Here is a 112,618-nt window from a genome sequence, read left to right as displayed (position 1 = left end):
ACTACCTACAACTTTCAATGCAACGTTTAGGTATGATTCATAGATGAAGTCTGGTGGACAAAAATACCGCCTTTGACTTTCGTCCGACATTCTTATTTCTTACCTCCGCATGTCGGGACGGGAGTCCTTCGTTTATTAAATAAAGTTATAAGCTAAGTACGTTTATTTAAGTACGTTTTTCCTCGATTTCTTTTACTTTTACTCAAGTCGCGGATATTTTAGCGAATACTTCTACTTTTACTGAAGTACAAAACAAAAGTAGTTTAGTCAGCCATGAACAGGTCCATGCCTGCGGAAAAGCCTGTTTGATCCGGGTCTTAGCCCAACTCAGGCTCAATGCGTGTCGTAATTGTCGTAATATGGCGACTTTTATATCCGCGAAAGTGGTGTTGTATGTGGTGTTTTTTGGCACACACTTTTTGTTTGGACAAACTGATGCCGAATTTTGCAATGACGACGTCGATTGTGATGGATCAAAAGTGTGTTGCAGTTATTCATGCTACGACAGTTGTGTCAATAGGTCTTGTTCTTTTAACTTAAACTGTGGCGGAAACAGCTATTGTTGCAATAGTGTAGACTGTCAAGAAAGCTGTGTGGGATACTCTTGCGATTTTGATTCAGATTGTGGAAACCCTGACGAGAACTGCTGTTACGATACATGTAAGACAGGATCGTGTCTAGCAGTTTGGGCCATCGTCCTGATCGCGATTGCATGTCTCGTTGTCTTAGGAGTAGCTGTGGTTGGTATTGCGTTTTGTGTATGTTTGTCGTACCGCCGAAGATCGCCGGGACTGATAGTCGCTGCTCCGGGAACGGTTGTCGAGGCTAATTCTAATGTCAACTATGGTGCCGTCTACCCTCAACCGACCGCTACTGCTCCGCCATACTACGAACACAGAGACTTCCCACAGAAATAAACATATATACGTATATCGGTTTGGCTTTGGGTCGTATAGCCATATCGATAAATAAATAATGCTGATTTGCATTATTATACTCTAAATATCCGAACATGATAGCTACATAGTCTGATTAAAAACGGTTGTAATTAAGAAATATTCTTTATAATATACGTTGTATTATTTGTATAAAATTTGTCATTTAGTAATCTGCAGTGCAGATCAACAGCATCAGTGTGTCACAACAAGATTACGTATGTATTACTTGTGGTATCATTTTCAGCTTTAAGGCACGGGTGGGATGCGGATACGGAAAAACGGATATCTGGCAGCCAAAATGTTAAGACATTTGTAACTATCGCTCGCGATCGTGATTTGTAATGCGAGTGCACGTGAACGCCCATTTAGATTTTATTTATTTTTATCCACATTTGTCAATTCAACTTTTCTGGAAATGGAGTGGAATTCATATACAAAAGAGCCCACCTCATTTAGAAGACATAGCTAATTCATAAAATTTCTGTAAAAAACAATATTTATGTATACATTTGTCCGTATATAATACATAAACATTTCTTCCTTCAACATCCATAGATAATAATGGAAGTAAAAAAGGAATAAAATCGCAAAACCTCCTGTGGTTCTTACCACTAAAATAAGCGATATAATAATTATTATATAGCTCAGTGGTTCTTACCCAAAAGAAATCACAGAGCATTCTTAGAATATTTGGACGGACAAAACTGATAACTGAACAAAAGCAACGTCAAATATTAGAAGACTATAAATATTAGAAGACTAAAAAACTGAACAAAATGTGCAGTTTGCAACCCGGCTCGCGTGGGAATCGCACACGTTTTATAGCGCCATGATTTACAGGACTTTACACGCGTGTCGTGAGCTAAATTCTCGCAAAATATTTCTCCACGAAGCACTATCCTCTCCAAGTACAGTTATAACTTATAAAATTAAAATATCAAATATGTTTTGGGGGCAAAAGTAAGGGTACCACGACAGTTGTGACACTCTTAGTTTGGCCACAGGTTGATCATATTTGCTTGGGTTGAAGTTGAAGTTGAAGTGGTCCTTAACTCCTTTTTGTATCGAAATATACATATCTCATGGTATAAAATGGCGACAGAGGCGATATCGACCAGCTCGCTTTCAAAAGGGTGCTTCGTTTTCCGCCCAAAGAAAGCATCGAGTTCTAGAAAACGTAAATCAGAGAGTAAACATGAGGTGTACAAGTCAAGTGATGGTTTTCCCAACGGCCCAGGCGAGTCAGATGAGCATTGCCGCATGAGATTTGAGCTCTACAATGACACGTGGAACAAAGTGGAAGAACAAGTGGCATCATTGCATACAAACCTTAATGATAAGGTGTTTGGTAACCTGATCGAATTCATAAATAGGAGCATCTCCACAAATAAGGTATTGTAGCACCATGATATAGTTGTTACTTTAGATAAAGGCAAGCAATGAATTACTATTTACCTTGCACCTAAGGCACCTAAGAGTGATTTAGCCCCTGTGAGGTGTATACTGGAATATACTGGAATATACTGGGCATATCCCAGGGGTCAGTATGCAACCAATACTCTGCAGACAATAGGCATGCAATCCCATTCCACATCTGCATATATTAGGCATGCAGCCCCATACTCAAGTCTGAGTAGAAAATTGCCAAGAGATATCTAATATACACTGACATACTTGTAATGATTCTCTCCCTGTGTATCGCAATTAAATCTCCCTTACATTTGTCAGAGGCTGACAAGGCTGAAGAAAGTTCTTGTCAAGAATGCAAGTCCTGCAACCTTAAGTCATTGCATGGTATTAAGATCCAAATGTCAATAGACAATTTGGTGTATCTCCAGATCAACACATTTGCTATAGCATGACATTCACACATTGTGTGTATAATTCTGGTTACTGGTTAGATTGCAAGTTGAGAGTATTTAATGTTAAAAAACATCAATAGGGTACTTGAGGTGCTAATAAATATTGCTAATCTGACAGCACTCTGTTATTACATAAACACAGAACTGAATCCATTTTTCCACTAGTTTTCAATTGTAATCTGTGAAGGGAATCCGCTACAGTTGAATTCTCACAATTGAAAAGAATATGAGGTGAAAAATTTCGTTTGATTGAAAAATTCCGCCTAGTGGAAAACTGGCTTAACTCACCTAAACCCTTATAAATTTTCACAACATTAGCTGTAACCTGCCACTGATATAATATCTAAGAATTAAAAAAGGAATTTTTCAAAAATTCAGAAAAGTTACTTTCGACTTTAATGTTAAATCAACTAAACTTCACTACTGCATCAATGGAAATAGGCACTGGTTGACATTTGAGGGACTTTGGGAGGCTTCAGGGGCTGTTAAAAATGTCTTTAAAAATATAAAACCTGGCACAAAAGTTTATCTCAGACATAGGTATCAAGACTCGTTACTTTGAAGTGGGGGGCATGTGCCGAAGGGCCCAAAGTCCCAGCTTTGCCTGCCCAATCCCTGGGTATAGTGACATGTATGTGATGTCAGATATACACATCTACATTGCCAGTTTTCAACAGCAGTACCCAATAATAACAACATTGGCAACAAGCAAGCCAATTTGGAATGCCACATGTGGTGACATGCCTGATGGGGGTTAGATGGCCAGAGAAACTCTCTAGCAGAGTTGGTAGTTGTGAATCCAAGCAAGATAAAAAGATACAAAGCCTAGATAAAAATTGCTATTAATCAACAATTTGCTGCTTATCCAGTGTATTTTAATGAGAACATATTCAAAATTCTCAGCACTTCTCAATTTGACTGGCATGCTTATATAAAATAATTCCTGTGTATATAGTCAAAACGTTCTGTACACAATCATGGGAAGTGGGAAGTGATCATGAAGTGAAAATTGTGGTGCCATGGAAAAAAATAAAAAACATGTGTTTCTGCAATTTATAAACGAGGCAGTAACAATTAAAATAATAATTGTGCATTTATGGGTTCATTTGTATATACCATACAACATATACTGTAAAACCTAAATGCGCCAAACCATTAAGCTTTGGAACAGCACCTTAATCTCTGGCCATTCTAATTACCTACTTCTTTAGCTTTAATTTCCGTATTTATAAACTAGTTGTTAAATTAAGATGCAAGATGTGATATTTCATGAGTGTAAAACTCGCCATAAGAATGAATGTTATTTTTCAGTAACACCGTCAGATTAATCTAATCATTATGAATTCTTACATTAGTCACACGGAATGCCTGATCGTTATATGTGAACTGAACAATTTTTATTAAAACTTGTTGTAGGTCCCCGCGCAGCGCCGCCAGTTCCGCGTGCAGCAGTTACGTGAGCACTTTATGTAAATATAGTTTAGTTGTTTGTAAATACGTCACAAGGACACATTGTTGATTCGGCACAAAGACACGTTGTAATGTAATATAGCACTATTAATTAACGCTTGCATTGAATTTTGATACCATTATTGAGTCAGATCGTAGAGGAAGCATGAACTCACGCTGTAAATAGAATCTTAAAATAAACGATAGAATACAGTCCCCTGAGTGGTTTTTTACGTGGACCAGTGTGCGCGGGATCGATTGGGGATTCTGCAAAAAAACTCAAAACGAGTGAAAATTGCATAATATCTTCTCACACATCTCACACATATCTTCTCAATACTTGGAAAAACTGAATTTACGCCAACGGTCCGGCTGGCCTGATCGCTGTACAGAACTGAACCACTTTAATACAATCATACATTTGAATTTAGCTTGTATTCAATTCTATTCAGCTTTCATTAATTGGAGGAGGTAGCTATACCAAAATAGATCATACTAAGTTCGACTGGCACTTTCCTCACTCCCCAGATAAACTGTAAGCTATATTTAAGGTATTTTTTTTCTTAGTCAGCCGTTGTGAAAAACGAAATTCCAACCGGCGTGTTCATAACGGGAGTTAACATGCCCGACCACGATTCCATTTTCTCTCAGCTGCACAATGAAATATTGAAAATCACGCCGTACATTTCACGTATGTGCTCTAAAAGCTGTTCAAACATAAGGTTGATCGTAAAAGAAGCAACGAGCCAAATAATCGAAGCAGGATATGGTGATGATGAAGAAATTGATCCCAAGTTCAACCCTCGGAAACGAAACATTACTTTTGCGATTTTTAAACAGTGGTACGATTTACGGGAAGCTTCAAGGGGCGATTCAAAACGACCAATTGTGTTTATCCTCGAAGATTTTGAAAGCTTCCAGCTGAAGGCTCTTCAGGACTTCATCACGATATGTAGTCTTTATGTGGATAAGTGCCCAATTGTGCTGCTCTTTGGTATCGCCACGATCCCCGTCGTCGTTCACCAGCTTTTACCTCGTTCAATCTCGTCGTTTCTCTGCATAGAAAAGTTCCACGCACAGCCGGCCATAATCTACCTTCTCGAGGTTATCGATCGTGTCTTCATATCCTCCGAGTTCGCTTTCAAACTTGGTCCTAGCGTATTTCAATACCTGTACGAGAATTTCCTTTTCCACGATTTCTCCCTGCAGAATTTCATCCTCGGCTTTAAATTTTGCATCATGGATCACTTCTACGGAAATCCGCTCAGCCTCCTGTGCTCGAAGTCGAATGGCGACGTCGTTAGCAGCTTTTCTCACGACCAGTTGGAAGTCGTGCGAAAGTCGGCATCATTTCGGAAATATGCGGAAGAACAAGATCGAAAAGAGCTCCGTTTGATCTTGCTAGACGACGAGCATACCAAACAGGTTGTTTCCGAATTACTAGAGGAGATAAATTCCTACCATTGCCGTTTCTTTCCCGTGCTTCGCTGCCTCTCGGCGTTGGTCGTGAAACTTCCTGGCTACCCTATGGGAAAGAAGTGTCGTGATGTCTACGAACACTGTCTCAAAACAAGCGTCAGGGATTTAGACGTCTACAAACAAGCCATTAAGATGGCTGCATTCCTTGCGAGAGATGAGCTCGTTCCAGTTCTCGAGGAATGCATCGAGTTGCTTGACTCTGCCCTTAAAAAAAATAAAACGATTTGTGGCGATTTTCAGGGATACATCGCAAAGTTGATTACTGCATTGCTGGATTTTGAACAACTCTCTCAGCAAAGCAATGCATCCTTGTCCTCGGCGACGAATTCTAACTCTCAGTCGCCAAATGTTTCTTCAGTCACAAACAGATATGAATTACAGGAAAAGCTGAAAAACGCCGTTTACAACCGTAGCAAAGAGTCACCTTTTGAGAAAACAAGGCAAAGTGCAGTCTCGACGCTGGACGGGTTGTTCCAAAGATATCTTTTGTGCCCTGCAGAGCAGCCGTTACACGAAGCATTCTACTACTGCCAAACAGAAACTGCAAAGCAGCGCCTGAGCGGATGTCCACGCGTTGCTATTCAGACCGCGTTGAACGACCCGCGTTACTATTTGAATTGCTCATGCTGCGATATCGAGCCGGGCTCCATTCAAGACACCCTGCCTGATATCTCCGTGGCGTTTAAGTTACATCTTGAATGCGGTCGATTGATCAATCTTTACGACTGGCTGCAGGCGTACCTAACTGTGGCCGAACCTCCCGCCAAGGCGAAGAGGAAGGCTAAGGATGACGAAAAGGAGGCGCTTCAAGCCCGATTCATCCAGGCTGTCTCGGAACTCCAGTTCTTAGGATTTATCAAGGCAACCAAAAGGAAGACCGATCATGTAGCTCGATTGACGTGGGGTAGCTGCTGATGTTGTTAGAATAATATAATGAACTTGTTTTTGTACTCTTCTAATATAGTGTAATATAGTGTTCTAATATAGTTCTGACATAAAGTGTATATTTATAGCTTAACTTAGTATGTTTTGGTCAAATTATTAATCAATAATATTGATATGGTAAAGGTTTAAAACTCATCCTCGTACCCAGGGTCTTTTTACCTCGCCTAAAACTTTGGTACATATGTTGGTCCCTTGCATGCAATGACGTAATTCAAGGATACCAGTTGACGGTCGAATGTTGCAAAAACGGGTATTGTTGCATGTGTTTTGGCTGAGCATAGAAACAGTGTACAGCTTATATAAATCGACGCAGCAAGAATTTAATTAAAATTTGGGTGCAGAGAGATCGAATAATTTTCGGAGAACCTTCATGCAATTAGCTTGCAGCCAATAAAACTTAACCATTTCTGACCATGTGACTTGAAATGGGTTAATTTGCTTACAAGCTGAAAAGGTCTTTTGACTAGCATAAACGCACTTTGCCTGACCTAGAGCAGGAGACCTGGAATCAGCGCCACGATAATGCAAAAACTTTGCTATTGATCGTGCATTGCCCGATCTCTTTGGCGATTGGACATAAATTTTTTTTGGCTGGAAGGGAGTGAATGAATAAATAAACAACTGAAAGTCTCAAACCAAACCCACGTCGTTCTTTCTCTTAATAAGCCATAAACAAATGAAACATTAGAGGTACGCTACCGCCTACCAATCTTTGGCGGAAAGTAAAAGGCGCATATATTAAAGGCGACGAAAAATACAAACGTTCGCGTTTGTTTGTGCCGTGAGACTTTTGTTTGTGCTTAGATAACAATATTTAAATTTACAGCTTAAGCACCATGACCTTCAACATGTCCTCAATTCTCCAGCAAATGTAGGCCTATTTAGCATTTTATAAGTTGCGTTAATCCCCACGAGCAAAAATTCGCGAACAAGTCATTCAAATTTCAGGTGATTTCTGAATAGTTTGGGTTTTTAAGGACACCCTGTATAGCTTTTTTACCCAGTCTGGTCATGCATGCAGTGTTTTTCAACATGCCATAAAGTTTATGCACCTGAGTTGAGTTTAGGATCTCAAGCATTTAATCTTAACAGAAGAATTTTGATTACGTCAGTTGTAATGAAGACAATAAGATAATGAAATGCCTCATTAGGTTTTATTTTGAATTGTTTTGATCACATACCAGTCGACCGAAATTCAAGGTATAAAAAAGGCTTGAATTCATGTACGCGTTTCAGTGTTTATGCATATTCAAAGACAAAGTACTCCTCGAAGTAGCGAGCTCAAAGCTTTTTCACGATTGCGAACGGATTTCTTTGAGGAACTTGTTTAAAACAAGCTTAATTACGTATTGAAAGCCGAAGCATTTGCTATTTCAAATGGCTGGTGGAAACAAAAACACCAAGCGAACTCTACACGGTGTGAGATCTAGGTCTTCTCGTGCTGGATTACAGTTTCCTGTCGGCAGAATACATCGCTTTTTAAGGAAAGGTGAGAAATGCTAGAAGCGAAGGTTAGATATATGCATGCTCGTATTTGCCCCATCATTCTCGGCATATTCTGAGTCTGCATGAGAAGGGAGTATACACTTAAAGTTCAAAAACTTTGGCTTGGTTTGCGGCAAGTCGCCCTAATGATCAACCACGTGTATCTATTGTTCGCCCGATTATATGCACCCATGCACTGTCTCTGAATCCATAAACACGTAGGAAATAACGGGTCCTTCGTTAACTGTAGCCGAATTGGCAATACGTTTGATTAAAGAACCGAAATTTTTAAACCTTGCACGGCCTCGGGTATTCAAATCCCCCAGAATATTTGAAAATGTTGTGGCATGGGACTATAGTTGATTGACTTGTAGTGTATGTACCTCGAAAGTTCCATTCACCTGGAAGGGGGATTTCAAAGCAACGATATAGAAGATTTAACATCAAAAGGCGCTTTTACACTATGCAATTTTCCTTGCAATTAACTTGCAATATGCAATTTTAATTTTGAAATGTCAAGGAAAACGGCAGAAGATCGTAAGAAATGTTCGTATATTTGTCAACCTCAGACGTCCCAGGAGTAGAATTGCGTTGCAAGTTGCAAAGGGAAGTTGCAAAGTGTATACGACCACCATTTTATTGACTGTTTGTTCTCGAGGATGGTTTTTGGTATATTAATAAGGGACGATTGCTTCAATCACGTAGTAACTGATTATGACTCGAGGTAGAGGTTTCGTTGAATCGCAAACCCCGTCCATAGTTATTATTATAGAATGTAAACACGATCTGCGTAGGGACAACATGCATGGTGGTGATTTTCAGACAATTTTCAACGACAATGAATATATGCTTGTATTTGAGACCGAACAATACATAAACAGCTGCATTCACACCTAGGAAACTACGCGGAACGAATTGGCGGCGGTGCTCCAGTCTACCTGGCCGCCGTCCTCGAGTACCTGACTGCTGAAATTCTGGAACTCGCGGGGAACGCCGCGCGGGACAACAGGAAAACACGCATAATCCCGCGTCACATTCAGCTGGCCATCCGCAATGACGAAGAACTCAACTCGCTTCTTGCCAACGTAACTTTGGCCCAAGGCGGAGTGTTGCCTAATATCCAAGCCGCACTTCTCCCAAAAAAAACTCAACCGCAAAAAAGCCATTCCTCGTCTCAAGAATATTGAAACTTTTACTTGAAGACATTATTAGATGAATATTACAGATTCAGAGATATTTTAGTAAAATAAACCTTGATGTGTGTATCGTACGATACGGTATGTATATGATATGAAATATCGTGTTATAGCTTTGCGTAATGTGTGACAATAAATCGATTATATCAGATCAGGTGCTTATGTATACACTATACAGATACTTGTTGTTGTATCTGGAACATATTTCTATAAGTATATGAATGAATGATTAACGCGCATGGGTATTTGCAAACACCGTTGCAATCAAACTATGCAATTTGTCTATAGCATGAACAATCTTCAGGCCAACAATATCAATAAATGTCAAATAAGTACCGAAGTCAAGCGTTAACCCCACATACGAGTGTGCTCACTGTGCTGCCGAGTGACCGCTAAATACGGATGTAATCAAAGATCTAAAGGTTACATACAATGTAACCTTTTCTCGAGAGGTTCTGATGACTTTTATTAGCCCTCCACTTTTACGCCCCCAGTATTTCTTGAAAATTTGAAGGGAAATGAAATGTGATGGGTTGGTGCAAAGGAATGTTGTGTATTGCCTATATACTGAACAAGTCTGATAGCATGTATATGTTCTTTGAAATTTTTTAGTTTTTATCCAAACCAATTAAGTTTTGAACCACGTTTGCCTATCTCGTAATCATCTTCAATTATTGAATCATCAAACTGCTTTTTTATTTTTCACGTCACATTTTTCATTTTATCACAACAAAAATCACTTTGATCCAAATTGGTTATTACCGCATTCACACAAGAACGCGAGGCCGTAGCCTGGTAGCCTTGTTTCAGTTTCACGGCTTTTTTACACCTTTATTGGTCATAAGGAATGATGTTTTGCATCTTTGAACGTGGCTCGTTGAAATCCAACTCATTGAGGCGGTTCCAAACTGATGGGTGATTTAAAACTGTTTGTTGTGTCGTATTGCTCTTACTTTTATCGCTGAAAAAGGTCTATATTGTCTTGTGTGTTAAGATTTTCTTCAATTGTGCACTCTTAACTTTAAGAGGTATAAATTTGTATATGCATGCATTTGTGATAAATTGCTGCCAGTTTCCTTAATTAATGAGTTTTAATTAAACGTCTGTATCCACTCGGATGCATTTACAGTAGTCCCCCGCTAACACGAACTCGTTTAACTCGAACTAAATCCAATTTCCCTTAGATTTGGTAATGTTTTTTATAGTCAATTTACTCCGCTTATCTCGAACTCCTCGCTAATTCGATGATATATTTTGTTTTCCTTGGCCGAATACATCCGGTTAAAGGCAGTGTCACACTATGCAACTTTCCTTGCAACTTGCAATACAATTCTACTTCTGAGGCATCTAAAGTTGACAAATACGAACATTTCTTACGATCTGCTAACGTTTTCTTAGCATTTCGAACACTCTTTACTAATTAACATCCCTCGAAATTATAATTGCATTGCAAGTAGCCAGGAAAATTGCATATAGTGTAACACCGCCTTAACTCGAACTTTGCATGGTTTCGAATCATATATACGGATCGGCAAACTTTAAAATGTGAGAGGAATGGATAGCATTTTGACAACTGCATGGGAACTATCGAAATAACAGCAGATTAATGCATGGTGTATATAATTATTCAGTTATTGATCTAGCTTTTTTAGTTCTTTTTGTAACATATCTACTTACTGTCCAGTTAACTTTTATGGTGTCACTGCTTTAATCGGTATTTCACTTATTATATAAAGCAGGATTTTTTAGCAAATATAAACGCATGCATGAACTGCGACAATCCGTGAATGTACGTGATTATAAAAAAGTGTTATTTGACACCAACTCCGGTTAACTCGAGCCCCCGGGGTGACTCTAACATTTTCTCTTTTCCCTTGGGAGTTCGAGTTAGCGGATGAATATACTGTAGTCTGTATATCGAAACACGAAAATCGCAGCAAAGATCGCACCTGTGCGAACTGAGGGCCCTTTAGCTTTATATTGGCCACGACCGAGTTAGAAGCAATGGGTTTCTTATTAGGCGCCCTGGTTGGCTGGTTACAAGCGAATATACTGAAGGTGCGCTCTCTTGACACGTATATATTTCTAAGCAACCAAAAACCGGTAGCTCTTCTGTATTTTTAACAAACGAACGACAGTGTTCATATATAGAAAAGTGAAACGGACATGTATAGTATAAATTGAAATGAACCGCGATATTGCCTATTGGTCTTTCAACACGGAAAACAGTTGTTTTTTCAAAACCTGCGGAATGTCAGGGTCAGAGAACAATATGCTGTTAACGTGCCGTGTAGATAAGTTCCAATATAACCAAGGAGCAGCGTGGCAGCGTCTTCAAACAACTTAGCATCAAATGTGGTATAACAACTGCCTAAATAGACAAAACACTTCTGTGTTGCAACACAAAATTTTTTTTGGAGCAAATTTTGTTCAACCATATTGAAATCCTACAGAGTATTGTAGGCGTAGGTTCCTGATAACCAAAAATAATTGGCGCGGTATATATACCTACGTATTTTTAACTATACTTATTTCCTGCATTGTAAGAATGTGCATGACAACGATGAGATGAATTGTGTGGCACTTGGACATTTGATATGTTAAGAATGATGAATACATAAAATCGATTTCTCACATTTAAGCTGATTAACGCTTTGGATGGATGTATATATATATATATATATATATATATATATATATATATATATATATATATAAATTTTTGCAATAAGGTCCATACTTATTGTCTTCGAAAATCGAAATTCAGTGGAGACTAACAGAATTGTTGCATCATGCAATATTCAGCAAAAATCAAATTAAAAACGGGCTTCACATTGATCACTCAGAAATGAATTAAACTAGAAACAAAAGTATCGGTACTGTAGTCTTGAAAAAATCTACTTTAAATCACTGTATATAGGAGTATAAGACTAAACTCTCTGAAAGTTCTCAAAATAGCCAGTGCATGGCGAGGGAAAAAGTTCCGTGTACATGCGTGCGCGCACGATTATGCATCGCGCTTGAGCTCGGTTAGCCACCGAACTATAGGGCCAACCTCGCAAGCCAGGCTCTTTTACCTACGCTCCACGGCCCACGCTGCGGCAAAGACCCTGGTCAAGGCTGGTCATGTGACCTCCCAAAATATGGGAGGTTTTTAATTAGCGCTTAGTTCATATTCATGGGAGGAGTGGCAAAGTCGATATACCATTTCTGCTATTTTTAGCACTTGTCACAATCCAGATGACTTTGTACTAACGCAACTAAAAATAGCGGTTCACGCAATAAACGAAATAAATACAGCTAGTGTGGCGCAGCAAAAAACTAAAAAGAGCAATAAACCGAATTTAGATTCAAGTGCTATGTGTAGACTGTATCATCGTCGATAGAATCGGTTTTAGTATCGTCACAAGTTCAGTTGATATTCAATACAGACACTCGAAGGCCTGTCCTATCTTCTAAATTTGGGCGTTGATGAGCGAATTCAGAGGTCAAATAACAATAACGACACAGGTTATTTCGCTTTGCGGAAGAACAGCGCTCAATATTCAGTCCTTAGAAACACGCTGTTTTAACTGATGTGATCTATGCGCTACTTGTGTCCCACCCATCCCCACACGGGAGAAGCGTAACAAAAGAATCACGTGACCAGCCTTGACCAGGGTCTTTGCCGCAGCGTGGGCCGTGGAGCGTAGGTAAAAGAGCCTGGCTTGCGAGGTTGCTATAGGGCTCGGTCAGGATCGCCCCAATAATTGTGATATCTCCTCTCTGCTCATGCTCTCTCCTCCATAAAACCCTTCACAAACCCGACTAAAACCTTTGCGGAGGAGAGAGATCATCTTCAGTGAATATATATTATATACACCGTCTGGACACTTGGAATTCAAAAAGTGTAAAACAATGGCAACATATATATCAACACGCTTGCATGCAGTCTTACAGCGCGTATGACGGGTTATCATGGCAACGTGGCAACGTAACTTGCATGGCGAAGATAAAAACAATAAACTTGGTTTACTTGGTATAAAATCATTTTGTCTACAAATATGAAGAAAATTATAAGTAAACCAAGACCAAGTTTATTGTTGTTATCTTCGTCTCTCTGTCTCTGTATATATAAAGATATTGCCCTCTTAACCTGTATGAAGAAGTATTGATAGAATATCACCCAGATGCGGCAAAATATTCGTAATCATGCTGTGCACATGCCATAGAAAATATATATTTGTGGTTTTATCACTAGCATTAGCTACAATCAGCGAGGCACGTTTATAAAAATAAACACTTCTATTCAATCCGACAAATTTAGATTTGAATAACACGTCTGGAACGCATGATGATGCATGGCATTCACGTGTACTTCACATGCAAAACACGCAGCGGACGTCCTACTGTCCACGTGTGTCGATCAACCAATCAGAATTCAGGTTGTTACCTAGCGTGTTAATAGATCAGCGCGTTGCAGACTATGTTTTAATCTCACTAGCGTGTTGTAACAGCGGTGTTGGGATTTGTGAGAAAAAAATTCTGCAGGAATTCATGGCTACTGTCGACTGCGTAGTAAAAAAGGTATGCCTGGTTCAGAAAATGTGATATTGATCTTGTTTAGAGGCACAGACACTGTCGATCTCTCGTGCTATAAGGTTAATTGTTTTTGTTCTTACCAAGGATCATGAATTGGCGGTAGTTTGCGGGGAGAGTGATGATTCTGTGAACGAGAAGGCAGACCCATGGGAGCTGCCGGAATTTACTAGTACAACGATTTCATGGGGAGGTATTGGAAATATCATTATTGTAGATTAATATTTTTTCCGCAATATATGTGCATTCATTCTTTTGTAAGAGCTCAAGGCTTTTTCTGAAAGAAATTTCCTGTCAAATGTAATCGTAGAATATTTAATAATATGGCGCGCTTTTCAATAATTTCTTTAGCGTTATCCACTCGGGGAAAGGTGAAGCGTGCCACGATCGGATTTGTGAAATTCGTTCTTCTAACTGGTATGATATATTTGTTCATTTGCTCGCTGACATTCCTCAGCTCAGCGTTCCGTTTGCTCGGTGGCAAAACTGCGGGCGAGGTATTCTCGTCAGATAGCTTGCTCGTTAATCCATTGGCCGCCTTGGTTATTGGCATCCTTGTGACTGTTGTATTCCAGAGCTCGTCAACAACTACCTCGATTGTTGTGGCTATGGTCTCCTCTGGAAGTAAGTACAGTATATGTTGATATGAATATATATTCGATTTGTCGTTTACCGGCGTATTGTACAACATATAAACACGTGTGTTTTTAATTCTTGCGACCGGCATTTTTATTTTTTTGTCTTACAGCAATCAGTGCTCAATGTGACCCGATATGATTTGAACTGATGGCCTTTTTCCCAGAGCACTGTGCACTGTACACAGTTGTACAAATATGTCCTCAAAGATAAAAAAAACTTAAAAAATTTTCTCTCCATTCATGCAGTTAATATTTAACAAGGTAGTTTGGTTATTTGGCAAAACAAACATCACATCAAACAAATGCATCACAAATATGATGAAGTCTCTGATTTGCCTTGAGTGGTTGCCAAATGTAGGAAAATATTACCTAGCAACCATCTTTTAAACTTGAAGGGTTCATTGTTGGTTGATTAAAAATCGAGTGGAATTTATATTCTTCTAATTACACCTAACCAGTTAAGAAAAATTCAACAAGTACCAACCCTTTGACAAAAAACAAACCGAATCGCTCAATGAATGAAATGCCCAAAATTATATCTATAATTTACCCTTATTTACATTTGACATTACAGCACTATTATATACATGAATCTTGTGTTTGCCCTTGGTAGCTTTCTCCTTAGCCTCTGTGACCAGGACACAGGCTCTACAATTATTCCCAGAGGTGCAATGGTTGCCAATTTTTTTCAAATTCTTGACTGGTTGCCAAATTGAGGAAAATATTACCTAGCCTTTAAACTTAAAGGGTTCATGGTTAGTTTATTGAAAATCAAATGGAATTTATATTGTTTTAATTACACATAACCTGGAGCAGTTTAGAAATTTTCAATTACTATCAACCCTCTGACTTTACCCTTGTCTACATTTGATATTACATCACCATTATCTTGTGTTTGCCCTTGGTAGCTTTCTCCTTAGCCTTTGTGGCCAGATTCACATAAGGACATAGGTGCAATGGTTGCTAAATTTTTGCGAATTCTTTAAATTCCCTAAAATAATTTTGAGAGAAAGAAGCGAAGTAAAGTGAAATCCTACTATAATACCACACCTTGACTACCATACCATGCATGATTGAGATATAAATCAAACCCTTTTTTATTAGTTAAGTGTTAACTGAAATTCTATTGCCAAGGTTCCCCAAATAACAACTACAGTTCTGTGAAGACACAATGATGAAAATCAAAAATTTTGTGTGCGATGGTTGTCTGGACAACACTTGTTAACACACCCTAATTTTAGCAGCTTGACAAATTTCTTGGAATAATACTATGGTTTGCTGCTGTAAAAAGTTTAGTTCATTTCACATTTGTTTCTTTGACCAGGTGTATTTATTTCTTAACTCTACCATAAAAGCATCCCTTCAAGCTTGTTTGAGGTCTAGATGAAACATGTACTTATATGTCAGTGAGATGTGCATAAAAAGTTCTTATAAAAGCTCAAGACTGGCTAATTGACAATTAACAAGTTCCAACACATTGCTAAAATTCCACAAATGATACCTCTGTTTCAATTAAAAACACCCATTTATGAAAACAGGATTTTGTGCATGTTGAATTGTTGTCTGGATAAGAATAGTTAACACTCTGGGGGCAGGCTCAGCCAGCTGAAAGGGATATGTTATTGTGTGTTATTGTTTGTTAGAAGTATATTAAAAAATGGGAAAGATTATTAAGCAATCAGAAAACTCTAAGGTTGAACCAAACCTCTACCCTTGCTTCTTTAGTTTTGTTCAATATACAGTCATTGGTGTAATTTGCTTCATAACCAGAAATTCTGATCATGTTTTTAGGGTGCAAGATTTGAACAATGCACCCCCCATCAAATTGCATAATTAATGAAAGAGCAGGCCCACTGAGATGGAATTGCCTTTTAATCAACAAGAAAATAGACCAACTAGATAATGGCTTACAGGTTGAATCTAGTGCATATTGTTCATAGCACATTCCTGTTTAGTTGCAATATCGCAGTGTTCATTAACGATTTTTAACTTCGTTGCTAAACCTAATCGCTGTACGAAACACAGAGATGACTTTGTTTATCAACTATACCGTCACGATTCACGCGCTTGAATAGTAGAAAGGGAATGACCTATTACTGATAAATGATTAAAAAAAACAAGTAAGTCTGCATACCCGGCATGCACAGTATATGTTCGAGAAAAAAAATCAATAAGTTTCACCTTGGTTTCCCGCTAATATTTTTCAATACGTGCAGACTAAACTTCGGTAACTAAATTAATAAAAAAAAGAATCAAGTTTTTATAAATATCTATTTATATAATAGTCTTTATGGAAAACACCTTCAGGTGGGGGAAAACACCTTCAATTTCTACCAGTAGCTATTCCAGAAGCGATGACCATGCTGGGCTAGGGTTATAGAGATTGCATTAAACTTGTACTCGAAGCCTATGTATATATCTTGGAATAACTCATAAAAACTCGCAAAAGGACGTCTAAACTTTGAATTTCTGAAGAAGGTAGCGTTGACAGTATTGATTTTCAAAGATCGCAATTAAAACATTACAATAACCGGGTATCATACAGCCTCATTCTCATATGCCACCGACGGTCGGCGATGGCTATTGTCGGTGATCACTGATGAGGTGCTTTGTTATTTTGAATAATTTTCTTCCTCACCATGCAGCCACATACAATACGTCGCCGACTGTCAGCGACATATCAGAACCAGGCTTAAACAGACTTGGCTTATATTGCAGTTAGCTTAGGAATTGTCTCATTTAAGAATATACTTAGTCTGAAAAACTCGTATAAAACAGGCTTTCACACGGATGGACGATGGAACAGTGCCTTCATGCAAGAGGACGTATTCTTTACTATTCTCGACGTATCATATACACCATGCAGCAATAGAAAACCTGGCAAAGCATCTATCGCCGTCGACTAGTCGCGCGATAATATTAAATTAATTTATTTTATCTCTATTTATTTTACCATGGCTTAATCTCTCACCATGGCTTATTTTCCCGCTGTTAATTCTCAATTCATGCACACCAAACTAACAAACCAATCAAATGAAACTTTGTGTCTAGGAAAGAGAGCTAACGTGTTTTGCTAAAGAGGGTTGACGATGTCGATTATCGAAGGTCGCTATTCATTGAACATTCCTAATAACCGCGTAAACAGAACATATTTTTAGCCTTCAATTAATAATATTTCGTCAACAAGACGACGACCCATAATGTGATAATTTGTACGAAATATTTCCAGCGCAACGAAGTACCGGATAACTCCGATATACCTTATAATTTCAAGACATCTATTGTTCTGTGTTGTGTTGTATCAATTATTGATACTTGGTTAATACCATGCATGCATTCTTTGCAAAGGCGTTCCACTGAAGATATCAAGTTTAACTAAAAATAGTATAGGACGAACCAATAATAAAGAAAAAACATCAAGTAAAGGGATAGTTGATATTGATAGAATTTCCCATCCTTCGATTCTCTTTCCAGTTATGATTGCCTGCATGCGCGGTCGTCATTGGTATTATCCATTCATTGCTATATGTTAATTCAAATGTGCAAATATAGCATGGTCTACCTAATTACGCATTTCAATGTTAATCGAGTTAACTTAGTGGGAGTGGTATCACTTAAAAACGTATTTCGCCTGAAAGGTGATAAAATCAAGCCTTCGCATGAATGGACAATGAAATGATGCCCCCCAAAGAGAGTCTATTTTATTACGCAGGAGAAATTAAATATCTGCTAAAGCATCACCGTCATAGCGGCGCGATAAAATTGAGTTTATTTTCTGGGTCTTTACCTCTTAGTTTTCCGCTGATAATTCTTTCATGCAGACCAAACTTTGCAAACTAATCAAAGGAGAAGGGTTCTATAATTTTATATATATACTTATCTTAGCAAGAGATTAAAGTATTTGACTTTTATAAGATACCTCTTTATAGATATATGGTTTCGATATATGTAATTACCCGCGCAGACGATTATAAACATTTCACTCTGTTTCATATATCCAACTATTGGCATTTTGTACTTCTTGAGACTGTTCGGTTAATAACGTCGATTGTCTCTGAACAGTAATTGAAAGATCCAGCGTTATTAAACATCCCTTTATCACACAAACAGCCTGAACAGACTTTGGTATTTTATGAACTTAGCATAATAGCTAACTCACGAGTGTCGTATAATTACCGAGGTTGCGTAATTTTTCGAGTTATTTAAAGTTATTTTTGCCTGCGTGGTTGTTGTTCTATCAGCAGATATGGGAGAAAATGTTGGGGATGATGGGATTATTTTGCAGATATAAGAAATGATTCCGTGACGAAGCATTCATTTATCATCACATGCATAAAACCTCCGTGCGTCACCAGCATAATCTTAAATATATACATGATATTAAATTTCGTTTATATCCGAAGAAGTTTACCTGTAGAGATAAATTTACAAGAGAGGGGCTCTTAAACAAGCGTTAACAAGCGCGAGTCGTAAAAAAATTCTCGAGACTTTGCATGAGTATAGTGACTAATATGACTAATAGATTTTAACGCCCTGGGTGAATCGTGCTTTGCTTTTGAGGTCCGTCAATACCCGTTGACCAGATTTTCAAAGGCAGCTTCGCCTGCGCGGGCAAAGCAAATGAAATGGGAAACATCATTAATTATTGATCACAACCGTTGTAGAGATGTATATGTATGATAAAAATTTGTAAGTATAGAAAAATATTTGGTGTAGGATTGAGAACGGGCTACGCTTTTAACTGTACGCGTGTTGCATATACCATTTCTCTTTAATAATCTTGTAAGTTTGCATAATGACATCAATAAGTAAATTAGTTTGTAACTAATTTACTTATTCATTTTTCTTTAGTTATGCAAGTGGACCATGCGATACCAATTATCATGGGCGCAAACATTGGCACTTCAGTGACAAATATTCTTGTGTCGCTTGGCCATGCTGGTGAGAGGAACCAGTTCCGGCGTGCTTTTGCCGGTGCCACGGTACATGATGTATTCAACTGGCTTTGTGTCCTGATACTGCTACCGTGCGAAATTGCATTTGGCTATTTGTATCGTTTGACCAAAGCAATAATCGATGCGTCGGGGGCGAAAGGGGGCGATCAGGAAACAAAGGTTGAATTCCTGAAGAAGATCACAAAACCATTCACCAACTTGGTAATTCAGATTGACCAAAAGGTTCTTGAAGAACTAGCAAAAGGAGAATTGGATTCAGATAAAAGTCTCATAAAGAGTTGCAAGGATAAGGTGTATTTTAATGCAACAACAAACGAAACTGTGACAGTTCACGTGAAATCATGTTCATTTATTTTTCACGACACTGGGTTGTCCGATACTATCGTAGGCGTCATCTTACTGTGCGGGTCCTTATTTATACTGTGCGTCTGTTTGTTGGGCATTGTGAAAATTTTACATTCAATGTTGAGAGGACACTTGGCGGTCGTTGTCAAGAAGACAATCAACGCCGACTTCCCAGGGCACTTCAAGCACCTCACTGGTTATTTTGCAATCCTTGTTGGCGCCGGGATGACAGTTTTAGTACAATCTAGCTCTGTATTTACATCAACTTTGACGCCATTAGTTGGCGTAGGCATTGTTACAATTGAAAGGATATACCCGCTAACGCTGGGTGCGAATATTGGAACGACGGGGACAGCCATCCTTGCCGCTTTAGCTGCAACTTCGAACTTCGATGCGGCTATTCAGATAGCCCTGTGTCACTTATTCTTCAATGTGACAGGAATTTTGATCTTCTACCCAATTCCGTTTATGCGAAACATTCCGATAAAGTTCGCCAAGAAACTTGGTGAAATCACGTCCGAGTACCGTTGGTTTGCAGTCCTGTATTTGTTGTTTTGCTTTTTCCTATTTCCAGCAGCGATATTCGGATTATCGGTTGCTGGATGGGAAATCATGCTCGGGGTTCTGTTACCTATCGTGATGTTGGCTATATTTATAATTGTTGTTAACATCCTGCAGAGAAAATCGCCGAATATCCTGCCAAAGATGCTACGGTCATGGACGTGGGCCCCAACCTGTTTTCGTTCACTAAAACCGTACGATAGTAAGGTCGCAAAGTTCGTGGAATTTTGGAAGAGGTGCTGCCCAGGTTCACATTCGAGGAGGAACAGCAATGCTGATGACGTTTGTGAAGAGACATATATTACGCAAGTTTAAACTTGTTTCTAGATTTAATGTTTATTTCAATAAGTTATTACTTAAGAATACTTCATAATGTTGAAAGCTTGCTTTGCATCTTTCCGATAGAATAATGCCCATCTCACCTAAAAACCAACAGCAATTGCCGATGGCCATGCGTATCGCGGTCGCCATAGTTTGATTGGCATGTGTCTGGAACACATGTTCAATAAATTTCAATTTGAAATAAAACGCAAATATTTAGAAATGTCTCATACACTAGCTCGCAGAATAAAACATATTTGGCATCAACCGTAGCCGTAGGTATTAAAAGATTGTTTTTTTTAAAAGATTCTAAAAATTAGGTATTTTTTTTTACAATATTGGCTATTGTCACGTTGTAAATTTTACAATATGAGCGGCCGTATTGCGAACGATTTGCCATTTCGATTCACACTGTGAAGAAATTTCAAAAATAAACAAGTCCAATCATAGGTAGCCCAGAAATCTGTTTGTGCTCAGCCTTCGACTACATTGTTTACGCGCGCGGTCAGCTTTTACTGTCTGTACTAATTACTGTGTTATATATTGATAATATAATATCAATATATAATACAGTAATTAGTACAGACAGTAAAAGCTGAACGCGCGCGTAAACAATGTAGTCGAAGGCTGAAGGCCCTGTTACACGGTGCAATTTTTCTTGCAACTTGCAATGCAATTCTACTTTAAAGAGATGTAAATTTGGCAACTACCGAACTTTTGCCTCTTTATTATAATCCATAACTTTTCTTACACTTACATTTTGAAGCCTCTTCTATAAATTACATCTCTTAAAAGTATAATTGCATTGCAAGTTGCAAGGAAAATTGCACCGTGTAACAAGGCCTTGAGTACAAACAGATTTCTGGGCTACTTATGGTCCAATCTGTTAAATTTGTGTAGCTTATGCCAAACCTGCATATGAATGGATTAAAAATTTATTTTGATTTTTGATATTTCATGATATATAATCCAATGAACTTTTAGAAAGAGTTGTTAAATTGGATTGATTTGAATGATATACCTTGCACGTAAAGTCACAGTATTTTTCCGGCTTGCGTGTATAAACAATAGCCAAATAGGCATAGTTATTTATTCAGAATTATTTAAATAGGATTGTTTATAAAATATGAAAGTGTTGAATTTCATAAGTTTGCACACTGCTGGTTTCACCACACCAGACCAATTATTTCGTTCCTTTTATTGTATGCGTACATGCTTGTGGTATGTCTGCCACTTCATAGAATAGCGATATAATATACTGTGAATAGTTAAAAAGTATATACAGAATATATTTATAGTACTCCAGAAAGTTAACCAATTTCCGTTAACCGTTTTATGCCATTAAGATTAATCATGCTCACGCACAAAGACTTGGTGATTTTAAATCATATAAAATTGCACGTATATAAATTCGTCATGTTTGTTATTGAACATTAGTATTTTGTATCACAACGTTGTGTTTGCGCATGCATTATGTAACTTATATTTTGTCTTTTTTGTCATAACTTTACGTTTTGAGTTATTCGCGTTATAATTTTATAAATAATCGTCATGCATGTATAAACACTCTTGTACAGTAGTTGTACTACAGAAGGTGAATATATTCTTCACACCAAATTTTTAATTGTGAAGTGGTTTTGTGAGTCAGGGGAAGGGGGAAAGTTGTTATCATAAATCTTTGTTGTTATCAGAAATATTTGTCCGTATAAAGATAAATCGGACAAAAATCTGAAAAGTTGTTTATGCACTTTAACGTAGTAGCTACTGCTCACGAAGATTTCCTGAAACCTTCCCCAATGTCTTCTTCGAAAAATAAAATTATGTCATTTTCACAGCGAAAGATTTATTTTTGAAGCGGGACTCGTATTGTACAATCATTTTGAAGCAGTTTGCGTGAAACTCTTTGTTTTCAAGTTTATTGTTATATTAACATTTCTATATACGTACAATGGAATTAATCATAAAAACAGCAAGTGAATCAGCGCTAGTTACTCTATGGTTGTGAAGAAATATCTTAAAACTGATTTGGACGAATTTTCATCTCCGTCTTTTTGAAAGAATAAAGGTTCCATCGGTTCCATCTTATTCCGGTGTCGTTTCTGTATTGATTTGCATCGAGATAAACGCCATTTAGGCTGGATTCATAACAGTCCTCGTGCCACCAAGCTCCTTTGTAGTATTCAGCACAATTATAATCGCCATTACTAGCATCATTATCACGATCTTTGGTAGAGAACTGCATTTGATTGTGATGAGCCAGGGAATCACCAGCGCTACCTTTTAACAACATAGTAAATAAACTCCTCACTTTATATAGCACATTCAAAACAAAATTAACATGTTTATATTCTCTTAGTGGATCTTGTTTAAATTCTAATAAGGCCATTGTGAGAAATGTGTTTGGTTTTCAGCTAGCGAGTATTATACACATTCATGCAGGATCTCTGCGCTATTGTGCCGAAAGTTAGCGGTATCAAGAGCTGTTAGAGAGAAAGTTAGCGGTATCAAGTTAGCGGTATCGGTAGCAAGTTGTAATTTTTGTAATGGCAGAATTAATATTACCGAAAAAAAAACACTTATGAAAGCGTTGGAAAACATCAGAGGAAGTCAATACGAAGCATGCATGCATACAAGTAAGAGATAACTAAATGATCAACTCTGATGTCAACTGCCTTAGCGTTCTGTCTGATTTCCATGCATGCATGCATGCAGGCATGTCCATGTAGCTAAACATCTCCCAAGCCATGAATACCTTAAAACCCGCGCTACTCTAATCTCATTTTTTATCTAATTCTACGCCTAATGCAACAATCTCCTCCGAACACTTTCATTGAAATGCCTTTCTTGAAACATCCCATTTGCTTTTTATACTTTTCACTTCATCTTCCATAATTCCTTGAGGCCAGTTTAACGAATTAAGGCTAATTTTGATATTGATTTCAGCTGATTGATTTTTCAAACTTTGTAAAATTGGTTGAAAAGCAGTTAAACTACAGAGTGGAGTTAGCAATAATTGATTAGAGAGTGTCAAGGTTTTATCAGGATTAGACCAAGAAATGGGGAATTGAAAATTAAAATTGAAAATGGGGAATTATACAGCTTTCGGACAATCTGACCTTTCCATCTAGCTGTAGGTTTAAACAGCCTTTTACTTTTGCTCAGGGCGTGGTTTACATCCGTGGATCCAGGGTGAGTCAGAATAAAATACCACAGCTCTAACTTGCAATCATATTGGTAGATTTTTATGTATTCTTTAGAAATAAGTACCCAATAGCGTTGTTATTAATTAAGCTATTTTGAATTGGAAATTAGGCTGTGCAATTTATTCTGACTTACCCTGAATCCGCCACTGGTTTACCTGAATAACTGCCAATAGTCAATCTGTATTTGTCTGATTCGTCAGCCACACGAAACGTTCCGTATTTAGCGTATCGTTCAACGTGATCGAAATCCATCAAATTTACTCTTAAAACGTTTTGACCAGATTTGGACAAACGATGTATTTTATCAGAGCCTAGCCAGAATTCGCCGTAAAGATCACCAAAGCCTGCTTTATAGTCTGACCATCCACGGTAAAAATTTTGACTTCCATCATGTCTTTTCTGGAACACGGTCCAGCCACCACCGTTTCTGCTCATATCACATCTAACTCGAAATGGTCCCTGTCCATCAGGATCGATGGTATAAACACCATCTTGTGTCACACCTGACTTGTAATAATGGGCGCAATCTACTGCGTACGTTCTAATACCAGTTTCTAAAAAATCAGTAGCAGCTTTGTGGAATGTCTGATTATGTACATACATAAAATTAGTCACAAACATACTAAATTAGTTATCAAAACCTTTAGTTTCCGGCGCTTGAGTCAAGTTATCCAAACGAGCTGCAAGCTTCAAAAGAGCGGCGTTTACTCTAAGCTTAAGCTAAAAAAGAAGTCATAAAATCAGTAGCACCAGCAATTGGATGCGGAAGAGCGGGGGGAGCGCCACTTCGAAAATGTCACATTGTTGGGCGGGGTTTCATAATAATACCATTATTATTGTGCTATTTGTTGGCAAGCATTCCATGTGGAGTTTTTTTGCGTTTGCATGTGCATATGTGAGATATCTCGTGTGCGATATTTTACAAGCAAAACGTCATCGTTGAAGAGAAAAAGAAGGCGAACTTAACCTCTCTTAGGCACAACGTTTTGACCTACTAACCGGTATCAGGTCGTCTTCGATGGATCCTGAACTTTTGCATGGACATCTGTTCCAAACTTTTTTTGGAGAAGATGACCTCACCCAGTACCACGAGTAAACATGCTTTATCAAAGTTGCTCCAGGTTTTGCCTTACAATCGGTGCCACAGAGATCTTCTGTGCTATCTGGTGGGCTAGAGCAGCTGCAGCACTAAAAATCAAGGTTGCATGGTTAAGTTACTGAATAAGTAATATTGTTATTGTCTGCCCTTTGATTCTTTTGTTGAAATGGTTAAGTTAATATCATACGGCTTATTTATCTATAAGTATACCAATCCTGCTAAAAATCAAGATTGATGCCATGGTTAATTTGACTTCAATCCAAGCAAGAATCGTAGAATCAAACCTAAATTCTTAATTGCATTTCCAGAGTTTTTAAACCTGATGTCTAGGCAAATATCCATTTTACCTCGTGCGACATTTTTTGTTAGACCTGTTTAAAGATGCAACTGTATCCGCAAACATATATAGTATTACTTGCATGACTGGTCTGAATAACAGTTCTATTGACTTAGACCTGTTTAAAGATGCAACTGTATCCGCAAACATATATAGTATTACTTGCATGACTGGTCTGAATAACAGTTCTATTGACTTACCACTGTATTGTTACAGCCGATGAATGCGGTTGAATTATGACGTATTCCTGATGTACTGCTTACCACGCTGTAGCTGAAATAATAACAAATCGTTGAAATGCATGCACGTTTGGTAGGAAACGCAACACAAACTACTTTTAATTAGTGCTTTATCTTTTGATGAAACGAAGATCCTCATATATTTCATCTTAAATTATACGATTAAATACGTTTTTAACTGCACACTCAGACGCATAGCCTTCATTAGTATGTATATACCTAAAAGATCCTGACGTGGTCATTCGATTACGAAATCTTTGGTTGAAAGTAAAACCATAAGGACATTGTTTTTTGAAGCATTCATTTATCATTGCCTAAGAATGAATGTAAAATGCAGTTGATAGCATATTGAGGTGGCACAACCCGTTACAGACATTTTTCCCTAAACTCTTTCGAAACTTTCGCAAGAATTCGATGAAACGAATGATGCATCGAACAGCTATGAAGCTGTAAACAAAACAACAACAGCTGTAAAAACAAACCCATCCTATCGTTAGAGAAATACGATAATGCACATTCAGTCCAAATTGTGAGCAACGGAATTTCGTCGTAACAATTTTCTCGGTCCGGAGGTCTTTGACGTAATCGATGTCACCAATGCCTGGTGATGATGCGCCACAACCCCCCTGATTAATGATCATTATGTTCTTAAGAGGACGTGTATTTCGCAGTCTGTAGGACCTGAAAAGATAAGGATTAATTCTATCAGGAAAATGGCCATTATTCATTGGTGTAAAGGTGTTGAATTACGACACTATTCATTCAAACGGTATAGGGGCACCTGAATGAACCTAGGTTGGCAGATTTTGAGGGAAATGTATTTTTACATATTTCGCTGTTTCGCAATATATTTCACAATGCTCAAGATATCGCTCTTTTTACCAGTGAGCATTTGATTTAATCAAATTTTCTTCTGCCGACACTTGTATTCTGAAGTCAAGAACTTGAACGTCACCGAGATCACTTGACCACTGAGCTTCACCAAACGGATCAACTGTTGTGTTTCTGGATGGAGCATTCCATGTGACAGAACTATCGAGTTTACCAATTAGCGCAAATCCCCCTCCGTCTGTAGTCATGTCACAATAGACCTAGAGTAAGAGCAGACAACTAACTTGAATTATTCCGCATTAATATTAGCTGGGCACTTTGGGCAGGGGGGTCACCGTTAAAGCTCTTCAGTCCGGCGCTTATTTCCTTGCACGTATTCTTAGCGCTGACGCATTCATTGATTATAATGCGCTAACAGGTAGTAGCTATACGGAAGTATATGAATTTACAAACCCTCCTGGGAACACTCTGATTCAAATGTATCCAATAAAATCCATCTCTAGCTTCAAAATTCTTATTCAGAATATCCGTACAGTCGTATCCGGGGTTGAAATATTCGCCAAAGGGATTAGAACCTAAATTAGGAATGTAAGTTCACGTTGGACATCGAAAAAATACATAAAAGGGTTTAAAAATGAAACTTTATCAACTGATATCATGTACATGCAGGCTTATTTAGAATATTACCGTCCGTTGTTTTCCAACCAAAAACTCCATTTTGCTCGGTGCAAATTAACAGTTTGTCAAAGTTCAAGCGATTTTTAATCAATTTTAATGAACCACTTTCCGATTTGCTACAAGAGCCAGGGTCATAGCCGCCTGTTTGAATATCCACACTCTATTAAAATACATCAGGCCGTTCGTTTTGATTTCGCGTGAAGACTGGTTTTAGTATTTACTTTCAAATTTTTTGGAACAATGGTAAGATAATAAAGAATTAGGATTTAAATCGTCTTACCTTTACTTCATTTGAGGCAAATAAAATCAGGACATTCATTACAAGCAGTTCAAGGTAAAACATGTTCATCCTAAAAGAGGATCACTTTCATGGTAAATTACAAAAAACACGTTTTAGAAATTCACCTTATGCTAATCTCTAGAAATCAATATACAATGGAGTATATCTTAAAAACATGCATAGAAACGTTTTACTATAGCTAGTCAAACGTTTTAGTCTGTTTGTCCTCGATCTATATATATCTATCTTTATTGATGACATTACATATCCCTGCTATAAAAACGGCATGGGGTGATTACATTATTGATTGTAATTTGATTACTTTACAGAAGTAAAACACCCTAATACAAGCTGGACTTTTTTAAGTATTTGCGGCTTTTTAGGGGGTTGGGGTATGACCTTGTAACATAATTGAAAGGGAGCAATGCACAACGACGCTGACAGGAATTCAGAATCAGTGATGAAGATCATAATTAAAGCAATTATTTTTTTTCGTATTGCTCAATCATCTGTGACCGAGCTGAATCAGCTGATACAAATACTAAACACCACAAACATGTTATTGACATGCATATATTTTACGTGTTAATATATCGACGATTGGTCGAACGTTTTCGAATTTTTGAAACGAGCATTCTGATTTATAAATTCAGTATGACTGCGAGCTGCGGCGAATGTCGTCAGGATTTACTTTAATTGTTGATCTATAATTATATATATATATATATATATTATATATATATTATATATATATATATATATATATATTATATATTATATATCCCATTTGCAAAAACGTTGGCCGCAGATAGATAGATAGATAGATACTCGAGGTCTAATTAGAATTGCATATGATTACATTTGCATGCATGGGATTTCAATCATATTACAGCACATATGCAATTCTAATTAGATTTCGGGTATCTATCTATATATCTATCTGCGGCCAACGTTTTTGCAAACGGGTGTATATATATATATAATATATATTATTATATTATATATATATATATAAATATATATATATATATATATATATATATATATATATATAAAGTCCCGTACAAGCCAGTTTTCCTTGACAAATTTTCTTGACCAATTCTTATTGCCAAGTTTTACGATAATATGAGTATATTTTACGATAATATCAGTATATTTTACGATAATATGAGTATATTTTACGATAATATGAGCCATGATAAAATATGTATACGACTGAATCTCAAAACAAACAGAAATGATAAAACTTTCAAAACCCACTCGATTGGCTCGAAGATTGTTGCTCTGTTCCCTACTGCGCAATTCCTTGACGGCCGTACACACGAGCATTTTTCCTTGGGAAAAGCTGGCATGACTAGCTTTTGAACAAGGCTCCTTGGCAAGGAAAACCTGTCATTTTTTTCGCGTACACACGAGCAAATAAAACTGCATGATACCCCATGCCTTGCGACTGAAAAAAGTACAGGAGGAATACTCAATTACTACTACAACAACGTAAATAACCGCCTGTCTTCTTTCTAAGGAAGTGAGTTGGTTTTTTTTTGAATATTTTACGCCTTCTCAACTAATTTTACATTCATAGTGAAAATGTGGCTACATCCGCCGTTTTTTTTTGTAATCGTAAAATCGTATTGTTTTACCCTGATAAACTGAATGCTTCTTTTGTTTTTGAAAAATCTCACAACCAATATGAGCTAGAGCATGCCAAAACCCAGTTTGTGGATTTGCACCACTTGCTGTATGCAGCATGAATTAGCATAACAACAACACAAATTTTCTATTAAAGGCTACTTTTTTATATCCACACACTAAATAAGTCTGGTTAAACTTGCTGACAATCCACCCGTAAGTAAGCATATTCACGGTTTGAATTTAGAATTTTCATTTACATGAAACACATGTCTTCGTGCAGTGTTCCAAAGGTTTTGGCATAAATAACAATGCAGTTTATACTGTACTGGAGTAACGACTTCACGATAACATCAATCTAATACAGCCGAATATGTTGACGAGGCATGCAAAAATAACTCGAAGATCGCTCTATAGAACATTGATTGAAATTAGTCTAAAAAATGGCCCATTTAAATGCATGCATGCACAGTTATCGCCATGCAAATCCCCAGCATAGCAGCTTTTTTAAAGTCCATTTCCTGCTGTGCTCAGCCTCTGGAGGAATAAGTTAGTGTATATAATTTTACCTGATGTCCAGAGATAAAGTTTGTGATAAACGTCGTTAGCCAGACTGTGATGTGCTCTGCATGATTTGTGTGATAAATTTAAAGATCTGCTGAAGGATACATTGATCTTAAACGATCGGAAAACGTATACACTCCCCAATCCCTGACTCGCGATATAATATTTCGTTTCATTTCTGATAATTAATTCGCTATATAAGACATTGTTGAAGAACGAAAGGGGTGATGAAAATAATTGAATATATATAAATAGTATATATATCAACAGTATAGAAAAAACCATCCGCATATATATGAATTGTAATTGATGCAGGGGAACAATGCATGCCCTTCATCACCGCGACGTCTGTTTGTTTGGTTAAGTAAGTTATGAAGAAAAAATGGTAACAGGATCGTACTGAAAAACACATTCTGTATAACGTAGGTGTCCTGATTAAAAAATGGCTTGGTTGAACATCAAAAAGGAATGTATGTGCCAATGCAAACTAGGGTTTAGTGCTACAGCTTCGGTTTCTAGCTACGTTGATGAGTCAAAACTTTTGAGCAAAAAAGTGTCATACAGGTCATGCGATGCATATTATCTGTTGCAAAGCAGAAAAAAATTCAAATAAAAAAATTTCATAAAAAATGGCGGTTACGACTTTAATCAAAGCGAGTCTGTGTCGCACTAAAAGGGTATATACCTTGACTGCATGATGAGTTGACGTGTTTCGACATCATTCACATAGATATGGCCAGACAATAATAATGGCTATATAATAGCTGCTTAATGCATTAAAAGGCATTCAAATAACATCAAACAATCAAATTTCCCTAAATAGTTTCTCAACTTGAACAATGTTTAGAACTTCATGCAATGGGCAACCTTGTGCAAACGTATAGCCATGTTGCCGTCAACATATTTGGGTCTGCACTGTCTTATAGTTTAATTTTTGGTTTCATTAGTAAAAATGTCGTCCTTTCAATTGATTGGAAAAACTTATAATCAAGGTACATAAACCAAAATATGAAGATATCAAATAAGTCTTATTTTTTATTTTCATTCATTTCGCATGTAATGCATGCATGCATTTATATATAGTACGGTAATTTCACCATTTCCATTCCATGGAGCGGATAATAATTTAAGATACGCGTTATAATTTAAAACCGTGTAACATTGCACTCTCATAATATAATTTACGGACAAATGCAATGCTATAACGAACAAATGCAATTTTTTTCTTGTATTTATCTTGTTTACAAGAAACAAGATAAATACAAGAAAAAATTTGAATTTGTTCGTGCAATTAATATAGATTAAACTGCAGTCGAGTAGAGTTGGTTTTGTGATGAGAAATATGACTGTATTTCACTGAACTGCCCGAGTTCTGCCAGCTCTGATGGAAGATAGCCATCCTATAAACAAAACAAGTCGATTCTCTATCGTACATATATGACGACCGAGGAATTAACATTTCCCTTTCATTTTCTCATAAGAATCACTAAACCATTTACAGATTTCTTTTATACAGGCAATAATAATCGGGAGTATAGAACAAGAATGACGATTGTGTTGATCGCTATATATACGTCTTCATTCAGATCTTCCACTCGTGCAACTGAGTATGAGGGTGGGCAAGCTTTTAGAATACATGCATGCAGGCGTAAGCGAACTAAGCGATCCGTCACTATTGCATGTTTGTGACTTTCAAAACCTATGCATGCTGCCAGTTTTATTTATATACGGATAGCTTTTTGGAGTAAAACGGCCAAGCCAAGGGAGATTTAAGTGAATGTTGCACAACAATTAAGAAAAAAAGTTCACCTACTTGATTTCGAATATTAACTTGAGCACCTGCTTGAACTAACAATTTCACGATGTTCAAATGACCAAAGAGACATGCCCCGTGCAACGCACTTTGTCCATTCTAATAAAATGTGACAAAAAACCCAGTGAGTATATATACATTATTTATTTTATGGCATGTTTTCGATCGCGCCTTTGACTTTCCTCCATATGCTATATGCATGCTTGTGCATGGGAAGACTGTGAAACAGACACTATATAGCTTTATAACGCGTATAGTCGCGTACGCCCATTGAATGACGATGTTGAACTTTCATTTTTAAATGTCAGTTCAGACAGTCTGAAGGAGTCTCATCGACATATTTGTTGGAACATATATATTATAATATATAGATATTTTCAAATAAAGTTTCTAACTGCATTCTCTATCAAATTTATGGATTGAATAAAACACTTTTATACGAAGCCCAAATGAACTAATACCTAAATAAATTTTTAAACGTGTTTTTCTTAGTGCTCAGTTCCATTCAATAGTAATTGTTTTTGACCCTTCCTGCATGATGTGTGAGATGAAATTGTTGGATTTTATTGCCGCACAGCATGGGAAAATACGGCTGTGGGAATTTACCTTCAACAAACCAAGGTCAGGTTTAATATGGTGATTAAGCAAATGTTCAACGACACGAACATGACCTTTATGACAGGCCTTGAACAACGGAGTTGAACCATCCTTAAAACACAAGGAAAATAGTTAAATCAAAGAGTAAAAAATTAGGGATGTAAGAATAGTGCAAAGTTTTGGCAACCTCTGGATACCTGGGGCATATACCGGAAGTACTTCCGTGAGTCTGCTGTTTTTTAAAGGCTATAGTTAACTCTTAACTACATGCATGTATAGTTACTAGTTAGTGACAGAATTGGCCAATCAGAGTCGTGTATTTCTAAATTAACTAGTACTTAACTATGCAAAATGTAGTTAAGAATTTTATACAACCGCCGCATGGTAATTATAGGGTTAATCAATATATTCTATTGGGCCGCAGAGCAACAACTAAAGGTTATTCGGCTGCCATCTTTGAAACCAATTTGAAGGACCGGTCTTTTATTGCGTCAAAGATGGCGACTGAGTTATCGTTCAGGGCATACAGACTCCAGTGTTCACTGGGCTCACTACCCAAATCAAAACGGCAGTTTATGGCCAAAAACTTTAATTCGTTCGTGTATCTTGGAATTAAGGGCCCAAGTGATTGAGTAAAGATAGATTTTCTACGACCAGTTATCGAAGCATTGCCTGGCATTCTTTATTTCGTTTTGGTCTTTTAAATTATATTTACTTTAAAAAGCAATATTATAGCTATGTACGTACGATAGCGCACCTCTCTGCTCAGATCGATGGACGCTCCTGCATAAAGAAGTAACTTTACAACGTCACTATGCCCCATCTGGCAAGCTATCCATAGTGGACTCGTTTTATCCTGTATCAAAATATACGCACAGATGAAACGCAGTGGTAACATGCATGCATGTATAGCATATGGTTAAATACCGAGATAATGGTACTAGACTGAGATTATGGTGGCATGCATAGCATATGGTTAATTACAGAGATAATGGAGACTGAGATTATGGTGGCATGCACACCATATGGTTAAGTGACTGAGATAATGCATGGTAGCATGCATAGGATAGGGTTAAATACGGAGATAATGGTATAGCATGATTATATTGCATATGGTTAAATACGGAGATAATGGGAGCATGCATGTATATATAGCATATGGTTGAACACTGTGATAATGGTAGCATACATATACATATGGTTAAATACGGAGATATTGGTAGCACGTGCATTGCACATGGTTAAACAATGGGATAATGCATGGTGGCATGCATGCATATTCCGTATATAGTTAAATACTGAGATAATAATAACATGAATTGCATAAACACTGAGAACGTTAGCATGAATAGCATATGGCAAAAATGAACGAATGGGTGGTTGTTACGAAACATCTGATTATGTTTATGCTACTTTAGCAAATCAATTCAACAAATTATACACAGTATTAGTAAAACATGGTATCGTGCATCCATGCATTACCATATATGGGGCTATGAATATATAAATAAAGATTGGGAATGCATTTGTGATTTTAGTAATTAATAGTAATTGACTCAAAATGCTACCCGTAAGTAGGGGCACTCAATTAACACGCGTGGGGTACTTCATTTAAAAATATAATTTTTTATGCGTGGACTGAAATCAGTCGGGACATGCATTACGGATATTTTGGCGTTGACCTCACGAATGTCAATACTGAAGAGTTAAAAATTTACAGTGATATTTTTAAGGCCTAGGTTATAGCTACGTCGCTATGTTGGTCGCGTTGAATACAATTTAAACAACAGATAATGAGATGATAATGAAGCTTAATCAGGTTTATCATCTTATTATGCATTGTTTGAATTGCATTCGACCAAAATGCGACGTATAACCTAGGCCTAATACTTTAGGGTTATCAGCGATCTAAATTTCAATAATGTAAAAAAGATTACCTTGCGACATCTATTCACAGATGCCCCACTGTTGAGCAGACGCAAAATAACTCCGGTGTGTCCATTTTGAGAAGCAACAAATAACGGAGTTGCACCATCCTAAATCGTGGAATGAATTAAACTGGTAGATATTAGCAACTCCCACTATATGAAATAATTGCAACATCGTAATTCAATTCCATTGCAATGTAAGGCCTGGTTCACAGTAGCTCTTAAAAATCGAGGATCTATTGTATTATTCTCCAATAGACAAAGCATTTTGCGCTCATACAAAGGGAATAAAGCGTGGTTCACACTTGTCCTAAGAATCTGGGATTCCCTTTGTATGAGGTCACTGTTGCTTTGTCTATCAGAAAAAATACATAGGATCCCCGATTCTTAAGAGCTAGTGTGAATCAGGCCTAAGGCCTGGTTCACACTATCTTCCGACAGACAAAGCATTTTGCGCACCAGCGACCTCAGACAAAGGGAATCCCAGATACTTAAGCCTGGTTCACAGTTGTCCTAAGAATCCGGGTTCGCTTTGTCTAAGGTCACTAGTGCACAAAATGCTTTGTCTACCCGAAAGTAATACAATGGATCCCCGATACTTAGGAGCTAGTGTGAACCAGGCCTAATTTATATAAAAAAATCGATATACTAAGAAACGGTGACAAGCATAGACAAATATCTTAAATTCTTTGTCTAATATTACCAACAACCTTCTACTTAAATACTTCAACATAAACTGAGGCACTGAATCAATTATAATCAACATAGTGATATTAAGCCTGGTTCACACTTGTCCTAAGAATCTGGGATTCCTTTGTCTGAGGTCGCTGGTGCGCAAAATCCTTTGTCTATCGGAAAGTAATACAATGGATCCCCGATACTTAAAAGCTAGTGTGAACCATGCAGCCAGTGTGAACCAGGCCTTCATTAACCTGTATTGATGCATTTAGTGCAGGCCTAAACGAAGCCATTTCGGTAACAATGTCAACACAACCACATTGTGAGGCAATAAACAACGACGTTGCCGCTTCCTTAAATAAAAAAATATGATGAAACCATTAGGAAATATGATGTAACTATCGAAATGCTAAGTCCTACACACTAATGTAACTCAACGAAGATTGTTTTACAAATATTGCAGGGTCGTATGAATCAAAGATATTATTAACCGTTCAGCACGCCTCTTACGAGCAAGTCGCTCAGTGGCAGAAGCAACCCAAAAGTTCAGTTATTCGCAATACCTTTATGTTAGCACCATAATCAATGCTTGCTCCATTTCTTAGAAGTTCCTGAACAACAGCCAGATGTCCAGCTTGTGCCGCGAAAAACAAAGCTGTCTTACCAGTCTAAATAATCAAAACACTTTTCTTGTTCCCTTCGTATTTTAAAAGATATCTCAGGTACATGAGGAAAAATCCCGTAAGTAAAATGCTTGTATGCATGCATGTGGTATAATTCTATATAAATACAGTGCTAACGAGATTGACATGTTTTACGGCCGTAAACGAGAAACAATTTTTCTGAAAATAACTTCTCGTAAAGTCAAAGATTTCGATTCCCATGCTTATACTTGTTTAGATCTTTGAACTTTTATACTACGGCTATAATTATGCATGAATTTTATAATATGATCACCTTTCTTCGCTGTTCAACGCTAGCTCCTTGTTTAATTAAGTACTTCAATACATCAATATGACCATAAGCTGCACACAAAATTAAAGGTGTAGTACCATTCTGAAAATGTTAAATACATGTTGTCCTGATAAATACATTTACATTACCTATATACTTTAATGAAATTATATCTAATACTATTGTCGCGTATAGACACCAAAAATGAAGACATTTTTATGTATTTGTTTTATATAAACGTCGATTTATATTATAGTTGACGTAACGTATATTTGTATTTAAAAGCGTTAATCATATGCATTGTCGAATTGATCTGTATATAGCATCAAATGTGGTATAACAACTGCTTATAGAATGGACAAAACACTTCTCGACGTTTCGACGTGAGGGCCTTCGTCAGGAGAGTTAGTGTGATAGTGATACTAATTTGCTAAGTTGTCTGAAGACGCTGCGACGCTGCTCCCTGGTTATATTGATCTGTACATATATACATAAGATAAATAAATTTCATCATGGTCGGTATTTCATAGTACGATAAACATGTTTTCATACTTATATGTAAACGGGATGATCGTGTAAGACGAGCATTGTGCAAACGTTCAGTGACCAGGTCGACCTTTTTAATATTCGTGACCGCATGAATAACCCGAGTGAATATATAAAATCTACCATCTACAATCTACAAAATTTACTTATCGGACAAGCAAATCTACTGTGTATATATAAACACTGGGTTTCCACAATCAAAAATTTTTTTGACACAAGACCACGTACCCCTTAAGAGGGAGGGGTAAATCTTATAGCAGCATGAATTAAAGGGTGCATTTAAAAATTCTTTGCCAACTCTTTTCCTTTTTCCTATTAGGACTGCCATATGCAAATAATTCCGAAATTCAAAACGAAAACCCTGTATATATAAAGAAAGCCTTACTTTGTTACTTTTGCTCGATAACACCATGCACCATTTTTACCAACTCTGCGTCTTGTTTGAAGTTATACCGAATTTGGCCGGGTATAAAGAAGGGCAGTCGAGAAAGCAGTTGTATTAATAAAATTGACAAAATAAAATTTAAATCATAAGACGTAATCAATTACTTTGTCAATACAATGCAGCAGTGATGGCGTTGTATCTATGATTTTTTCAACAACATCTAGCTGACCAGAGGTAATTCCCACACGAAATTGTTCCTGCATAGTTAATTTGGCTACCTGTAAATGTGAAAAAATAATCCTTAATAATATCATTATATTGCAAAAGAAATTACACCTATGCACGTCGGATAACATTTTTATAATTATAAATCTTATTTCACATTTCTTTTGCTAAATTTACTCTTGTAAAGTCTCATTGGTAAGACGCATGCAAGTGCCAACTGCATGTCAGTGGCCTTTGGGTTTTATGTGGCCTTTACTTGTACGAACAGATTTAATGGAATATACATGGTTTGAAGACCACATAAAACTACAGTACAACTACTAACTAACTATGTTGAGGTAGATTTATGCAAAAATTGTTCCTTCTCATCACATGTCTATTGTATTTTGCACAGATATAGGGGTCTTTTAAAATATTTTTCAAGTCAAGGTTGAGGAGCTAAGATACAAAAGACACCTGAGCAGAAAGGAACCATTTTTGGCATAAACCTGGACAATAACATGGTTAACGAGTTGTATTGTATTTTTATTTAGTCTCCAAACCATGTATATATATTCTATTAACTGTGGTGCGAAGAGAGCTCAGTCAAGGCTCGTCTTTTCACTCGTTTAGCATCTCATTATATATAACATTAATTGTCATCAATCGCGTGCCCTCGGTTCCGGAGAAGTTACAATGACAGAAACGCTGCCTGAAACGGAATAATGCATGCTGTGTGCAAAGTGTGCTGCCTGGTTCCTCAGCTCGTTGAATGGAACATTACTGCCTATACTCTAAAAGCTCACTCACACTCAAACTCCGGCAATGAGTGGAATATGTCCAGGAATGAGTCTGAATCTCGTCGTATAACGAGTGTGTATTAGAGTGTAAAGGCGGATTTCCACTTACAGCGAAATCGTTCGCTAGCGAAATATTTGCATATTTTCTTTTCAATTGAGAACAGTCAAGTCGAACTAATTTATTTATACTGTTAAAATTCAAAAGAAAATATGCAAATATTTCGCTAGCGAACGATTTCGCTGTAAGTGGAAATCCGCCTTAACGGATATCGGATAATGGATTAACTGTAAATATAAACTAATAGAATAAGGAAAAGTAAGTTGCCGCGGATGCCCCACTGCAAGTGATCCCGAGATTAATATATAAATATAGCAGTTGATAATAAATATAGCATTCTAGATAATTAAAGGAGGCGTGCAGGCCCTTTAGAACGAAAGTATAAATCAGTACCCAATGTAAAATATTGAATAACAGAGTTGGATCTAGACCACGTTGTGTGTGAAGTGAACTCGGCTCGTTACAAGAGCTTGATTTTTAATGTCTTCCTTGAATCTTTCCATTGATTAAGAAAGGCTATTTAGATTATTAATTAATGTCAGAGTTTCTCGGCTGTATTCTAAAAGCTCACTCACACTCAAACTCATTGAGTGGGAGATCTTAATCTTCTCATAACGTTTCAATGGCGGTTTTTCCAGCCGAATAGGGGCTTGATTTTCAGTGATTAATCTTATATCTTTCCATCTATTCAGAAAAAAACTTTCCATTGATCAGCATTAACAAAATTCATATGTCCTACTCAATGAGTGTGAGTGTGAGTGAGCTTTTTGAACACATAACATTTATTGGCGCTACCTTAATTTCTAGTGAAAAGTTACAGGTGTGGCGGTGGGTACTTTTTGTCCACCACCTCCTCAAGTGGGAATGTTTCATTTGCCTTTCTTATGGCCATATAGAAAAACCAGGCTTCACACACTGAACACATAATATTCGTTGGGGGCCACTTTTTTTGTCCACCCTTCAAGTCAGAATGTTTGATTTGCTTTTCTTATGGCCATGTACTACAGAAAAACCAGGCACACTGAAGTCTGGTTTTCACTTGCGACATAAGCATAGCCGTATATCAACGCATGACATGTCACTACTTATCTCAATTTCGTCCTCGCAAACTAGGAATATGTGTAGCTGACAAATGTCAAAATTTCAAAATGGCATATTTCCTGCTTTGTGCATGTTAGTTACCATATTTAAGTTGGAATGTTTAATCTAGTGAAAATTGCAAAAAATGCTATTCAAATGAATGAAATGATGCAGGGGTTTTACAATTTTTACAGGACCGGCCTCCTTGAAAACCACATATGTGATGGAGCTTCCTGTGTAAATATTACTCTAATAATAATAATAATTTTCACATTGATTCGCATCACACTGAATATTCTTCATTAGACCAACAGCTGGAACATTTCCCAGCTGTTCATTAGACCGGTTTTGCACTAACAATAATTTTCGCGCGAAGCAATATTTTACTTTTGTTTCAGAGCTGCCAACTGCAACCATCTGGAACAAATTGCTCATGATCATTACAAAATAATAAATTCGCTTCGCGCGAAAATTATCACTAGTAGAAAACCGGCTTTACATGCCATATTGCACATTCGAACGTTATAATAGAAGACATAAACTATATATAATTTTTTTATTGGAAATGGACATTAAAGAAGTATGGATGCACGCAAATTTAAACATTAATGTATACACTTATAGTTCCATGTATATAGTTCGATGTCCATGTAGGATTAAAAATTATAGTGTTTATAGACTTTTTAACTGAATCTTTAAAGCTTATTCTTTATTTGCTACTTTATTTAGTAAATTTGCAACCAATGATAAGTACACTTAACAAACCAATGAATAAATCTTTGCATATACATTTTACACCCTGACAACGTTTGAACTGTTTCCGATAATTTTTATGACCGTTGTACCAATTTGCGAATGTTTGCACTGCGCCACCCGTACAAAATAGAGTTAAATGAAAACGAAATGAAGAACAGCGTATTGAACCACGGTCTGATGTACTTGGACCTCTTGCGGAATTGCAAAGGATCATGGTAGTTTAGTTACACGGCAGAATTTTCCATCATGGCCGCTTGCCATGTTCGAACAGAGAAAGAAGCTTTTGATGTGAAAATTTACGGAAAACTCTTATCATTTTGACTTCGGTTAAAGTTTTTTTTCAATTCTGTACGTCTTGCTTCATATTTTTTCCATGTCTCGGGTTTCTACGATGAAAATGTTTTGAAATATTCAGCATGGCGTACAGAGTTGCCGAAGCGTGCTGTGGCTTCGATTCAAGATGGCCAGACACAAATTTTGCTATCTTTTCCAATCGAAAGGTATGTGTTCAGTTAAATTACTTTTAAAATAAGCGGAACAAAGAGGATGATCGTTTCGCCGAGTTATACGGCAATCGACTGCTTTCTCACGGCTTGAGACACGAAAATGTTTTCACACTTGGTCGGTCTAAAATAACACATGTTTGATCAAGTGTTCTTTCCCAAAACCAAAACATTGAGCTTTTTTTGGCGCGAAAAGTTACCGTTTGAAGTATAGAGCTGTCTTGTTTCAAAAATTTTCTGTTGTGTTGAAGTGCTTTTAAGTGCTTTTAAGTGCTGCTTATGCGTTTTGGTGGAGTTTTTCAACGACGTAAAATTCACGCGATTCAAAATATAAATTGCTCGCTTGGCCGCCAACCTATTTGGACCGTTTCTGGATATATTTTTCTTTAAAAATGGAAAGTAACGATAGTGAAGTAACTGAGACCACTAAAGACAAAAAGTACGGAGGTACAACTTGTTGTGTGCCACTTTGTAAAAGTAACAGTGTCAAAAATCCAGGGTTGTCTTTTCACAAATTTCCCAAAGATTCAAGCTTGAGAGAAACATGGCTAAACTTATTACATATAAGTAAACAACCTTTGAAAAGCCACAAAGTTTGTTCATTACATTTTCCTGGTGAAAAGAAATCCTTTGGTTCATTACCAACAATTGTTAAGTCATCAAGTAGACAAACAGTGAACAGTAGGGAAGGTAGAGAACATATTTCAAGCTGCAACTCGGTTCAAAACTGTGAAAATATTAATGAAACTACCATACCTGAAAAACTTACAACTGACGAAGAAAAACAAGAGTCAGACTATGAAAAATTGAAAGTCGAACATGCTGAATTACAAAGAAAATATAATGACTTATCATCAAAATACGTACAGTGTGCACTTCGAATAGAGCATGTTCTTGCCAGTGATGCAAACTTCAAATTTTACACTGGTTTTCAAAATTATCAGACATTTAAAGTTTTTTTTGAATACCTGCAACCAGCATGTGATTTTCTAAGCTATACTGGTTCAAGTAACAATGTAGAATATACATCAGAATCTCAAACAAAATTGGGACGAACTAGGTCAATGTCACCAGAACAAGAGTTGTTCATGGTTATTGTACGTTTACGGTGTGGGCTTATGGGAACAGACATAGCAAATCGATTTGGGATTTCAGAAGCCCACGTCTCTCGTATCTGGACAACCTGGATAGAATTTCTGTATCACAGGTTGCGAGCCATTCCCATTTGGGCCTCACGTGACTATGTACAACAAACTATGCCACAGGCTTTTAAAGACACCTACCCAAATACTCGTGTAATCATTGATTGCACTGAACTGTTTATTGAAATGCCAACTTCCTTCAGAAGTCAGTCAGCCACATTTTCGTTTTATAAAAATCACAACACTGCTAAGGGATTGCTTGGTATTTCCCCTGCTGGATATCCAACATTTGTGTCTGAGTTGTATGCTGGGCGGTCTAGTGATAAGCAAGTAACCAAAGATTGTGGTATCCTCAAATTACTTGAGCAAGGGGATGACATTATGGCAGATAGGGGGTTTGATATAGAAAGTGAGATGCCAGTTGGTGTGGGGCTGAATATACCACCATTTTTGAATGGTGCCCCTCAACTTTCACTAAGCGATGAAACGGAAACACGGAAAATTGCAGCTGTCCGAGTGCATGTGGAAAGAGCAATAAGACGCATTAAAAGTTTTAGAATGATCAAAAACACTTTTCCTTTAACAATGTCATCAGACTTGAACAAAGTATGGGTCATTTGTTCTTATTTAACATTATTTTGTCCACCTTTGATAAATGATTGTCACTGTGAATTAGAACATGAAATTGAATAGTTTTATTGTTTTGCCAATTTAGGGTAAATATATGTGAAATAAAATATAGTAAGTTTTGGTAATATTGTTTTGTACCATAATTCATGATCAAAGTAAATCCTTTCACTAAATATTTCTTTTCTTGTGTACACAATAAAATCTGCCCATTTAACCTTGCAGGTAGCCATAAGCCCTTGCACTTGGTAATAGTAATTGTGGTTTCTTTTTAAAGTTGGTTTTGATTGTTTATCATTAGGCACACTTAAAAAAAATGATGAGTCCTCACAGGCATCATTAATTGTCATTTCCTTCTTGGAGAATGGACATTTAACCTCACCTACCCCAAATGGTGTGGTCTCTGCAGAATCGTATAATAGGCAGTCTGGACTGGCACCAAGCCATGGTGCTTCTGCATTAACAATTAATCCACAATGAACACAAGCTGACATAGATTTGTGACTGCTTATTTCTTCCATGTATTTTGTTATGGCAGTTTGTTCATTAGTTTTACCCCACAAACATGGTTCAGGTGTTTTTGATGTGTTTGATGAAGGTGAAAGGATTTTTGTTAGTAGCGACTTAGGAAAGATTGATTCTTTACGTTTCATAACTGAACCAAAATTTGAGGCAGTCAAGCGAGACTGTCTTTCTTGAAACCACTGCATGCAATCTGACTGGCCCCTTGTGTTGCACTCTATGTCAATCATTTGTTGTTTGGTTTTAAATAAAGTGTCTTTGGTAAATTGTATATATTCCTTGGAAGGTAAATGCTTGCACACTTCTGCAAAATCAGGGATAGATACTTCTTTTAAAATGGACTCTCTAATGTTGTCATTATAAAGTTGACTTGCATGCAAGTTAGCATTGGTAAATGCCCTTTTTGAAGGCAACCTCTCCAAAAATTGTTCATGTTCACATGGGCGATACTTGTTTGACTCTAGAAGGCCTTGAAAATACTGGCAAGTGTCTACAGATTTCAACCCATCACCTAATTTTTTTAAGTCAATTTCACTGACATCTTTCGCAAAAGCTGGCGCTGGGTTGTTGTACACAGTTTGGTGCACTTTGTCTTTTTTGCAGGTTGCCTTGTTAAATTTAACTTGGTCAAACAATAATGCAGATTCAAGTTTTTCACTGGAAGGAGCATGCCACTGCTGTAGTAATTGTGTACATGTCAAGTCGTCTGGTATTTCTGTTAACTCAAGTTGAATAAAGTCTAAAATTTGAAAAAGCAAAGCGGCCACATGCTTGCAGCAACCACCTTTTCCAGCTTTACATGAGCAACTTGCATGAGTTACTTTACCAGTGTCCTGGCGTAGGTGCACATAAACTGAATAGTTCGCTTTTTTCATCGAAGCATGCACATTACTTTTCACCAGGAAAAACTTTTCAGCGCCTTTAACGAGGTTAGCTTTTACTAAAATTTGGGTAACCATTTTATCTTTAAAGAGTTGGTACCCATACTTTTTGTGCTTGTGAGCATTTGGTGGCTTTCCGTGTTTGGCTGAACTGTCAGTTATCAAATGTTTTGTGAGTAATTCATGGGTGAAAGCGGGAATACCACTCAAGTTTCTGGTCCACAAAATAGACTTTGAGCAAAGGAACTCTTCACCGTTTTCCATTTTTAAAGAAAAATATATCCAGAAACGGTCCAAATAGGTTGGCGGCCAAGCGAGCAATTTATATTTTGAATCGCGTGAATTTTACGTCGTTGAAAAACTCCACCAAAACGCATAAGCAGCACTTAAAAGCACTTAAAAGCACTTCAACACAACAGAAAATTTTTGAAACAAGACAGCTCTATACTTCAAACGGTAACTTTTCGCGCCAAAAAAAGCTCAATGTTTTGGTTTTGGGAAAGAACACTTGATCAAACATGTGTTATTTTAGACCGACCAAGTGTGAAAACATTTTCGTGTCTCAAGCCGTGAGAAAGCAGTCGATTGCCGTATAACTCGGCGAAACGATCATCCTCTTTGTTCCGCTTATTTTAAAAGTAATTTAACTGAACACATACCTTTCGATTGGAAAAGATAGCAAAATTTGTGTCTGGCCATCTTGAATCGAAGCCACAGCACGCTTCGGCAACTCTGTACGCCATGCTGAATATTTCAAAACATTTTCATCGTAGAAACCCGAGACATGGAAAAAATATGAAGCAAGACGTACAGAATTGAAAAAAAACTTTAACCGAAGTCAAAATGATAAGAGTTTTCCGTAAATTTTCACATCAAAAGCTTCTTTCTCTGTTCGAACATGGCAAGCGGCCATGATGGAAAATTCTGCCGTGTAACTAAACTACCATGATCCTTTGCAATTCCGCAAGAGGTCCAATGAACAACCAAATATTCTTCTTCCAGATTCAAACTTCGCATGAGAACCAGAGGTAGATAACATAACAAATATGTTGCAACGACCAAGAATGATGTGACTGTCAGATTCTTCTTTCTTTCTCGGGTTAAAGAGGAATGATTCCCATTAACTTGACTGGCCCATACCTTGTTCGAATCTCGCAATTTAAAGTAGATTTTGGCGTAAGCGTATACAGTAAACGGGTACGGAATAAAGGTATATAGGGCTGTAAATATTCTTGAAAGGTTTTGATACCATGTCCAGATATCACTCAGAATGAAATGGATTAGTAGTATGGTCTGACAACATATGAATACTTTGAAGAAAGAGCGCTTGTGTGGTTTGTATTGAAGCGGGTGGAGTACAGCTATGTAACGATCTGTTGTAATGGCTAAAAGAGTTACGATTGCAAATCCTCCCAAGAACTTCGCTCCATAGACAAGAATATTCCCCAGCGCGCAATACTCAAATTTAGACGGATTGTAAATATTTACCAAGACTACAAACTTAGCGGCTATAAATGAGGATTGGACTATCACAGCGCAAACCAAGCCCTCTACAGCCAGGAGCATTGAAAGAGCCTTTGAAACCTTTCCCAAAGTTTTGTTCCTGTATGTTCCGTACAACACCAGTGAATTTGACAATACGCCGAATATGGCAATGACGATATTCACGAATGTTAAAATATAAGCATTCCACTTGAATCCAACTTCGAACGATACCACCTCTTCCGCGCTGCTGTGGCATCGCCATTTCAGCATGATGACGTTGCTAGATGAAGTGAGTATATAGCGTAGGTTCCACAGCTTTTGCTCTCTTCGCGGTAAATGTTGATCGTAAATTCATTAACACTGAACAGCGATTGTGGATATATATATAGACTCAGGTGTATGAATTAATATTAATAGGTATATGAGAATTAATATTCTAATGAATATAAATAATCCAGGTGTTATGAGTAGGAAATTTTAGTCAATCAGAGCAAAATCGATTCTAGTATATTTTTGTCCTCAGCGAAGTTCTATAAAAGACAACAATGTCTTATTCCATCAATCTTTCACCGTAATTAACAAAAAAATGCCAAAACAACGTCTGAAATAATTGACACGTACCAAAACGCCTGTTAGACAATTTGTGATCACATTTTCAGGTGAAATTCGCTGTATGCAGTAATTAAATTATTCCCAGCATGCACTAGTCATTGAACTACGATTACACTCTAAAGGGCTCTTTCGATAGCGTACAAGATGACTGACATGAAAAGTGCGTTTAAATAAGAAATAAAAGCATATTTTGTGAACTTTAAATTGACTCATTTTTAAATGAACATAATCTTTAAAATTGATCTGAATGGTTTCCTTCAAATATCCGAAGGTAAATTTCAAGTTGTTAGGACTTTATAACAACTCATAACGGATCAGCCAGCCGTATACAAAGTGGGGGGCCACCGAGCAGTTCCCCCTATCCATGTTCCCCCATATGGGTACCCGTACAAATTTCATCCGTGCTCGCCCTTTGTATTGGTATGTTATATTGCCTGAGCACCTGAACACTAATAAAATTAGGTACGGATACAACTTTTAGCCGTACTGTACGAAAAAATCACCGTGGTGATGAGACACGATCTTTGGGAGGGCCAATCAATCCTATACGTATAAAAAAGTAGCGAAGGTCGAATACACCGGAATGTGGTATATTCGATTGATAAGGTGAAATGCGGTACTGGAGAATAGTGATTTTTCAATCGCTCCAAATTGCCCGTTGTTTGGTATAACCTGGATTATAATAACTTTTTTCAATAACTTTTGAGAAATTCGCCGTTATCCCGGTGGATAGCGTTTAAGCGCCGTACGGCTTTCGAACAATTATCCGTGAAGGAGTGAATCCACGAGCACGTCTGCGCCCAAATTTGAAATAGGCCCACGAATTCCTCGAAAAGACGAGTAGGCAATAGGCTCGGTATGCCATATCCTGACAGTCGTCGTGGATAAGAAAGTAAGGATATTAATTATAAAAGAGTTGTCACTGTTGTGCGAGTTTCATAAAAGATTGAGGCGTTTGGGGCAGCCGAGGACTGGGTTCAACATAGCTAGAAAGGCAAAGAATACACAGTCCATGATATCCACATTTGTTTCAAATACTCCAGGGTAAATTAACTAAAATTACAATAACCAAAAGTCCAAGCGAGTTAGCTGAAAATTCATTTGTCGATTCAGCATCTGTTTGAGCGGTTTGGGAACTTCCTAGCTGGTATGTAAGCAACATAGATTCCATGATTAATTAATTTAATTAATATGCAGTGAAATAAAAGTGATACACATTAATTATACTACCATTCATATTTTCCTCCCCCTGCAATAGTGTCCTTTACCTTGAAAATCTCTATTAACGGAAATGCTTTCTTTCTATTCTAGGATCAAAATTGTTGGCACCACAATGACCACATCTAACAAAAGTGCTGGTTATATATTGCCCAGAAAGGTATATAAAATTATACATTATTTATTACATTGATTTATTTTATGCATGTGTTATAATAGTATAGTACATGCAATTTAATTTATGTTATAATATAAATGTTATTTTAAGAAATGGTCTCTATACAAAGCAATATATAATAATGCTCTTAGCCCAGAAATGCCTTTGGGGAATAGCACAGCCTTGGTTTAAAGATAACATCAGTTTGCACATTATAACAGAGCATTGTTCTTTTAATAAAAATAATCCTAATACTATTCGTAATCACAAACACAATTTGAACTGATTATTCCTATCATCATTTACGTTATTGATATTTATTTTACTAAGGGTTTTATTTCACAATTAACACACATACACTGCATTAGTTAAAAAGCAACAAAACCAATTTTTGAAAAAATGGTGCAGTGTTTCCCCTATACCACACCTACTAGGCATGCTGTTGGGATTGTGACAAATTGCATGAATCATTTAAATTACATTTCATACTGCTAAATCTATATGATAATATTTGTGTTTCATGCTTTCAACACTTCCTCACTAATGTCAGCGCATGAAATAAATTAGTTCAATTAACTCCTATATATGTCATGTGCTTTTGGACCTGCAATAACTCTAAAAGTTAATTATTAACCCGAGTGTGAGCTAGGAAGACCAAACCTTGAATACAATCCAATATATGTAAAACAAGACAAGGCAGGAAAATTATGTGTAAGGTTATATTAATTGCATCTCTTTGGCCTTGGTTTATACAGGGAGACTTGTGCCAATGCTTAATGTGATGTTTGTGTCGCCCACTTCATTGCGTTTCTTTGTTATGCTATACAGACAATAGCCCCCAGGGATATACAGAAGGTTAAGGTCATTTGTGTATTTTGTCTAAGATTGTGTGATATTCCTTTCATACACATGCTATATCGCAAATTATCATTACCTATTTCATGCTTTCACAATCTTGATTCATTTTATTATACTATGTTTTAATACATATTGGAATTTCATCTCAGACATGAAAATTTAAACATAGTCATAGGCACAATGATCCTATATGAAAACAGAAATTAACGCTTACCTGTTCTGTAGACATTCTTTCTGTCTTAACAGTGATCTTGGGCCAAATGGATTTTACTCAGCCATTGCAATGTAGATATAGTATAGTCACAATTTGCAAAATAAAATCGAATAACTTCATTAAGGTCTGACAAGGTACGGATGTAGCATGCAAATACGTAAATATTTGCTACATCCGTGTAATATCGGTCACGCTAAGGCTGGGCGGCCAAGATCAAAGAAAATTTTGATATTTTGCGTTCCAGCGTCGGGGCTTGGAATAAATTAGAAATTAAACGCCCATTTGTGGCCACACAATTAACGGTCAGGACACTGTCTTAGGATTGTATATATTTATATATATATATATTTATATGTTTACGATCCCACTTTAGATTACATTTTCACTTTCAATATGCGCAAACTAATAGAATAGTTTTAGTTTTACCCGTGGATGCCTATAGTGAATAATGGCAGTATTAGCTGCTGCCAAACATTTATATCCATGTAAATTCCTGGTACGATGTTGTCTACTGTTATATAGGAAAAGCTTCATAATTAAAACCGGGTGCAACGTGGTCTTGCATCATAAGTGGGATGAAATCTAGTTCGCGAATGTTTGATGACAAACCACGCGTACATATCACATATACGCATCGCGTAAACATTATCACCCCGCCACATGATCGTCGCGCGTACAATACCATTCTCTAATTTTGTCAGCATTTTCTTGATTAATTGAACTTAATTGCTTTTTTGGAAAACGTTTTGGTGCGATAACGTACACGTCAGAATTCACACAGACTGATAAGAGAGATTCGTCGCCCCCATTTGTGCTGGGTTATTGCTAAGTAAATTTTTTAAATACTCTGATACAAACTTTGATAATGCAGTGACAGCGAACTAACATATACAAATATTATCTATAGTTTGGGGTTTAATTTTTTTAAAAGACAGGTTTTATTGAATTAGCTGTATACTAAAAACACATGAATTCAGACCTGTAATTAACAGAAATCCCTTTTGATATTACCGGGTCGTAACTGTATGTGCCTTTTGTATTTACAGAAAAGAGAAAGAGGCAAGTCGAGTTAGAACTACAGAGGATGAAGTGATGACGAAACATGACGATCAAGATGGATTGCCTGAAGATGAAATATAAGCGGTAACCGGTAATCCTCAGAGAAATAAGTTCCCCAATAGCACTATGTTAAGAGGATATATGAATTGTTATATAGCAGCCTAGACTGTCCTCTTGGGTCTAGCCAAATGTGGAGTTTTTTCAATTTTTTCACACACACATTTCTCAATGGGGCTGATTTTACTTTGTGAAATATTTTTACAAAATAGTTCGGAAAATGACAGTTGAATAATTTGCTGACGTTCTCAACTGAATACAAACATTCCACCTTAGCCAACCAGGACGTTGCTGATTTACTCTTTACTCGTTACAGTATTTACTCGTTCAAAATTTTGTGCATGCGCACTAACAAAACCACCCAACGTCAACCGTCCATTACATAAGATTTTTGCAACTTTGGTTTCGGATACAAAATGGTGAAATCATAGATACAGAATACGCTTATACCTGTAATGAAGTCTTTTGAGATTTGCACTACTTACAATAATGAGCTGGAAAGTCCAGTGCCATGTAACTATGAAGACCAGTCAAATACACCGGCGTCCTGAATTGCACGAAATACCCCCATAATCTACACGCAGCCCGATATCCCCCTCCTGATCCCATGATGGCAATCGTTGGCACCTACAATTACGTAACACATTATGAGAATTGTACTAAATTAGGCAGCCCGAATAGCCTGCGGCTCATGTTAACTAGTTTGTTTTTCCAGTGGAATTACCAACAATTAACGTAAGAGATTTGAATAAATTACAATTTTTAGAAAACTCGTACCTCGTCAATGCTCTTCGGTGCTGCAACTTCATCTAGAATTTTTGATATGTTTTTGAATATTTCTGCCTTTCATTTCTTTAAAAATTATTTTTCTTCATCACAGCTTAAGTCATAGCTTAATAGTGAATGACTCAGGTATATGAATTAAACAGAACAAAGGTCGCTAGTTCGGCTCTCATCGTGGTCAAGCTAATTTTTCAGCTTGCTTGGTTGGCACCATCATAATATTAACACTGAATATTGACACGTACCAAAATGTCTGTTAGTCAGTTTGTGATTGGGTCTGCAGGTGAAATTCTTGTCTAATTAAGTTTCCATGATTTCACTCCAATGGGCTCTTTCATGCATTAGCGTAAAAAATGACCGACATACAAAAGTCCGTTTAGATAAGATGTACATTTTAATTCCATAAGAATACCCACTTTGGGAGTCTTACTCTTATGTAAGATAAAATTTATATTAAGAAAATGGTGATATAGTGTTCATAATGCAATTTAATGTTTTTTTCTCTCCTATTATGTATCTCCAATTATGTACACATGCAAAAACTGCAAAAATGATTAATTATATTTTTGCCATATGAATATCTTTAAAATTGACCTGCAGGGTTTCCCTGAAAACAGTGATTCAAAATGAAAAAAAGCGTTTGTTTACATAACGGCACAGCTAAAATGAGTGTCCGTGCCAATTTCATCTCTGCTAGGCTTTTGTATTTGTGTATTACACTAATAAAGTTGGGTACGGATGCCAATTTCAGCTGTGCCGTGCCAAAAATTTGAGTGTAGTGTATAAATGGAGCGCCTTTAACGTACTGCATGCCTACCGGAGCCGGTTGTACGGAAGCTGTACAACGCCAGGCATCCACCTCGGATAGCGATTTCAATCGCTCGAAATATCCTGTTCGGTATATATAACCTGTATAACCTATATACCCAGTCCATGCATGGATATGTGATACATGATATCCACATTTGGTTCAAATACTTCTAAAATTTTAGTCTAAGTGACATTTGGTGAGTCAGTTCAAACCTCATTCGTGGATTCAGTATCTGCATGTCTTGATTGAAAACATCATCGTGATTGAAAACAAAGAACCATCCCTAATTAGCTAATTAGATAATTATTATGCAGTGAATAAAAGTGATATACTATTACATATCAATTATACGTCCCACCATCAAAATTTTCATTGGTCTTCTCAAAACTCACCCTGCATGCTCTTTACGCCTTGCAATTGTTTCCATCAAACTAGGTTAAGCTTGTTAGAACATCACGCGAGAAAAAAATGCCTATTGATATAATGTACAGTAGTTGTTCAAGTTTTTGCTATAGGTAATCATTGCACTATTATTTTCGCGCCGTTTTTCAGTGCATAAAAACTTCGTCGACTTATCCCCGAGATTCATTTTTTCTTATATAGCTATATGTTGCACAAGAAGTGTCGTTCAAAGGCTATAAGAATTTGATCTATCTTGATATAAAAAAGTTGTTAATTAATGAACAAGGGCATGATAAAGGGTTACGATCTCACGTTAGATTATATTTTCACGCATCTCTCAATATACGTTATGTGCGCAAACTAATTGTTAACTGACGTGAATACTTTGATTTTGGAATAGTTTTTGTTCAACCATGAATCAAATATACAACATTTCCAAGTATTTGAAGCGAATAATGCCAGTATTATATAGCGGATGCCAAACTTTTACATGCAAATTCCTGATACAATTTTGTTGTATAGGACAAGCTTTATAACTATAAACCGGTGCAACGTGTACATCTCTCGCGTGAAAACAGAGTGGGATGAAATCTAATGGCAACTCCACGTATGCACATGCATCGCCTATAAATAATTATCTCCCCATATGATCGTCGTGCGTACAATACCATTTCCTAATTTTGTCAGTATTTTATTAAACTTAATTGCGATTTGGAAAAACATTTTGATGCGAAAATGGGCGGATAATTATGCAATACAGCATACATATGTCTCTTAGTTTGAAATATATAGCCTAGTAATCGTAAACATTTTCAAATGTATTAATAGCGGTAGTCGACCATGCATAGGTTATCACGGTACTATGTATATATGCAATAGCTCGTCCATAACTTTCAAGTTTCATTTAAGAAATCAATATTCTTTACATATCTTCAATCTTCGTATTTAATTTCGTTAGGGTAATTTCTAAGCTGGATTTGCATGAAAGTGATAAACAAACACGGAAATTGGCCCTGGGAACGAGGTTGAAAGTGATGGAGTATGAAAATGATCGTTCTACTTTTCTGCTACCCTACCCTCCCGCTGGATGCAATTTATTTAGTTTTCTTTGTTATAGTTGCGGTGTAGGCGTTTTAAATAACCCCACATTTTTCGTGTGAAGTCATTTTTATTTCTGTTAATGTTTGTAGAATTAATTAATATAATGTAGACATTTGTTATTTAATTACCGACGACTAATTAAGCAATCTGTCTGAATGCTGTGAACAAAAAGCAGTTAGCTTAGGCCGTCACAAGTACCTTTCAGGAGAATGTATATAACAGAGAAAGCAATGAAAGTAAATTTCAAACTATGAATTATTGGAATACTTGATAATACTAATAGTGATTTCTGTCCATCATATAGATTGTCACGTATTGATTTCAGATTTCATTATAGTGACAGTGAACTAACGTACAAATATTTGCAGATGGGAATATTTCCAGTGAATAACTTGAATGCCGTATTTCTAACACTGCAAATAAGAAAACAATGAAGGTGACAATTAAACCTTTCGGATGGAATCTGTGTGGCCTAATGCAGGAACGTCGGTTAAATTACTGATTTTTGTTTTGGAAAATGAAACACGATTAAAATAACGTTGTTATAACGTTATGTTATTTTTCAATTCAGTATTGACCGATATCTCAAAGTTATATTTGATTTAATAATCTTTCTCGCGGCACCAGCTATACTATATATAGTTTAAATAAGTGTGCGGAATATATACATATATAACTATGTATATATAGTTGATTCAATTATATGATTGTCGGTTCTCGCATATAGACAAGCTTCTAAGTTCACTAAATTCTGTATTGTTCTCGGAATTGTTACCAAGCCAATTAATTCCTGTAAGTTTACACGTCTAAGTATAAGCATGCAATAGTCCATCTTCCTTGCGCTTATGCAGAGTTTGGGGTTTAGTGTTTTAGAAATACAAATTTTATTGAATTAGCTGTATGCTAAAAAACACACTAAAACAAGAATTCAGCACTTTAATTAATTATAATTGAAGCTGCATGTAACGAAATTTACGCAAGATCTAGAACTTTAAACGTGGGCGACGTTTTTGACAACAAACACGCACCCAAACAAAAACTACATGTATATGGCTGCCTCGTTTAAATGGGGCATTTTTTTTATACATATTCTTCAGTTTCAGTAAAACTCACTCGCATCAAAGTGACGCGAGTATCATCATCATCTTATGCATGCATTGCCGAGTTCTGCAAATCACGGTATATTTTACGTTTACGCGGACTCATGATTAAATTGAAATCTATATATAACGATCGACTAGGGGTTCCTCGCCAACCGAAGTCGAACATAACGAACGTACGTAGTTGCACATCCCTTGCGGGGTAAGATCACGTCCTTTTCGAACGCCATGCTGCTATAATAGTATGCCGAACGCGTTGGAAACAATAGATAAATAGTATTCAAATCGCTTGCGTGTATCGCAGATAAAGTTTGTTCCAAAAATACGGCCATATATGATGTTTTGGAGGCTTAAATCGTTATGATATGCATGCAAGACACATCATTCTATTATCATATGTTATCAGAATTCGTATCTCTCGTGCAAATTGAAGTTTTCAAATTAAGTCAAATTTTTTAAAAAGCACCTGCAGTTATCGTTTTTGTGTTCATAATGAGTGAATCGAGAATGTATTTTCATTTTCATCAGCGCAAGCCACACGCAATATCATTTGTAAACAGTGATATATAGAAGTCCACGGAAATAGTAATGTCAGAGTTAACTGAAGGTAATAGAAGATTTACGTTCTTATAACAACTGTAATTTAAAACTATATATAAGCTATTAAGACCCGGAGGCTTTATACGCAGTGCCCATAGGGCGATAGACAAAACATTTACGAGATCTTCGATATTTTAAAGAAAGGTAGACTCCGCCCGTCATCCGAATGGTTGAAAAAGGGTTTATTTCGTTATCCACTGGCCCATCTTTTCGATATACCATATACACATTGCTTTTCCGACATTGTTTTTTTGGGGAATGGAATCAAGTGATATATGTACGCTCTTTCTTGCCTGCTTTTTAGATGTGCCATTAGGTATATAAATATATATTGTTGTGTTTATTAGTTAACGTTTATAACGACCTTCACGCTGTGTATCCGCAATCGGTGTTTGGATATATATAACGAGGTGGTTAAATTTTTCCTGCACCTATATAGCATTATTTTCGCAAGCAATTCCTATATTCTATATTCTTATAGTCTATATTCTTATATATGTGTATATATAGCCTATATAGGGAAAGTCGGATACATATATGTACTTATTTCTGTTGGTGCATGTCATTTGGCAGTAAAATTAAACAAGGAGGACGTTAGTTATATAACTTACATGCATGTGATTGCATGATTTGCAACTTTGCATGTATATGCAATGTCGCTGCTGTTCGGAACCGTATACATGCAAGTGCAAAGTGCATGTATACAAGTGTACGGAACTTTTATTGATTCAGATTGCTTGCATGCATGCATAGGGGCGTACAGTGACAGTGTGTAAAACAAACGAGCCTTCTAAATGTCTCTTCGAAAATGGCTTGTATATATATAATCTATGTATGCATGAAAATTTGATCGCATATTTAAGGTGAATCAATTTCATGGGAATGCATATAACGCAGCAGACATATATAGAATTATATATATATATATATATATATATATATATTATATATATATATATATATATATATATATATATATATATATATATATATATATATATATATATATATATACTTGAGATAATTTTGCACTTTATGAACTAAATATCGCAGAGTTTCAAAATAATTTAAAAAGGTGAATCTCAATCAAAGTTATCGGCTACGATTAATTAATTTGTATCAAAGAATCGAAATTTTCGTTTCGAGTCGTCACTATCGAATATATAGAGGAAAACCGGCTTATCTTAATTAATGCGCTGTCCTGCGTGGTAAAGCAAATCAAGCATATATTGATTTTTAATACTTATATATTGGCATGCTCTCCTTTCCGCTTAATTTCTTGAAAATATACTTGTTTGTTTGTTTATTCGACCCATGGCTATGGCAATCGAAACTGCATGCCATGCAGATATGTCAATATCAATTCAAAATTATTGGTATAATCATCCACATTTTCACTTTTCGGCGTATAATTCTAAATTAAAAAATCGATCTTTTATTTGCCTTGCAATCCTTCTCGTTGTTGGAATGGGTGTAAAAGTGAACAAAAATTAATGTAAAAGAGGAATATTAAAAATGTAGGCCTAAATTTAGGGCGATCCATGCGGCGTGAATCCGTAAAGTAAAATAATTTATATATCATGAATACAACGTCTGCATGGCTATTATCAGCATAATGCATCAGTGGAGGCAGAATATAACTCAAAACATCACGGAGCTTCTAAATGTTCGAGAAAGGTGCATGTATCCGGATCAAAGTTCCAGCTTTTATTGTGTTTAAATCGAAAATCCGCACTTCGTTGTCTTCAGTTTTGAATATCGCGCTATATATATAGAGGAATCAGCTTATCATCAGTTTATTAAGCCGTTTTTCCATATACTATATATATCGATTGCGCGAAGCTATCTTTTTCTTTTGTCTTTGCATATATGGACAACTTTTTCCAGATGGTGCGCAATTGACGACGGTTGCAGCTGCATGCATGGGACGATTTCAAAGCAAAATGTCACTTTTCGCAAAAATATCGCTCAGGGGCCGGTTGTATCAAGCCCGTTTAGCCTAAACGGTGGATAAGTCAAAATTAAATAACACTCTTACATCTCTCTTGAATGAGTCAACTTGAATTCTATGCACTGAATATGTAGTTGTAAACAGTATCTTTGTATTAAAGTCAAAAACATTTATTTAGTTCGCTTGTTAAATAAAACGATAAACTTGCTTTCTATTTTGAACTTAACCACCGTTTAAGCTAAACGGGCTTGATACAACCGGCCCCTGGTATCGGTTCAATATATATTCATGTTCCGTATACTATAGGTAGTTTAATAAAAAAGCGAATATATTAATTGTGTGTTAATGAATTCTAACAGATGCAGGATAAAGATTATTGAGATTATTGTCCATGCATTGCTGTCTGATACATATTCTCGCCGGCTCAAATATAGGCTACTTTTGTATAATAATCATGCAGAATTTCATCGCTATAGGCGTGATGATCATGAACACCAAATATCATTATTATGCAGTATAACAACACCATGTTGTAATAACAAACCATCAAAGAGAATTCTGTGTACTTTTTAATCTCAGCTGTATGCTATATAGTAATCTAAAAACCGAGGTCATCGGGATCATTAAAACGATTTCGCAAAACGAAAATGTCGCTGCAAAAAGTGTAACAATTAAGTGAGGTAGCTAGTTCGGTGTTTTTGAAAGTATGGCTTAACGTTTTGTAATGTTGAATTGAGTGCAAATTTTATGTGTTGTTATCATTTCGTAATGTTGAATTGAGTGCAAATTTTATGTGTTGTTATCATTTTGTAATGTTGAATTGAGTGCAAATTTTATGTATAATGAAATCCAGTATAAGCATGCCCGTTTATAGGTCGAATTCACATACAGTTTCCCTTCCTTTTCTCAAAAAATTGAGTAGAAATAACAAATTTCCATACACGGATTTTCTTAGTTCTGGTCTGTGGCCGGTTGTATCAAGCCCGTTTAGCATAAACGGTGGATAAGTCAAAATTAGATAACACTCTTACATCTCTCTTGAATGAGTCAACTATATTACGCAGAGAATATGTAGTTGTAAACAGTACCTTTGTATTAAGGTTAAAAACATTTTGTTTGCTTGTTGAATAAAACGATAGAGTTGCTTTCTATTTTGGACTTAACCACCGGCACCGTTTAAGCTAAACGGGCTTGATATACAACCGGCCCGGGTGTTTCAGTAATCCGGAAATTTTAATATTGTAAATGCTTGTTTATATAAGAAATTTTTCATAACATTGTTGTAACATTGAAAATTTTCGTAACATTTGTATAAAATCTGAGACCAGCATAAATGAAATTTCAACGTGCTAAACGTTAATCCGCGTTAATTCTTGAACATTTATTAAGCAATATGCTTGATGTGTAACTAAATCCTTTAATAAAGCACAAAACGAAATTAGGTCTGCTGTGAAATTCTTAAAAAAGAACTAAGCGAAATTTGTGGTAAATTAAACTCTAGCTGACAAAAAGCAGGCTTTAATTTGTGAGCAAATTAAAATACCGCGGATTTCTCATGGTTAAAAGACTGCAAGGTAAATTCTGATGCTTTGATAAGAATCCTCACTCATATTTTAAACACTTCAAGATCAAAGTAACTATAACATTCCTACATCTTCTTAATGAACAGGCGAGAAAGAAACCTTAAATGCCCGGTTCTAAACAACAGCTTATTATCGAAAAATACAAAAAATACGAAAGCGAGGCCAATGTTACATCCAATAATCTTAAAAAGACATAGTATCTAGCCGTGACGTCACAATTAGGATTCAGGAAGCGTTCTCCTTCGTCGATCGCAATTAAAAGAAAATCCATTTTTTTGGAAACTCTTCGCAATATTTCTTACAGTTAGGGAGTTTGTTTTTATTATTCACGCGTATTTAAGAGCTGACACACGCTAACAGTTATATATAAATATCGATGACATCGAATTCCCTCATGCACTTTTTCTTTGCTATAGCATTTATAATCCCCGCGGTGTTAACAGCCGAACGGATGATAACTATTAACGATGATCAATAATATCGATTTTTATAGTATTGGCTTTTGTTATAAAGCTATTAAAGTTACTCGGGAGATCCAACTAATGCATCTGTTGTAGTCAAAACCATAACCGGTAACCTACGAGCACTCCAAAAGACTCGGTCCATTCAACTTTTATACAACAATATTATTTCAGACTTGTAATGTTCTCCTGTCGATGTACTTAAACTCACATCTATATTTAGTTTTTCACAATCACTTTTAATACAAACAAGACGAAAGAACAACAAGAACGACCAACTCCTGGTGCTTATCGCGTGACTTGAGCTAATGCAAATAAATCTAAACTAAATCTAATCAAGTATCCCGATTCTACATCCCTGGAAAGGAATTCCAGTCAATTTAGTGTTCGAAACAAACAATCATAACTTCAAGTACATGAACTATCGCGTTCATAATGTTACGTAATAGATTTGTATCAGTTCGGTTTGTCCATGATAAACTCTGGTAATCTATAATTGCCCGCTCTAGTAATCTAATTGCCCTCTTAGGTCTATTGATAATAACCGTCTTGCTATCCGGTTACGGTTGTTGTTGTTCCTCGGTTTGACTTCACTGGCTTATTACATGGTTTAAAAAATGAACTGTCTCTCCTAAAGACTGAGCCATCGTCAGCCTCTACCATCATTGCGTTCCCTTCCTTTGTAACCACCGTATATGGTTCATTTTCGTAGATTGCAGCTAGCTTCCATGACGTTTTAGTGTTCCTTGTGCTCTTAAGTAGAGTGCGATTCTGGCGCTCCACTTTACCGTTAGCTTGTGGTCAAAGTGCATGGTGGTGACGTTCTGTGTTCAATATTCGCTTGCTGTAAAAACCTCTTGAAATCCTCACTGTTTTTCATTATCCGATTTCAGCGAGTGAGGAAAACGAAATCGAGCAAAAATTTCATTAAGCGCTTTGATAATCTTCCCCGAAGTTGTCGAGTGCATAATGGCAACTTTGTAGTATCGACTATAATAGTCCACGACTACCAGCAAGTATTCCCCGGTTGACATTGGCCCCATCAAATCTACTGCGACGTCTTGCCAAGGTCCTGTAGGAATCTCGATCCGTTTCATGGGTTCCGGTACGTTACACGGTTCCGGTTATAGGTTCCGGTGCGGCTGACCACCTGATATCCATGACAAGATTTACATACTCGCTTGGCATCTATGTCCATCTTGGGCCACCATACTTTTGTTCTCAATCTGCTTTTCCGGCTTTACTATTCCTTGATGTCCCTCATGTGCCGCTTCCAAGACTTTTCTTCGCAACATCTGTGGAATGACGATTTGATTTCTCCGTAAAACAAGCTTGCCAATCGTGCAGAACTCATTTTTTATGCACGTATACGCCGACAGTTTACATTTAGTCCAATCTCCCGATTCGATAGACTATAACACGCTTTGTAATCCGGCATCAATTTCTGACGCTCTCTCTATATTGCTTTGGTCGTCAAGGCCACAGGTGTCGCTTCCATAGCAATAAAACGAACGGTGTCCTCTTTCTAACTGCTGCGGTCTTTTCGACTCTTCTGATTCATCCTAGACAGAGCATCGGCAATGTTCGTCTTCCCAGGGCGGTAAACTACCTTGAAGTTCTGGCCCTGAAGGCGTAATAGCCATCTCTCGATTCTTGCGGAGGGTTTCGATGTTTTGTTGAAAATGCACTCTAGTGGCTTATGAGTTTCCAGTTCGAATTCACAGCCATACACATATACATTAAACTGCTCGCAAGCCCACACAAGTGCAAGTGCTTTCTTCTCTGTTTGGGCGTATCGCCGTTCTACGTCCGAAATGTTCCTGGAAGCATACGACACCACTCTCCACTGATCTCCTTGCAGTTGTAACAACACAACTCCAATTCTCTCTGGTCCAGCATCCGCAACGATCTTCGTTTTGCAGTCGTTTCTAAAGTATAAGCAAGGGCCTCAGCCCTAGTCATCATCATTTTCAGCTTGTCAAACGCTTGCTGCTGCTCTGATCCTCAAACAAACGGCTGTTCCTGTCTTAGTATACGACGGAACGGTTCTGCGATCTGTGCAAAGTCTGGGATAAAGTTTGCCGAATATTGTACTAGCTGCATGCACAAACGATCTTACCTCCGAAACATTTTGTGGTGCATGGTCTTGCATTGACTACAGCAGCAACTTTCTCCTCGCTTGGTGTCGCCCCTTGAGCGCTGAGCTTGTGGCCAAAAAAGGTCAACGCCGGAAGTCTAAACTGATATTTGTCCCCATTTACAGTAATACCTTTCTCTCGCAGACGTGTTAGCATTTTATACAGATTCGCATCATGCTCAGATAGATCAGCCCCATCAACAATAAGATCATCCGCGATATTTGCCACCCCATTGCACCCTGCCAAAACATCCGAGATTATCTTCTGGTACTTCTCTGAAGCTGAAGTGATTCCGAACATCAGCCGACGATATCTATATAACCCTCGGTGGGTCACAAACGTTGTAATGTCCCTTGAATCCTCTGCGAGTTCAACTTGATGAAACCCCCATTTGAGGTCTATCTTGCTATAAAATACCGTTGCCCCGTTTAAATCATACAGCACTTCTTCTATGGTCAGGATAGGATGTCTTAAAAATGGCTGATTTCACCCCCTTGGGATGCAAACCAGTGCGATCACCCTACAAATCAGTTGAGGTAAGGTCAAATGGCTTATCGAACAATCAAAGGAGCGGAATGGCCCCCTGATTGTGCGAGTTTTTTGCGTTTTTTTTGCTGCTGTACATAAAAGAACATTGCTTTTCTGAAACTGAGCACATTCAAACTGAACTGTATATGATATGAATTTCATATTACATTTAAATAACACCTAATTATATTATATGGTTGTTTTTGATCACGTGGCATGAAATAAAAATTTCCATTTTACTGACCGCGCAATGGAAAAAACTATTAGCACGGTCTAGTACGGTGCTTTTACATTATTATAATAATAATAATAATAATTATTATTATTATTATTATTGATAATTATTATTATAATTTCACTTTTATTAATTATTAATTACTATTATTATTTCACTCGGAAATGGAACATTCGCTTCCATCTTTCACCTCATGAAAATATTCTTACCATTACACTCATAAGCATTCATTATTAGTATACTAAATGTAATCAAATGTCCAGATTGAATGATAATTTTTTATATCTATATATTATTTATCAATTCACCTCCGAAAAATAATGATCTGCATTAGAGTTCTAAAGACACAACGATGTTGTTGCATGGATCATAATTATTGATCTATTTAACATAATTGTTTTTTGAAATTGTTTTGAAGGAGGAAAAAAGGCGAAAGATAATTAATTTTGCGTGGACATAGCCATGGTAACTTAATTATTTAATGATCTAAACCCTTACATTGATTGCATTTTGTTGTTGTATATAGGCTCCGATGTATATGAAACTCTTCTGGTGTGAACGAACAGGGAATTAACAGTATATACAGGGGAAAGGTTAACGTATTGAGCCGGTAGTGATCTCATTTTCAATTCAAAGTTGCGTTTGCATGGAGTCAAATCTGACAAGTAATATATCACCGGGAAATCCGCAACGGCTCTTTGCCGATGATAATGAAGAAGTTAACTCGGATGACGCCACATGGATATTAACAAGCGCCTTCATAATATTCACAATGCAATCTGGATTTGGCTTATTGGAATCAGGGTTAGTATCGCGTAAGAACGAAGTGAACATTATGGTTAAGAATGCGGTCGATGTGATATTTGGTGGCTTGGCGTACTGGCTGTTCGGCTTCGCCTTGAGTTTTGGTGATGGGTCAGGTTCGAACGCCTTTTCAGGAATGGGGATGTTTCTCACGGAAGCCACAGATAACGAGCGTATGGGCTATGTTTATTCCAGATATTTCTTTCAACTCTCATTTGCCACCACCGCAACAACAATCGTTTCTGGAGCTATGGCAGAAAGAACGAATTTGAAAGCATATACAGCATTTTCTTTCTTCAACACGCTGACCTATTGCTTTCCCGCTCATTGGATCTGGGCGGAAAATGGATGGCTCAAAGAACTTGGTAAGTAGCGTGCCCTCTCTCCATATAGAAATAAATTATTGCATTTCCCTGAATTATTGCATCACTCTCCCTTCCATTTGACAAAAAAGTACCTGTTTTGGATGTACGTCTTTTTAGCTCAAATGAATAATATAATATTTCCTGTAAATCACCTTCAGTTGGGGCAGCGCTTGGTGAGGTATAGGCTAAGTGAGTTGATGTTGTTTGACTTATAGTTAAATGAAAAATTTAACGTGCTGTAGAAAGGCCTGAAAGATTGACTCTTTTATTGCATGGGAGAGGAAACGTGCACATTATGCTAGTAAATGCACCCTCGATAGCGGTAAATTTCGATTTCTAAAAACCGATGACAAGACTTAGCCATATATATATAACATCTAATTATATTCAGGTCATTAAATGTACGTATATCTCTTCAAATTAGTACAGTATCGGGAATGGCAAACTGTGAAAAACAAATTGACGCCGCACTCGCGGTGGGCCAATATCAGTCACATTATTGAGATATAGTACTATATATGATCGATTTTTAATTAATACATAAATGATGGTTTGAATTTTTCCTCGGCTTTTTCTAACCATTTGTAGGCGATCGAAATAGTCGGTAGACTGCATTGTTTGTCTGCTCCTAAATTTGCTCAATGAATTTCTAAGTTAAGAAAGTTGCTTATTTCTGTGTGAAAAACGGGATGTTATCAATCCATAAATGAGGCTATAATTCCTTTTGATGAGAAGAAACGTGGCGGCATGAATGCAGATACATATAGATATATAATCAATAATATTCCTCACAGACATAACTGTCGCTCGTTGTATGGGAGCAGGTGTATCATGATTGAAAGAGATATATTGATATTCTGCATTATAATATAATTTTTCACAGGATGCTGTCAAATTCGTATTTGTTTAGTTATTCCCAGAGTTATCAAAGTATACTTACTCATCGCTATTGCTATTTGTTTAAGAAAAAAATGATTTTTCATTCGCTAACAGCCAACTGTGAAGTTGTCATACGTGTCATATCAACTGGAATTAAGTGGCTATCCATATAAGGTTGTTTCTCATCAATTTCATGGCAGCAAAATGACGTTCAAGTGTCAGATATGAAAAAAGATTGACAAGTTTGCATGTGCCATATTACTATGACGACGATACTATAATATCGGCTCCCTGACGCTATATATATATTGATATGACAGCGTACCGTTTTTTTTTTGTCAAATATAATGCGAGTGGCTTCTCGGTCCCGCTTCTTTTTTGAATTAGTACCCTCGCCCGGTGCTTCACACCGGCTCGGGGACTAGAAACTGGCAACAAATGTTTTGTTCTTACTAAAAATATGAAAAGAGATGTTGAAATTATATACTATGAACTAATACTTGTATTGAATTATATGAATTATCTTTTTGGGTACTATTACATAATGTAAAATTTTGGGTGCTAAGTATACAGCAAAATTATTTTTTCACTGAATATCTGCTAAAATGCGTCTAGAAAACAATTCGTGTAGTTTTTCTCGCATTCTATTGCTCTAAATCACAAGTTTTACTCCCAAAGATATAAAACTGATTGCATATAGACAAACAGACATGATTTGTTAGTGCCCTCTTCACATATAATTCAAGCAATTGAAGCAAGTACTTTTTATGGGGGGGAGACTACTTTTTTTGATAGCCCCCTGTATACTTTGATATAAAATTAATGATTCCGCATTAAGGTGCCATTGATATTGCTGGTAGCAGTGCAGTTCACGTGGTTGGTGGCGTCAGTGGACTGGTGGCGACGATATTTCTGAAGCCCAGAACTGGTATCTTTAAAAGAGACTCTCATGGCCGTCGCGAGAACGTGAGCCAAATGGCCTCGCCGACAAACGTCCTGCTTGGCACATTCATGCTTTGGTGGGGATGGCTCGGCTTCAACTGTGGAAGTACATTTGGTATTAGTGGAGAGAAATGGAAACTTGCGGCGAGGTATGTTTGAGAAACGAGACTATATTGTATATAGTGTTGGTTTTGAACCGCAAAAACTATTGATAATTATATTGCATATTGTTGTACCTGTAGTCAACAACCGAAATATATAGTGCATACAAGTTTTACCGGTTGTCATGCAACAACTGAAATCAAGAAACAAGGTTTCTTCTATACGAACATCCAGTCTACATATTGAAACTTAATGAAAACAGCCGGTTATATATACTAGCTTATACTGTCATGCCAGGGAAATGTCATATAGCTGTCATGTAGGGGAAATCTGTAACATAAAGAACTTGCATTAACAACTGGGATATACATTTTCACATTAATTACAAACATTATATATAGAAACCCTTTCATGCATCTGTTACGATTTTTTAGAAATATACGTTTATGGACTGTGAAACACGCGGAAATTTTTATGTTTAACTGTTTTGCTTCACAGATCGGCCGTGTGTACGATCAATGCATCAATTGGTGGAGGAATCGTTGGTATGTTTTACAGGTAGGTGTAAGATGTTTGTTTTCCAAATCTTCTATTGATGAAACATCTATTGGTAAAAATTAAAAAAAGGAATATCGTTTTATATTTATTTTTTATATTCTTATATTCATGTCCGATTTCCTGGAGTGCATACTCTATGATGGTGTGAATATAGATCATTTTGCTGCTCAATTGACCTAAGTAATTCCATTAGGATACTCCTCGTACACTGACACAGGCGCATGTTTTTTGCATTTTGAACGTTACTTATTTTCATTTTTAGTTACATATTTTACAAGAATAAGCTGGATATCCAAATATTTGTAACTGGTCTGCTGGGTGGCCTTGTCGGTGTAACCGGTAATAAAAATATAGAAAGTCTCGCTGCACTATACAGTGAATATAGTTAATAAGCATGCACGAATTGGTCAACGTAAGTTAAACTCGGAATCTATTATTATCAAACATGAGAAACAATATTTTTCCAATAACTTGTTGTTTAAAAGGGGGTCAGTCTTTAGTAGTTGATGTATACCCGTCTCCAAAGTATATTTGTGGGAGTGAAGGACAGCCTTTCCAATTAAACTTTCATGTAAAGTTAGTAAGGAATTTTTTCTCCAAGATTCGCAATTTTTTTCACGTATTTCAGCTGTGTGTGCCATAACCAGACCAAGCTTCGCGCTAGTAGTCGGGCTGGTTGGTGGTCTAGTTGCCTGTGCGAGTTCCAATATATTAGCACGGCTCCATATTGACGATCCAGTCGGCTGTGTCCCGGTGCATCTTTGCTCTGGGGTCTGGAGTTTAATTGCTGTCGCATTATTCTTGGAAGTAGACGAATCGGGAAGTTACACCTCTCGGCCAGCCAAGCTTTTCCAAGGAAGGTGGATGCTACTTGGCGCTCAAGTTGCGCTCACTGTCTCTTGTGGTCTGTGGTCGGCATGCATCACACTGATTCTCCTAACAAGCATCAACGCCTTAATCCCAGTGCGAATGAGTCTGCAGGATGAGTTGAAAGGGTCCGATATGTGCGAACACGGGATTGCACTGCAGGAGGAATGTCGGGGTCGTTCTGCTTACGGATCTAGAGCGGTACCTCGTACAGACTGGGCCGTCCAAAATTCTGTCCAGGAAAATGGCCCGGAAGATTCTAATTCAAGTATTTCTAATCAGAGCATGGCTGAACAGGGCAGTACCATTAGTGAGACAGTGAACGAAGCTGAAGGCAAAGAAGGTGCATTTGTTAGATCTCGTTCACGTGTTTCAGAGGAGCAAAATCCAAGCGTTGCATCTTGCGATGATCATGAAGAAACCAACGAACAGTTTAACCAGGGATTTAGCATCAGCTTCTAAATGGAATCCAAAAAAGAATGCATGTTTCTTGACTATACTGCAGATGATTGCAAAAGAAGATTGTAGTAAGGCGGTAAATCAAAACATATTCTTAAGATTTGAAAAAATGACCTCACCAACAAGCTGCAATTATCTACTCCAAATTTGGAAGAACAAATTGAGGCTTTAATTGAATTTTTGAAGTAAGAATTTCCAAATTCTCTGCTGTATGTAATATTCACATTCTTTCTTTCTGAAAGAATACCTCAGATAGTATGAAAACTTTACGCAGTCAAAAGCTTTGCAAAATGCAATGCCGGCACAAATCTTCTCAAGTCTTTTCAAACCGGCACAAATCATTATATATAAAGTAGTAGCAAATTACTACAAGGTGAGTGAAAAACTGACTCCCTCAAATTCAAATTTGCCGCGAACCTGTCACATTATCATTTTACAATTTCTTTGCAACCGGACGCAGTTAGCCAACTATTGTTTTACTACCTATGCATTTTAATTCCCAAACATAGAAAAAATCAATTATTTATGTCAAATTACGTTGGATTCCAGACTTGAGCCGAGAGACCTTCGCATGCAGTTACAACCACAAATCGACACTGCCACTTATGGAATCGGAAACATCGAAATCGAATGAAATCAAATCTTTATGGGCATACGGTGACAATTCTAGACTATTCAACGAGATCGAGTAAACAATTTCTCTTAAGACTTAACATTATATTTATGTCGTTTTGGCATGGGTGAGAGTTGGACGGTTGTTCGTGGTCATTTATTAGCTATACAGTTTACGAAATTTACAAATATGATGTTATTGATACCTAGATTCTGTATATATTTATTGTATATTATAAGTTGGGCAGAGAACTGAACATAACATAACAAACATCTCAGAATTCAGTGTATTGGTATGGGTATTAATGCGAAGGCAAGTACAGCTCAGGGGTTGGTATTTAATAGACCTCATTAATCATACGATATAATGATATTTGGTGATGAAATGAGTGAAATTGAAACCGTTCTCTTTACCACTAGACTGCCCCATGTCTCAAGGACATTCTCATTATGACGACCTGGATATTTGAAAGGTCATTTTTGTTCTGGGTATTTCAAGGACAATTTTGCTTATGTCCTGGTAATTTCTAGGACACGATTGTTTTATATTCTATGGATATTTTATTTCTTTTCGTAGTACTGAATTCTTGTTCAGCTTCGGAAAAAATGCGAATGGGATTTCGCAACCTTGATGGAATAAGAAATAACCTTTCGATGAATTTATATTTACAAAGCAATTAACTAGCATATAGTGGGATGTAATGTTTGACATTCTAAAGGCAAATTTAGCTAAAGGGAATGAAATGATTAATTGCCTTATATCTAGCTTGCATCCTTGCCCAATATGTAGGGATACCATCAAAAGAAAACAGTGAAAAATACGAGATGCATAATGTATTTATGGAATTTAATTTTTATTTCAAGAATATTCCAACTTTTTATTGACCCAATTATAGTAGCACGTATTTCAAGTTATATACGATTCAAAAGGCTACTTCAACTACATTTAGTTCATCCTCTGAATAATGCATTAGTTGGCTGGTGGGCTTGGAGGTGGACTCAGTTGAATGTATTCTGCTACAGCATCCAACAGTAATTGCATCTGTTCTGGCGTGTTGCAAATTGTAGGTGAGATGCGTATACCACTTGTACTGGCCACCGCGATTCTATGAGTTTGGTACAAATAATTATAGAGGTCCGCGCCCCACTGAAAGAGAAAGTAAATATCAAATTAGAATTATAAAATTATCTTTATACAAAAGATACTGTCCTGAAAATATAGTTCGAATTGCATTCAAAATCAAATTGATAACCAAACAAAACAATTTTGCTGACTTTCTAACGTCTGATTTCCGCGAGAGAGAACATCTAATATCAGCCATTATGCATGTGGTCAAAAAGTTAAAAACACAAGACTATTTTTCATTGCAGTTGTCCATGCATGGACTTGCTCCTAATATTAGTCAATTATAATTCGACCTAAAACAACTTAAATATGTGTTTAATATTTCAACTTACATCAGGGTCCACCCCTGCAATAATCACACCAATGCGTTGAGATAAATTTGCTGGTGTTGTCATGGGGAAATTTGGAAAATTTTTGAAACCATCGTATACCAATGTGCCCAGATAGCGGACCCGGTCTTCAATTGCCTGGAACCCAATTTCTCCCATAATCTCGGCAGTGTTCAGCATGCACATCACACTGGGGTCTGCACGCTGACCAAGGGTTTCGAATCTGCGGGCATCTACGTAAAGCTCCTCGGGGGCGATAATCTTCATGTCGTAACCATAGGTGTTTGGGATAAAGTTTGGAATACGAGCCGACTTCATGTAAAGCATTCCAGTTTCTTTGGGACCCAAGAACCACTTGTGGCATGATGCTGAATAACTAAAAAATAACAGGTTGTTCATTAATCTATTGGAAAATTCTTTAATTTACGTTCGAAATTATTACACTTTCCATACAGTTCATCAAGTCGCGCATATGAAAAGAAGGACTGTGGTATTTAAATAATTAAGGTCGCGAAGAAGAGGCCAATTGATTATCATTTTTTGACTTTTGTTGACTGGTGTTGGCGGCACAAGCAACGTTATCTCGTGGGTGGTTAATGCTTTTAATAGGAAAAAACTTCTTCGCGGGTATTCAAAAAGCTTCTGGACGTCATACCTGTCACAATCCATCTGAACTAAATTCAAGTCCATGCAGCCCCATGTCTGCGCGCCATCGACATGCACATGACAGTCTGGGTATTGAGCATGGACAGCTTTGCAAATTGATTCCGCCGGCAACAGACGGCCACCAACGTTGGAGAGATGGGAAAATGTAACAAACTTTGTGTTCTCGTTAACCAGCTTCATGAACTCAGCTACGATTTCGGCGTCTGTTGACGCCCCATTGAAATCGGATGGTATGTTGTGAATCACGAATGGTCGTTGAGCCTGACGGATGAACCAGGCACGCCCATTTGTAGGATGATTTTGCTCCCAAAGGACAACCTATCAAAAATACAATAATTATTGGCAAAAATAAATATATAAAAGCAATGAAATATAAAGATATTCAACGAGAAACTAGGCTTCCTTTTGACACATAGACATATAGAGATATAGAAACTGAAATTCAATGAATATGGCAAAGCAGGACTAAAACAAGCAGCAGGAATTTCGTAAATGGTCTTTCATCCGCTATCTGAGCTTGAGATACTGCTTTAATGCTTGCCTAAAAGTAAACTGATTTCTCCCAGCTATAATCTAATATAGAAACACGGAAAAGACGAGTATGGTGGCCATCTACATTGTCGGGACATCGGTATGCATTTGCACCATCGAAAATTAGATAGTGATTTTCATTTTTGATTCATTAAGGCTATTTCCAGTGAATTCGATGAATTCGGAACTTAAGGGATTCTCTACTTTCCCACCCATTCAGGCCGCGCAATGACACGACTGAGACACCGTTTCATGGTTCTTTAGTTTCAGAGATGAATATTATTCCCCCTATAGTAAAAAGCACAAATAACTGACAAACAAGCTCAGTGATAACCTCCAACATGTATCATACCTCGTCAGTTGGTTTCAGTATTTGACCATTGTTGATATTGTTGTTAGCCTCGGTTCCGTTTCGCATGAGAGCAACTTCCTGCGAGGTAACTCCAAGTTGTGTTGCGATCAGATCACGCGCTGAGTCGATTACCAAACTAAGAACTTCAACACGATTCTGGATGGAAATATCCTCGTTCAACTCAAGATTATACTGATTCATCAGCAGCTGCACGTCGTTAAAAGTTGGGGCGAAGTTTGCGGCGTTGATTGGAATGGCGTCGTTCGCGTCTGTCTCATCATAAGCGAACATGTTACGAATGCCTGAGAATGAAATCAAAAACTGTTAGAGCTTTAAAAAAGGTCAAAATTTACACCCTGAGCACACGAGAGTGAAAATCAGACTCGGTGCATGAATATCCCTGGTGTACGTACCATATATTCTTTACATAAAAAAAATCATTAAGAACCAAAGATAAAAAAACTGATTGTATCTTAATAAGCTTTTTTAAAACGTGTAAGACCCTCAAATCACTTCAAGGGGGAGTATAATTTCTTTAGTTTGTAATGTTACATTTGATTAAAAAGCACCGACTCCGCACTGAATAAATTTCAAAAATATGCCTGCAGTGCCGGATTATATACTTGGTTTTCGGGGGAAAGAGCTGAATATCTGAGAGCATGCATGCAATGTGAGAGCTTCTCTTTTGTGCAGGAAATTTTATTGATCCATGTCATCATAAAGCAATGCATGAATGCAAAATAATCAACAACATATACGCTGACTTATAAAGTTAGATTTACCGATGCGACACAATTTGGTTAAACATACTTGACTTGTGTGAATATATTCCCATTTAAACTGAATGCAGCTTAATTAAAATACTGTAAGTGTGAGGTTGCAGGCAATGCACATCATTTTGCTGCATTAAGATATATTAATAATAGTTTATACACATTATCCTCTTACCCAACCAATACTCTTCGTCATTTGCCCTGTGCGCACGTTTGCTGTTTACAACAGCCTTTACTGCTCCAAACCTTTCTTTGAAATTTCTCAAGAACTCCGGACTGACGATACCTCGGTTGCACAGTTTTTTCACCACTTTTAAACTTGGAGAATCCTTGAACGCTCTCGATGAACTTGCCATTTTGCTTGCCATTTTGTTACTTCTCTTCGATTGTGCCCGACCTCAATGCTGAGCTGAAATTTATACACTCAAGGGTACGGATGGTTACGTCAAAATATGCGCGGAAAGGCTTTTCTAAGAGCTTTAATTAGCACACGCACACGCACGAGTTGTTTCATTACGTTGTTGCATAATTATGCTATATATATTATATATAATATATATAATATATATATATATATATATATATTATATATATATGTATGTTTAAAAATTTTTGTAATCCAGGCATATTTGTTTATCAATGAATGTTCCGGATTTAAAAAACAATTTTAAATCCGGAGAACATTCATTGATAAATATATATATATATATATATATATATATATATATAATATATTATATATATATATATATATATATATGTTCTCTGTGTTGATCATGAAGCAAAGGCGGCTCCATCAATGTACGAACCCCGTATGGATTAATGTGCGTCCTAACAGAGTGACCTCTTCATAAACCGCAAAGGTGTGCGTCATCAAATTTAACGCTGCGCATTCCTACGAAACCACACTGAGAAGCTTTCGGCATGAAAGTCACAGTGACGAATAGTGTCATTAAAGCGAGCATCACATATCGAGAGAAGATGTACATAGAATTAAGAATTTTGTCAACTTGTGATCAAATATAGCTCTTTTGTTTTCAAAAAATCAGCCAATGCGTACGTAATAATATATCTATTTGCCACAAATTAGTTTCCTGGTATTACTATTATATATATATATATATAACTGCGCTTTTATGCAGTAACTAGAATAGTATGAAAATAATAATTTATTATTGAGGAATGTACTTCTAGTGTTCTTTAAACTTCAAAAAACACATTCGTTCAAAAAATGTTTGTTTCAAATATGGCAAGGTATATATAGCTACACTATAGATAATGAGAGATACATTTTTTTAAAGATTGGGGCACTAACGAGGGACCTACAAGTTAAGTAATAAGTATGCTTTGATCGCTATATTTGAGACTCTAAACACAGTAAGACAGTTCAAACCGAACTTTATCGGCAAGTACACAAGTACTTTGAATACCTATCTTTAGAACAAAATGCTAAGAACAATAATATTTATCATTAGTATATTATTTGTTAAGTTAATGTGATAATTTAGTACAGAGTAGATTTTAATAACTTCATCCAAAATGTATGATATATGCCTTAAAAATCTGATATGAGGGCGGCTAAAAGCTCATTATTAATTTTCACAGCTTGTACTGTTACGTAAAGCTACCCTCTTGAAAGTGACTCTGACCTAATACGTTGCAATATGGATACTCTTTGATAAACATTAGGGATGTTTCCGCGACAAGTGCGTGGTCCAACAAATCGCCATTTTACTCTTGTCTACGTAGCTAAACTAAAAATATATAAACGCACGGGAAACGGTGACGTTGCCTCTTTGCTTCAGGTGACGTATTTAACGAGTAAGACGCATTATTTACATTAAAATATCATTCAAAACTATATCGTACATATCCAGATAATTTAAATCTCTTTTATATTATGCATTTAATGAAAACATCCAATCTGCCTGGTGTTACTTTTAAATTGCATGTGCATGCGATCTGATACCAGGGGAACCAGCTGTACTTGAGTTAAGGATCGATAATAAATAGATCTATTTTTTACAGCGATATCTGCTGTTGTGCAGTTGACTGTTGTTCCGTTATTGTCAAGGCCTTTATAGCTGACAGTTCTTTCCGGCTTTTTACACGTATCATAAAAAAATCTGCGTAATATCACACAGTAATTGCATTGCCAAACTGAAAGGGTGCATGCATTAAAGAAATAATAGACATAGAATGCGTACTGGTACCTCTTCCCTTATAAAATTTTTTCTCCAAAGATGGCGTATATGAAAAAATTTGGGACACGTATTCGTATAAGTACGCATTCTATGTCTACTATTTCTATGATAAATTGTTCACTCGGAATTATTTTTTACAAGGGACGCATTGCTGGCTGTAGCTTTATTGAGGGTATATACTATGAAGCTAGCTATATTAATTTCAAAATCAATTATCAAAATCTTGACATCGAACTCTAATCCATCGTGGCTTGTCTTACTCTCGCAAATAAAACAAAGAAAAATGATGGGTCATTAAAGAAATTTTTTATGCATATAAATATAAGTTCATTAGGACGACGCACCGAAGGTGTTGGCAGGGAAAACCTGATCGTGTGCGTTGACTTCAAGGTAAATTTCGCCAAAGTATTGTCATTGTCATTGCATCCTCGACTTGATGATCTCATGGGTCAAAGATAATTTCCGTTAGTCACAGGGCCAATGCATGCTGAGGACGTGCTACCTGGCGAATAAGGCAAAGAGCCTCGTGATTTTAAAAACCAATATACCCTAGGTGCGACAAATGGTAATAGGCAATCACTTTTCATAGCTCTTCGTTATACTCAGAGCTCTCGAAAATTTACACCCACCCTCCCAAACATTGCTCAACTTTAGCATTTAATTCGTTATATGGGTAGATGGGAAATTGCACAAGCTTTTATTGAGTTTTTGTTAACGGTTAGGGACTGTTCGTTGTGCGTTATCGCCCCTTGGACAAGTTAGGGAATGCCCATTGTGCGTTATCGCTCCTTGGTCAGGTTAGGGACTGTTCATTGTGCGTTATCGCCCGGTTCGTCCCCCTGGTCAGGTCAACGTTACAGGGACTCGCGATCCCTGTTCAGTCCCTGGTATCGGTACAGGGCAAGCGTTCAGAATCAGTTTAGACGAAATAAAGGTGTGGCGTGAGTTTTTTTGAGACTAATTTATTAGAGTATTAGTTTACAACTTGGATATTTGAGACTTCATTCCCTAAACCCCTTCCCCCACATAAAACTGGTAGTCTGGCTTGTCTTACTCTCGCAAATAAAACAAAGAAGCTTGGGTCATTAAATCAGTGTTAAATTGAATCACTGTTAGAGCAAGTTTATACGTCAAGCGTTATCATCCTATACTAACTATATCAATCACTATTATATATTATATCTATTAATTGAATTTTATTAATGTTCAGTGACGCAACAAAATGCAAGGTATAAACTGGTTCTAAATCTTGCAGTGTTAACTAAACACAAAAAAATGTAGAAAAGCACCGACTAAGTGTTATGCTGAATCGAACATCATTGTAGTGCAGCATTTGAAAAACATGATATATAATAGCTGTACACAATACCAGTGTTCCTGTGTCATTTCCTCGATTCTTAAGCTTGGTGTCAGAAGATAAACACTCCTTTCACACCAAAACATTGAGATTCGAGGGAAAAGAAACTCACTTTTTCCCAAGGGAGTGTACATTAAGTGCATTGTTATACTATAGGAATAAAAGCATTCATTTAGCACAACAATTTCATTTCATAAAAACACTTCGCAATCAACATGCAAAGCCTATGTGGCTTTAAAAGAGTCAGAGTGTTTTCTGAATCCTTTTGACCAGCTTGAGGAGTGCTCTTTTTTAGTTCTCGGCTTCATCGGCTGTTTTATTTTTTATGACGTACAATATGCGGGCGACAATTTTACACTTGTTTCCCTGGCGGGAGGCATGCATTTATTTCAAGTCATGTGCCTACGAATGAACCTATGCATCACATTTAAAATACACCGCACGGTCCGCACCTATATAAGAATCACATATAATTCATAGGTTGTGTAACACTAGGCTCTATAAGATCATGTTTGGGCTTTGTGACAAATTTAAATATCTGGATATTGTGGGTGGATGCCCAATCCTGAAACTGAAACTAATGCGGCAGTTTGTGTGTCGATCGCCATTTAGGATGCACGTAGTGTTAAATTAAATGTGCTAAAGTGTCTTTTCCGAGAGGATTGTTACTGCCATTTTCGGTTATTGTTGACATGGAGACAGATCGAGTTGAGCGGGACTGTGCGTGGCTAAACTTAACAGTAATTTTACGATAATTAAAGTTTAAAAAACCTTCAGTAAGGGTAATTTTTGCCACCCATATATAACCCCGCCCATCTGCATTAATTTAGTCTATTGCTAAGTCAAAACCCTCCTGGTTAGCGAGATACTTTCAAAGACATTCCGATTAAGGCGGGGGCGTTTACTAATTTGCCAACAACGCTTTGTCCGACGAAGGTAATAAATATACGACTCTCACAATTATAGAACACCGTGCAAAGAAAAGTATTTCATATAAGCTTTCCCGACAAAAAATTTATCAAAAAGGTAAGATCTCTGAGAGATAGGTCTCTTATAGATAGAACGTGTAACTTTGCGCGTTACATACACACTTGGTCAGGAGGGGTCTTTCGCTGCTAGATCGCTTAATTGGGGGCGGGGTATATATAATTATTCATATATATATATATATATATATATATATATATATATATATATATATATATATATATATATATATATATATATATATATATTCATGTTTATATACCATAGGAACAATAGCGCAAAAAAGAAATCAGTCGGGAATAAGACGAATATATGAATATATGAATATACAACCCCCCTTCCACGAATCTAAATACGGCTCTGGAGTCTAGCTTTGAGGTGGCCTGTTTGGCGGTCTTAATAAAAGATATCGACCTTAATAAAAAAGGCGAACTCATTTGTATGAGCGGCTGCTTTCTGTATCTACGTTTACAATAATTTAACTCGAATTAGATAATTTCTATCAATAAATTTACGTCTTTTTTTCTGTCCGAATATAAATCCTAGGCTCTGTCAACGGGATACGCTTAGTACAGTCAATAAAATACGTGGCAGCTCGGTGCGAAACTTGTCCACTTTTCGACAACCTTTTTTCGAGAAAATAAGCATGCATTAGGCGTACAGGGATAAAACCTTATTTCAATCCTTGGAAATGCCATGGTAACGAATGCGTAATATATTATTCTAGATCTTCTTGATGATATGTCGCCTGATGTCAAGTGTTTACATAAATAATATATGAAATATGTCTGTTTGAAACCATTCGAAAAACATTTCGTCAGCTATGTCAACATGCATAATGTGTTTGGCAAACTGAATGCGGCTGTTGAACGGTTTTGACAAAATACTCAAATTAGCATTAATGTTATATGAAATATACAAAATTTCAGCGGTTTTGGTCATAAAAAATTTTAATTGCTTTCAAAAACGTCAATGATTGTCATGAAAACTCAACTTTTAATATATAGGCTAAGTCATAAACTTGAACCGGGAATCGAATTGCACATTGCATTACACGTCTTTCAGGAAGTGTTAAAACTTCACCCATTTTGCCATTCACATATATTTTGAGCAAAAGATATTATTATTAAATTAGGATAAATATTAAGAAAGTGAAATAGTGAACTTCAGTGAAATAGAATTTTTTCATGGGAGGAATTTTACGGAAGGTAATTCCCTACAACAATCGGCTCCAATATGTCCGAGCATTATAAGTTGAGGTAACACGTATCGAAGGGCTATATACGCCATAATAATAGCGAACATACACGCCTTTTGAAGTCGGCCTTTTTGAATTCGAATGTCTCAGCTTATTACAACCCTGAACTAAGTTAGTTATGAAATCTTAATTGTTATAACAATTAAGCTAAGGCTGAGAATGCATTTTATGCATTCACCTGTGGGTTCCAACAAAGGTTCGATTTTTAAAAAATCACGAACAATCAAGTTAAAAAACGGGGATGCAAAGGTAAAAACAATAAATTTTTAATTTTAATTTTAAAGTGTATAGATACTTTCTCTGTGTGGCAAACACAAAATGAAAAATTTAGGCGAAAGTTTCTACCCTCTCACTGAAGAAACCCTGAAGTGCCGTGCATGTCGCATTGCGCATGTCCTGCCTATATAGGCATGCCACAACAAGTATATATATTTTTTCGCGAATTTTCACGGAAAGATTAAGGAAGAACAATGTATTGCACTTGTTCAGCTCGTGCTAAAAAGTGCGATAAGTTATCACAAGAGTGAGATTTTAGGTATAAAATGTTCATTCTATACCTATACAGAACAGTGCATGCATTGTGCTCTAAAAGGTCCCTTATAGGAATAATTTTGTTTTAATTATAGGAATGTCTTACAATACTAATCTAAATCTACGTGCGTTTGAAATTGAAAAGCGAGACCGGCATAGCATAATCAGGCATTCAGATCAGCAAAATCTAGATTCCAAAGGGTGCACTTTCTTGAGACGCTGTCCATGTATACGCGTATACACAAACACCAGCTCTTGACTTGCTATATATGAATATAACAAGACAAGCAAAAGCTGGTGTTGGAGCAACATGCGCGGGAACACAACATGCGTGAAATACCCAATATGTGATCAAAAAGTTAAAATCATGAATAATATTCACTGATTTTGGGCGTATGCAGGTGGAGAAAATGTAAATAACACTTACGCATAACAAAAAACAGCGTAAACGCCACACGCCATTAAAGGTCGCTGGACGCCAATATTTGTTTCAGTTAAAACTTGGATCAAAGAGTAACTCAAATTCCTCTGTAAGCAATACTGAAATTCAGGCGCAAACTAAACCGTCCATGGCGCTTGCAGAACTTGTGTTCCACAATGTCTCATTTGGACACGGTCTAGACACCGAGTAAAGTCCTTTAGGACAATCTTATCTCATCCTTGGCCGCTTATATTTCGCAAACATTTTCAAATTCTTTGGAGAGAGAGAACCGTGAGTTGGTTACGTCGATCGAGACAAATTAGCGCTTAGAGTCTCGACCCAAAATGGATAATTTCTTCACAAAACTACGACTCCAAACAAAAGGCATAATCGATAACCGCTCATTCAATGGAACGGCATCGCGTGGAAACTCGCCAACCCACGCAAATTCGCCACAGAAGCACAATCCGTTCGGATTAAGCAGTCAAACTCCGAGGAACCCATCGAGCAAGAGGAATAAGATTATCCTCGTCGTTGATACGCCTGAAACTGACTGGTACGTACGTTTACAAATGTACAAATTGTTCCTACTAAGGCTAAATGTTAGTTTTCCAATTCGAATTTGCGATCGCTCGTTTATATACGGCATGAGCGGCTCGGCATTTGGATTATTATACATAGCCATAGGAATATTTACTTTAATGAATTATTATCCGAAGCATAATATGATCATGTCACCAGGCATCCGTTGCTATATGAATGTGCTGCATATTGACTAATATATGCTATGTATATGAATATGCGGTGTCCAGTTGAAATCGGACGTTGCGATCTTTCGTCCTTTACGTGTGTTTCGTCTGCTGTTGTTTGTTGCTGCATAAATTGGGAGCATGTCGATGTCTCGCTGACATCATTTAACACAAACGCGTTGATTATTATTTTTATGATTCGTGGTTCTCGTCACTACAGTCTACACAGCTATTATTATTCGCTCCAGCCTTCGTCGCTTTTCCATTTTCCATTAGTCGAAGAAATTCTGCCGAAGGACGAGTATAATTAAAGTTGAAGTCCAAAGCAGATGCATTAATGATTATAATGTTGATCTTTTAAGTTGCACGTGCACATTTTAAAGCGCACACGTCCAGCTGCGCTGACCTGCCTCTGTCTAAATATTCAAAATCGCAGATGATTGAGTTATAGTGTATATATGCGCGAGGTTATTTTGTATTTGGTTACACAATACCTTATATATATTGCACTTAAAGTAGTTTGCTGCTAGTTGTATCTTGATTTTCTACTGCCCGGTTATTGGTCGTATGTGGTTGAATGAGATGGGGCAGAAGGAAAAATATGAAATTTTTCATAGTGAAGGATAACTGAAAACATGCTTGCGTGGCACGGTTGGGGTTATTTTTGGCAGAGGTTATGTATTATTGCCTGTAACACAGCAATGACAGCATGGACGTTTTCCAACAGCTAATGTTTTTAAAATTTAGTTTCGCTGAAGTTAGCAGAATCACTAATATTTCCACCGCATAAAAAAAGTCTGCCGGAAGGTCTCAGACTATTTAGGAAGAAGTATTGAAATGATTAAACGATTTTAGCTCGTAGTCGTGCATGTTGCCATCCTAATGGCACGTGTTGTTTGCCGAAAACTAATTTTCATGCCTCGAAATCATCTCACGCTTCCTTAAATCTCGGGTAACCGGGCTCATGTGAGCCGAAACAGATTTAAATACTATATACCACTGGAAAATACTGAAGTTAACTGGTTTAAATATTTTCATTTGTATTCGCAGTTAACTCTGGCTCTTCTTTTTCTCCGCTATACTTCTAGCTTGATGACGTAAGGAATAGAATGAATTGTATACAAAGAATTACATTGTATAAAGTGCTTCTCACGGCAGTACGTAAATTACTAGAGTACACAGTTTATATGATTGTTAGATTAAATTACACTATATACGACAAAGTTACACTGAATTGAACAAAGATATAATATATACAACAACACTTTGGAAAAAACTCTAATGTATTGGGGGGCTATGTGTGAAATAAAGTAAGAAAGTGTAAAATAAAGTTAACTGAAAAATCCCCATCACAGAATTTACCGATAAAGCATCTATAGCGTAAAAAAATTGGGGGTCACCGACCTCGTTTGCGGCCATTCGCAAACATTAATTATTTCCCCTTCCATGTACGACAACTTATCAGTGGATGGAAAGAGTGGTACAGAGATTATAGTGCCAATCATTTTGTCCAAACTTGTCCGTTTTAAAGGCAAACTCCGTCGCTTGGTAACATGTAACGTTTATAGGAAGAATGAAGTCCAGAATGAAAACTCACGATGAGCATTTTGATAATTACCAGGGGCGGACTACGGAGCTTTTCAATTTCTTCCAACATCTGTCAATCATTTCTGCCAATTTCATCCTATAATTCCCAATTTCTTTCAATTCCTTCCAATTCTTCCCAGTGTCCCACCGTGTCTATTCGATGTGTGTTCTACCGTGTGTATTTATACTTTTTGCTACAATACACTTGTTGTCATCTTGTGCCGTCATCCCATAAAGAGTTTTTATATCTTTCTCACGAATCCACGAGTTACGTTTGTTATATCATATACCATGCAACCACTTTACTAACACCATTCCTTTTCCTTTTCTCAAAATTTTTCTTTCCCCTAAAATCTTGTAAAGGATCCTCAATCCTCCCTAACAGGAATCTTCTCTTCCGCGTAAAATTTCACAATTAATCGTTCACCATCTACGTCGATCTTCTAAATCTTGAAGCTAACTCGATTCGACTGTCTACGGAATCGAAATTTGCGTCGGAGCCACTGTTCTGCCGCGAACAGTGTTTGCTGACTTGGAAAGTATCTTTGACGGTAGGCTGAAGACTAAACTTGGTAAAATCCTAAATGATCATAGTCTTTTAACCCGATTTTGAAATGAATAGGAATGTCCGCTATAGAATTAAATTACCAAAGGCAGACAAAATTATGATCGCCCAATCTTGGAAAAGTGTTGCAGGATATACGCGGAATATTCAACAACAACAGAGAGTGCTGTATTAATTGTACAATGTAGCTCTTAATAGTTACGATGTTAGACGAACCCTCAGGTACGAACACATAAAAATGATGAAAAAGGTTTATGAAGGAAAGACACCACATACATCAACGAGAACATTAATCTTCCAATATTCAAAAATAAGACGCTCATGTACAAGCCGCGAGGAATATGTGTACCCCAACATCACGAAGTCAAGGATTGGATATATCAAGATTATTCAAAAAACGTCTTCCTAAACCAAAAGAGAGATACAATGCCAATTACTCAATTCTTTCCGACAACAACTATGCATTCGCTATTGATCTCCGAACATTTGAAGACAACGACGTCACAGGTAACGGAAGAAAAATCTGGAATTTTGCTAGAAATAACACTGAAAGAGACAACGACAAAAGATATTGTGTGAGAGATTGTGAATTTTATTGGGGTACATTAATTGTTCCAGGATGTGGAAAAACACATTATTAATGTGTTAAAGAAAGATTACACAGGAAATAATTTGACATGTTCTAATTTGTCCAACATATTGGTGGAATAAAACCTATCAAGAATGGGAACATAAAGATGTCAACAAATTTTTACCCATTCCATGTAACCATGATGCTGTCGAATATTTCCTTGAAATACGTATTTAATAAATTACTTACACATATTTGAATTTATAAAGTTATAGTTCGCCAACATCTGGAAGTCGTGAACTTATGCATGCCTTGTTGTTGGTGTTTAAAATATTGCAAAATAGAATGACTTTTTAAAATTGGTTCGATGAAAACTCTTGTAGATTGTACGAACATAAGTCTTTATCAGGAAATAAACAGCAACAAGGGTAGGTTTATTGTTGTTAGGTATCCGAGAAGAAATACTAAATACTTAGCAATTCTCTTCATGAATCACCCTTTTCATTTTTCTAAATGGGGTCTTATTTAGAGAGAGCGTGTTTCACTCTCCCTTGCATATTTGAAGGGCAGTAAAATGCTACTCTTCTCATTTGACAAACGGAACATTTCGTTCCCTCTTTCATTTTTACATATGTGACATCAAAAACATGTGGCGAGGAGGAGAAATATCCTATATTTGCACGCCACAGTTTTTATCAGTTTTGATTTTTCGGTGAAATAACATATTTTGTTGAGTCAGCAAAATATATTGATGACATTGTAAAAATTGGGAAAAATTGAAAGAAATTGAGAGGTTTTGGAAAAAATTGGAGGCACGTACTGATTGACAGATGTTGGAAGAAATTGATAGAAATTGGAAAATGAGCAAGGATCGCCATATTCCTATTTCCTACTACTGAGCAAATTAGTGAAACGTGGACTTCGACTATTATTAACTTGTGTTTTTGAATAGGATATTCATAGCTAGCAGATAAACTGATTTTTCGTTCGTCAACTATAGTGATTAACTGCGTGTCTGGCTAGTTGTGACTGCCTCTGAAAATCCACGTGAAAGTGTGGTGACAGAGAGAGGATATCCTAAATTTTAAGTATGCGGTCGAGATTCTCAACAATTTTGAGCGATGTTCATGTCCTTGGCAACGTTGTTCTAAAATTATCCGCCTATACTGAAGGCATTTCGGTTGAAATAGCAAGTTCATTGTTAAACATGCTAAATTTATGAATTTTAAAGTCTCCTTTTTCCATCTGATATAGGATATCGGTTTTTAAAGATCGACAAGCTAGCCATAATGTTCAAGACTTGCGAGTTGAGCAGGTTTGTGGAACTGTATGAGCTCTAAAATTTTGGTATCGCTTAACGCGATCTTTTTAAAGATAATTTTTATCATAATTTTTTGTCAAAAGACAATCTTGCCAAAATTTTATCCAATCTTTATTACTTTTGCTGGTATCTTAGTTAACCTTTCAGGCCTTTCTCATTTCCTTCAGGGCTGTTTAGTTTTTATGCAAAATCTTTCGCCATATTTTGTTATTTTTTGCAAATCGTTGATTTGCACTCCGCTTGACAAATCTGCATCCAGTAATTTGATCACATGCACTAATAATAACATATGGAATAATTTATTGATCTCAGTATGATAATCACAGATAATAATAGTGGCATGACAATCGTCTCAGATGATGATAATTTTTTTTTGCTTCTGTTTATTCACTGCATGTACGAGTTTATTTCAACTGATGTATTTTAGGCAGAATTTTCCGAGCTCAATCTTGCCAGTTACTCTGACAGTGGTACTGTTGTCGACATTCAGGTTAGACGTGAAGGAACCGTTGTTGTCAGGTACAGTATAAGCACAGCACTTCATTTCGTAAGTACAGTACTTCACAGTTCACAGATAATTTTATTAGGTGCATCTCAAAGCTGAGCTAGGTAAACATTACCTTTTACTTTAAGCCCAGTGTGAAGGTGTATACGATGGATGGGCAAAATAATAAAATAAAATAGGAACTTAGTTAAGATGCAGGGTTTGGAATGAGGACATGAACGTGAAAAACAATGCGATAAAGGCGATCTTTAATCTAAATTTAATTTCTAACAGCAGCACATAACTTAATCAAATTTTTATCATGTGACATATTTCCAGCCTGTTCTTATAGGATTTCGGAAAGTTAGTTCGAGCCATTCGGCGCTATACTACTTATTTAAATGTCATGATTTTTTTTACATCCGACGTAGATCTTTCCGCCCTGACCTTATTTTGCTACGGCAATCTGTGCGTGGTCTTGGGTCAAAGGAAGATTGGAGATCCTTGCTTTTTGGCATGAAATATGGTAACATTCCTAGTATAAACTCACTGGAGTCAGTTTTTAATTTTCTGGAGAAACCATGGGTGGTAAGTTATAACAGAGTATATAATCATATCGCAATCAATATTAGGTGCAGAACAAATGTAAAAAATATTATATTTATATGGCGGGGAGGGGAGGGGATGCTTCCGCACGAATTAATTTATGCATCCTCAGTCCACGGCACCGAAAACCGTCAAATGCGCAATGTGCAAGCATGGAGTTATTGATATAACGTACACAATAAAAACTGGCTTGAAAAACTTTAAATCTATTCTATAACCACACTTTTCCGCTTAAAATTTTATTCCTATTTTACTTATACTTATTATCAATCATGAACTGGTTTTCTTGGGTAGATGTATCATTCCCATGCAGCGTTTCGTTTTGACTACAAAACTAGTTTAATCAGTCTTATAATGTTAAGTGTAGTTATATAATTTTTTCACCACTGAAGTTAAAGACTTTTCTCTGTTCTGCAGTTCCGATACAACTGGATTCGCCTATCGATTTTTATATTCCAATTTTTTCCAGGCTATCTAATTATGCCAAACCATGTTTAAAAACATATATGTTCATTCATTCTATAAATATTTATGAGAACTTTTAGACGTATGGGAGAAAACATTATCGTCTTTGTATACTTTGTTTTTTCTTATATGATATAGTTTGCGCACCTTCTTCAAATTCAACGAAAGCTTGGAAATGACATTTTCCCACTTATTCCACAGGCATATTATCCAAACCACAAAGAAATGGTAAGTGTGTAATTTTCTTCACTATAACTTTCGTATCTACTTTCCTATCAAAAATACGATAATTCAGCCCATTGTGTATAATAATAAATCGTTATATATAGGTTGCCAAGTTCTCATTATAGCCGAAAGGGAGAACTATGTATATTATTGAACTGTAGTCTAGATAAAACCTTCACTGTTCTAGATAAAACCTTCTGTTCTAGATAAAACCTTCACACAAATGCAAATCAAATTAAAAGACTCAGCTCCCTAACATTAGGTTCAACATGAAGTCTAAAGTAAACGTCAAAACAATGCATGGTTTATGTCGGAATATTCTTGCATGTTCCTGCCGTTGTGACAACGATGCTGGTTTGCGGCAATTTTGGGTTCGCTTTAGGAAGAAACAATAGTTGTAACTGTAACTGTAACGAGCATCTTCACATCATTTTCGCCTTCTCGTATTTCAAACGACACGAAAGAAGATCGTGTTCAGTCCATGCCTGAGAGAACAGCATGCATAAAGAAAAGGGGAAAACACGAACCCTATTAGCAAATTATGTTAATATATTGCTGGAAGCAATAATTTGTTGTTTAGAAAACGACTGGATGCACCTCAAATGCTCACCTTGATTCATGGGTAGGACTCTTAGAAAATTTAACCTGATAAAAATAATACCACTATTACTCAGTTTTTCGGGATACGCTAAAGAAACATCCTATTATCATATCGTTTAACATTGTTCAATTATACATATACTTTGTACATCTATTGTATTTACAAAATCTATTCTATAAATTACAACGCAATGTCTTCATAACGCACACACAGTATCGTATTGCATCCTGCAATTTATAAACTACTTGACTGACTGTATTACAATCTTGCGATGCAGTAATTCACCTGTTCTATCCTCTCTTTTTACTATAGGACTGCACCTATACAGTGCCGAATACTTTTAAGCTTTCTATATCAAACTCATTTCTATTAAGTATCTCCTCAATAGGTATATGAACTAAAGCTAAAAATTTTGTTCACAGTGGTAATCCAGCACCGCAAAGGTGCTGGACATTACGGTTCGGTATATGCGGACTGTATCATTCTTCCATAAATCGTCTCTTTATGACCATCTCTTAACACACTTCCTAAAATTGGATTGCTCTGCTTTCCTCCACTTGCATCGGCGTGATTTGCTATTATACCTGCATACTTGCCACCTGTCTACGCATTTCGACACACCGAACCCTTCATCAGATGTCCACCTACACTCTGTAGCCATCTGCGAATTCTTACACCATCCACGCGTGGGGCAGGTACGAATACTGCACCCACAACCTTTGGCATAATGCCTCTTCAGGCCGTTCAGCTGAACGCTGGTTATATGTTTCCAATTTAAACGCCAATTGCATAAGCCGTGATGAAGAACGCCTTGATGTATTTGTCCCATAACAACATATATCCGCCTTTTCGTTAAGCTTAAACTGCAGGAGGAGATTCGCGATGGAACATACAATCTCGAGACATATCTGACTTTGTTCACACGACGCCGCAAGGTTTTCAGATGAACGAGGCCTGAAATATTTCCTTTATAAACCTTAATGATTCGGATGGGATAGTAAATCTTCTCAAAACGAAGGACCCCTGGTGTGTGTGGCGTCTCGTCCGAACGATCGATTTTGAGAGAACCGACAACCTTTACCCGCAGCACTGCAAAGGAAAAAAATAAATCCAAAGTTAACATTTTACAATGCAACAATGTTGCACATAAGGACTTTTTTTGGGGAACAGTTTGGTGTATACAATTAGTTTTGTAACAGCGTTGGCAAATAATTTTGGGCTCTGCTAATTAGTCTAGGGGTCTTGGCAAATTGCCAAATTAGTCCTTGGCAAGACCACTTGTAGTGAAGTTAGATGAATTTATATGTGAACAATTGCGCATACCAACTGCCCACAACCACAATGCCCTTCACCCTAAAAAATTTGCTTTTTACTGCTTGCTGCACAAATTAGGGTGATGCTACAAGAAGAATGATTTGTGCAATCTAGCTATATCAGTATTAATAATTTATAAGTTATTTTTCATTAAATTTTAACTCTTTATATTTATATTCAATATACGATGTTTTAGTATTACATACTGTACATACTTGAAAGACTCACGAATGATAAGAAACTTAACTTTAGGTCACTTTGTGCCTTCACTTTAAAATGCACACTTAAAAATTGCTCCCACTATATACTATACACTTATACTTCCTGATTTACCATATTAAGCATTCTGTGATCAATCAAGATTAAGTTCTTACTGCGTTAGCACTTTACAAACCCTCAGGGTAACAAAATTACACTTAAAAAGGCTTTTAACCTGTCTTCGCTTCTGTTAAATGTTTTATAACTACTTTGACAATATTATTTTCAGCTAAGATTTTTCAAGGATTCTTTTAATCTAAATGTTGCTTTTGAACGACATGGGTATTTCATTTGTTAATATCTAACTTATTCACAAAAAGCATTCTCTTATAATCACCTATATGACAGAATTACATGCAAAAAACCTTCGAGTTGTTTCAGATATTGGGACGGCACACTCAAGGTCGTTATCGCGGCCATTGCACATCATTACAATCATGCACCATTATTAAAATTGATACTGTCTTTAATATTACAATTATTCTCTTTGAATAAATTAAATTAACTATCGCGAATTACATGCATGCTGTCAGTATGTGTAGCCGTACATGACTATCGATTCAGAAATTTATCCTAAACATTGCATTTGCCGGCAAGAAACTAGTATAAACTAAAGTTACTAAACTGTCAGTAATTTGGACTAGTTTAGCATTTTCCTATAGGAGATAATGAACAAACTTCAGGAAAATATAGTATAAAGAGAACGAGATAAGTATTCTCATAAGAATATTAATTGCATTATAATTGACCGAATTTGGAATTTCATATATTATATAAGCATAATGCATACATTATATATACACATCATGATACCATTATTGCCATAAATGGCATTCAAATGGTGGGAAGAGAAATCAAATGGACGTTTTAGACGGATGATATATTGCCACCAATTATCTTTAAGCTTCTAGACATTGACGAAATATATGCCGAATATAGCTATATAGCTAGGGATGGTGGACTGATTCTTCTAAATATCACACCGAACAACATCGGTGTGATTTTCTGCATGCCTTTAGGTTGTTTTTAGTTGCTTTAGGAGGTTTCTAGAGTCCTGTATTGAAAAAACCTCAATTATTTTAAATATGTCATCAATAATGCACAAATGCATGTCAACATGGTAATAAGGACGCTAAAAAGGACTCTTATAATATGCTATCATGTTTTGTTATTTTGTCTTTGTTCTTGCTTAATATATATGTTGTTATATAACTATAATTAAGTTGCAAGGGCGATATTTTTAAATTCAGGTTAGCTACGTTAATTCCGAATTACTAAATGAACTTATAAAAGAAGTTCTCACATCAATAAATTTTTAAGCAATAACTTGAAAACAAAATATTTGAATGCACATTTATATAGGTGAATCATCGATCCACACTAACGACAAAAGGCTTTCTTTTGTAACAACAATAAATGCATGGATGTAACCTGAGGATGGCCGTTATAAGCTAATGTGGGAGATTTTTAATGCATATAAAAAATGGGATAATATATTAACAAAGTCAAAGACGGAAAGGAATTACATTGCAACGCAATGTGCCACTAATTAAGCACGTTTGGTATATGTTCGTATATATAAGCATCATTCGTGCGTGATGCCAGAATAAATTGTCTTCGTCGATATAGTTTGGAATAATCCAAAGCCAAAGAGAAGTGTTTAGAATAACTAAACTAAAACTCGAAGACTAGAGTGGATTCTAAAAAACTCTCGTCTACCTATATCTGATTATATACTTCTTCAATTTTTTTTAACCTTTAATTTGTGGAGAGTGGTATTTTAAACACATTATTTCAGAACTTTTGTCTGTTTGAAATATAAAGTTCAACAAGAAGTTCGGTAGCCTAAGAAACTGAACTTTCACAGATGTTTACTGATTGGTAATACATGCACTATAGGACTTGGCAATACTGAGTTATATGCCTTACAGTCGTTACTCACTATACTGATGTGTTTTGATATACTATATTTCACGTCAGTTATTAAGTTAGTTAGAACTTGATAGATGGTTGGACTACGCGATAGAAGTTCCTTAGTTGAAAATAAGTCTTCATGCATTGTTATTTGTATTAAAGATGCATAACAACCTCGTTATTTTTATTAAATTTTATATTTTCAAGCGGTTGATATAACTGATTTATAATTACTTCCTTAATCCATTAAACACATTATAAATTTGATGTTTAATTGAGTTAATGTGTGGCTTGTATAGCCGTCGAGGTTTCTGCGAAACATCCTGAGGCTATATGAATATGATTACGTACATGGCTAGAGGCTGTTCAAGTAGCTACTAATGTACAATAAACAGTGACCGTGTGCTTGCGTGCGACGACTTTCTCAAATCTCACTCACTAAAGTGACTATAAACCGCGTACTATATATGTTGAAGCTTGAAATGAACTAACAAAAAGAACATAGATTTTTTATGCACACATACCCTAATATAGCGCGCGTCTTTCTTAAAAAAAATTTTCACTGACGCGTTCATTCGCTGATATATAATCCAGCATCATGTGATAAAAAGCATTAAACTTGTCGGCGCCAGACGTATAAATCTGTACACGGAACTTATGTATGGCTTAACTCCTATGACAACAGAATAACCGATAGTATTATTGTAGATCAAGAGTCAAGCACAGTTTATTTACTGCCTTGCTGTGCGGCATAGTCAATCTGTATATTATTATATTATCCCATATTGAATCGGTGAAATTCGAACTGCATTAGTCTTCGCGTAAATTCTTACAATTTTTGTCTCGGATACATTAAATAGCTATTGCTAAATAGTACGATCGCGCATGCATATATATGCTTGTATCGGTTGTGCACCTTTTAAGTTTCAATTCTATACAATATATGATGCAAACATAGTGTCATCTTAAGTTGATTGTATCATGTTTACCTCGTTCAGTATATCTTACCGTAGTCATCTTGACAGAAATGTTCTTGTGGATGAAATCTCTGACACGAGCATGCCATAAGGGTGGTCGTGAGACTCGCCAATAATATTAATACCAAAGATCGAATCAGCATCTTTAAGGATGTGCGCGGTCGTCTAGTCGTTAGCGTTTTGTGTGGTATATGTACTGATATATATGGATACCTTTATCAGCACGAATTCCTCTTTGTTACGATTATTTGAAAGCGTCAATGCGTTCGCTCTTTTTATATGTTTCTCAATGCGTCCGCGCTGAAGGGAGGATGTCTGTTGACAGGAGTTCCAAACTGCTTTAAGGGTTGTCAACTCGCAATTAAGTACTTAATGAGATCCGTTGGCCACGAATAATGCCAATTACGTTACTTATAAAGAATGTCTGACCTTCCAAGGTCGAGTGTTTTGAGAGCGTGCATTTTTTTACCCTTTATATTAGGAACTTCCACACTTCAACTCCTTATGTGACGATGAATTAAGGTTTCAAAAATGCTGCTTGATAAGACTATACGGAAACTTTCATTAAGCGATTGTGTATCCGCGATCAGAAAATCACTCGACGCTGCATGTTTTGCATAGCCCGTGCACGTTTTATACTAAAGGTTAAATAAACCGATACCAGACAACAATGCCGAAAGATTATTATGGCTAAATCCCAGACCCAAGTCTGTTGGTTTCCAACTACGATTTTTAGGAACACGTGCATGGATATAATAGTATGATTTAAAGTACGATCAGTAGCAGGATACATGCATGGAACGCACGTTATGTATCTAGTTGGTGAGATTGACATTACACCAAATGTTTTTCTTCATTATACCATAAGTCACAGATATGTGAGATATTGGTCCAGTATTTCTTGAAGTATCATTTACATCGTGATGTACCAATTTATGAAAACAGGCAAAAACAAATTTCACATATTACATGTATGATGCATGAGCGTCATGACGCAAGTCAGTTATTCATAATATGTGTATCCAATGTATACAGAAAATATATGCATGCATGTAACTAAAGCATCCTTGCCGATTCATATGTTTTGTACGAGCATATGAGGAAAAAGCTGTAGGAGGAAAACCTTCGCCCCTCTGGGCAAAAACAAATATATGCTTGACATGAACTAATCATTAATTACAGCCACCTTTGCATTGCAAAAATATTCCGAAGTCTTGGATTATAATCATCAGTATATAAAATGCGCATACATCAAATGAATGACCATTTAATAGCTTGTTGGGGGATTAAATCAGGAATAGAATGTTAATAAAGTGGCTGGTATCAGGGCACGGCCTATTTATTTGCCGCCGTGAAATACATCCCGATAGGAACTACGAAAGCAGTTGCACCACCCAAAGCAACAATATAATGTGATGTCGTCAGTTCTAATTAGGTTCGCGCAATGTTATTCCATGATAAGTGGCGTTTGTTTTATTCCGTGCATATTTTGCGCATTCCACGAGTGCCTGAAAGATGATGCCCGCCTACGCCCAGTTCATGTTACATTAACACAACCCACGCATTTTGCGGCATAAACTGTTGAATTCATCATTTACGCCAATAATCTATTTCATAACAGACTCCACGTCGTGCACATAAGACTGCGATGAATCTAGAAGACTAGAACATGCTAAACGAACAACACGAAACCGTGAAAACGTTATATGCTGCTGCTCGACTTATTTGGCCTTGAATATAATATTTAATCACGATTTATTATAACTAGAATCCGACTGAAAAATATTGAATCAGCGGATTGCTTTTACATACATGCATGCCCATACTTAGGCAATACAGGCAAAGGCATATTATATACACAGTTGTACATCTCGAGCTGAATTTAATTGTTAAGATTATCGATTTTTTTATGAGTGTTTTTCTTCCATTTTTTTCTGTCTTTATTGTTACAGTCTTCTAAGCTTCGAGTGTGTATCACTTTTTGAAATGGTAGTAATTAATACTTGTAAAAACCTAGAAACGCTGAAACAGTACATGTTACTTGGTCCGAAGTTTCTGGGTCAAATATTTTACAATCATAGACAGATAAATATTTTGCTGTATTGTTTTGAAGGCTCTATAAAAAAAATGCCTTGCTAAGGCCTTACATATTTATCATGTTCATGTTTTGTCTAAACGCACTTCAGTTACTATACGTTCTCTGCGTGTGCTGAACTGGTGCGTGGGAAGACAATACTCGCATGAATCGAAACATTAGACGTTTGAACAGTCGAAGTTTCAATGGTTAAATATCACCCGCGTCGACTACAAAGTATAAAACTTGTGATACCCGCGCTTCAGTAAGATAGGGAATATAACAATTCTTTCACGAATACAGCAGTGTCCGTTGGAAATGCATTTTCCAAATCCACGAAAGAAAGTTGCTAAAAAAATTTTGCTGAAAATTGACTTTTTTGCTATTAAATTGCAGAGAAAATCATCGCTATCATTTTAAACATATTTCGTACAAATGCATGTGTATTTCAAGAGGGACGGAGTTCGTTATTGCGCAATATGTTCTATAAGTATGCGCAAACGCTTCTGTAGCGTTTTTGACACATTATATAACATGCGTGCACGCTCGTGGACCATACGATAATGTAATTATTGGACTACTAATCAGACCATCATGCTTATCAATCATTATACTTGGGTGGGAGTTAAATATTGCTGCTTATTACCAGTCATATTTCATTACTGTACACAAAAAAAGTGTAATAAAAAGTTTTAGGAATCCCACAACGAGCTAACCTTCCCGTTCCTATGTTTTTCTTGTTTATATTATCATACCAACAGGTCACCTAAAACATTCCGCGAATATTTTGATGATTCGTAAGACTTCCTGACAGTATATCCTTGTATACCGGTGTCCCTATGCCAAGCATTGATTGATAGTGCTTTTCAACGTTCTTCATAAATCTCAACAATCGCTACATGCCAGGCGTGCTGTGTGTAGAAAGGCGTATCTTTAGGGCGTGTTCGCTTCGTGGGGTATACGTTTAATCACAGTCACGTTGGTTGAGATAAACATACAGATGGATGGTGCAGTTGGACGCTAAAATTAAAGTAAAATCACAAATTTTTAGAGATACAATTAACGATTATCATGAACATCTGTGACTGGTTGTATGAAATTTTAGGTAGTTAAATCGTAACTCAAAAATATACGATTTTGATTGGACCACACTGACTACGGGACAACAGTTAACAATTAACTCAAGTTTTTCAAATCGGAAAACTTTAGCGCTCTAGTCAGGGCTACGTTTTCATTTTAAGACGCGTGACTGACATTTCAAACTCTTGAAATTTGACATTCTAAGTACAATACCTCCCTTGTGTGAGTATAATTCAACGTCTCGCACGAAATTTTGCAAAATCCATCCTCTTCACTGCGCGCCAGTGAATATAAGCATGAACACATCAATTCCATTTCCTATAAAAGGGTTTCAATCCCACTTCCCATACCATTGACACTGATTGACTATATGCAATATAGGGCAATAGCCTAAAAATTGTCGAGCAACCGAATATGGAAAGCTTGACGATTTTTTGTTAACAGGATTACACATGCTGGTTGTATATACAATACAGGCGTTGCCTGAACATTGAATCGTAAAAAGAGAGATATCCCCGTCCGTATAGCCAGACTTCTGTAGGTGATGAAATATGAGAGTTTTTTATAGTACAAGATGTCTTTCGTCTATAAGCTAATACATGCAGTGCTAAATTTAATCGAAGTATTATATTATAGAGAAAAAAGCAGTATTATATTATAGAGAAAAAAGCAATTTCGTAACTGAGGTTACCAGTGTCAACACTGGATGTTTACTATATAAATTTAGATAAATATATTATACTATATAAGTATATATGCGAAGCGAAATGATCAGTACGTAAAAGCAACTATATAATCTAATCACTCAACAGTTTTATCATCTTATCATATAAATCTGTTTTGGCGATTATGCAAGAGAAACACAAACTTATCTAGAAAACTATACTGCTGAGCTCAATATTGATTAAGTTTTTAACATATGAATTCTATACTTTCTTCAGTGCTAGCATTTGACTGTCTTACATGCATGTATACTGCAGTTTATTTATAATTACCGCGAGAAGAGGAGGGGCAGAACGATGAAATATGTTATTCGGTGTTACCACGTTATTTGTTCTAGAAAGTAACACATCAAAAGCTAGTTTGCTATTTCGGGTGGTTTCAACAGGTTTAATGAATGCGTAATTTATAATATTTTTTTTTACCGTGCTGACGTTATCCGCCAAAAATAATACCCAGGTAATTCAATTATATAGCATTGCTGATTTTGGTTTGTATTAATTCGGATGAATGGGGCATGCATCAATTACAGGAATTCATGATATTCATATTTCAGGGAAATATTAATGAACAACAATAGCTATATATATCATGCAAACATGTGTTGTCTCTTTCATTAAACTTGATTTTGCGAGGCAGCTATGGCAGCCCTTTTGTGTTTAAAACGTTCGACTGTCAGTAAAATATAGTGTATGTTCGATAAATCTGAATTTGAATAGAATTTATCGAATATGTCAGAAGAGAATGCATGAGGTGATATGTATTATATAAACATAATGCAGGACATGCATGCATGTTCGTGAAAAAGATGAATTGCTGAAAGATATAAGAATGAAAGAAATAAAACATGCACGCTTCTGGACTGTAACGGTAGATATGGTCAGGCATGTATATCCATTTCCGCCATTTGATTTTTGACTATATGAATAGTTAGTTAGTTGTTAATACTGCAGTTTGACTTTCGTGACACTATGATACGATCGCTGTGTTTTGACGGAGGGGCGCGGTATTCGCACGTCCTTAAATCGAACAACACTTTATTATAGAACAAGGAAGTGCACAAGTTGTTGGAGCCAAATTATTACTTAATTTATCATTATTTTTTATGACGGCGTTATATAAGTGTGATCAATAACAATTTAATAAAACACTTCTTTAATCGGATGTGATAAAAATAATTTTATATAACTCTCCGGTTCCACTAAGCTAGATAAAAGATAAACTCGTCAGCAGGCGACCATTTCCATGATCACGGTGATCATGGTGATTATGGTTTCAGATACGTAGTTGCAGTTCACAGTTCCCAAACGAATTGTCCCTTTGCTCAATATTATCACTAGTGCATAGATTCAAATCCGGCCTTTTCACAAAATTTGCGGATTCGGAATTTTCAGCGACGACTTATATACTGCAAGCATGATCAAATATGGCCACACTTTTATTCGGCACTTGCCCTTTGGCTGAATAAACCAATAAACGCCCTGTATATACGTCATAAGTATTTTCACCTGAATTCTCATAAGAATTTTTGTCGTGAACATAGCAAGATTTTTAAAACCTATTATTCTGTATATCTAGGTTTATCTCTACTTAATTTAGGCTGTGATTATTGGTGGAACTTTTCATATGTTTTCGTATATTTCCACTTGTACTCGGTTCTGTCCATATAAATGCATGGGTCCTTTTTGCCAGCTCTTCTGTCGCAATTCAACTTATTGTATGTACATTCGTTTCAGCTAATCACGCCGAAGTTTCCTGCTGTTGTCAAAGTAGGTCACGCAAATTCTGGCTACGGAAAGGTAAGACTTTGCATGCTGTCTTTCCTTTTCACGCGTGCAACGAGAATATTGTCCGTCTATAAACGGCATTCCATTACCATTCCTATGTCCCGAAAGAAGTTTTTGTAAAGATAAATGCTGTATTTTTATATAAAGATAAATCGTGCATGAGTGAACCACAACTTCATTGACATATATATGTTAGCATGCCGTAATACAACTTAGGGGCTGTTTACATGAGCCCGGTTACCCGAGATTCAACGAAGCGTGAGATGCTTTTGAGGTATTGAAATGAGCAGATAACATGATCCTGGCAGTCGTATAATCACATTATATAATAAATACGGTTAGGTTTTGGCCATGCCACATAGATATATTGCATGGTTAACTCGAATAACAACCGGCACTATATTCTATAATGATTTAATTTTCACATGCATGTTTCTATATATACCCGGCGAGGTGGCAAATTGGAATGTCATACTTAATTTAAAATCTATTTTGTAAAATGGTTTAATGTTACCTTGGTATCAGTTAGTTACATGGCCGATTTCCGATACGCATGTCAATGGCTTTGATATTATATAGATTATTTGTTTTCTCATGTATACTTTTCTATTCAGTGTGAGTGCATGTCAGAAATAGAAATAGCTATATATGTGTGGGAAAAGAAGTTTAGAACAGTTCTAAAAATGTTGAAAAAAATTAAAAACTTGGTTTACGGAGGATTATATGAGTTTTTATATAATCTTATTATCGTGTTTCCTGCGCCCACTCGTTCGGTATTATTCTGAACACTCGAACTGATAAATGCCATATTTCCAAGCATCCATGCATGTATTAATCTCGCTATATATGTATATATATATACAGGGTGTATAAAAAAAACGCAACCACTTAATATTCTAAAATTCATATTGTTCATAAGCTCAATAGATTTTATGCCCCTGGGATTTTAAAATGGCTTCTAATCGTACAGTTCAACTGCTAATAGTCAAATCAGCTAAACTAATAATGGTGCAGCTAACAACCGAACAACGAGTTTTTATTGTCGTGCATGATAACTTGAATGCTAACTGTCGACCTTGTAAAATAAATTGTAAATAAAATTTTACTCGTTAGATACTTTCAATTCAGCTCGTTGGTTTACCCACCCGACTTTGTTTACCGACGATTGTGCCGCTAGAATATGATTACAAGCTTTCTCGCATTCCAGGGGCCAAACGTCTTTTGTGTTGTAGAACAAAGAGGATATTCATGAATATTAAGTGGTTGCGTTTTTTTTGATACACCCTGTATACAGGGTGTCCCAAAAAAAACGAAAACTATTGAAATCATCCATAACAATACAATTGTTAGAGTTTGAATGCCTAAGCACTCTGTTGGGACCCACAGGTGTATTTATTAAATGTTTACCATACTCATTTTTATGCATGCATATGATGCAGTAAAATTTGCTTGTTCGCAAAAATTATATTTATTAACAATATTTACAATTTACAAATATGGATAACAATATTTAAATGTGCATCTCAAGGACCATGACCTTCGACGTGTCCCCTTTCTTTAGCAACACAAAGCATTTAGCATTTTATAAGTTGCATTAAATCCTCACGGGCTGAAATTCGTGAACACGGCATTCAAATTTTAACAATGAGTGATTTCAATAGTTTTCGTTTTTTTTGGGACACCCTGTATATATATAGGATAAAAGTTTGTCAAAACTCGGTTATGCAAGCACAATTTGGATTCTTAATACAGGAAGTTCTCAAGTGAAATATCCTGATGCAATAATAAAATATAATTATAGACAATACATATAGCATTGCACTGCTTCGCTATTGAGATGTGTGCATATTATAGCAGCAGTAGCCTGGATGTCGCTATGTCCTAAATCTATTTTGTCAACGAATATATGTTTGTTTCAGTGAAAATCGTCTTCCTCTTTCAGTTTTCATACTTATATAGCGCGTTTGATTAGAGTTAGCTATCACCGTATATTTTGAGTTGTTCGGGTGAAACATTGCGTGACCGCGGAGAATTTAAAAAGCAGAGAAATTAAACCGCATCCGCTCTGTCTTAGGAAAAAACCCGAGGGTAATTGGCCGATTACCAATGCAACCTAGTCTAAAGTTTAGGGTTTTTTTCCTTATGACTCGATAAAGTACAATGATATATGTACATGTACTCATGTTACAACAACGTTACGCTAAAAAAACGTACTAATTCAGATTTCTTTTGGACGTCGCAGTTCAGTCCCGTTCGCGACAACTGAGACAAAAATACATAGATATAATTAAGTGGTAATAGAGATTATAGTACGCGGTTTATCATATATGGCATTATGGCTCATGTCTTGCTTTCAACTCGACCGAAATGCAATGTCTATAAACAATTAAATCCCATGCATGTTTAAACTATAACGAACATAATGTAGCCGTAGGCTAGGCCTATTCATAAGCCCGCTGCACTATATGCTCGATTTGATTGATTGGCACGGCACGGCTAAAATGGGTACCCGTGCCCATTTTAGTGTGAACGGGGCTTAAGTTTACAAGATGTTTACAAATTCTGCGGAGTTTGTATGTATTTAACCTCTTTTGTCTTCTAGGTGTGTGTACAAAATCACCGTGGATTCCAAGATATTTCGAGTATCGTGGCTGTCGCTGACACATACGCTACAACAGAACCTTTCATTGAAGGAACATATGACATACGAATTCAGAAGATTGGAGAAAGTTACAGAGTATTCAAGTAAGCAATTTTTCATCAAGTCATTAATGCATGTTTGCAAGCCATTAATGCATGTTTTCGCTTGGTGTTTAGAATCCAAAACCCAGAATCCCTCTTTTTCTTCCAAGGGAATCCTGTACCGTGCAAACGAGCTCTTTATATAGAGTAAATAGGTTTGAAACCACTATATCGATTAAAAAGGCTAAAAGCACTCAGAATTCAATTGATTCATAAAAATGACTCCAAAGTGACACACTCTTACTATTAGCATACTACTATTACTTTTAATCTTTAATTGATATGCGGCAACATTTTTTAAAAGACAGACCGAGAATTTGAAGCCAATGAAAATAAGACAAGATAAATTCAACATTATTCCAGGTAAAAGGTAACCCTATTCCTCTTCTGCATTAAGTAAGTAAGTATCTGATGCATTTTTAGGAGAAAATCGCTTTCTGATAACTGGAAAACGAACATGGGTTCTGCAGTGGTCGAAGAAATACAACTTACCGAACGGTATGCTCACATCATAGTATTTTGAAATCATTGCATTTTCCATTCAGCAACCTATATCTTTACGTGTAAAATATTTTACTAAATATAGCCACACTATACATGCATTACACTGTTGTTAGTTTATATGCTATGGATCTGTATACTGATCCGTAAAGCAAGATCGTATAGGGGTACTTGAGTATAAGACGCAGACGCGCAATGGGAGATATTAGGCATGCATGCAGAATCTTACTTCTCCAACTATTGCGAGTATCAATGAATAGCTAGGAGTGGTAGACAATGTTATAACATGCATTGATAATTTAAAATAAAAAAAACCGTTGGCGTATATAATGTTTGCCGTTAATTAACAACAATTTTCTAGTTTTATAGTTATACTTATATATTTTCAATAATTCCGTAAACTTTGTTTACCATTTTCTTAAACGGGCGGAATAAATCTGTTTATATAAGTTCATTTAGGTTTATCTGTTACGTGAATAGATATAAACTTTGGGCCGACGAGTGCGCAAAGATGTTCGGAGGTTTGGATATTCTATGTGTAGAAGTAATTCAGACTGGTGATGGAAAGGAGTACATTATTGAGGTATTTCAATCGATCAGAAATATTTTTTTGGAATAGCGCGGTATATAACTATACAGTATCACCACATTATTTTGTTACTAAGGCTATATATATGAGCAATTTTCATGAAACTTCCATGCAGAAGAGTTTAGACAAAGATTGAAAATATCGTCGCAATAATTATTACCATTTCACATTGGTGACGTGGTTGAAGGATTCGTTTTGAAATTTGGCACTCAGGCCGATATACCATACGACGAGAAAGTATGGGATAAATCAGTAATTAATGGGACTATATGATGCAAAATATTCTGCATGACTATTCTGCAAGTCCCACATGCAGGGGCGTAGGACTTAGGAGGCAGGGGGAATAGAGTTCCCCCAATAAAACGGCACTTGATTTCAATTTTTAAAACAAAATGCGTTGAAATTCAAACTGGGCGTTTGAAATTGTATGTATGTTGTAGTAACACATATACCTGTATACCTGTGCTCTGAAATGTGCCCAATATAATTGGCATTTCCCGAGGATCTAGATCAAATATATTGGCGCCTTGTAAGCGTGCCGCCTCCCCCCATTTTTCTACGCCCCCAAAGCCACGTGTAAATTCTATAGCCCCTGCCAATGTAGCAATTGCAAACATTTTAGAAAATTTCCTGGGCGCCGCCCAGGACATATATGTTACATATATGAAGCGTGTTCCTGAATAACAAACGAGAGCCGAAGGTCTTCCAGTACTACTTAAGGCCTATTTACAATACGCGATTTGTCGTATACGATTCGTACCCTGGCGTATGTAAACGTACATAAACACATGTACAAGCATGACACTTTAAATTCCAGCCTCAACAATATGAATGAAGTTTGTAGCATAGGCCTTCTTTTTCATCCGTGAGAATGATAATTGCATACAACTTATCGTGTAGTCTAAATAGGCCTTTAAAATTTTTTACATGTAGGTAAATGATACGGGAATGAAGCTGTTCAGTGAGACAAGAGACACAGACATTCAACGTATAGCAGACCTCACTATAAGCCGCCTCAAAGAAAAATATCCGTCGTCTTTGGAGAATATGAATAACAAAACCGCTTCAGAATCTCTACTGTCAGGTGAGCCGTTTTACAATTACGTGATTAATTGCCATTAGTATAATTTCAGTATTGAAAAATGACCTTTGAGCATTCTGATTGGCTCCTTCAGCAGTAACTATGAGGCAATAGTTACTGCTCAGAGCAGTCTGAGCAGTAACTATTGCTTTTCCCCCAAAAAACATGGCTGAAAATACTCAAAATCGTTTTGGAAAAATTTCGGAAGCAGAAATTGAGAACATAAATCAGTTGTATTTAAAAATAAAACTTTTTCAATACTGAAATTATACTAAAACAATTAGTCGCCTCAGGCTCGGTGATTACAAGCCAATATTCACTTCGCCTTCGGCTCAGTGAATATAGGGTTGTAATCACCTCGCCTTCGGCGACTAATTGTTAATTAGAGTATCACTCGTCATACTCTCCCAGTGCCACGAAGCAAATATTGGATAGAGGTATTCGAGGAGAGGTCCCTCGGGGAGTGAAGGGGATCACGTGAAAACCTTTGCAATCTTTATTCTACACCAGTAAAAAGGTCATCAAAAAAACTTTTCCCTTGACTGATGATGGTTGACTATACATATAGAATAAAGCTGCCAGTACTTTGATTTTTCCCCTACATCCTTTATTCAAATTATAATACCCCAAGATATACTGCATGTATCTATAGTTGACAGTAGAATAATCCCAACCTCTCTACGTAACCACAGAGCATACAGAGGTTTGACTGCCGTTAATTTTGCGTACCCCTGGCTTAGCCAGTGCGCTCAAGAGAGGCCTTCTCCCCCCGGGAAATCATGCATATGGCGGCGGCTTGAACACATGTATGGAATATAAACAGCCGAGACAGAACTATCTGGAAAAATCGTATTTTTGAAAAAAACGTTGCTCAATTTTTTTCTCAAAACCAGATTTTGTTAGTTCTTATCCTTTAGAAGAGTATAGAAGAGTATAGAAGTGGGAGCGATCTGTTTATTTATATAGCGATGGCTATTTATAATGTTCGGGGGGGGATAGAGCCTCTCTCTAGCGCACTGGCTAACAACATGGCTGCTAGGAACGCATAAATAATGCAAGGTCAAACCTCTGTATGCTCTGTGACGTAAGCGACCACGTGCAATAGAGAACATTGCATGCTGTACCTTTGTCAATGTATTTGCAATAAAAAATCGAATGACTCAGTGAAGGCTTGAGGTCGTGGATCATGTATAGGCATACTTTTAATTCTCATAAGTTATTCAAATATTTTAGAAGCTTTGAAAGTGGTTGCAAACCCTACAATTAAGGAAACAAAACCTGGAAGTGATAGCACGTCGTCTTCAACAACCAAGCTTCAAGGGCATTTCAGTGGTATAATCGTTGATAATTAATTTCATGATTCAAATCTGAAATTAGACCACCTAAAAGCGTACATTCCGCCATAGGTGAGTATGGAGAAGCGCGGAGCTGATTAAAAAGTTTGAGAGCGTGCTGGACGAATTTTCACGTAATTATAGGAAGGAAATGTAAATATGAGTACATGGCCAAGCGAGCAAATCAGGATTGGGTGGGTTGTCATGTGATTTTATAACGAAAATGCCCATGCAGTCTCTCTTCAGAGCCAACGTTAACGTTTTACCATGCAGTAAGCGTTTTATTTTTGAGCATTTCTTACTGACCAATCAAATTTGGCCTAAAAGTGTAAAAACTGACCTAACAGTGTATAAATGTTTGACAAATCATTTTTACACTCAGTTTTACAATCAATTTTAATCGATTAATCAATTTTACAGTGCATGATGACAGTAAAATTTGTTCGTACGCACAAATATATTTATTATAACAATATTAAACGATCAAGCACCTCGACCTTCGTCCTCCTTCTTCTAGCAACACAAGGTAACATATCATTCACTGCCCTTTTTTCGTATTTAACGTTTAATACGTTGCACTTAAGGCACCCTGTTCACTGCACTGCAGCCCTGCATGACTGCATTTATTGCATGATATTATAGTAAAATATATAATGCGAATTTAATGAGATTCATTAAATTGTATTTTTATCAGTGCTTTATACTACATGCACTTTGCGTAGAAAGAAATCAGAATTGAAAGTTGTAGTTTATTTTGCATTAATTTGTTGTCAAAAATAGTTTAATATGTATAATGTAAGAGGTTTGAAAGAAAATAAATAATTTTTTCCTACCTTAAACATAATTAGCACATATAACATCCGTTGATCAAAGATTTTGATTATAAATAGTGTATGCAAACCGATTATATTTACATCATTATTATAGCTACTATATACCCAGCACGAATTTTTAACACACAATCATTTTACACGCTATTACTTTTTCGCGAGTTAAAACTCAAAATTACAAGATATCAACTTCTCGTTTTGATTTTTTCGAATTTTTTTTGAATTTTACTTCAATGAGCTTTTGAACAGCATGCACAACCGCGGGCCAACCATTTTATGTTATCACCAAGTATTTACATTATCTATACAATTGTGAATAACGTGGTAGCGTTGGTATGCTTGAGTTTGAGCGATACACATGCTTCACCAAACCATCAGCGTCACACAGTTGTTCCAAGTAATGAGCACGCCATATCATATAGCAAGCCTCCCTCCTGAGCTCAGCAGCCTCATTCAGTATCTCTTCCACATATTCCATTTCGTGATCAATTCTCATCTTACACGTGAAACACGTGCTCGGCAAATCACAATCGCTTCTCTCACTGCTGCGCCGTGTCTGCGTACAACTGTCGACCATTTTGTATCTGGGCGGCGGCCCCAAATCGTTTTTGTGGTTCCTTCCAGGTTTTTTGGTTGGGGTTTTGTGGGACGGATTGGAATTCGGACGTTTCTCAGTATACAATGAGGGATCATGTATGATCTTGCCCCCAAGATGCTCATCACTCCAATGCACGCTTTTTGTTTTCTTTGGCATTCCAATTTCTTGTTTGGAATCTCCTTTTCTCTGCCTTGGTTCTTCACGAAATCTTGTCTCACCACGTTTAGAACCAGTCTTCGAAGGAGCAGGTGCGCCTACCTGGAGTAACAATTTCACCAGCCGTTGTTTCTCTGCGAGAACCTGTGTTAACTTTTCCGAAACCTTGGGCATACTTGCGTTATACAGTCTGTTAGATAAAGTGATAAATTCATTACTAAGCTCACGGAATCGTTTCAAGGATTGCCTCGAATCACTTTGGTGCTCATTTTGAAATGGGTGCTTGTTGTCGTTGTTCTTTGAAAAATTTTTGTCAGTATTTTCAGCTTTTGGTCCATTTCCACGCTTTTCCTTTCCCGCATTCTGCGTCTTCGAGCTATAGTTTTCACCATATTTGCCTCTTTCATTCTCACAATCTTTTCGTTTTACTTCAGTTATTTCAGGTTGCAATATTTCGTTATCTGGTTTGTCCGTTCCAAAGAACTCCTTTGCAAATTCTTCTATGAGAATATCGTCATTTGTTTTTGCATGACCGTTTGAATTGTCCTTTCTCGACGTCATCTAGAATGATTATTGTACTAAAAAGTAAATAACACTATAACTAGAATAGAAATTTGAATAGAATGGACAAGTACTCACAAATATAGTGAATCTAGGGACACTGGAAGACGGGGGGGGGAGCAAAGACAGCTGCCCCATTGCCTTTTACCAGCACAGCCCAGGCAAGGAGAACCAAGATGCCCTTTCATTTTTTATTTTTTCTCAGACACCGAAATTATTGGAAATTGAAAACACGCTAAAAATAGTTCCACGGACGAGGGGGACCATATTCATGTATTCTGCTTTGCTTGGCTATAACTTCTTTTGAAGACAACTTCACTTTCAATAGAAATCTGCCTGGTATAACAGAATATATGAATATGGTCCCCCCATGCAATTAAAGTTCGATGGACGCAAATGCAGAAGATATGTTTTGCAAACGTTCTTTTGTATGCGCTACTATACCAAGTATACTTTTACGAAAATCTGCCCCCTTTTGCCTTCGCATCATTCTGGCGTCACTGCCAATATATATACTCGTTCTTTCGTCTTTTTTTAGTATATGCAACTCTCGAAAACATCGTGGCTTCTTGGCACGATGAAAGTTTGACTGATGTCTCCATCAGCCAACGCTATAAGCGAATTATTTAAGATATTTTTTCTTTGCATGAAAATGCTTCCCCATGCTTCAGTTAGCTGAATAACAGTGAGTAATTAATTACAGGGCAGTTCTATTATATACCTCAATGGACAGTATAAAAAATGTACTCATGTAGTCCGATATAGATCATATAATGATATAGATAGAGATTGCTGCATGAAAACATTATTTTATGACCTCAACGGGTCCCTTAAACAATGAGAATCAGTATGAAACAAATGAAACATCGATTACGTCGTTTTCACTGCGTATATAGTTAACGAAGAAGCCATGCAATTAATTTGTTACATATTAATCATTAATTAGTTTATTAAGGTACTTTACATGACGCATATTTTAGGGCTATCATTGCACTGGTTAAACAACTATGGACTATAGGCACGTTAACGGATAGAAAACTTCGCAGAAAAGCATAACGTTGTGCACCTTCAAACTGCACCTATGCAAACTATGATTGCATTCGTTATTCGGCATGCAAAATTACAACACCTGTAGGTCATTTCCCATTGCTTTAATTAACTGTCATATATGATCAAAATGTAAATACCCGATTCAATTCTAAGGTAAACCAGAAAACTATCGCATTTCCTACCTTTTTGCTTCGTGTCAATGTATGACACTTTCACTTGTTGCTTGGCATGTATTACTTAATTTATATCGCTATCTATATAAAAGACAGTATGCGATACCAATATTGATATGCAGTTATTCTCTAAAATACATCAACTCCAATTTGCACGATGACGATGATAATGATGATCGGTTGAGAACTGTAGCTACAGCATAATTCCTTTCACATTTATACGCCGAACTGGTTTGGCGTTGTTTTGCGGTTTGAAGATGTCGCTATAATACGACTTAATAAGAGTACCTGCAGTTACCTGCTCATCAAGTGCCAAAATTAAAGAAGTTACATACGTTTTGGGGGTATATAGCAAAACAGGTGGAAATTTTAAAGGTATATCCGGTTATATATATCAGTGGGAAGAGAAAGCACTTCGGCTAAGAACTCGTCACGTTAAGGGTATTCAAAGATGCGAAAGGAACACCAGAAAAACCGTGGGAAAGGAACACCAGAAAAATATAACTATAATAATGATACGATAGCTATAATAATGGAAAGTACGTTACAGAAATAATGAAAAGTACGTTACAAGGCTACTTTTTTGTGTTTAGTTATTGGTATATGTTGATTTTGTCGCAATATGATGTCAGCATTATTCATGCATCTTTTCAGTCAAACCGAAATGGTTTCATACCTAAAATTTTGTTTTTTTTAAATATTTGTTCAGAACAAAGAAAGTTTGTATGAACCTGCTAAAATCTACAGATTGGCAGTTAATCGTCCTGGCTCTGTGGCTGCAAAAATCGCGGAACTGGGAAGGGATAGCGAGGGCAGCTTCCTCATGCATAGTTGCCGGAATTGGGGTTCCTAGACGTAAAACAATCTGCTTTTGACCAGCGCTAGAAATAACACTATCGTCTCGCTAAACCTTCACCCCGACACTGAGATTTTCTAACAAAAAGCGAACACAATGAGACGAAGCACAAAGGCGGATGCTTTGAAAATAATCTCCAAAATGTGTCGATGCAAAACCTGCCCTCTGTGGTCGTATTTCCCCGCACTGCAGAACAGCGGAAGATTAGATATACGGTATACCGGTCAGAGGTATGCACCCACCGGAAGATGCGTTCAGCAACAAACGTCAAAATCGCCACGCCAAATGTTGAAATGTGTTTATTTTTGTAGTTTCGTTGTCTTGGGTATAAAACTTGTTGATCATGAGAGCATTGTTACGACTAAAAGTCGACTTAACAACTCCGTGAGGCATCCCGGCAAGTCAGCGTCGTTATCAAATGTAATGTCTGATGCTTTCGAATGGGCCAAGTACAAGCACTAGCCGTCAGTCGTGGAAAGAATGCAGCAGAACCACGTTCTTTCCCGAATCTGGCGACACTTCCACCAGAGATGGCGCACTTTGTGTTGTCATATTTAAATGCAACCGACCTATGCCTTGCAGCCTGTGTGTGGCAACAGCTTGGAAATGACGATATACTATGGCAAGGGTTAGTAAAATTTTAGGTTCAAGTCCAAATTTACGGCGTTGAATATAAACAATGAATACAATTGATTTCAATTTAGTATAATCGACTCAGAGTGTTAAATGGTCAGTTTATGATTGGTATTGTCACCTCGCCTTGATCCTTGAGACTGGCTCAAGATTTTGCGTGACAATTTTTTGGTTTATTATAATTCAAAATATCTTGGGTCAATGATTAATTCTTTTTCAATGATCAATTTTTAATAAATGTATTCATGGCAATGTCAACTCTGTGCACCTGTCTATATTACAGAACTATTAGGCTTATCCTAAATATACATATCAGTAAATACGTTTTCATAGGAGGAAACAGGAAATGTGCCTAGAAAGGGCTAGTTTAGTGGTACTAAAGGCTAGTTAAGTACCACACTTTCCTTCATGTAACCGATTCTTTATAAGGACTTCTAGCAATGATACTGTCATTAGGCCTGACTTGAAAGTAGGCAAACTGCGCAACTGAGATGTCAAAAAATACTAGTAAAGTACTAGTAAAAAATACTGGTAAAAATTTAGAAGACATCAAAATTATATGCTTTATATCTCGGTTGTGTGATACAAACTTTGTACACTGGTCATCAGGTGATACCCCTACTATCTGGCTAGTGTCAGGGGTTATTTTATATGCAGCCCTTGGTGAACTTGGGCCTCTGGGAATTTTAAGTAACTGTTGGATTGGAAATACTGGTGATGGAAAATATTCCTACCTTACATTGACACTCTCCCCCAACCATCCCAAACAAGTAAAGCATCAATGCAGCAAAGTACATAACTGTATATTACTTTGTCTAGGTTATGCAAAAGCAACTGGGGATTCACATCAGCTTATTTCAGGAATTCAGTAAGTATATTATATTTATAGATACAGAAACAGCTATAGAAAAGTCTTGTACTTTATACATATATTTATACATAGTACAAATAATAAATGTTACAAATGGGACTTATCTTTACCAATACATGACTGACTAGTTATCTTTTTGTCTATTGAATATTGTGACCATTTAGAAATTATAAATAAAATTTTGTGTCTTTGCTCTAGAAAGATTATAGTTCATAGAAAATAAATTTATACTATAGTTCATAGAAAATTAAACAGCATTGATACATACTTGTATAGACCAAAGTACTGGGAAATAGGAATCTTAGCTAGTGCATGAGATTCTTGAAGGTGTATATATGAAATAAATATTGTGAAGATGCTACTCTGAGTCACCAACCGGGAAGCTGAAAAATTAGCTTGACCATGGTGGGAATCGAACCCAGACAAAGGTTGACCTTTCCTCTATTGTGTCTTTCCCCAGAAAAATAAAGCAAAAGTGAATAGAATTTTCTTAGTCAAAAGATGTTTATTAAAAAAATTATTAATTGCACAATAGAAGTCAAGGAGTAACTCTGTCTATCAAAAAGCTTTTATCAAATATTAATATCAATGAATTTTTTCCCCTTTTTAGAACAAATGCAGTTTCAAGGAGCTATACATGCTGTTGGATGAGGGAAGACTTACCTTTAATTATGACCCAGAAAAGGTGAGCTTTATACTGCTGGGTTCTTAATTACTGTATGTACTGTAAATGTGCCAGGAATAGAATTTCCAAGTAAATTGTTTTTATGACTAAACATGCGACACATTTTCTGAGGGAGTTACATAGAAATTTGATTTATGAACTCTCCTTTGCCTTTAAAGGGTCGCTTAATGGTTGCCAGCCAATTCCCTTTTACATTTGTGCATCATATGGTTTGTCTGTAATCATGCGCTCTTGCTACTCTGTTTTGCATTTTCGGTACTTTTTCTTGCATGAAAATAGCATACTGCCGTCATATAATATTATGTAATTGTATACATGCATTATTGGATTGTATACATGCATTATCGGATCCCCTACATATATGTGATAATTATTAGAGTGATTCTCTGGTCACACATGTGACAATGCTATTCTATTTTGTTACATGCAAAATATGAAGCCTGAAGAAACAGCAATGTCATGTGTGTGACCAGAGAATCACCCATGAAATGGAAACTGGAATTAAATATTATAATAACAGTTGGTTGGTCATAACACTACAGATGAGATACAACATGTACTGTACATAATTCTTATAATTTTTAGTTTATTTTATTATATTTTATTTTAGGGTATTTCATACCTAATAAGTCATAATGTTCTTGAAGATGATCCTGTTGCCATTGCAAAGTTTCTCAGCAATTCAAAGACTGACTTGCTTAAGCCAGATAAACTCTCAGAGTATCTCAAAAACAGGTGTGCTATTATTAAAAGATGGGCAAAGTACAATATTTGTCATGTGTTGTAAACGTACTGTACTGTACAATGAAATTGAAAATTGATATATGTGAGAAACCTACTTTTTCATATACTACGTACGTAACGTATAATTTGTTAATAGTTGTCATTGTTTTTTAAATTCAAGGAGAGATATCTTACAAAAAATGATTTGTCTCCAAAATTTTAGAATGCAGTCATTACCAAATGCACTCAGGTATACTATTAACTACTTTTAATTCAAGATACGTATGTTGTATGTAAGCCTGTTACATCCTGTCCCACTAAATATAGATTTGTAATAAGACGAATGTTGCTACAATAAGCATGATCGATGGTCGCCCTAGCTCGCTGTCATTTTAAAATTTTTATTTCTGCTTCATTGGTTACGCTATTTGATTGATGAAAAATTGAATATTTATTTTGCAGACAATTCTTCAAACTAGTAAGCCCTCCAACGACAAGAGGGGAATATTTAGAAGAAATATTAAGTGGTTTTGCAGCGCAGTACCTTCGATGTAATCCTGAATGTGGCCTTCCTCAAGGTAGGAAAATAATACAGTACACCTAATGAGCGACAAATATATTCGCAAGTAGAAATACGCCTTTAATAGACTTAATGAGAAATCTAATTTTTCTTGCCTCACCTTTTTTCCCAAGTAAATCGTCGTTAGAATTGGATAGACTGTGCACGTGTACTATTTTTTACTGTAAAAAAGAGGAATTCTCCTGCTCAGAACCTTATTTTACGCTATTTTATAAAGATTATGGAATGAGCCGGTTCACCTCGACTTTGTATTACGAGTATTCGTATTGAAGAGTGGTAACTGTTTATTCAACTGTGATTTATTCGTTTTTCTCCCGATTTTAACTTCCGCATGCGCATACATGTATCTTGAGAATCTAAAAAATCCATTGTACAATTGCCAGACAACTTAGGATTCGCTCTGCATCTATACTGGGCATAAATATCCGAGTTGCGTTAGTACATACACTTCCTCTCCCACGCTGCTTTATTCTATTTCCCAGGGATGATTGAGAGGCTAATAAAACTATGTGGCTTTTACATAAACAGAAACCACTAAAATGGAGGGCAACGAAAATCAGAGAGGTCATTAATTGTGGCCGATTTTCTAATCAGTTTTACGGTTTTTATCCATGCATGTTCCATTCCCATAAGGTATAATGGAAACGATACACGATGCGAAAATAAAAAAAACAGTGTGCAGTATATTATGTATAGTACTGCATTATTGTGAAATTATTGAAAGGAAAATGCATCAGAAAGTTTCACGAATGAGACTTTGATATTCGTGCAACATTCCTATATAACTAGAATTACAAAGATGCAGAATCCCTTCGCCTTTTGAAACCAAAATAATAATTTCTTAAGCTAGCCAAACCTACAGTGAAACTTACTGTATAAAATGACTAAGATAAGTCGATATCTATTTGATTCAAAATAGTCAAGTACATAAACATCGCCCGGTTTTGAAGCTGGCAGTTTAAGTGACTGTTAAAAATTCAACCCTTATAAAACATCAAAATGGCTCAAAATCTTAAAACATGATATTGGTACAAAAGGTCTGAACGTCAAATGTTATTTTTGAATATTTATGCTGTCGACCTTACGCGCTTTGAAGTAACATTTGTTTTATTAAAATTCAAATTCAAACTTTCAAATAGGTGTTCTAAATCTAATATAACTATGGACAATATATGTTAGCTATGCAATATATGCTATCAAGTCGTATATCGGCTATATCGAGTCGTATATCGGCTGATAGCCGACGAGGCGCGTAGCGCCGAGTTGGCTATCGGCCATATACGACGAGAGTGAGTTTTATTATATACACAAACTTTGTCGCCCTTTCGGTGCATTTTGGTGTGCTATTATCAACTAGGCTTGGATTTCTATTTCACTCAACTCCCCAAATCTTTCCGCCATTTTGTTTACTTTCTCTACTAGACAGATATGAGCTAATATCTGTCTAGTAGCCGACCAATGAAATTGCAGCATACCTCATATCTGGCGCTTGTGTATATAATAAATAGCAATATATGTTATCTAATAGCTATAGCCATCGTGTCTTTGCAAAAAGACATACCAAACTAATAATTGCATATACTGATTGCATCCTTACAACAAAAACGGAATACTGTAAACAAAATCGACACCTAGTTGTCTGAAACGTTGCAGAGCTAATAGTTTTTAAATTGTTCCTTTTCCACCGCTCAGTCTTTAACTGTATCCGTGTTTCCCTAATAATTTTCTCCCATGAAGTATTGTATAATTCTCATAAACATGTATACATTAAAAAACAGATCCGATTATGCATGTAAGGCAATCTATCATTCTTTATATTTAGAAACGGTGTACATCCTGTGTTATTCCTTAATTCTACTATGCGTGGATCTCTATAGTCCTCAGGTGAAACGCAAAATGTCAAAACGAGAGTTCATTAAAAATTTACGAGGTCTTGCCCTTGGTGCATGCGATGATTTTATTGGAGATTTGTACGATGACATTTATATACAAGGACATATTGCCAAGCCATTGGATAAAGTGTACATAAGAGCTCCGATGTTTCGGTATGAACGTCCTTATGGTAATATTTTTGTTCAAGCCTAATTGCTTGCATCAAGCTCCATGCCTTATAGGCGTGGTTAGCTTGTATAGCCAAATAGTTTTTTAGATCCAGTTAACCCAGCTAAATAATCTTTCCTCCTTTACATTCTGGTATATCTTCTCAGTGCTTGCTGTATGATGCGTGCATATAACTAGTATGTGCATGTACAGTGTATATATATATATATATATATATATATATATATATATATATACATATATATATATATATATATATATATATATATATATATATACACTGTATATTTAATTATTAAAAAAATGTAAAAATAAAGAAAGTATAACTATATAATTCCTATTAAATTATATATAAATGCAAAGAGTGATTTCCAGTTATAAATCTGCTCTAACTTTAAATCCTAGTTAACTTTAAAGGCATTTTACATCATTTAACGTTAATGTCTTTTTAATTGCATGGAATGATCTAGAATATCGAACGCCAGATAGAACAGATCATGTAGGGCACGAATAACAGTATTACTATTGTCAAAAGCTTGAGGGATATCATTTTAAATCCTCAATAACGCTGTTTCAGTACTATATGACAAGGTTCATAAGCAGACTGGAATTTCTCATGCAGATGATTCTCTGTGAAATAATCCCTTAATTGTATAGCGACTGCTTTCTCAATCCATTGTCAACGAAGAATCTGCCATTATGCTGAGACTACACAACCTCAAGCGAGTTCGTCTACATCTTCTTCCAGTAAGTTTGCTGGCTAACCACGAAGAAGTAAATTTGGTGTGATTACAGGCTGTTCGAATTCTTCACCTTGGTAGCAGAGTGGGCGGTTGTTCATAAGGCATTCAACATCCAGCAGAACTTCTTCAAGCTCGGGGAACGTTAACATCGCTGGACCAATTACTTTAGCCAAACTGGATTTCATTATCCCGACAAGCCTCTCGAAAAAGCCACCCCACCAAGGGGCTCTAGACAAATTAAATTGCCAAGTTATCCTCTGCGTCGTTAGGTAGTTAAACAAATCCGTATCCTTAGTAAGACTGTCTAGCCACTGTTTGGTCGCTTTGAAGGTTAACGCATTATCACTCAAGATCTTTTTTGGTGTACCGCGTCTAGCCACGAACTCTTTAAATCCTTTCTTGAATTCGTCAGCGTCCATGCTCTTGCTCAACTTCAGATGAACCGCTCTTGTCGTAGAGCAGGTGTAAAGAGCAACGTAGGCCTTGCGCGTTGACTTTCGGTTATCTCTGTAGAGAAGGGACCAGCGAAGTCCACTCCGGTCATTGCGAACGGCTCTGTCATCACGGTCCGAAACGTTGGTAAAGACGCCGTTGTCGGCTGCTTCAACGCTTTTGGTCGGGCTTGCTTGCAAGTGTTGCAGCTGTTCACGACACCTTTCACCAATCTTCGCAACCTTGGTACCCAAAATCGTTCCCTTGTTTTTGCTATTCTTGAGCTTACTCCCCCGTGACAGGTTTGCTCATGAATCTCATGCACCAATAGTCGGTCCAACGGGCAGCTTCTCGGAAGAAAGATCGGGTTGTATCCAGGTATGCGTCCGTCAACTCTCAGCACGCCGTTGTCGTGCTTGTAAAGAGTACAACCTCCGTCATTCTTCACGCTTTCTTGGACGATTTTCACCCAAGTAAGTTCGGCTCGTTCAATTTCTTCCTTGGCTAACGGGCCGTGGAGCTTTTGTGAATTTTTCCTCGCATTCCTCGTGAAACGGAAGATATAGGCTGTCACTCGTAGTAACTTTCGATACTTGAACTTCGTTGACATGTAGTTGATCATCTGTGCATCTCGTTCGATCGCTTGTTTAACCGGGGTTTGTTTGGCTGTCATCTCTTGGGAAATCTCTGTCGTTTCCATTATCTCTGGTTGCTATGGTCACAATTCATGTTTGGAAAGCCACTCAGGACCCTTGAACCACATATCTGTTAGCTTACTTGGTGTTGTTCCCCTGTTTCCTACGTCGCTAGGGTTGCTGTTGGTTGGAACGTAATGCCAGGTTGCATTCGTTAACTCCTTGATTTTCTTGACATGATTTCTTACAAACACCGACCATGTCCCATTGTTTGCAAGCTAATAGAGCACCGTCACACTATCTACCCAATTATAGACTGCACAAATGGATTGTTGTTCCAAAGTCTTCATTACATTGTTTAATAACTTGGCCAAGGTCATAGCTGCGGTCATTTCTAGTCTTGGAATGCTTTTCTCCTTTGGAGCAACTCTCGACTTCGCCACGAGCAAGGTTTGATTGACTGCTGTCGATCCTTGGTACTCAACCGTGTAAATTGCTGCACACACAGCCGCCTTACTGGCATCTGAAAATCCGTGAATCTCAAATTGACTATCACTTCTTAACCTTACGCTTCGGGGCACGGAGATCAATCTATGCTGTCTCAATCCGCGGATCCACGAATGCCACTTTCGTTTAATGTCAGGTGGTAATATCTCGTCCTAATGCAGCTTAAGAAGACACACACTGCTGAAGATCAATTTGGCAATGATCATCACTGGAGAAGACCATCCCAGAACGTCGTACACGCCGTTGATTGCTGCGACCATCTTTTGCTTCGTTACCGGTTCTCTCACATTTATGCACGCTCAAACGATACCGCCATAGTGTCTGTAGCCTTGTCCCAAGGTATTCCCAGGATCTTCGTTTGATTTGTGTCACCACTACCGGATAACGTTTTCGCGTATGTCTCTTCCTCCTCTTTCA

The 112,618-nt window shown here is 36.7% G+C and overlaps 10 protein-coding genes across 15 annotated transcripts; 5 read left to right on the top strand and 5 right to left on the bottom strand.

The window, feature by feature from the left end:
- Positions 1 to 1,869: 1,869 nt before the first annotated feature.
- On the top strand, positions 1,870 to 7,054 carry LOC114523500 (origin recognition complex subunit 3-like). Its single transcript, XM_028544443.1, has 2 exons — positions 1,870 to 2,330; positions 4,817 to 7,054. The coding sequence occupies exons 1-2, from the start codon at positions 2,031 to 2,033 to the stop codon at positions 6,641 to 6,643; spliced, it is 2,127 nt and encodes a 708-aa protein (XP_028400244.1). The 5' UTR covers positions 1,870 to 2,030; the 3' UTR covers positions 6,644 to 7,054.
- Positions 7,055 to 13,801: 6,747 nt separating this feature from the next.
- LOC114523359 (sodium-dependent phosphate transport protein 2B-like) lies at positions 13,802 to 21,325 on the top strand. Of its 2 annotated transcripts, none has more exons than XM_028544255.1 (4): positions 13,802 to 13,920; positions 14,020 to 14,125; positions 14,284 to 14,556; positions 14,681 to 15,384. In XM_028544255.1, exons 1-4 carry the CDS (start codon positions 13,891 to 13,893, stop codon positions 14,707 to 14,709), a joined length of 438 nt encoding a protein of 145 aa, XP_028400056.1. In that variant the 5' UTR covers positions 13,802 to 13,890; the 3' UTR covers positions 14,710 to 15,384. The 2 variants fall into 2 exon arrangements, with proteins under 2 accessions (XP_028400056.1, XP_028400055.1); XM_028544254.1 differs by lacking the exon at positions 14,681 to 15,384 and adding an exon at positions 19,422 to 21,325 and having other exon boundaries at positions 13,811 to 13,920.
- A 1,391-nt stretch (positions 21,326 to 22,716) lies between these two features.
- On the bottom strand, positions 22,717 to 27,458 carry LOC114523319. Its single transcript, XM_028544197.1, has 11 exons — positions 27,420 to 27,458; positions 27,149 to 27,299; positions 26,915 to 27,036; positions 26,513 to 26,721; positions 26,113 to 26,311; positions 25,850 to 25,944; positions 25,592 to 25,664; positions 24,955 to 25,143; positions 24,597 to 24,675; positions 24,111 to 24,509; positions 22,717 to 23,029 (listed from the first exon to the last, which is right to left on the bottom strand). The coding sequence occupies exons 1-11, from the start codon at positions 27,456 to 27,458 to the stop codon at positions 22,767 to 22,769; spliced, it is 1,818 nt and encodes a 605-aa protein (XP_028399998.1). The 3' UTR covers positions 22,717 to 22,766.
- Positions 25,592 to 47,898, bottom strand: LOC114523395 (ankyrin repeat domain-containing protein 29-like). 4 transcript variants are annotated; one of them, XR_003687018.1, is made up of 16 exons: positions 47,631 to 47,898; positions 36,678 to 36,791; positions 35,586 to 35,684; positions 35,192 to 35,296; positions 34,883 to 34,981; positions 33,960 to 34,058; positions 32,780 to 32,878; positions 32,032 to 32,133; positions 31,426 to 31,524; positions 27,420 to 27,489; positions 27,149 to 27,299; positions 26,915 to 27,036; positions 26,513 to 26,721; positions 26,113 to 26,311; positions 25,850 to 25,944; positions 25,592 to 25,664 (listed from the first exon to the last, which is right to left on the bottom strand). XR_003687018.1 is itself a non-coding variant. In XM_028544293.1 (10 exons), exons 1-10 carry the CDS (start codon positions 47,643 to 47,645, stop codon positions 30,914 to 30,916), a joined length of 930 nt encoding a protein of 309 aa, XP_028400094.1. In that variant the 5' UTR covers positions 47,646 to 47,898; the 3' UTR covers positions 30,247 to 30,913. The 4 variants fall into 4 exon arrangements, 3 of the variants coding, with proteins under 3 accessions (XP_028400094.1, XP_028400097.1, XP_028400096.1); XM_028544293.1 differs by lacking the exons at positions 25,592 to 25,664; positions 25,850 to 25,944; positions 26,113 to 26,311; ... (2 more) ...; positions 27,149 to 27,299; positions 27,420 to 27,489 and adding an exon at positions 30,247 to 31,012; XM_028544296.1 differs by lacking the exons at positions 25,592 to 25,664; positions 25,850 to 25,944; positions 26,113 to 26,311; ... (3 more) ...; positions 27,420 to 27,489; positions 36,678 to 36,791 and adding an exon at positions 30,247 to 31,012.
- Positions 47,899 to 60,143: 12,245 nt separating this feature from the next.
- On the top strand, positions 60,144 to 66,307 carry LOC114523433 (putative ammonium transporter 3). The gene is made up of 6 exons (XM_028544349.1): positions 60,144 to 60,212; positions 60,966 to 61,608; positions 63,326 to 63,578; positions 64,030 to 64,089; positions 64,352 to 64,428; positions 64,718 to 66,307. Exons 2-6 carry the CDS (start codon positions 61,086 to 61,088, stop codon positions 65,416 to 65,418), a joined length of 1,614 nt encoding a protein of 537 aa, XP_028400150.1. The 5' UTR covers positions 60,144 to 60,212; positions 60,966 to 61,085; the 3' UTR covers positions 65,419 to 66,307.
- A 624-nt stretch (positions 66,308 to 66,931) lies between these two features.
- LOC114523459 (isopenicillin N epimerase-like) lies at positions 66,932 to 70,273 on the bottom strand. The gene is made up of 5 exons (XM_028544384.1): positions 69,980 to 70,273; positions 69,032 to 69,333; positions 68,138 to 68,466; positions 67,486 to 67,858; positions 66,932 to 67,174 (listed from the first exon to the last, which is right to left on the bottom strand). Exons 1-5 carry the CDS (start codon positions 70,170 to 70,172, stop codon positions 66,998 to 67,000), a joined length of 1,374 nt encoding a protein of 457 aa, XP_028400185.1. The 5' UTR covers positions 70,173 to 70,273; the 3' UTR covers positions 66,932 to 66,997.
- Positions 70,274 to 76,406: 6,133 nt separating this feature from the next.
- Positions 76,407 to 100,928, top strand: LOC114523382 (synapsin-2-like). The gene is made up of 11 exons (XM_028544279.1): positions 76,407 to 77,118; positions 81,289 to 81,349; positions 81,783 to 81,874; positions 82,271 to 82,427; positions 83,049 to 83,138; positions 93,810 to 93,872; positions 96,463 to 96,605; positions 97,026 to 97,100; positions 97,584 to 97,686; positions 98,626 to 98,776; positions 100,007 to 100,928. Exons 1-11 carry the CDS (start codon positions 76,907 to 76,909, stop codon positions 100,123 to 100,125), a joined length of 1,266 nt encoding a protein of 421 aa, XP_028400080.1. The 5' UTR covers positions 76,407 to 76,906; the 3' UTR covers positions 100,126 to 100,928.
- A 32-nt stretch (positions 100,929 to 100,960) lies between these two features.
- Positions 100,961 to 103,718, bottom strand: LOC114523384. Of its 2 annotated transcripts, none has more exons than XM_028544280.1 (2): positions 103,485 to 103,718; positions 100,961 to 102,269 (listed from the first exon to the last, which is right to left on the bottom strand). In XM_028544280.1, exon 2 carries the CDS (start codon positions 102,250 to 102,252, stop codon positions 101,236 to 101,238), a length of 1,017 nt encoding a protein of 338 aa, XP_028400081.1. In that variant the 5' UTR covers positions 102,253 to 102,269; positions 103,485 to 103,718; the 3' UTR covers positions 100,961 to 101,235. The 2 variants fall into 2 exon arrangements, with proteins under 2 accessions (XP_028400081.1, XP_028400082.1); XM_028544281.1 differs by having other exon boundaries at positions 100,961 to 102,252.
- Positions 103,719 to 103,916: 198 nt separating this feature from the next.
- LOC114523381 (F-box only protein 8-like) lies at positions 103,917 to 110,072 on the top strand. The gene is made up of 9 exons (XM_028544278.1): positions 103,917 to 104,037; positions 104,185 to 104,320; positions 104,643 to 104,959; positions 105,784 to 105,832; positions 106,446 to 106,520; positions 107,131 to 107,255; positions 107,425 to 107,493; positions 107,706 to 107,821; positions 109,646 to 110,072. Exons 3-9 carry the CDS (start codon positions 104,772 to 104,774, stop codon positions 109,906 to 109,908), a joined length of 885 nt encoding a protein of 294 aa, XP_028400079.1. The 5' UTR covers positions 103,917 to 104,037; positions 104,185 to 104,320; positions 104,643 to 104,771; the 3' UTR covers positions 109,909 to 110,072.
- Positions 110,073 to 110,644: 572 nt separating this feature from the next.
- LOC114523318 lies at positions 110,645 to 111,046 on the bottom strand. The gene has a single exon (XM_028544196.1). It carries the CDS (start codon positions 111,044 to 111,046, stop codon positions 110,645 to 110,647), a length of 402 nt encoding a protein of 133 aa, XP_028399997.1.
- Between the last annotated feature and the right edge of the window lie 1,572 nt (positions 111,047 to 112,618).

Source organism: Dendronephthya gigantea, unplaced genomic scaffold (assembly GCF_004324835.1).
Source record: "Dendronephthya gigantea isolate DGI-Jeju-01 unplaced genomic scaffold, DenGig_1.0 000027F, whole genome shotgun sequence".
Taxonomy (NCBI): Eukaryota; Metazoa; Cnidaria; class Anthozoa; order Malacalcyonacea; family Nephtheidae; genus Dendronephthya; species Dendronephthya gigantea.
The sequence above is the reverse complement of the archived record's forward strand: the minus strand, read 5'-3'. Positions and strand labels throughout refer to the sequence as shown.

Coding starts and splice junctions, on each gene's coding strand:
- LOC114523500 (XM_028544443.1), top strand. CDS start 2,031: ATGGCGACAGAGGCGATATCGACCAGCTCGCTTTCAAAAGGGTGCTTC. Junction 2,331..4,816: donor GGAGCATCTCCACAAATAAG/GTATTGTAGCAC, acceptor TTTTTTTCTTAG/TCAGCCGTTGTGAAAAACGA.
- LOC114523359 (XM_028544254.1), top strand. CDS start 13,891: ATGGCTACTGTCGACTGCGTAGTAAAAAAG. Junction 14,126..14,283: donor TACAACGATTTCATGGGGAG/GTATTGGAAATA, acceptor TAATTTCTTTAG/CGTTATCCACTCGGGGAAAG. Junction 14,557..19,421: donor GGCTATGGTCTCCTCTGGAA/GTAAGTACAGTA, acceptor ATTTTTCTTTAG/TTATGCAAGTGGACCATGCG.
- LOC114523319 (XM_028544197.1), bottom strand. CDS start 27,458: ATGAATGTCCTGATTTTATTTGCCTCAAATGAAGTAAAG. Junction 27,300..27,419: donor TTGCCTCAAATGAAGTAAAG/GTAAGACGATTT, acceptor GTATTTTAATAG/AGTGTGGATATTCAAACAGG. Junction 23,030..24,110: donor GACTATTGGCAGTTATTCAG/GTAAACCAGTGG, acceptor TGTTGTTAAAAG/GTAGCGCTGGTGATTCCCTG.
- LOC114523395 (XM_028544293.1), bottom strand. Junction 34,059..34,882: donor CACTAAATGCATCAATACAG/GTTAATGAAGGC, acceptor TCCACGATTTAG/GATGGTGCAACTCCGTTATT. Junction 31,013..31,425: donor AAGTTAATATTCGAAATCAA/GTAGGTGAACTT, acceptor TTTTGTTTATAG/GATGGCTATCTTCCATCAGA.
- LOC114523433 (XM_028544349.1), top strand. CDS start 61,086: ATGGAGTCAAATCTGACAAGTAATATATCACCGGGAAATCCGCAACGG. Junction 63,579..64,029: donor AAATGGAAACTTGCGGCGAG/GTATGTTTGAGA, acceptor TTTGCTTCACAG/ATCGGCCGTGTGTACGATCA. Junction 64,090..64,351: donor ATCGTTGGTATGTTTTACAG/GTAGGTGTAAGA, acceptor TTTCATTTTTAG/TTACATATTTTACAAGAATA.
- LOC114523459 (XM_028544384.1), bottom strand. CDS start 70,172: ATGGCAAGCAAAATGGCAAGTTCATCGAGAGCGTTCAAGGATTCTCCA. Junction 69,334..69,979: donor TGACGAAGAGTATTGGTTGG/GTAAGAGGATAA, acceptor TTTCATTCTCAG/GCATTCGTAACATGTTCGCT. Junction 67,175..67,485: donor TTGCAGGGGTGGACCCTGAT/GTAAGTTGAAAT, acceptor TTTCTCTTTCAG/TGGGGCGCGGACCTCTATAA.
- LOC114523382 (XM_028544279.1), top strand. CDS start 76,907: ATGGATAATTTCTTCACAAAACTACGACTCCAAACAAAAGGCATAATC. Junction 77,119..81,288: donor GATACGCCTGAAACTGACTG/GTACGTACGTTT, acceptor CATCTGATATAG/GATATCGGTTTTTAAAGATC. Junction 83,139..93,809: donor ATCCAAACCACAAAGAAATG/GTAAGTGTGTAA, acceptor CATTCGTTTCAG/CTAATCACGCCGAAGTTTCC.
- LOC114523384 (XM_028544280.1), bottom strand. CDS start 102,252: ATGACGTCGAGAAAGGACAATTCAAACGGTCATGCAAAAACAAATGAC.
- LOC114523381 (XM_028544278.1), top strand. CDS start 104,772: ATGGGCCAAGTACAAGCACTAGCCGTCAGTCGTGGAAAGAATGCAGCA. Junction 104,960..105,783: donor GACGATATACTATGGCAAGG/GTTAGTAAAATT, acceptor TACTTTGTCTAG/GTTATGCAAAAGCAACTGGG. Junction 107,822..109,645: donor TGAATGTGGCCTTCCTCAAG/GTAGGAAAATAA, acceptor CTTTATATTTAG/AAACGGTGTACATCCTGTGT.
- LOC114523318 (XM_028544196.1), bottom strand. CDS start 111,046: ATGGACGCTGACGAATTCAAGAAAGGATTTAAAGAGTTCGTGGCTAGA.